Below are 144,179 nucleotides of genomic sequence, written 5' to 3' on the forward strand. Positions count from 1 at the left end.
CCCTTGCCACACGAGTGACACTCCATTTTCCTCTGCCACCACTGCAAGATAAAGAGTTGGCTTATTCCTACCTGTAGCTGAGCTGTTAGTACTGACAGACTGTTCATGTGCTGTGTGCCAGCCTGTGAGATGGGGCAGAGAGTTTCAGTCCAGTTCCTGACAAGCAGTTCACTGACTGAAACCCACAGCCACAGATCTGTGCTTGTTACCTGTCCTGTTATGAGGGGCGGGGGGCTGAGGCAGAAGGGGAGAAGGAACCCTCCCTTCCCTTAAGTAGGAAGTGCTGCTAAACAAATAAATTCACCATTTTGAGCACAATGGGGTGATTTTTGAAAGCATGTCTAAAGGTGTGTAAAATAATTATAGTACAGATAATGAAAGTAGATCATCTGGTTTGAGCTTATATTAAAAAAAAATATGGGAAATATCACTGAGTCCTCAAGGATAATTGAAGCACATCTTCTGAACAAATATTTTATCTTGACCTGACGATGACAACATACAGTGACTTCTAAGTTTACTTTGGAAGCCTTTTCCTTAGTAGAAAAAGGGAAAATGTAACTTATTTCTGCTTTTGCTCTATCTGGATGTAACTTTCAGGCAGTCTGAAGAGCCTCTTTAATAGCTGATTTATTTCCATATAAATATAATTATGCTCCATAATCAAAGCCTCTATGGTATTCCTTTCTGTGACACAGGACCATGCAGATTGAACTCCTTAACACCCCTCTCACCAAAGGACTTTTTCTATAGCTTGCTGGAGTTTTAGGGACTTCCCACTGATATCAGTGAGTTCTGGACTAGAAAATGGCCCAAACAGGGCTATATGTGAATGAAGTCTGCAGAGTCAGGGCCCTGATGAAAGCATCTGGCATCCTAATCTCCTGGTTTGGTATCAGATCTAAGGGAGCTGTTTCATCAATACACGCTGACGAGAGCTGAAAAGATTTGGTCGTGCCTTTGAACATACTGAGGATTTTGAGAGGACAAAGTGGGGGAGAATAGGGACAGCTGGAATTTGTTTTGTTGTTTTTTGGGTTTTTTTTTTTTTAATACAATTTAAGGTTTTTGTTTATTTTTTTAATAGCATGAATGTAATGCTTATGAAAACGCTCGCTATACACTGAAATCTTCTATGAATCAACAAAACATGTACCAGCAGTACAAACTTCACCTTGCCTAAACAATGTACATCTCAATTCCGACTTGAAGACTTGAAAAGACCACCTGTAGGGGAAAAATGTTAGTTCGGTATCCAGGGGCTATTCATTCCTTTGCCACTTTCCTGAGACTGCCAATTAGTGCCAACTTGTGGTGGCAGATTTTGTGATGTAGACACATGTTCTCTGCAAAGTGGGCTGAGATATTCGACTCATTTCACATAGGGCACAAAGAATTATTTGCTCTGTGCTATACAAATGGGAATTGTCCAAAGCTTTCCTCTGTGTTAGCCTCTGTACGCTTACTGAGTGTAAATACAGGGGAAATTGGTGTTATTGCAGGGACAAATTAGCACCAGAACTGAGCTGTATTTTTTTAAATGTGCTGCTAATTGTGCCCAATTTGTGCTGGAGTACTCACTCAAATGCAAAAGCACAAAACCAACCGAACACATTTCAGGGTGCCAAAGAGAGCTTGCACTTTTCTCTTAGCAAATTATCCTTCTAGTTTCACACTGCAGCAAGCACCAATTGGTCCCACTAAAACCTTTATCTGGAGTAATCAAATTAGCACTGCATGTTAGCAAATTAGGCTGCATTTACAAAGGTTTATATTTGCTGCAGGTTTGGGCATTAAAAGAAAGCATTTTCTAAGTTCTGCTTTAAAATTTCTTATATGAGTGACATTAATTCTGCGACATTTAAAAAGAGGGAGCTGCCGAAATGGAAGAAATGAGGCAAAATAGTTCTTTGTATTTCACTCCCAGAGAAATTTGAATTAGGAATTGCAGAAGTTTCTAAACTGTGAGGTAGAACTGAGAAAGCTGGAAGAGGTTTATCCTTGTTTGCCCAGTAAGTAGGTTCATTCTTGCCCCGGGTACACAGAGGGCCAAATAGGTGCCACTGATTGTACCCAGGGAATCACTGGGGCTACACAGCTGCTGTGAAGGGCAGCGCAGCATCAGGAACATCACGGAGCTTGCTCCTGCCAAAAGGTGTGCCACTGACAGGGTGGGAACTACAAAATGCTCCCAGGACTGCCAGAAGGAGAGACAAGAAAAATTGCAGGCTAAATTTCTCCCTGGCAAACATCCACAGAATTCATCGGAGTTTTATTGGGGCTGAATTTCAGCCACTGAGATTAATTATTTAATGTTTGTGTTATATGAAGATTAACAATGTAATTGTTAAGTACTATTGAGGCTTCTGCTTCCAATATTGCCTTTTGTTTGAAGTTTGCAAAACTTGCTCAAAGCTGGATTATTCTTTTTTTTTTTTTTTTTTTTTTTTTTACGAGTTGGTTGTGAGAAGGCAGAGAAGGGCAACACACAGAAGTGCATCTGACACTAGGCACTATCACCTTCCTGCTTTCAGCGGATCACAGGGGATAACTTCAGGAAATCCCGTGGCAAACGAAGGCAGAGGAGTTCCCCAAGCAGTTACAAACCAGGCCCCGTGCTGGGGACAAGGAATAGATGACTTCATCACACCCTGGCCTGAGTCATTGTATTTCAGTGCTGGCAGATGCAAGGGTTTATTTGGGCAGAAAATTCTGTAGGATCTGCCCAGTCCATGTAGAGAGTGCAGAGCCTGAGTTTTGCTCCTAGTTTTGAGGTGTCAGCCCAGATCACTCAGTGCCTTAAGAAGTTTGTGCATATGTGATTTCCAGCCAGTGCTGTAAAAGAATAAATCACTTGTAATGGATTTCTGCAAACAGCTTTGTAACAATCAGGCTGTTGGTCTGCTCCTCACGGATCAATATCTCTGGAAAATGCTGCTTTATTGCCTCAGATGCCAATCCAGGATTCAAGGAAGGAGCTGGAGGTGGCAAGAAGGGCAGAACCAAAGAGCCTCACAGAGCACCAAATGAGCATCAATCACAGCCTCCTTATCAGCAGCACAATGCCATGAAAGAGCCATTGAGCACAGTAATCCAGCAACATCTGAGTCAGGAAGTCTCTGCATGTTTAATTTCCAGAACCTGAGAGGAAACCAGGGGGCAAATAAAAAATACCACTTTCTCCATGCCCTGGCTTTGGTGCTTTGTCATAGGTTGACAAGGAAGTGAGGTTTTTTTGGGAAGTTATAGCTAAACTAATCAGTGGTCAGATTTAAATACTGACACTTGGTGTAACTACTGGAGACATGGATACACTTCTGAGAACCCAGGGGGTTAAAGGCAGAAAACTCTCAGGGAACTATTTTCTTTTCTGTTGTTTTTTTTTTTTTTTTTTTTTTTTTTTTGTTTGTTTGTTTGGGGTTTTGTTTTTGTTTTGTTTTGTTTTGGTCAGTAAAGAGTTCAGACCTCCCCTGAGACCTGAGATGTCAGAAGAAGATGAGAAAGAATTCTAAGTGGGAAGAGATGGTGGAGTAGCCTTTGGCTGGACTTTTTCTTGCATAGCCATAAACTAAACCAATTTTCCTAGAACCAGAAACTACATTTAAGAGGATACAGTAGCTTGAGCCAAGAGAGTGACCTGTTGTTCTCAAGACCCTCAGCCCCAAGGGAGGTGAAAATGAGGAAGACTGTTGTCCCAAAATGAGAAACTGTTGTTTTGAGAGAGTGACCTGCTACAGTGATGCCATGTGCAGGAGTAAAGTGAACAGAAGAAGATGATGAGGGTGTGGTGGTGCCCTCTGTCTTCAAAGATCTCTGTTCTCAAGACCCTCAGCCCCAGGGGAAGTGAAAATGGAGGAGACTGTTGTCCCAAAATGAGAAATTTTTGTTTCTTAGTAGTTCGTAAAGCATCCTTACAAAGAACCCTATAAACAATTTTAGTCCATCAACAGTAGTAAGAACCCTGTACATAAAAAAAAAGATATCACAATGGCAGATTTTCTCCAAGTAGTGCCATATTTAACATAAAAACATAAGAAGCTTCAACTGTGTTTCCTGTAGTAAACTATAATACAAAAGAAACTCCTCTCTCCCTTAATAAATTAAAAATTGACTATCTGAGAAGTAGTAACTTGACTGAGAATCCAAAGTTTTGTCTCACTGTACTTTAGTAGAAATTAAGGGGGGAGGAGGAGGAATGGTTTAGAAAGTTTTAGTTCTAATTTTTGTGTGTTCCTTTTATTACTGTGTAGCTTAATAAAGTTTCTTCCTTTTTTTCTAAGCTCAAGCCTAATCTGCTCAGTTTCTAGTCACATCTCACAACAGCCATTTGAGAAAAATACATTTTCATGAGTACATTACCACTATGCCAACACCAACCCATAACATGCTCCTTGGTCCAGCATCCTCCAGTGGCAACTGGATATGGGGCTGCTTATGGCTTTGGTCTGACACAGAGTGGTGTTTCTGTTCTCAGAAGATACTGTCACTATCCTCCTCTGATTTCACCCACAGGAACAAAATCATAGATGCGAAAACATATCCTACAAGTAAATAAGTCCATGAGCTTTGAGGAGCAAAACTGACACTTCGTTTGCTCAGCTAGGTTGGGAATTAAAAAACCCCATTTTTTCAAGCAGTCTCTGAAGTTAAGCCCCCTCCCTGAAGTTTATTGCATGAGCCAAGAGAGGGAGACCATTCTTTCTAACAATGCCCTTTCAGCTACTTTGATGCTAAAAATAAAAACTGTTTGATTGCTATCCAAGCAAAGAAGGTGAAAACAGTGATTTCCAGCTTTTCTTAAGCTCTTTGGCTATATACATTTGATAAAAACCCAGCAGATGAAGTCAGATGGGTTTTTTTCCTGCTCTTTATGCCTTTAAACTCCCTTTCACTTCTCTGAAGCCTGGACAGTTAGGATTGAAAATTTCTGCTCATTAATAGACTTGCAGAGCAACAGTACATTTTCAGCAGAGATAATGCGTATTCCTGATAGTTACTGGAGTTTATGGTTAAGCTAAATTTATTTTGTGGCTGCCAGAAGAGTGCCTGTCTGAGGACAATAGCTAGAATTATTTTCGTAGTGTTGCCAGTCACACGTTCCCCATTTAAGATAAGGCTGGGGAATAAATCTCATGGCAGCATTTCACCATTGATTTATAAAGGTGTTTCTCCTTGGGATCTGCTCTTGCAGCACCAGTGACAGGGTTGAAATGGAACTTGAAACTCTCCCGAGTTGGTGAAACAATTAAATCAAACTGAACTTTTTTTGTTGTTGGAACTGTTTCTTCTGTTAGGCTTTGAAGAAAGGAATTTTTTTCAAAGAGAAATGCATTTTCAACTCTGTGGAAGGATGGAGTTCTGAAAACGGAAGCCTTGGGAGCCCTGCATTCAAGCACTGTAGGAGCTGTAAAAGACTTAAAGGTTCTGCTGAGTCTCACCTCATTGCCCCCTTAGGGGTGAGACTGCCCAGGAGGGGTCATTTCCAAAGACACCCAGTGCTCCTTGGATCCCCGCATCATCCTCCCTGGCCAGGCCTGCCAGGAGATCACAGCGTGTGAAGATCTGTCCCAGACCTCTGTTCCAAGGACTATTTCCACGGTGTCTGAAATGTCAGTTTTTCTTTGAGAGTAAAAATGCATTGTTTTCTGTAATGGAAAAAAGAGAAAAATAATCGACAACCCTTCCTGTTTTCCAGGCAGCTCTGTTTTGATAATTTCAACTTCTACCAGTTCCATATCCTTTTATTAATATCATCAATGGCACTGATCCTCTGAAAAAGAGCCCATGCTGGTGTAACAGGCAGGGTTTGTGATTGCTGACAGGCAAGTTTCAGTTGCTCCAGACTAAAGCTTTTCCTGCCAGACGAGTGCTGGCTGCTGCACTGAGTCTGTGATGGGTCGGTGATGATAAATAACTTGTGCTGACTGGGATGGAGGCTATCACAGTTGGTTTTCCTTGTTGTTAAGTAAGAACTTGAACCCGAGTCTCTGGGAGAAAACCACTGTGTATTTACTCTGTTACCAAGACCTCTTTTTCAAAATCCGGTGTCAGTGGCAGGAAGTGCGGCCAACGCACTGATTTGTGAGCACATTTCTCATCTCAAAGAGATTATGTAGGCCTCTGTAGGTAATATACTGCACCTTAGAAGGAACACTAACATGGAAAAGTATTACAGCATTCCAGAAATATCTAATCGTTGCAGATAAATTTTATTTGCCACTTGTGTGCGTTATTATGACAGATTCCTCCTTAAAGCTGAGGATAGTTGAAGTCTACACGGGCCAAACTCAAAGCCTTCAGTGTTTTGCTGCACACTTTTGTTACTGGATGTAAAAGTCTTGAAGAAGATGCTCAAACATTAAAGAGGATAAGCAAAGCGTAAATAAAAGGGTGTATTTTGCTAATGAATGAGGACATTTGGGGTGATTTAGTGAGCATTTTTAAGAGGTTTAGGTTTTAAAGTAAAAAAGAAGTAGTTCTCAAAAATACAGAAGAGAAGTGGTCTTTTGACCACCTCACCAAGGTGCTCTGCGTTGGGAAAAGTGGGAAACTTAGGAAAAGTCATCCTCTCTCCATTGACTGTAAAGGAGATATGGAAAGAGGAATCAACATGGGGTGGCATTAGACACGTGGTGTCCTCCTCCCTGCTGGCATCTACAGTTCCTTTTTCAGTCTGAGCAGTTCCTTTCTCATACTGCTCACTTCACTTACAGTCCAACTGGCCTTTGCAAATGAAATGCCCAGGTTATTCAGATGTCCAAGTTATTATCTGTCCTCTTTACCTTGTCCTAGCTTGTTTTCTTCTGGAGACTCTTTGGAAGGTTAGGGAACTGGTGGGATTAAAACATGCCATGGCATCAGGGAGATGAAATCTCATTGAGAAATCAGCTGTGGTTTTCTAATCCCTCCCTGTGAGTCTTGCTCTGAGCCAGAGCTTAGGCTGAATTCAGCAATGAGTAGACCACAGACTCAAATTCAGATCAGGAGTTTGAACCCTTCAGTGGTATTGTGGCTTACTCTCCTAGGAAAAAAAAAGTGGCTCATGTCACTTTGGATGTTCAGGTGGGAAGTGTGGAGTCAAATCATCACACAGATGAGGTACCTGAATATGTGCTGGCCACCTGCTGAAGGAATAACACCTTCTCTGAGGGTCATCCAGGTCACCTCCAAAATCTTTTATCATGCATGCACTGGACACTCGAGGAAAGAGTAAAAATGTGTTCTTTTTAGTTTCAGTTTTAAGTTTGTATATGGGTAGGGTGGGGAGATCCTTTCTTATTTCAATAGCAGGAACGGGAAGAAAATGAGATTTAGATCAAGTCGATTGTTGCCTTTTTTTTTTTCTTCAGATTTCAGTGCCAAAAAAGCCCAAAAGGTATTAAGAAAAGTTACATGTGAAAAGTTGTAATGTTCACTTCATTGCAATTCTCATCAGTGGAGCCTACTGATGTAGCATTATCTTTAATGATGTTAGTTTTAACAAAAAAACCCAACCAAAACCAACAACAGCCACAACAAGAAGCTGTTCTGAGCCTGAGTTAAAGGCACACATTAAACTGTCCCTGATAATGAGGAAATTATATGGATGGAGAAGTGCTCCAGAGCTCCTGTACTAACTCAGGTCTGCTGGGGAGGCCTTGGAGCAATCTAAGTGTGCTCTCTCAGCCTGTGATAACAAACAAGCCTCACAGAGGAAAGCTTAAAAAAAAAAAATCAGTCTCTGATGAGAAATGCAAAATCTTGTTGGTTTGGGAGTAAGCAGAGGTGGTGAGACTTTTGAGAATGTTCAGGGAAAGAATATCATATTATAATCCGGTTTATATTGTGTTGAAACAGAAAGCAGGAGTTGGACTGTTTCCATGATCAGCTCCAAGCAGTGTCACAGGTCATGACAGGATGGATCAGTTGATTTCCATTTTCATCCCCAGTTTATATTAAACAACAATTTTTGTCAATCTGTTCATATTTTTCAACTGCTTTGTGAAACCCTGATAGCAAATCTGTTCTGAGTCTTCCCTCCCACCCCCTGACCCAACCTACTCTGCTTATTCAGGAAATGATCTCTAAAGCTTGAACACTATTTACATTATCAAGATTTACTTATCTTTTCTTTTTTTCCATTGAAACACTAAGCAGCTCTTACATCAATGTAGGTGTGTTTGAGAATTATGAGAGCCTTCAATTCTCATACCAAACTACACCCACACAAGTCAATTCCAGTTCCAATGACTAAAGGTCATGTGAATGGCAAAAAGTAACAGGTAAGAACCTAATTTTGCTATTAAGAGTAACTGAATTTGCAGTTGTGGTTTATTAGTGAAGGAATTAATGCCACGAGGAGAAAATCCTTTCCCTGCCTTTTGCTGCTGTTTGTTCCCACTGTTCCCGCTATTATTTTTAAGGACAGTTCCAATGGAAAAATAGACTTATGATGTGTAAGAACACAGAACTGCCTTTTAACACACCAGTGAGGGAGAGACAGTGGTGGGGTGGGCTAGTTCCTTGCCAGGAGGTGGGTGGCATTCACTACCCAGCTCCTTCTGCAGGCTTTGCTGAAAGCAAACATTTGAGTGCTGGGAATTGTCGGGTTCCCTGAGGCTGATGGCCCCTGTTTGTGCATTAAACCTTTCCCAGGGAGACATATTCATATTTCTCAGGTATGACTGAATTCTCACATTAATTTAGTGGTTCTAGTTCTTAGCCCTTTGTCTTCTTTCAGCCAGATCCTCCCTGGAATAGTGGTCTCTTTGATTTGCTCTTCTCCCATACCATACCTGGTTTTAGTTTGTGCTGCCCACCTGGGCCAATTGTTAATCTACAGGCTCTGAAGTCCAAAGGGGGGAAGATCCTGCACATCCTCCCCTCAACTTTACCTTTTGTCAGGGTGCAAAAGGTAGGGACAACATGAAAATATCCTCCAGCAATTCAGGAGCAAACCCAGTGCTTATGGGGACTCTGTGTTAAGGGACTTGGCTAGTCTTGCAAATTACTTTTAGGAGAGTGAGTTTGAAGAATAGGAAGAAAATCCCAAGTGTGGGCATACTTCTGTAACAAAACCCTCTCTCTCTGGAATCACCTCTTGACAAGACAGAACCTTTGATTCAGATAATGAAAGACCTGTAAACACTTTTGAAATTTTCTTCAGTATATCAAGACTCTTGCTTTCTTTGGTCTCTGTACACTGAAGGGAAGGGTCAGTGGCATTTGCTGGAAATAGCGAATCAGTGTTTCTGTGTTTCCAGCAAAGTGATCTCTGGAGCTCCCAGTCAGTGGTGCTTCATTTCTCTTTAAATTACAGCCACCAGACCTCATTTTTCCTTTCTAGAATAAGGTAGGACTTGATGTGAAGAGGAACATATATATTTATCTGGACAGAATGAAGTTATGGTGTGGCTCATCCTTGTTGTTTGTGGCTGCTACGAAGCTCAGAGGTCAGGGGGTGTTTTTTGTTTGTTTTTTTTTCCTGTCACAAACTCACAGCAGGTCAAGCTGGGTATTTAGGGTAATTGTGAGCAGGTCAGTGTCATCTAAGCAAATGGACAGAGCTTGTTTGACATGTGGTTTTCTCAGTTGCTTCCTGCTCTATCTGTCCCTCCTTTTCAATTTGTGCTGTTGAGACATGTGTAAGTATATTGACATATTAAGTATATTTAATGCTGTTACAAAAATTGCCTAAATCTGTCTCTGATTCTATTAAATGCAAAAGGTTTTCATGACAGGGGGGCTGAACATTCAGACTGGCAATGTCAGGAAAGTACCTAAGGGACATCAGGATAAAGAGGGGTGGCAGAGAGAAACTGGGAAAAAAGAACAGGGAATGGGAAAGGATTCTTCTACCATGATTTGGCTGGAGCAAATTTTATAGTGCATTTTGCAGCCAGTGGGGGTTTTAACAAAGGGGCAAACCTAAAGTAAGTGCCACTGTAAGTGCAAGGTTACATAAAGCCTGATGAACTCACAGTGAGATCTGAAGTTAGCCTTCCATCTGAATTTGGACCATGGTTTATTTTTTAGGATCTACGGGATCTCTCTTTGTGTTTGATGGATTTTGCTGTCCTGCAGCAGCAGAAAGCTTTCAGGTCCCGTTTGCAGCCATTCCAAAGAGTATTTTCTGTGCACAACTGTGTCTTGTTGTACCTAAACAACATCTTATTTGGAACACTTGGATGCAAAGCTTCCAGCACAGTTCTCAGCCTCCTGCCATGTTTATCTACACTTCCTTGGTGGTCTGGTCTGTGCTGGAGGCATGGAAACTGATAGCTCCCAAAAGGCTGCCAAATCCACTGCCCTGATCTCTGCTGGTGTGGTGCTACCAGCAATTACAGTTCTGTCCTAAGGCCCCTGTGCTCTAGGGACACGAAGGTGAAGTTGTTGTTTTGAAAGAAAATAAAATCAACTGAATCTTTGGTTGGTGCAGACATATAAAGCTGCCTTCAGTGGACTAATCAGCAGCACTAGTAAATAATAATATGATTACTACTTAAACAAGGCCTGATTATACTTTCCTAGGGAAAAGCAATTCTTTACACTTCAAAATTAAGTGGATTAAGGCCTACAATTTTTCTTATGTAGGACACCAGGATGAAAGATCACCCTTCTGGTCTGGAAGTGTCTTTCATCACTTTACCCTTCACAGACCTGACTGGTTCTGTGGCTCATGCTTTGAGAACATGTGAGGGTCGGGATGTGTGCAGCAAATGGATCTCCAGGAACACCATGGCTGACAACTTTTTGTCAATGTCCTGGCAAGAATTTGAGTGCCAGGATAGCAACTGCAGATGAGGATCTAACTGATCACTGTGCTAGGAATTTCCCTTCAATGCTCATCAAATTTCTAGATTTTAGCTCCCCTGGCAAAATTGCCTGATGCCTTCCAGCTATACTCCAGAAAGTCCAGAAGTGGGAAGGTCACCTTTCTTGGGACTCTTGTGGTGTCTGAAGGAATGCAGTGATTCAGAAACTCTGTTTGCTTAATAATTCATGAGACTTCTTACTTTTCCTGTTAGCCTTTAAACAGTGGGAAGAGCCATGGCAAAATAATTAAGATTAAAAGGCACGGTTTCCTCTTCAGATGAAAGTAGCATTCACTTTGAAATGCTTGGTGGTGACTTTGATTCATGTCTTAGATGGACCTTTGTCTGCCAGAAGCTGCTACCTTTGCACAGCTCCAGAAAAATTGCTGGAATACACTGTGGGGCCAGGAAGAAAGGGGAGTTCAAATGTGGACCAAAGGAGAGTGATAAATCTAAAATAAAGCCACTGATCCAGGCAGACTTCCACGTAAGACAGCAGATTTAATGCTGTTTACTGGTATAATTTTTCAGAGCTCCAGTTAAATGCAAAACAAATCACAGATATGTTAAAATTTTACTGTGTGGGCTGGACTGTTGTTTTCAATGAGCAGTGGTAAAGCCCCTGCTGTGGTTTCAGCATGGTTAAAAGTCCTATTTTGCTGTTCTCAGTGATTAGAAAAATAGCACGTTTCATACGCTTTGGAGTTATGTGAATGCCTCTGTTTTAAATCATGAACGAGAAAATTGTTAACAATAGGTTAATTTTCTGTTTGTTGCTCAGATGGGATGTTTTAGTCCCTAAAATTGAACGCTAGCGTAAATCACTGCCTCTGCAGCATCGCTGCGTTTGCTTTCAGATGGATTTATGGAAAGATTTGATTTCCCTTTTCTTTAATCTTATATTGGCTTATAATGGAGCCCACACCAGAGCCTTGTAGTGAACCAGGGGAATATAGCTGTCTTCTAGCTCATGCCTCAGCAGCTGCGAGGTACTGGCACACAGCAGAGGAGCTTTGTGTCTTGGGTTTTTGGATTTCGTTCAATTGGTTCCACTTTGCATATTTATTCATAGCAAAGCACCATTAGCTCAAGACTAATAATTGGGATGGCGTGGAGAACACTGTATAAAGAAATGCAGGCCACTTGGCTCTCCAGAAGCCTGACTTGGTGAGGATTTGACTGATTCTTTACGTCAGGAGCTCTGTGAAGCCTCTGAATAACGTATTAATGCACGTTGCTGCTTTTCTCATCCTCTCATTTAACATATTTCAGTTCAGTAGGGTGTTCCTTGAATTATACTCATGCAGCTTAAAACCAAGCCCACAAGCTAGGTAGGAAGCCATTTATTAAAGTTATCTTTAATAAAAAAAACCAAAAAAACCAAAAAACTAGAAAAAATTAACATTCCTGAATGCTGGTAAAGAGCAAATCAAATGTCTTAATCAATTTCAAAGACTTAAGCTGGCACTTTTATATCTTCTATATATTTACTTGTAAATGAAAATTGAATATCAGCATAAATATGTTTCATTTTACATACACCTCCATTCAAGCTGCTTTGAGTTGGTAGGAGCCTTTTTCTTCAGAGATGAATCACTTTGTTGAAACAATCTTACCTGTCTTCCTACCAAGCCCTTTGGGCTTTTCAGATGGAGAGCATGCTGCAATGGGAATCTTACAGAGAAAGAAAAATATTGTGGTTCAGGGTTTTCTTGTTTGTTAGTGATTCTGGCACCTGGAAAGCATGGCTGTATCAGAAGCTGATTGGATTGAGAGGGTCATGAGTCAAATGTCCCAGCAAAGGTCAACATTGTAATACTATGAGCGAACTACCCCTGATTCTGGAGGGACATTAAGATGCAGATTCATTTTTACCAAAGTTTGCGTCTGGATGTCCAATTGTTAGACCTTTGTTTGTTGAACCTCTATCTGAATGGCAGAAAACAGCAGCAAAAGAAGCCATCCCGGGAGCCAGCTTTGTTCCACGGGGCTTCAGGAAGGGGTACAAAGTTTTTTAAAGATGTAGCTTGTATTCTCTGCCTGCTAAAGCTCCGAATCCTGGGGATTTTATCATGTGCTGTGATGGCAGAGACCCACTTATAGAACAACACTGAAACCATTGCAGGTCAAAAGATGAAAGAAATGTTGTGAGAGCCACTGACTGATTAAGCATTCTGTCATCAATAATGGATTTTGAGGAAGTGGGACAGTAAATATGTCTGGGAGAAGGAAAAATTAACTCGGGACTGAACCTGTACTTCAGACTGAGCTACACTCGTAAAGCAAAGAATACTGTGCTGTACTCCTGGTTTTTAATTTATGTGTGTAGATAGGAAGAAGTTGCTTCTGTTTCCACTTGGAAAGTGGACATTAGACTCTTAATGCACTTTCTGAGTTGAAGTCAAATAAGTGAAAAGTGCCAAGCTAGCAAATAGACCTCTATTACGTCAATTAAGTTGTGGCTATTTATTTTAGAGCTAGATTTTGGCTAGAGTATTGTGCTGAATATATTGCATTATGGAACAATTTGACTGTGCTTTAGATTACTGCTCTGCAGTATGTGGGGAAGCCATTAATATATAAATATATGAATACATTAGAAGTACAAACCCACATGTGGTTCAGTTGCATCCCAGGAAGGTTCCACACTGCAGTAGTCCATGGAATGCCAAATGGGTCTGCAGGCAGCGCAGCCAAAGCCTTCTTTCTGTCCCGTGCTAAGCTCTCACAGTGAAAGTGAGTTTTGTGCTATTGGAAAACACTTTTGAGTGGTGTGGCTTTACATCAGGTCTGTCAGTGAAATAAGTCCCTTCAGCAAAAATAGTGTTGTGTGAGCATAGCCCTATTTTTGTCCTTATGGAAAAACTAAACTAAAAAATGGCACCACTGAATGATCAGTGCTGTAACAGCAAAGGCTCCCACAGTTAACCTGGTCTCAGTCGAATCTTTGGTGATGTTAAAAATCACAGTGGAATGGACCTGTGGGTACCTTTCAGCATTTTTCTGGGTAGAGAGGTAAGTGAAGCAGATTTCCCACCCAGCCTCATTTAAAGCATGTGGGATATCAGTATCCATATGGAATGCTTCATGATTAATCATCGTGGAGATTTGTCTCTGTGGAAGATGTTTCGTTCAGCCCAGGACTGAAAAACAAAGGATATGTTACTGCCACACTAATGAAAAACACAGACAATCTGCTGTTCATATGTGCCAATTGTTGCTGCAGCCATAAATGCACTTAGAGATGAGAAAAATAATTGCAAGCAACAATTCTGCACAAAGCTCACAGGAATATGGGCTCTTTAGGGGGATGCTTTCAAGTGCATAAAAAGCCATTCACAAACTTAATTCTTGTTCCTCAGTTCTTCTTTGTGCTTGCTGTCGGTCAGTCCATCAGACCACAACACCTCAATCAAAAAAGTGCCAAGCAGAAAACTAAATTGCAGTCAGGGGGGTGAGAAAGGTCAAGGGAAATTTCAAATTTTAGGTAGTTTTGTGTATAGGACAGCACAAGCACAAAACCTGACCAGAAATCCAGAGAACCTTCTAAGGATGACCATGACAGGTAGAACTGTGCACAAATTGGCAATCCAGTCAGCTTCTGAATGTTTTTAAGTAACAAAAAAGTGTAAGTACTGCCACTACAAACTGTTTCTATAGAAATGGTCACTTTCTGTGGGCTGAATAATGTGCTCCCTGTGGGTAGATGATACCTTTGAATAGATCTGGTTTTGCTCACCAAGTTCCAAAAGGTATTTTATAATATTTTTGGTAAATAAGATTGGTTACTGGTAAATATTCAGGCTGTTGCCCATCTGAGGTTCAGATCCTTGCAGTATGAATAGACAGATACTTCTGCAGCCACAATCATCATAAGAATTGCACTGTTCCCTTTCTCCTGCAGTTTGAAGAGGTTTCTCCTCACTCGTTGTCCCAAACTGCGTGGGCTGTGGCCCTGGAGCGTTGGAGAGTTTCCACCGTGTCGTTCTGCAAGCCCATACTCCACCCATGTGCAGTGCTGGCCCCTCTGCTGCAAAAGAAACAAACCCCAGAACTACAAAAGGCCCTGGAAAGGGCAGAAAGAATGACCAAAGGTCTGAGCAAGGAGTGACTGCACCTCCTGGGATGCTTCAGTTCGGAACATAAGGGAGTAAGGTGGGATCTGATAGAAGTCTACAAACCTCTAGAGGCGTGGGTGGGTGGGTACCAGTTGCCATCTCTTAGGGTGCAAGAAATAAGGGCTATCAAATGATCTTGGCAGGAATCATGTTCAAAACAGAGAAGAGTAACTTCCTGAAGTAGACTTCCTGCCAACAGATGCTTTGGATGCAAAAAGTGCCTGCATGGCTCTAAGGGGAGACAAGGCAAATACTGGAAGGGACAGCTCTGATGGGTGTTCCTAAGAGGCCACACCAAGCTCAGGAAACATTTGAGCATAAAATAATTCCAGGACTGGGAATGTGCTCAAAGAGAGTGTCATATACATTCGCCCCTGTTCTTAACTTAGACATGAGGTTAGCTTATGGCCATTGTTGAAGACAGGATGCTGGGCCAGATGGCCATTCCTGTATCTGCTATAGATAGGTCTTGCCAAGATATTTTAACACTTGGTATACAAGATGTTGATGGTTTGGGGTTTTTTTCTTACTTGGTCAGACTTTCAGGTCCCAGATTCAGTCCAGACACCATTCAGATCATCTTCCTCGTGGTATCTGGAGAATTAATGCTGTCGATTTTAGTATGATTGGAACAAGACTTTTGAAACAGAAATTCAGAAGGCTTCAGTCTATTTTCCACCCTCCAAGTATTATTATGGAAATGACAGCATCTTCCTTTGTTTCCATCTGTTATTTCTGTGGCAGTAAGTCCCCAAATATGCTGTAAAGAACTGTGGACTTGCTGTATTGGCTATTATCCACACACTGCTCTGCTACTCATCCCCAAACATACCTCTTCAACTATGTTTCTCTGAATGTACAAGCCTCAGTTTCCAAGCCAAATTTCATTTGGTTATTTTATCACAAGTGCTAACCACCAGTTTTGGTTGTTGGTTTTTCTGGGATGTTTCAGCCTTCCCCAAAAGCCAGAGAACACCGCCATTGGGACCCTTACTGGCAAACTTTTGATCCACGATATGTGTGGTACAAGAACAGTGCAAGTCTGTCATCTTTGTCTTTGGTAGAATGCAAGGCAAGTACATAAAATACTTCCTTATTATAATGCTTAGTAGTAAGTGTTGCTATTAAGTCATCAGCTAATTTCTGATTCTGTGAAAGAAGCATGTTTTGGGCAGAAATTTTCCAGACCTAGGTTTGTTACAAAGTAAATTGTTTGCTGAATAAAAAGCTTTTAAGCAGACAGACAGCTGAAAGGCCTGAAATTCAACAGTTGCAGTTTGCATGGAAATTGTCTTTATTGTGGAGTTGTCTATAGGTTTTTTGTTTTTGCCTTCATTTTCAGTTGTCTCCTTTGCTTTGCCACAGCCATCTTGTTTAGTCTTTGCCATTAGAAAACAATCAGAGAACCAGTGTTGCCAAGTACAAATGCATCTCATTTTTAAAGTTCAGCTGGGGTTTTTTCCCTTATGTGATGAATTTTACATGGAGACTGCTGCATGATACCTTTCAAATTTGGCCAACTCTGCCAAATCTAGCGAAAGGAGCGTTTTGGCCAGATGTTATTGTTGCTGCCATTGTGAGTTCCAGCATTGGAAGACCTTCTGAGCTAAACCAGCACAATTTTCTGCCTCCATGTATAAGGAGCTGACTGGCATAAAAGAGAAACCTTGCATTTGTCTAGGTGCACAGCAGAAAGAAGCAGGTGCACGTACAACAATGCAGAGACTGTATAGGAGAGGTGCAGCTTCTCTAGGATTTTCAATATTGTCTAAAAAGCCCTCCAAGCACAGCTGCAAAATAGCTGCAAACTAGATTGTGATAAGGAGTAGAAGAGATTTAGCAGATTATCAGAAACCAAAAAGGAGAAGTCAGCTCTGTGTGAAAAACTCAGCAGGGCTGAGCAGCCAAAGGAAGGTGGAGGTGAGTACAGAGGTGTAAAGAACTGATCAAGAAGTGTCATTGTCAGCTTGAAGGCCAAAGGTTTGGGAGGTGAAAATTAGTCACATTTTTAGGTATTCTAATTCCCTATCAAGACATGATGCTGGGACTTAGTCGAACAAGCTTAGTTGAAATAACTCCTGTCTTAAGCCATCCTATAAAACAGGCTTCTGGAATGGCTTCTGAAGTTGATTAACTTTGTTCTTCCACCTAGTTTGCTTTTCATGAATGTTCTGGTTTCACTCAGGGCTGGAAATGAGACTTGTCAGGAAGTCAACGGGAATTTTGTGGCGCACGAGGAAACTCAAGAGCTTGCCAATGGAAACCTTTGTCTGGTGAGATTTTGCTCAAAAAAGCGTGTCCATGCAAATTCAAGTGATGGGCTGGGCAAGTCAAACTCCTCATTCATTTTGTGAGGCACCGGTGAAGCTGTACGTGACAGGACAACCTGGGCACGACACAGGGGGAGATTGCAATCAGACTGCATTGTCACGAGCTGGCTGGGAGACAAGCAGCGCTTCCAACCTTTGCATCCCTCGTTTGACAGCAATCTGTGGAGTTTTTAGTTGGCAAGGTGGATCAAGACATTGCAGATTATATTTTTAACAATGTGCGTGTGCATTTTGGGGAGCTCCGTTCTCTCTTCCTACCTCCTGAAGGCCACAGCAATATTTGTGTTGCCACTATTTTTTAAGCTGGCAAGACATGCTTATTCTTTATTGCCAAACTGGTGAAATTTCTTCCAAAGGAAAAGATATGGAGGGATTATTTTGGTTTTCAAAGCTTCTGCTAAAATTATTTTTTCCTTCTCTGTGCATCTTTTGTACTCAAAAACAAAATGATTGGATTCAAAAGAAAATGTGCTAAGAAGTCAGAGCCTTTTTTTGCAGCATTTGTAAGTGAAAGTGCAATCCAGCTGTTGGCAAACCATAAGCTCATTGTTTTGGCAACGCTGTTTCATTTACTTTTTTTTTTTCCTGTTATACTAACTTGTTTGCTCAGGTATTGGAATTCAGAGTTTTTCCTTCTTTTTAGAAATTCACACCCTTTCTGGCAAGGTTTGAGCTGTTTTTATTGCTTACAATTATACCTACAGGTGAAATAAATACTTTCCCACGGATGCCCTGGAATCCGGTATGGTTATAAGCTGATGTAGCTGGAAGAGCTGAGTTGTACAACGAGTATTTCTACTGCTCTGTCTTTTCCTTCTGACACTTCTTAAAGACACAGGGCTTGAATCTGTTCTTGCTCTTGAGTTATTGAGGCAGTTCTTTGTAAAGGTGTCAGGGTCTCCTCCACGCAAAGGTGGTGTGGATGGGAACAGATCCAAGTGACTTGGAGATAATATACCTGTGAGGAAAACCTAAGGTGCCTTTGCAACATAAATATTCCTGTGGCCTTCAGAGCACAACTGAACAGAGCTCTACACTGTGCACACAAAAAAAATGGCATTGGAAGGACATTTTGGTGTCACAAAGAAAAGCACAGAAAAGTTAGGAAATGCCCTAATTAAAGCTGCCTGTGTAATTCATTATGATTCATTTTTTAATTATCTGATCCCATACTATTTTTTCCGCAGACGCCTCTTACCTCTGTGCACAGGATGTTCAGAGGCCTCTTAATGAGCAGCTATTCAGCAGTTTGTTTCATCTTCATTGTTTCATGTGTGGCCCAAGGCCTTATTTACTGTGTGCTATTAAATCCTGTTTTGAGGGCTAAATCCATAAAAAGGCTTTGGCCTGGTGACCTTGTGTGCTGAAGGATCTGACTTCTCAGCCCCCTGCTGCCTGGTGTTGAGAGGTAGAGTTTATGGCCCAGGTGTGCTCTTGCAGCTGCGGCAGAGTGGGGCCAGCTCTCCAGCCTGGCTCCATGGTGCCATTCTGAGCCACCCCTAGCTCAGGTGCCTCCAGGAAGCACATCCCTTTCTGTGCCATTCTGAGCCACCCCTAGCTCAGGTGCCTCCAGGAAGCACATCCCTTTCTGTGCCATTCTGAGCCACCCCTAGCTCAGGTGCCTCCAGGAAGCACATCCCTTTCTGTGCCATTCTGAGCCACCCCTAGCTCAGGTGACCCCAGGAAGCACATCCCTTTCTGTGCCATTCTGAGCCACCCCTAGCTCAGGTAACTCCAGGAAGCACATCCCTTTCTGTGCCATTCTGAGCCACTCCTAGCTCAGGTAACTCCAGGAAGCACATCCCTTTCTGTGGCTGCAACCTGCTGCCAACCCAAAATCCAAATAATTGTCTCCTTTCCCTGCAGAGTTAAGCGGGAGTCTAGGCTTTGTGACTCATGCATCCTGTTTTGAGCAGTGCCACTTGCATGCTGAAAAAGCCCTGGAAAAGTATTTCACCAAAAGCTGTGACCCAGTTTTCCTCCCCATAGAAAGGGAATAATGGCATGGGCCAAACTCTCTCACAGAGGTGTTCTCTGGCTCCAGTGTTTACAAGTCCTTTGGAGTCTTAGTTATTGGAAAGACAATGTATTGCTTCTTCAGCCAAAACTGAAGGTCAAAGTTGTGGAAATATCCCCTTGTCTCACTGCCTGAATTAGATTTACAGAAGAACTCTTGGTGAACCATTTTCTAACAGAAGAGAAATGGGCTCCTTACAGTGTTCTTCAAACTGGGATCTTCCAAATCACCCCAGAAATCCCACCAACATGTTCTGGAGAAGTCTTGAGAGGTTTATGGAGAGATAGTGAAGCAGGCAGTTTTCTTCTCAACTCAGACTGTCAGGATTGTGTCTGTAGCAGAACACAATGAGCCAGGGATGGTTCTCTGGCCTGGAGATCAAAGAGCATGGCATGACTCAGCCATGGGGCTGAGCTCACCCTCCTCCCCTCCCAGAGAGCCAAGACACCTTGGCCATGCTGCCTGGTGGAAACAATTGACCTTTGCTATCTCTCAGATGATGCTGAAGCAAATCTGAGAGAAGAGAAGCTGGCAAGAGCCAGAGCCACGTTTGTGAGCAGGCTGACAATGGTGTGGGCAGCACTGACCAGGCTGGTGCTCTGCTCAATATCACTTATCAATGTAGTCAGGGCCCGTGCTGGGTGTTTAGCTTTCCCTGAGAACTCATCACAGGGAATGTGGGGGAATCTTTAGGACCTGGTGTGTTTCATTGTTCTACCTCTGGGTGGTTTAGGAGGGTCTGGATCATGTACATCCTGGGATGTAATGGCAACTAACCCAGTAGTCTTTGGTGGAGCTGTGGGAATGTTCCAATTCTGATGTTTTATCCAGGAGAAATTTTGCAACATTAGATTTCCATAGGTAAATAATTCTCTTTCTGGAATACTGCTGGGCTTTATGTTTCAGAGAGGGAGGGAGGGAGGGCCAGGAAGTAGCTACTTGAACCTGAATCTCTTACAGTTTAGGATAACACCCAACCTTGGAATCCTTGCTGTATGGTTATTTTTCTTGTTTTATGATGTTTGGAGGTAGATGTGACAGAGGTGGTAATTTTCTCTTTCTGGGAAAAAATGCATCAAGAGATTACTGGAGTTTTTCCTTGATGGGGTTTTGATGATGTTTTCAAGGACAGAGGAACAATTTGCTGCTTATTTCTACCCCGAGGCCCTGCCAGTGGGACCTCATGTTCATTTCCAGCCAAAAGCTGCATTGATTTTCTTTCATTTACATTTATCCTGAATTCAGAAGCGTGTAAATGATACCTCAATTGTTCCTTCTGTGTTAACATACTGGAAATTTTCATCGCATTGACTGGGAATATCCTTCCAAGCCCATAGCACGTCAAATGGACCACAGTTAATATGTGTAACAAGAACAGAGGAGCAAGCTGCCTTGTCCAAAAGGAGCACACATTTCTGGAAACAAAACTTTCTTTCACCACTGAGGGCCTGATTGCTCTTTAATTCAATCCTTGGTAGGCCAAACACATGGGAAACAAGCTATGGAGTGGGGAACATGTATAACTCTGCAAAAGCAGCTAGGCAATCTTGCATATGGCATAATTGATCTCTACAGGAGGGGAGATCTTTTTTTTTATTTATTTATTTTTAAATCCAGCAAAGAAAAAAACTACCCAAAATTCTATCCTAAACAAATATACCAGAAAATGAGGCTCAGACCTACATTCAGCTTGTGTCATTTCTCTCTGTAATCCCTGGTGCTTTGCCTTTGACACCTTCCTTGAGCCTGATCAGGAGCTGGATTTCAGTGTTGCTGGTGCTTCTCTTGCCCCTGTTGTGCAACTGCTTGGTGAATCTGATTTTGGGAGCCACTTAGATGTTTGGTGCTAAGTTACTTTCCTGATGTCTGTCCAAACCCTTCTGAAGCTCTTTGATTCCTGTAAATGCGATAATTCAGCCTGGCTGGGTACTTGTTGAAGGCTATGACACAACTTGGGTTAACTTCAGAATCAGCCCTGCTGGCAAAACAGACTTTCTTGTGAGATTTATGGAGCTTCCTGCTTCTCGCTGGGCTGCGAGTGGAACAAGAATAGCCTTTCTCAGAGTGTCTTGGCACTGCTCCTTCTAGAGAGAACCCAGAACAGGACACAATGAGAATTACCAAACTTTCATAGACTAAAAAAAAAACCCCAAAACCAAATGCCTTTGCTTTTTGTTGGGTTTGGTGGACTTTTCTTGTGTTAATATTTCTAATGTTAATATTTTTAGGAAAGTGTGTACAGCGAATACATGAAGTTTTAACTCAGTGGATTAAATATAATTCAAGTTGACTGGAAAAGGTGATGTTTTGGCACTTCAAACTCTTAAACTCAGCAATTATTTTGCTTTTCTTGCTGTTTAATTTGCACTGCCACTGTCACTCTTCTTGCCATTGAGTTAAAATCCCTAAAACAGGCAGTCTCTGTGCATCTCTCTGAGACAGATGAATGGCAATGGACATTGAAGTGACCTGCTCAAGACTGCAAAACAGGGAGAAAAAGGAGAAAGGGGGAGAAAAAGGAGCAGAAAATCAAGGGTTCCCAAAATCTTCTTTCAAGTTGAAAAACTAGGATGAAAAATCTATTTTAAATAAGAGGTTTCTTTACTATTATTATTATTATTATTATTATTATTATTATTATTATTATTATTATTATCGTTAATCTTTATCCAAAATACCTGCATGACTTTTCTCCCATGCTACATAACTTTCATGGGTTTGAATACGGGCAACAAAGATTTTTACACCCAAGCTGGAAGCTGGGATGATATGCATCATAAATAGTTGAAAAATAATAAGACATTAAAAATATGCTTGTTGTAGCTAATCTCAATTTGTTTAAAAATTGAGTGTGCCACCTTCATATGCACGTCATCAAAAAAGCCCAGTAACTAAACAGGTTAATCAAAATCACCCAAGTCCCAGAGTCCTCAAGTTTAAAACCTGCTGACACTAAAAATACCCTCTTCATTTCTTCACCTGCTAGAGCAGGCCATGTAAACAAACAGACCTTGTCTAATAATAGTTGCAGATGTTCAAAACCAGCATTTATGGTTACAGTCATGAGCCCTGAATTTCTGTTCACAGGCCACATGCTTTCTTTCCTGATGCTTTGCTAAATATGTAGATTTTTAATAAAATCTTTCTAAAGATTCTGTGACTCATGCAGAGCTCCAGCTCATTTTAATATAACCCAAGCTCTATCCCTCCTCATTCTGTAAGATCTTTACAGCTGCAGGTCCATGATTAATGAACTTTAATTCATTTAGTTCTCCTTCCTTTTTTCCTTTTGCTTCATGTATGTGTGTGTTTTTCCTTGCCAGCAAGAGAAACTGTAGTAAATTACTCTGTTGCCTTATTGACAAGAATTCTTTTCCTTCTCTTCTCACCTTTGCATATAATTCTTTAATGGGTTAGTCTTCAAATGCAAATTTGTTAGTTACCTTTATTTTATTTTATAACTTTGCCTACCTTGGAAAGCCCTAAAGCTCTCCCTTAATCAATTTTTTTGCCTTCCTCTAAAATGAGTAGAGAAACTTACATGTGAAATAGGGAAAAAAAAATCCTAAATCCCAAATGAGAGGAAATATTCAATAAAAATTGAATGCAAGAACAAGCACTTGCTTTTAATGTATTTTTACTTCAAAAATACCCAGACAGAGAGATATTTGTCCAGAGGACCACTGCAGGCCAGCCCCTGGGTGGCTGGGGACACCTTGCCTTGAGCCTGGTGTGTCACAGTGTCCCCAAGTCATGCAGTCATGGCAACAGTCCTTCATGTGCAGTTTCCTGCATGAATCACCTGTTTCCTGTAGCTCTCCCTTCAGCTTCAATACTTCAACTACTTCTTTACCCACCCTGGTTTCGTTCTAGGTAATCCCAAAAGGAATAAATTTGCTCCAAATTACAGGCCTGGTGCTCACTTAACGTTATGTTTGAGAGCGGGCAGCAAATGGGTGCACTTCAGGGAAACTGATAGAAGTGGACTGCTTTGTGATTGTTATTAAAAAAGAAACGAAATGTTTGTTTTATTAGTTTTAAAATCTAATGCAATAGAATTGTGGTAAGGAGGTAGCAATTAGGAGACGCTCTAGTTGCATGCACATAAAATCCCATGTTTCTCTCTCAAAGTAACAGGAGTGGAATCAAAGGCTGTTACAGCTATTTGGATGTAACAATAACATTCTGCCCTGCTTTGTAACTGCTAATGGATTTCTTCTTCAGCATGCCTCAGAGGAAATTATTTTCCTTCCTGAGAAGAGACTAGAAAGGCTGGGAAAATCTGTTTGTCTTTTCTCTTACCAAGATATAAATCAGCCAGATCAGCCTTCGAGCCAGCGGAGTTTAGGGCAGGTTTAAATTGCTGCTCATGAGATATGAGGTTTCACAGACAGTTACACAGCTGCTCTGGAGGGTCTTCATCCTCTCTGGGTACAGAGCAGGCTGAGGAGTCTCCACAGCAGCTGTGTGGCAGCCAGAGGAGCCCTGAGCAAGGCTCCTGGTCCAAAGCAGGGCTTTCCAGGCTGTGATGTGCATACCACTAGTGGGACACAAACCACTTCCAGATGGCAGATGAAGGCAGCTCCTCCACTCCTGTGTGAGGCTGCTTATAAAGCTACGGGATAAGCATTTCCACACAGATACTGGAAGTGTTTCCCTGCCTTTGTGCAGACTCAGTTCCTGCCTGTAGCCACTGACTGGCAGTGTGGAGGTGCCCACCCGAGCTGTGAGGAGCTGTCTGCTGAGAGGGTCTGTGAGAAGAGACTACTTAGGGCAGCTTTCTGGACATCCCTTTGCAGATTTTTCAGTAGCGTTGCACAGATGATTTCTTTTCCCCCATTGTTTTAATTGTATCCATTTTCTGATCTTGCCCTAATTTGGTGATAATTGATTATTGCAGGGGTGCTATTCTTTCAGCAGAGAAATAGGACACATGGTTCTAACCTTTGGGAGCCATGCAGACACTCAGATATTTCAAAGACAATATTTTTCAACATGATCTGACACGGAAGTGATCTATTACAGAAATGCATTTGTTTCTGTAGGGATGTAGCAGCATTGCTCAGCACATGATGCTCAATGTATGCATGAGGAAATGTAGAAGGTAATTAGGTGAATATTATTTAGCTCTCAATGAGGGTTTCTTTACCAAAAATATCTCCGGAGCTCTGGTGATCATCAGGGTCTTTGTTTTACATCTTGTTGGTGCATTGCACCTGAATGACACAGATCTCCCACACCACTGGCTTTTGGCCAAGTGTGCGGAAAGTTACTGCTACTAAGTATAGTAAAGAGAATAACAATAATCATGTATTTTTCATTATGGAAGAGACTTTGTAGTCAATAATTTCTATTAGTTCAACTCTGCCTTTCCGTTAGGACACTAAATGACTTCTTTACATTTCTGAGTTCTTTCTTCTACATTCATTTTAGTTTCTCTTATGGACAAAACCTCTGTGTGTGTTTTTCCAACAACATTCATTGGAGCAGAAGGAACAGTTTATAGGTGATCCTTTGAAATGCCCACATGGGTGAATGCAGGGACAATGCCAATGCTTGCATGTATTGCAGCAGAGAAACTTGACCTTCTTTTAAAAGGCAAACAACAGCTGTAGATTCCCGAGCTGTTGGGGAATCCTTGGAATATGGAAAAACAGACATATTTCTTTCCATGCTGTTGTGAACCTTGTGAGAATCATGGTTGTGCATCTTTGCAATGCAGTCCATTAGATTTTAGAGTTTATCATTGCATATAATAGCATGTTTCTTCCCAGAAGGCTTCTACCCACAAATAACAACTTCCATACACTGAGGCTACAGAAATTTCATGTTCTGTCCCAACCTACACATTGATAGGTCTGAAGGGTGTTTGAAGCACAGCTTAATAAAAGCAGCACTTGCCCAACCATGTTGCTTTTGGCCCCGACGAAAAGGTGATCCATTTTCCCAGTCAGTGGTGGTTTTGTGTAAATGCCCACAGATGAGCTATTTGTGCTATCTCTGCATGTTTGTCCAGAGCACGTCTTGGTTTTATTCTTGTAAGGAACTCCAAGGCAGCAGGTACACCTGAGAGAAGGAAAATATGCAGCTGCAAATCTGGCTGTAGCTGTAGGAGTAAGGTTGGACCATTTCACACAAACAGAGCAGAAGCTGACTCTGTCTGTGGCCTCTTGCCTTTCTCTCCCCGTGGAGACACCTCAGTATTTTGTTTCCTTCTTCAGGCAACCACCACATGGCTGGGGGTTATGAATGCTGCTTGCAGGGATGAATGCCTGATGCTGCACCCAGCTGGGTGAATGTGGATCAGGAGCAGCTCAGGAGGACTCTTCTGGCTGAAGGCAGATGGAGGCCCCTAGAGAGGTCCCTGGATTAGGAGAGGCCGGGAGTCCTCCAAGGTGCCTGGCAAGGATTGAGCACCTCCCTCTGACTCACCTCATTTACCAGTGTGATTTTCAGTGACCTGCATCGTTTGCTGATCTGCGGGAACCTGCAGCACATTCCTGCTTTGAAATGCTGCCTGCATTAGTGACATCATCCTTGCAGGAAGGAATGTTAATTCCAGTGCAACATCTGGGCAGCTGTTGGTGCCTGAGCTGACCACACAGAGAATTTCACTGTTTCACGTGGTACATTGTTAACAGAGCTCCTTTTGGAGCACTGTGCCCTGTGGAAACAATCTTCCTACCCTGTAGCTCCCAAGGTTATCTTGCTATTTATCTGGAATAATTGATAAATCACTTATGCATCACCATAACTCGTAAGCAAGCTCTAATTTCTGGAAGTAGTCTGGGGCAAAGGCCTGAGATTTTGGAGAAGTGCTTCTGTGTATAATTGATACACCCAATTTGCTGCTCTTCTGACTCTCAAGGACGCATACCTGGAGTCTGTGAGGAGGTTTGCTTTTGCATTAGTTTGTTTTTGGAGAGATTGCCCAGGCAGCAGTCAGAGGTCAGGATGGGAAGCCAGGAGTCCCAGACTTTTCCCTGCTCTGCAACCTCAGAGTTTTGTCTCATGCCTCTTCCTCTCAGTATTGATGTTGTTGATTTACATTTCAGGCTGATCATTGAGAGTTCAAGTCAGTGTTCAGCAGTTAATGCTGTTTGGGTGTTTGGAAAATATGAAATCCCATATTCTGAGAGGCACGGATTATAAAGCCAAGAGGGATGGTTGCTCATCAGGACTGCGACCTGTTTATTGGAGGTGGGTCCAAATTAGACTCTGGATCAAACATACCTGAACCCTGGGGAAGCTCAGTTCTGAATTATATATATATATATATATATAATTATATGTAGGTAAAGATTGAATCCAGAGCTGCACCATGGTCCAAACTGTCCCAACCACTACAAATAGGTTTCCAGTATCTCCAGTTACATAACTACAGAAATTATATTTTTCTGGCAAAGCTTACACGTCAGCACAGAGCATTGTCCTCTGCAAGGTTACAATGGCAAGTTGTCAGAGAATCCTCAGGATGCTGGTAGAAACCTGGAAAAGCTCCAATACCTTTTGTGCTGGAGATTAGGATCTGGTTTACTGTGTCTCTCTCCTGCTGTCTTTTTGTATCTCCTGATTTTAGTAAACAAGAGGGGAAGGAGAGAAAAGGAAGGAATTCATCACAGGCTTTGAATGATGCAAACAGTTTAATTAGGAAGTAATGTTAAATACAGTTTCCCTTCCTTTGCTGTTTTCCAGGCAGGATGCATCCTTAGGAAACAATAATAGAACTGGGGATTACAAAGCCTTTGCAGGCATTGCAGCCAAGTGGCAACACAGGAAAGTGATCCAGGGGCAGGCGCTTGTGTAACGTGAGTGGAAGTTGTTCAACATTCCTTGAGGAAGCACAGCACCGGCACAGCTCAGTATCAAGACAAATATCCCTGTCAAGCTGAAAGGGAAGATAATGCTGGTTGCCATTTCGTATTGTTTCTCTTTGTGAAGTTTTGCTGATTTTGCTCTCCCCAGCCTGGCTTTGAAATAACAGCACAACTAAAAATAACCTCACATTTGGGCCTTAAAATGTCTCCGTGACACGAGGTCAAACAATAATGGGCATTTCCTACTCTATAACCTTTGTAGCAGGCAGAAGGAAAAGTGTTCAAAAGGGGCATTGCTACAGGGGTCAACCTGAAACATTTGACCCTGAACTAGTTTAGTTCCCAAATTCTCCATCCAGGAGAAGGTCTGTGGAAGCCAGTGAGACACCATTTTTCTGTAAGCTGAATTTCCCTCCGTGCTATTTATAACTGTCCCCATGTTCCACTGTGTAATAGCAGTGTTTGCAAATGCCTGTGCAATTAAACCCTCACCAGCTGTGCTCTGGGAGCCAGGTCCTGGAAAACAGAGCCTGCGATGCAGAAAGGCCTCATCAGCCTGAAGAGTTTTGGTCTGTTAATTGCTGATATCCACTGGAGTGGCTGGGAGTCAGAATGCCTGTGGTCTGATCCACGGCCCTGCTGCTGCGCTGGGCGGAGGTTAGAGGGACTCGCTGCACTTGTGAACCTCAGTTTACCACCAGGACACTGAAATGGTGGGAAATCTCTCTTAAACACACATTTCTCATAATATTACACTGCGTCTCTTTGGAATTGAAAAGGCATTGGGGGGTCATTCTGTTCTTTTCTTTTGGGGGTATGTACCACATATATTTTTCATACACTGGTCTCTCATCAGAAATTATTTGCAAGAAGAATGCTCTGTTATACCCTCATTCAGTATTCAATAGCTCTGGCATTGTCAAGTGGTTCCTGTGCTTCCTCAATAAAATACTCCTTTTTTTTCCTGCTTCTGACTGTGGAAAAAGTGAATTCAAGGATGATATTAAACAATGCACCTAAAATACTGATCTTTCCCCCCTCCTCTCTGTACAGAGGTCTCTTGAAATGAAAACTATTATCTGCCCTTTAATCTTTGAGTACTGAATTTCTTGGTTCCCTCAATAGTATGCACAAGCCTAACTCTCCAGTCTGCCCACAGCTGCTGCCTTTGAGCCCTTCAGAGGCTCTACCTTCAACCTAGTCTTTTACTATGGAGACCCTGCATGACTTGGAGATGCTCTTCCCTCTTGGCTTATCATAAAAGTGATTCTTCCCACTCATTCTCTTGTATTTTCTTGCTGCTTCATCTGGCATGCAAATATGTACCAGGAGCTGAAACCTTCCTTTGAATTCCCCAGTATCACACAAAGGGTGGTCAGAATCGGTTTTCAGTGGATTATGAAGTTTTTGACTACTGACATTTTTTTTTGTAGAAAATGTTGTGAAATCTGCATGGCTTCATCTTTTGCATGAAAAACTAAGAAACCAATGAATGAAATTTTTCTGAGCCAGAAGGAGAAAAAAAAAACAAAAACAACAAAACAAACCAACAAACAAATCCTTGAGGCTTGGAGGGTTTGTTTCTTCAAACGGACATTTCTTCTCTTTGCTTTCATGGATATGTTTTTTCTGTCTATATTTCTACTTAGACTTTTACCTGTGTGGGACATCTTTTGTTGAGGCTTCAACATGCAGTTCAGGTTAAAAGAGAGTCACTGACCACTGCTGCATTTCTGCAGATTATTCTGTTTAACTTCTTGGTCACTATGTGTGCCAGGATGTGAATTAATCCATGCTGAAGCACTTTGGGTTCCCTCAAGTGTAACAGCATCCATGGAAATCCAAACTCTTCTGTTCCCCGGTGATCAACATTGAAAAATGCAAGGGGTCCAGTGGGATTTAAGTGATTTGTGAAATATAAACCCAGTGGTGTGTATGGAACACATGGTCTTAGTCTTGGGAGTGCGAGGAGCGCAGCTCTGCATGTTTTGGCAGTACCAGGAGAGAGGGATGGAGCTGATCCCCAGCTCAGCTCCCACACTGAGATCTGCAGGGCTGTGGGGAGGAAACACTGAAACAAACAGCCCCTCCTACAACAGGGTGAAGAAGAGGCTCCTGCAGGTGCAAGCTCTTCTGTTTCTGGCTCTGTGTGGAGCGCTATGATCTTGTTTTGCTGGAGACTCCAAGGACTCAAAAGTTAGCTCTGTACAGGGCTCCCAGAGATTAAATAAATTCAAAATGACATGCCCTGCATCCTGAGGGGTCATACCATTATGCATAGCATTTTGTGCAGAACATTCATTTCTGATGAGGGCTTTTATTGATGGCATCATTAGAATCGAAAGAGAGAGGGAAGATTGATTTGCTTTGACAGAGCATCAAATATTCCTGTTAGGGTAGAAACACAATTTGTTAGCCATGCAGAGAACTGTAGAAAAATTAAAAAATAAATTATATAAAAAGCATTTGATTAAAAAGTCAGAAAAATTGCTTGGAGCCAGATCTACTCAAGTTTGAGGTAAGTTTGGAGTTTGGAGCACAAAATATTGAATAAAATTATTACACTGGTTTCTTACTCATTTCTTACTAATTTCATTACTCATTTCTTACTGGTTTTTTACTGGTAAAAAATAATTCTGACACAAGTGAAAAGAAAGAAAATCTGAGTTTGTTTCAAACTGTTGCCACCTCGTGACAAATGAGTCCCTCGTGTACTCCTAAATATATCTTTGTATCATGACAGGATGAAGGCTTTAAAATTTGTGTTGTGACAGTAGGCTTTTCATCCTGCTATTAGTACTTTGAATAATTTGGTTCTCATCCCAAGCTGTACATCAGAGAGTCAGTTTTTTTACATCAGGATCTTTTCCCATAATTTCCAAGCAGTCTGGGAGTTGGATGAGGTGAAGTGAGGAGGATGTATATCCGAGATGAGAATATCAGGCAAAAAATTATGTACATTTGCTCTCCCAGAGCATAACCCAGATTTTCTCATCAGTGATATCTGCTGTAAAAGCTGCAGGAAAGGTGAGTGCACAGTTTGATTAAATATGAGCTTGAAAACAGGATTTCTGCATTTGAAACTGGGTTTCATGTAAAGATGTAAAGCTTCACCCAGGCCTGTTGATTTTATTTCTCATATTTGCATTAGGCAATGACTCAAATAGTTCAGGAGACCTTGGGCCTGACACTGACCCTGCCCTGAATTATCTTTTTTGCCTTGCAGTGCCAGGCTGGAGTCTCAAAGCCCAGTTGCTCTGCATAAGCTGATAAAAGCACCACGGATTTCATGGGTCAGATTTACCTCAGTGGAGCAGAGCAACTTCCAGATTATTGTGACTAGATTTTATCCTACATTTTAAAGGAACTAACTGAGCCAGGAGAGTTTACCTTTCAGTCACACTGTACAGAAGCACCTGAGGCATTCAGGTATGCATGCCCTGGTTATTTTCTGTCAGGACTTGTTGCATTAGCATCGAAGGACTATCCTTTAGCATCAGCTCCTGGTTTTCCCATATGTGAAACAAGGAGAGCTCCCAGTCTTTTGTAGTCCTGGATTTTGGGGGTTTGTAAGTGATAAATTTCATGTAAATAATGTGAATGAAAGATTTAACCTAGTGTGGAATATAATATCCCTCTTTAAAAAATAATAAATAAATAAAAGCACTATTTATTTAGACACGTTGAGGCAGTTGTTTGGGTTGTGAAAGAAATTGCTGTCTTCAAAAGTGGATTAATGGCCCTTGGGGCTACATAGAGAGGATGGTGGGGAAGCGACAGGGGGTATATGCCAAGACTGAGAAAAATGTACATTAAACTTGTGCTGAAAATGCCTGAATTGATGTTTTCCTTTGTTCTGCCAAGATTCCTCTGGGATTTAACGAGCACACATAACCCGTGCTGACTTGAATTGTCCGTGAGCCGAAGCCATGGAGTTATTTTCACCACACCTCTTGTCCAGAGAGAGCTGCTGGTTGTTTTGGGATGGTGCTGATGAGCAAAGTGAGTGCATTTAGCAGGTTTTGCTCATGGTGTTTTCTGGGGGGGGTTACCTTTTTGGGGAGGGGTCTTTTAGTCATGGGGAAACCTTGCAGCCAAGTCCACCTGTTGACTCCAACCTGTTCTCCCAGTCAGTCAAATCCTAGGAGATCCTGATTTGCTCTGCAGTGGCCTTGACACCTCTTGGGCCAGCAAGAGGTGAGGGTAAGTAACACCAGTCAAAAGATCCTCAACACACTGCAGTATCAGTGCCTCTGGGCATATTGGATCATAGGTTTGATTCCTTTGTGAGTTGCCAGTGAAACCTCACCATGGCAGTTTTTTTCCTCAAATTTTATATTAAATAGCGTGTATCTTATCTCCTCATCTCCCTGTGAAACAGCAACGTGGAAGAGTGTTCAGGATCAATCTTGTGCTTCATGGAAATGACCTGGCAATACTCCTTTGCCAGATCATTCTTACATATTTCAAAACAAAACCCAGCATAGACTCCTGCCAGCGAAACATTTAGACTGGGTTTATCCCTGGGGAGATGATGAGAAACAAACAACACGTGACAATTGCTAATCACATTCTGTAATGTATCACTGGAAGGCTCTGAGACGCTGCAGCAAAGGGCACAGTATTCAGAATGGAATAGAATGGCTTTGATCTGAGGTTCATTTTAGGTTATGCTGTGGAAAAAAAAAAAAAAAAAACCAAACCAGCAAGCCCCAAACAAACCTTGCTCTGTTACAAAGATAAAAATGACAAAAGCATTCGCATTGAATTTTATGAAGAGGTAGCTCAGTAGGTTCTAGGAACATGCAAAACCTGAGTAGCAGGGTTCCAAGCACATGAGTAGTATGATTATGCACAAGACTTGAAAGCAAACTAGTAATTTGCAAATTCTCCAATAATTTACTACACATTAATTATTATTTATTTTGTGTGATAAACTAGATTAGTTATTAATTGTCCACATTAATATTCATTAATTAATTTCTAACTAATTCATTACTTCACCATTTGCTGCTAGAACAACATTTCACGTGCAGTCAGTGCACCAGAGCCAATGAAAACCTTCAGTGACAGAGTCTGAGAGGGACAGAGGATGCTGTGGGAAAACACCTCTGGTTGTCTCATCCCACCTCCATCTCAGAGCAGGTCCAGTCACAGCAAGATGCCCAAGGACTTGGGGAGTTTTTAACCTCTCCAAGGGTGGGGAGCTGCCAGCCTTTCTGGGCTCTGGTGTATGACCACCCCTATGGTACAAAGTTATTTCCTTTATCTTGTCTAAATGATTGGTTCTTTCATTTAAAAGATGCTGACTTTTCCAGTTTTTGCTAGTCTAACACAATTTTCTACCTTCTCTTCTGTATAGCTCTACCACAAAGCACTTGGTGAAGGAATTATGAAGCCTGTAGGAAAGCCAGGCTCTGGAAAAAGACTGATATGTGCCACCTTTCAAGGCTGTCTGCATGATGCTCTGTAGCACATAGATTAGGATTCTCCCTGTAAATCACTTTTACTTGAATTGTTCTAATATGAGTGCAGTTGTCATGTGGTGATACACTCCAATTAAGTGATGGATGCTTCACAAGCAATGTTGTTCTAACAAACTGCTGATTGGGCCAGCACTTTCCAAAAACCAGTGTTGTTTTTAAGATCCTTAAAATCCTTTTAAGATCCTTGAAATACCAGGAACTGTATTTTTTTTTTAAGGATAGCTGGTATCCTTAAGCTACCAGGAAGTCTCTTTGGGAAATTCAGGTTTATTGATAGCAAATATTACTCCTTTTTTCCTGCCCTGTGATAGTGGCTCTTGATCTTCAGATTCATTTGTGGTCAGAGGTTTGAAAGGCTGAGTCCAGTAGCACCTTTGGAAAATGTGCTGTACTCTGAAGGAGGTGCTGATACAAGATTATTTATCAACTACCACTTTCATCTTTCGTTTCTCTGACTCTTGGATGCTCAAAGGTGGAAAAACATGCAGAGATCGGAGGCTGTGGCAGGTGAGCAGCAGCTCTCAGGCCAGAAGGCCTGGCCTGGCTCTCTGTGCTGGGAGATGGATGGCAGTGCAAAGCAGGAGGAGGAAACCCCATTCCTCACTGCTTTCATTTGATCTGCTTCCTTTCTCACATCTCCGTGTGTGGGGCAAGGGGGAGGGCAAGGAGGGTGAGGAGAGGAGGACAAGGGTGGGAGTTTCCTTCATGCTTCAGCAGTGGTGCTGAATGTGAGGGAAACAATAGTTGGTCTGAATCCAGGCATTCCCCTGGGCAGGGGCTGTTTGGGGAGTGAGTGAGTGCAGACCTGTGATTCTCACAGGTACTGCTGCCAGTGGCTGGAATACCTGTGGGGCATTTGGGAAGCCATAGGAAAGAGGTATGCAGTCAGAGCTCTGTCCTAAATTTCATCCTCTGAGTTTTCAGGGAAATAGATTTTTCTACCTCTGAATAATTTTCAAGATAAGGCTTAACACTCAGCTCTCAGGATGACCTGTTCTTTTCTCAAATGGTAGCCTTCATTTCACCTGAAGTACTGGAAGTGCACGTTGCACTCGCTTTCATGCACTCAAAAAAAAAACCCAAACCCTGAGTACTGTCACAGGAAGAGACAGGTTCCACTGCAGAGGAAATACATGTAATCAGCTTGCTGGTAGTTGCACCACAAACCACCTGAGCACCACGCTGCCTTCTTTCCTTACCAGGCTCGAACTGCAGATAACTGCTTCGGAAAAATGCAGGGGCAAGCATCCGCTCAGCACTGCAGGCAAGAGCAGCCAGTGGTTCTGCTCCAAAAATAATCTCTGCCCACCTCTTTTTCTGCCCACCTCCAAGTTTTTGATCAGCCCTTCTCTTCTATTTCCCAATACCTTCATTTCTCAGGTAAACAAGTTTGATTCCGAGGGATGGGTTGTGATTCACCTGGGGAAAGATCATGCAAAACCAAGTTTTGTTTTGTAACATCTCAAACTAATTTGAAGCTATTGCAATTTACATAGGGCCTTTTCTGGTGGGGGGAAAGCTTTTGTGGTGAAAATGATTTTACAAGATCTCGATGTGCTTTTTCTCTGGCTCAGACTTGAACACAACAGTCTGAATATTGTCAGAACTGATTTGCACTGCCCAGGCAGCCTCTCACCAGCAGAATGGGCTCAGGTAGCTAATGATGAGCTGTGTCTTGAGATTCCAACAGTGCCTTCCTCCTGATAAGAGCGATGTAAGATTAGTCTTCTCATGGAGCCACAACCTTTGGCTCCATCTGGCATTGTGATATACCAAAAACGAGAGCAAAATCCTAGATGAACTTTATTTGGACTCTTACAGGTTTCATTTGGGTCAAGGTCAATGGCAAGTCAAGTTATTTAAGGCTTGATTGTTTGTTCCAGCCACAGACCAGGAACACGGGGTGGAAAGGAGCTGCACTCTGCTAGCACATGGCTGGTGAGGAGAGACATTTCCTTTCAGAGGTCCTGCCCTTGTAGAGACTGATTTACACCTCTTGCATCCCTTCACAGTCTCCTCGTGTCTTGGTCCTGCTCTGCTGACCAGCTCAGCCTCTCTGAGGAATAAGCTTCTGGAATGTTTGGAGGAACAGTTCCTCTTCCACCCCAGCTGTAAAGCCTAATCTATTTTGTGCTAGGCCAGTCTAGGAAGCCCAAAGGTAGGAAGGAAAGTGATTTCTGTTCTTTCCTCCCAACCTATACCTATAGCATGATTCTGAATGAGTATGGGTAATACTGCCCTTGATTTCTATTGGTTTTTTGGGGTTTTTTTCTATAAAGAGAGTCTTTTTCTTTCCTTCCCTCCCTTCTCCCTTCTTGCTATTAATGAAAAAGATGCAGGAGAAGGGATGTGGGTAGAAGAATGTGTGATGCAAAAATCCATCTCTAAGATAGCTATCTTTTTTGGAGGGGCTTGTGAGAAAAGAATTTAAAAAAAACACATGCAAAACACTGCCTTTGTTTCTCTTGGGGCTTATTGTAAGATTTGAGATGAATGTTTTGGCTCTGTTTGGGCAGGATAGTCTGTGTCTGTGTGCGTACACAGATCAGGGGAACACATTACGTAGCAGCACAGAGACCTTGCCCAGCCACGGTGCCTGCTTGCACGAGAGAGTGGATTCTTCAGCTCCTACATCACTCCCAGCTTAGTCAGACATACCCTGCAGACAGCAGACTGCCTAATGTGTTGCTGTTTTTTTGATTTCAGGGCTCTGGGGCCTGGCTCAGCTGCCTTGGACTGAAAAGGGACAAACAACAAACCCAGATAACTCAGAGGATGCAGGAAATAAAGGACATATATGAATTTTAAGGATATGGATGATGGGGGAGGGATAGCTGATATGGCTGTGAACTCTTGTGATATATTTAGAACCTTGGAGTAAAGATCCAGTTCACTGAAGTCAGTAAAAATATTGCTGCTGAATTCACTGGAAACAATTCTTCTGTCCTCTGTCACAGGAAAGTATTAGTTGAAAATATACATCAACAGTGCTTTCACATCTGTGTCCCCAGGGAATAAATGACACTGTACTTCCATAATGCCCACGTACAGGCATTCTAAAGATGCTGTCGTGAACCCTGAAAGCCCTGTCTTTTTTCTTCTTTTCTCAGCTTCCAGGTCAAGTCCTGGGTCAGGTCATAGGTGTTACCACTGGGGAGGAGGAAGGAAACGTGTCCTACTCTACTCACTCCAATCCAAGCAAGATTTTGTGTAGGAGTGGAGTGTTTTGGGCTTTTCTTTTCTTTTCTTTTCTTTTCTTTTCTTTTCTTTTCTTTTCTTTTCTTTTCTTTTCTTTTCTTTTCTTTTCTTTTCTTTTCTTTTCTTTTCTCTTTTTCTCTTCTCTTCTCTTCTCTTCTCTTCTCTTCTCTTCTCTTCTCTTCTCTTCTCTTCTCTTCCCACCCTTTTGTTGGTTTGGGGGGGGTTTTTGCAATGAGTTGTGTTTTCTGTTCTATTTTAAAAACAAAGCAAAGTGCATGTAAGTCACATACACAGCCACCTTTAGCTTTACTGAAGCTTTCTGCTGCAGAGGAAAGGCAATAGTATTACAAATGAGCAAGTGGTATTTTGGGTTTTTTTATAAATACCTGAGTTCTTTGGATCTTCCTGAACCAGACTCTAGGGATTGTTTTGTTTCATAACCAATATCAAAATAGTTTTAGTATCAGTCACTTGGATGTGGCACTCTACTCCAGCTTTGTCTCCTGTGGTGTCATCTTGGGAAATATTAACTGAACTGACTTTGTAATTTTTCCATGGCTGCTCTCTCTGCAGGATGTGCCCTGTGCCAGATGGTTGACTTGAATGAATTCTCTTTACATAGTTAAAAATCACTTTCTTTTATTATTCATGACTTGTTTCTTCCATCTCTCATGTTTCTCAGTTTTCTCTCTGCTTCATAGACGGGTAGTCATGCCAGATTGAGATCAGGCTGCTATTTCATCTTACATTAGGAAGCCATGTTGGGGCAAAAAAGCATGTCAGAATGACATAGGGCATTTTCTCAGATTCCAGCTATGTTAACTCCCAGTGCCTGTCTTGTAAGAAAATGTGGAGAGCTGGTTTTCATAAAGTAACCATACTGTCACTTTGAGGCTGTCTGCAAGGTTTTTTTGTCTGCGAGAAGTGGATGGGATATTGAAAATAAACTGCATGGGAATTTAAAGTGTCTGTAATACTTTCAGTTAAACTGTTGGGCTGTGTAGAAGTACTCCCAAGCATATATGAGAACCATAATGAGTCAGTGTCCTTCAAGATGCAGCACCTACATTGATTAGAAAGATCACAAAGCTGGCCTGATGAAAAGGTTGTGCACTCAGTTGCACATGCAGTACAACTAGGTATTAAAAATCAGACCCTGAAGTATTTGTTAAAAGCAGATTTAACTCCATTGATGTCAAATGCACTGATTTTCTTTGGACAAGGATCTATTGCTTCAAGTTTGTATTCAATATAAACATCATATGGAATAATAAATCTTAGGAGCACATGCTCAGATTATTTGATTTATAATTTCATTTAGTGTAAAGCTATTCCATTTCATTCCATTCCTGTGTTTCTCATTCCTCTGTAACAACCTTGTAAATGTGACAGGGAGGCTCAGATCTTTGCCCAGCAAACAATATATATTATTTGCTACATGAAAGTGGTGCACAACTCTCTTAAATGTTCCCTAGCAGACTCCTATTGCATTCCACAATGTGCCTGCACTTGAACCACCTCCATTCATATCAGAGTCTTTTTATCCCAGCACACATTGAGCAAGCTGCTCTGAAGCTTAATTCTCCTGACCCTTCAGTGCAGTCGGATATTGTCACCTAATCCCCTTTTTTTCCTTCTGTCCCATGTGTGGTTTTGACTTCTTTCTCTTTTCAATTCCTTTTTCCTCTTCCCTTTTTCTTTCTTTCTTATTCTATAAGCCTCTCTCCAGGCTGCACATTCCAGAATTCATCCTTGCATTAGGGCTGCAATACAATGCTCTCCCAGTGTTAAAGGATTAGACATTAAGGAGACTGTGGCAACTCCAGCCTTACTGGTGCACAGGGGGAACATAAGGGGATGGAGGAGCTCCTGCTAAAGAGGAAGGAGGCTGAGAAACAAGGGGGGGAAATAGCATCTTAGCAAAACCAGAGTGGGTGACAAAGAGGTTTGTGTGATTAAAAGTAACGCTTTCTGCCCAGTTTAACACTCTGGGTTGTTTCTGGAAGACAGTAAACCAGTTAGAAAGCAAAGTGCTGCACATTACACGGGCACTGGTACATTAAATGCAGTTTTTATTTTAGCAGCCGTCTCTGAGAAATGGCCAGTTTGAAGTTTGTCACGTGGTGGCATGTCATTCCAATGCATGAGGTGACGCTGCTGTCTGAAGTGCCAAGGTTAATCAATAGTGCATAGATTTTATTTTTTTTTTACATAGATAATTGTGCCTCTGACTCACAGATTTCCAAAGTTCATTCTTCTCCCAGAGGAGGAGTCTGGGGTCTTAACTTCCAAAGATTTCCTGCAGATTGGTTTTAATTTGTTTTCATTTTTCTGAAGAGAATGGTCTTTGTTAAACATCTCTTCAACTTGCCTTATTGGATTGGAACCAAATTATTGAATTGGAAAAAAATGAAATACTTTTCAGTATACACAGGTTCATAACGGTGTATAAACCCTATTTGGGTGAAATTAAGGCTAATTTCTTTCTTCGTCACCTCTTCACCCCTGCAAAAGTAATTGTGTGAAAGCAAATTTAAGGATATAATCGTGCTTCATTTAAATCAATCGATGATCTCCAGGAGCTGTTAAAGGATTAAATTATTGAGATGAGGGTCATTCCCAAAGCACGCAGGCCCATTAGCGGAGCCCCGACTGTCTATTAGAATCTGTAGCATGACTCACAAAACCCTATAGAGGGCTTCTTGTTTTCCACCGGTGTTGTTTTGGTTATTTGTTGATGGGGTGGGAAAAGGAGTGTGAAGAAGCAAAGTTTTGCATTTTGCATGGGAGAGCTCGTGGTCATCCTAATCTATTACGGAAGTGGGGCCTGCAGCCGTGGGCCAGCTGCCGAAAAAGTTTTGTCACCCAGACTCATGAGTCTCACCCTTGTGGCTGACAGTTTCATTGTTCCCGAGGAACGTAAGTGTCATGGGAGGTCATGGCTGCATTATTATTATTCAGCTACATTTGAATAAATGTACTTGGCTCTGTAAAGAATGCCACAGGCCTACTTACCCCGCTGTACCCCACGGGCATGTGGTGAGGCTTAAAGATTGTAAAGTGCTTTGAGTTCCTTGGAAGAAAAAAAAAAAAAAGCACTACATGAATGCAACAGATTCCCATTTGTTCATACAGCATCTGGTCCCACATCAGTGATGTTATGATATACGGGATCAGACCCGGAGTGCTGTACATGTGTTGGATTATTCACAAGCATAAATGGAGATATGGCCCCAACCCCAAGGTCTCTGCAGTGTAAAGAGCTGACCTGGCAGCCTACCAAACACACCTTCTGCAAGGCACTGAGGGGGCTTTTTAGCACCAGGCAATTAGGGGTGAGGATTGAGGCTTGGAGCAGACAGAGAAAAAGGGCACAGGCTGAGCACTGGGAAGATGGGCAAAATCCATGCCGTAGGAAGAAAGATTCAAATCTTGAAATTAAGGGTTGTTTTGGGTGCAGCAGTGATGTTTTACACTGTACCTTCATGCTTTACATTTTCTTGTGGAAATACATTCTGAGATTTTGATGAGAACAGAAGGAACTGGAGCAGTAGCAGTGAGACAGCATCATTTTAATAATGAGCAAATACTTGATTAAGTTAATAATTTTGTTGGCTAGGTTCTCAGCCTGGCCCATATCAAGGAAGTTTTGTGGTTTCTGGTGTTTTCTTCAAGCTGCAGATTTATTTTTTAATTATTTTTTTTCCGGAAAGGAAGTAAACTTTGGAACAAGACAGACATTCTTGCCAGTTGCACACAGATATTCTTCTGTCAGCAGGATGCAGTTTGCTGCCTACCTGCTTTAAGGCCAGGCTATGATATTCTCCATCATCTAAACTCTGCAGTGTTTTTCAGTCTTTCATCTCCAAAGTGCCCCAGGAGCTGGGAAATGGAAAATGGTTAAAATCTGGAATTGGTACTAAGATAGCATGTGCAATTGCTCCACACACCAAGAGTCAAGGCTTCTGTTTTTGCACATAAAGCTTGTGTTCTTCATGGTTAATAAGAGAAATTCTATGTTGACAGTGTTCACAAAAGCTGCAAGAGCACAGACAGTGTGTAACAGCCCAAAGGAAAATGCTCCGTGTGACACTGTAATTTTCCCCACCTGTTGCCCAAACTGTCAAAAGGAAACACGTCTCTTATTTCACTCTGAATAAGATGTAGTATGTTTGTGGTTTGGGAAATGATAGCTTGATTCTCTGTCAGTTGAAACAGCTGGCTGGCCCTGAACCAGAGCTGTGGCTGAGACATCCATGTACCTGCCTTGCCTTTCAGGCTCAGGCAGAGAAGGCTTTGCTCTCTGCAGTTGGATGTTTTGCAGTCCAGCAGGGCAGGTCATTAGTTTGAACCCACTGTAACTTTGAAATGGCAAATGTGAAGAAAGGATGCAGCTGATGAGAATTCAGAGGTAAAGAATAGAGGAATTGACAGGTTGATGTTTTTTAGGACGTCTATTCAGAAATTCCTCACAGGTGCTGTTCCAAACTATTATTGAAGAATTCAATAAACTTAGTCTATGCAAATTACTTTTTTTTTTGTGCAAAAATCTGTTGACCAGACCCATCTCCCCTTTCTTCTCACTGCTGGGAGCCTTCTGTCAACCTCATAAAATTCTTTCACGTCTTCCCATTTGCCTTCCCTACCCAACTCTTTCATCTCTTCATTCTCCTTTACCTACTTTCTATCCCAGATCTGCTGGTGTGAAAGCAATCCCAACTTTGCAGACATTGGTGACGTTGGGTTAAACTGCTGGGGCAGTTTGTCTCAGGAAAAAACAACCTGCTGATGGTGGTGGGAAGCATGTCCAGGCCAAAATCCTACCTGGCAGAGGCTGCTGGTGGTGGAGAAAGTGGACTCCTGTTTTCCAAGGCTAAAATGAAGCCCTCTTGGGGATCAGCCATGCTGCCTGGAGGAATTTGATAAAGTTGCTTGTTTTGTACATTTGGAAAACCAAAATTGCGTGGCTTTGTGAAAACAAAAGTGGAAGGTGAATGATTGTGTGAGAAAGGCTAGATTCTGATTTAGTTTAAATCTTCTACATACAGGTTTCCATTCTCCCAGTTTGCCCAAGCTGTTAAAATTTTAGGAAAAAAAAAATTCAGCTAGAAAAAGAAGAAAGTGTCTGAAGCCTTTGCTTAGGACCTAACCATTCTTGAAAGAACTAATCCTACATGAAAAAAAAATCAACAAGCACTTAGGCCTCATTCCAGTTAAGACTTTTTTTTTGTGCTATCTTCCCAAAACATGAAAAAAAGAGGAAAAGAAGAACAACTAGGTGCAGAACTACTCCCAGATGATAATAAAGTGACTGAAAAAAAGTTGAGAACAAGCTGGATCAACCCTCTAACAGATGGGAGTCTTTACTGTCTTATTCTTAAGAGACGCTGGTAAATCATTTGGCATTATTAAAGATACCAACCACAAAAAGGATCTGTAAAAATACATGTTCCCAACTTTTCATCATCTGGGATTCTGTAGTTGTTAGTGGTCCATGAGTCACTGCTGATATTTAAATGCTGTATATTCATTTGGATAGGTGCACAGCAGCAACCTCCAAGAACGAAATAATTGCCACCCATGTGAAAAAAAAAAAAAAAGGTGGTTTCCTGTGCTGGTATATGTAATCAAAACATCTTTTTTACTTGAAGCAGATCTTTTAGGCTGTAATCATAGATACAAAGCACAGTAGAAGTATCAGATCTGCCTCACCACTGCATTAGCCTGACTTTACTCAAGTTCAACTCAGATGAAAAAAGCTGCAGTTACAGCAGCATAAAATGGAATACTTTGCCCACCGAGACAGCTCTGCATTGCCTCGTGCCCTGCTTAGTCACTTGCAGCACACCAGGGAGCTGCACAGAGCTCTGTGTCTGGTTTGGATTGTGGGATTTGGGTAGATGTTTGTGGTACTTTAAAAGGCTCCTCAGTGTGGTTGGCAGCAGAGTACTCATCCCACCATCTCTGTCGGACGCTGGAGCTGCTGGAGGGTAATCTGTTGTCTAAAAGTGGTATTTACTAATGGAGACGGACTAGGATTTCTCAGAGAAGTCCAGGTACTTTCCAACATGTCTCTCCTGGTCAGCATCTGGAATTGAGGATTGACACAGGTCTAAAGGCATCTGTGGAAATAAATATGAACAAGGCATTAGAAAACATGATGATATACTTTCTTGTTTTGTGACTTCTGGAAGCAGAAGTTAACAGGCAAGAGACATAATTTTATATAATAATTCCAGTTCAAGTTCTGATGAGTAACATTTTACTTGCTTTTGGCAAGCAGAAGAGGAGTAGGTTCCCACAAAACTTTGTGTCTCCCAGTTTCTTTACATGTGGGTGCCATCTGTATTTGCTCCCAAGTAAATGGGCAGAATGGCATTTCAGTGGCTTCCTGCAAATGTCCAAAGTTCCCAAAAAAATTCTTGAACCTCAAAAAAAAAAAAAAAAGGGGGGGGGGGGGGGGGAAAGGAAAAGAGAATGGACAGCTGAAAAACAAATTAGATGTCTAGAAAGCCAGAAGTTGATTCAACATTTCCTATTTATGCACACAAAAATGACAGCTTAATACATTTTTTCCCTAAAGAGGCAAGGGTTTAGGATGTAGTATCCCCCTAACCACTCAGCACTCTCCAAGCATAAACTCAGCAAAGCTTATATAAACTAACTACAGAACCTCACAGCTGCTGCAAAATTTTGTGGGACAAACTCCTTTGGTTTAAGTGGGACCAAAAACATGAAGGTCAAAACAGGGGCTCAGTCTGACCCTTCCTTTTTCCGGATAATGTATGGAGCCTTTCTCTTTGCCTGATGCACTCGGAGTCTTCAGAATGAAAGTGCACCACATCCCTACCAAGTTAAGTAGTTTATAAACAGAGAAACACACCATTTTATCACTGAAGTGAAAATGTATGGGGGAATAACTGTTTTGAGTTACTCCTAAGCTGTGAGATTCCTGACTGATTCTTTTAGTCTGAGCTGGAGTTGTCAGCAGGTTGTCTTATTGTTCGTTTTGCTATTTAACTTGAGAGGCTCCATCTAAAATGCAGTGCCTGTGTGTGTGCATAAGCTAGACAAATAAATATCAATCATCTCCCAGATGGTGATAATGTGCCCCATGGGAATGGAGCGTAGACTTGCTCTGACACTTCTGCCTGTGTTCTTTGCTTTTCTGAGCTCTCCAAAATCCAGCACCCTTTGTTCATCTCAAATCGTGCACTCAGTTACACCTTTGCTGGTGCATTTCCTGAACACAGTCCCTTGTTTGTATCTGGGTGTCTTCCTCCTCAGAGCCAGGTCTTTCAGATTTTGGAGCTTGCTGGTTTATTTGATTCTATTTTTAGGCAGATTTTATGCATCTAATTTTGAGTCTGTAATCCAGGACTTTGAATTAGGCATCCCTGCTCCTTGTAAAACGAGTGAGGAGAGTGAGCTGCCTCAGCCTGGGCCTCATGGTGGTGAGATCCCTGAGCAGAGAGGCTCCTTTGCTGGTCAGCAGGAAATGACTTCAGCTCTGCAGCTCCTTCTCCTGCATTTAAGTGCTTGACTGGGAGCTGCAGCGAGGTATTTCCCTGAAACCTTTCCGGGAATAAGGTACTTATGTCATTTTCTTGGAAACTACCATGGAGATCATTCCTTTCTTTTAAAGTATAGCCAAGAAAGTCCTGCCAAACCCTTTCAGGCCGTGTTCACAACCCGAGAATACCAACAGGCCATTCCCTGCTCTCTTCGCTGGATTTCAGGCCCATCTGGCCGAAGTGCCCTGAGGATCCCCTAACCACTAAACCACACTTGGAGCAGGGAGCAGTTTTTATCCCTTCTGTTGAAGCCATTCTGCTTTGCAGAAAAGCCTGATGAACTTTCTGGACTAGATAAGCCAAGAGAAGGCATACCAGTGGTGAGAGGGAGTCCTGCATTGTCAGTGGTCAACGCCAGCACAGGTTCCTGCTCCTGCACTCCTGCACTGGTTCCCACAGCTCATAATGAATAGTTGTTGGATGGGAATTCACTGAATTATAGGCCACTTTTCTCTTAGGCAGTGTCCTAATCCAGGACAGGAGATTCTGTCTCCATATATTGGCCTCGTGAAATAGTCTCAGTAGAAAGCTCTGGAGTTTTGACACACAAAAGTTGGTAGGTGGCCCCCACGACAAGAAAGGCCATGAAAGAGCTCATCTTTTATCTGCTTTTGTGAAATTCTGCATTTGTGCTTAATAAGTTTGAGCCCTGAGGTCTGTTTATAACATGTAAAAGGTAATTCTTCCAGCTATTCTCCCCTTTCTAATGAAACTCTAATGTGTAATGATAAATAAAAGGATTATTTGTCATTATAGTTCATAAATATGACGTTAAGATCAAATTCAAAATGTGTGAGACAAACAAGCATGGAAAAGTGGTGAAATTTTTTCCTGCATTGTTGTTTTTTGAGAATACAAGGCTGGGAGCAATATGTGCCTCAGTTGATTATTGTTTGTATGTGACAATTGACTGCATGGGCAGGAACACACCTGGAAAATTCACTGGGGCATCCATTGCATTGATTTTTCTCTAACTTGAAGATTAATGTCTAAGATGGCTTTTGCCATAAGGAGGAAGTTAGCGATTCTTTTTCTCTGTTTTCAATAAAACCCAGGCTTTTGGATGATACGAAAGGAAATATGTTTTCCACACTTTTTATGAGAGGTTATGAAATGTATTTCCCATTATCTAGATCATTCAGCCATCCTGTATTTATGCAGGGAGATGAAAAGGGAAGATTAATCAGTGAATGTAACGATACTCAGTCAACAAACCTTGAGTTTAATATCTGTGTTAGTAGCTCTGCTACCAGCTACCAGATTTCTTTTTCTATTGTATTTCCTCATGCAGAGGAAACAAAATTGTGTGTTAGCTAATGATTATTTTAAGAGAAAACCAAAGCTAGCTGATTATTAATAAGAAACAAGCAGCACTGCCTTTTAATTTTCATTGATGGGTCCATCTTTCAATGCATATAAATGACACAGCTCAAGAGTGAAGCTGCCTAATTTCTATCAGCTGAGGACCTGGCTTATCACACATTATCAAGTAACATATGACTTGCATTATAATTATAACTTTAAACAAACAAAACTTTTTTTCTTTTTTTTTTTTCCAGTTTGCCACATAACTTGAATGCAAAATATGAACAGAGCACTTGCAAAGAAAAAAGAAGGGGTAGCCAGGAACTGCACTCAAAAAGAGATTGCAGGTAATAAAAGTTGAAGTAGAAAATAAATTTCCTTCAAAGTTTCTGCTCAAACACCTCCTGGAATAAGGAAAACGGTATCTAGCTAACTTAGAAAATATTAGAAAGTACTAAAATGTTGTTGTTGTTGTTGTTGTTGTTGTTGTTGTTGTTGTTGTTGTTGTTGTTGTAATTGTCATCATTATTTGGGAACATTTATGGGTTTTAGTTGCTTTGGCTTTGCATTTTTTTGCTCTAGTAGGTGAAAGGCAGAATAGGTCCCTTAGGATGGGTTGCATTTACTCTGCTACTTCAGAGCAAGTAAAGCATTCTGAATCCAGTGGAAACTGGCAAAGTGAGCATGGGAAGAGACTCCTGAAAGCAGATGAAGCTGTAATTGCGTTGCATGTAAACCAATGGGTGTTTTGCCGGGCACAGTACTTGTATCCACTGTGCAAGGGTTGCTGAGCCTTAAGGCAGGATGTGAGACCTCTCTAAGGGTTCTGCCAATGGCTCTGATTCCTGGGAGGGCTGGCCCAGAGAGGAACATGAGTGGGGTTCATGGCCCAGCCATTTATTCTCTTTTCCTTCCCTTCTTTCCTTATTACAGGTCACTGGTTTGCCTACTCTAGAATCATACAGATGTAATATTTTAATGGATCAAAAGAACACAATTAACTCTTGCCCTGGAGTTTTTAAGTGCAAATGACCTTCATTTTATTCTGTTAGCCTTTATTGGTGATATAAGGTGGCTGCATTTGCTTTGTTTTCATTTTAACATACGTTAAAATTATTTAAAACCATTGATAAAAACACTGAAAAGCTTTGATTTGGGGGAATCCCCTAAAATGCCATCAAGCCAATTGTGATTCCCCACTGATGGATTTTTTAAAAAAAGTACTCATCTCATTCTCAATGCTTCTAACATGTCCTTTATTGTCATCATGTGGCACTATTTTTAACCACAGAGTTGTACTGTACATCACATCTGCAGAATTATAGCAATCTACATTGAGAATGGAATCAGGTTTGCCTGACACAACCTGTTTCCTGTTAAACACACTGAATGACAAGAATTCTCTTTCCTCTCTTTATTTCCCTCTTAGCTGACTCCTGCAGCAAGTGAATAATTCTTTCACCCAAGACCTAGGTCAGCCTCACTGACCTGGTGCTGCCTGTGTCATCCCGCCTGCCCTTTTTAAACATAGTGCTCTTGTATTTCATGGGAATCTTTCCTGGTCTTCCAAGAGACATCAAAAATGTGCCAGAGATTTTCTTCAGACAGGTCTTTTGGACTGTTTGGGACAAAATCTATGGCCTGCCAGGTTTAAAGTACTTATCAGTAATTGATGTTTTTTTACTCTCCTTTACAGTTACTATCAGACTGGGAAGTACTTTGCCATTCCCAAGTGAGAAAAGTACCATGTTATCTTCTTTAAAAAAAAAAAATTAGCCATTTCTCAGTTTCTGAAATACTTCAGATTTTTTTTTCATGTTAGTCACATTTCTCTCAGGTAAAGAAACGTCCCTGATGCTCTTAGCTTCCCTTTTTCTCTGGTTTTCATTTTTTAAATTAGATGTGTTGATTGCTGTCTAATCTCTGTTTCCTCTGTTTCCTTCCCTCAGAAGCTGCATTATAAATATCCAAAAGAAACTGTACACACACATACATACATACATGTATATGTATATGTATATGTATATGTATATGTATATGTATATGTATATGTATATGTATATGTATATGTATATGTATATGTGTATGTGTATATATATGTATTTGAGTAAGGTGTCCTTGCTCCATTTGAATGTTGCATTGAAACCCTGCAAGTCTTCACTTTTTTGCTGAAGGCATGAAAAATTGGAAAGCTTTTGATCCACTGTGGGAGATTGAGGGATGGAGAATAAGCCTCCCACGCTGAATGTGAGTGGAAGGCATGAAGGATATGAGAAGGGAAGGTTAACACTCTAGCTTGCCTGTAAGAGACCCACAAATGTTTCCCCTCAGTGATTTTGGACTAACTTACTTAGATTTTGCTTGCAGAGTGAGACAGCTACTGTTTCGTGTATCTGCTTCATTAAGTTTAGACTATATTTGTCTCTGTTTGCTTTCCTACTTGTGCTTGGAGTGTATCTATCTGTGCTCTGTTTCACAGAGCCTGCCGTTTATTTGCCTAAGTTTGCTTTCCACTGCCTTTGGACTGTGTTTGCACTGAGCTCTGTTTCATTCAGCCTGGACTTTCGGGCCCAGGATTGTTCCACAGCATTTGGGTTGTGTTTGTTTTGCTTTCCAGAGCCTGGGAATGTGGCTGTGCCCAGCCTGCCGCTGCCCAGAGTGTCTGTCTGTCCCATGCTTGGCCTCACAGCTGTCCTGGGCTACCTCGACCCTCACCCGCCTGCCTTGCCCAGTGCCTTGGTTCTGGAGTCTCCCAGTTTGCAGGAAGGAAGGATCTGACATACACTGAGTTGCCTGGCATGAAGTATTACATCAGAGCAAAATTTGTCCCAGATCTGCTACAGGCAAGTCAAATTTATGTGGGGCCAGAGAGGGAGGGCCACCAAATTCCCAAACTGCCAAACACGGACATGCTCAGCTTGTGCTATTTTTAATTAAAATAGAAAGGGGGAAAAAATAACCACATCCTGTAACACTTACTTTTTGAGAATGATGTTAACTAGAAATGCAAATGCTTCTCTTGATTTCCAATTCTTTTGTTTGGCTATTTGTTTTTTTTTCCTAAATCTGTATTTCTGCATCTTTACTGGTCTGTTCTCCAGTGACCACATTTCCACATCTGGAGATGAGCATTTGACACACAGGTGTCCTTTGAGAGCGCTGTCTGGAGCACCTTTGGGTAGTTAAAGACAATTTCTTACTCCCCCCCCAAAAAAGAGATGCTGTTTGCTCTACACCCATCATGAACTGATCTCTTGCAGCACACAAAACTCTCCTACAATCTTTTCAAGCATTTTTGTTGGTTTGTTAGTTATGACCTTATATGATTTTCCCAAGGTATGGGTTAACGTAAAGCAATAATTTCTAGTGTGTTATTTGCTTTTTTGCAAAAACTAAACACAACACCATTTTAAAAAGGAAGGGTTGGGTACCAGTTTGCATGCAGACAAATGGCTGGGGGGCAAAGTACCAGAACCAGCCTTCAGCCTCCCACCTCCCTCAGCAATGAATATCTCAAATACCACACTGCATTCAAATTCCATGTCAGAAAGGAGTGTTCTCCACCTCCTGTGATGTGGAGAACATCAGTCTCTGCCAGCACATTTCATCTCTTGCAGTGGTCACAACTGTTGAACTGGTGCTGAGCACTTGAGCTATTCCTCCTAGCCCATCATAAATGGAATACGTACACAAATTTGAAGCAAAGGCATGAAATTAAATATGCAAACCCCATTTTTTCCCCTCACTGCAGCTATTTACCCAGCAACAGCAGAACTAGAAATACCCCAGAGAACAACTTAAACTAAGGAGAGGGTCAGAATGAATAAAGTGAATGATGATGTAGTCAGAGTTACTGACAGAGGCTTCAGAGTTAAGCAGGGGCAATACTTTCGTAATCACTGAGGCTGAGGACAAACAAGCCTCCAGGCACAGAGAACATCTCTGTGGATGTTTAGAAGCAATCAGTCCTTCTTAATGTCCAGGGGATGGATTAGTCAAAGCCTGCCTCAACACACGATTTTTTGGTCTATAATCACAGGAAGATAGGTGTGATCAGTTTTATTTGAAGAAGATAGCAATGCTGGGAAGGCAAACTATTGTGTTGTGACTTTAACATTTGGATTTAGTTGATTTTGGCATCTGATGTATTTAATCTTCAGGGATAAAAATAAATCTTAAAAAAGGTCATAAATGAAAGGGGTTATTATACACACGTTATCTATTCTTTGGAAGATTTTACTATATGAAAATGCTAAAATTAAAAATAGCAGTTGAAATCTGCAACCTTCACTGGACTGATCTCCAGCAAGGTTTTGTGATCAGCTTTAGATGGCTTGAGTCTGGAAAAATAAGGGGGACTGTGTTCCATACAGACGATTAAACAATGTCTGATTTTAGATTTTGAATGCATTACGTAAGTTTTTCATGTTATGAGAAGCAGATAAATCCAGTGTAGGTATTCAGTAGATTTATTGTAAGACGTAACAAAAAGTCTTTTAAAAGTAGGTAAACGAGAGCTTCCTCTTTAGAGAAAGGGGATGTGAATTCCTCCTAACTTCAGATGCCAGCTCAGCTAATAAAAACCTGCCATTGCTGCAGCATCACAGCTACTTACTGAAGATACAAAAGCAGAATTTTACCAGCCCTAAAAATTACACAAGGGGAACAGGGGAAAAGGAACAATTGCAATGAGACAAGGTGTGAGAAGATTTTATTTTTCAGTATTTCTGTTGTTATGGAATCCCCTATGTAGTTTTCCACTAGTTTGCCATGAAATCAGACTGGGAAGAGATTGGATGGATCGTGCCTCTCCTTGTCAGTGTAGGGACTGCCCCTTATCCAGGGAAAGGATGGGCAGGGAACCCCCTGCTGTATCTGGAGAGGAAAAGAGGAAGGACTGACCTCATCTTCAGGCTTAGGATCCACTGCTTCTCCTGTTCTGGACTCAGGGTTCCGAATGTTATTTCAGAATATTTTTTTCAAGCTTGTGGACAGTGCAGTTGACTTTGTTGCTTCAGTGAAATGCTTAGATGTGCTTGGTTACCTTCAGACTTCACTAAAGGAATCACTGGATAAGAGCACTGTTGAGAACGTCTGCTTTGGGACACAGTGGTACTGGTGCTGAGCAATAATTAGCCATACTGCATCTCAAGTTTTTACCCCTATCTAAGTGTGCCTCCACTGTATCCAGAATGTTTCTACATGGCTGTTTATCAAATCTTCTCCAGGTATGTCCTATAATCCAGTTTTGTTCACGCTTTTAGCACAATCTCTTACTCAGGTGATAACATTTTTTCCATGCCTTTGGAATCTCAGTCCTCATAGCACTGATTATTATTCATCAAGAATGAGGTTTGAAGCAATTATTGACTATATAAGCCCAGTCCTGCCTTCATTGCTGAGGTAACACCCACTGACACCAATTAAGCACATTTTATTAAGTAAAGGACCACTGGAATAGATTCAGTGGGCAGACAACACTTAGTTTATTTTTTGTAATATTTTATCTTGGCGTGAAGCTCAGGGCTTTTTTCCAGGCCTGTATCCAGCTGTTAAAAAAGAATTATAGCAGTGAGACTCTCCAAAAAAATGACCAGACAACCTAAGAAATGTGAGGAGTCCTATGGCTACACTCAGGGAAATATGCTGTGGTGCTTGGATCTGTGCTGGATCCAAAGGGGAGCAGAGAACAGCTGGAGGTCCGTATTTCAGTCTCCATCTTCTAAATAAAGCCACTGTGTGGCTGTGGCTACAAATCAAAGATGAAGGCAATTTGGAAATGTTCTTAGTGCCACGGTAGGTGAAGTGCAGCCCATTGCTAGCATCACCAGAGCCAGCACCATCCTTGGGTGTTTCTGCTGCATCTTTTCCACGGCTGAGCTGGTGGCACGCCCAGGGCTCTGTCTGTTGTGCCTCCTCTGTGGAGACACTGCAGAAGGCTCCCTGTTCATGGGCAGCATTGGCATTGATTCAGTTGCTCACACCAACGATCCCAGAGGTCAGCCTCTTATCTAGCAACTGGGAAAATGCCACAAACGACCAAAAGTAAGGAATTGAAAGAGGGGGAAATCAGTGTTGGTGAGAATGTGCAATACTCAGGCTGTGTTTTTTTAGTAGTTTCTTGTGCGAAGTGCTTTACAAACACATATTAAGACATATTCCCTCACTGGGTGCTTAGAAGGCAAACAAAGGCAATTGTGGTATCCATTGTGCACAGAGGAACTAAGGGTTTAGCAGAGAGATTAAGAGAGCTACCCAAAAGCATGAAGAACATCTGAAAACATGGACAGAATCTCCAGTCCAATGCTTCAGCCATTATATTTTTTCCTTATCATCTATGCTTTATTTATAATCAGACTTGGGAGTGTTTCCCCAGCCTCAAAGCCCTAGGAAAGATCCACTGTAGATGTTTGCTATTTCACTGAAAAATCATCAGATTTCTGGTTTTCAAATATAGACCAAGCGCTGCCTAATGGTTTTTGTATTAGGAGGATATTCTTGTTTTCCACATGCTGTCTGGTTCTGCTTGCTCCTGTGAGATGTTTAGAGAGTGCTCTTTGGAATAAAAAAAAAGGAAGAAAAAACATCACAGGTGGTTAAACCTGATGATAAGTAAGACCCAGTGCTATGTGTGGCTTTTCCTCAATGTTTTCAGTCGCAAGAAAGCAACAGGTTAGATGAGATCCTGACATTTTAGAGCCCCTTGGCCAAAAGTCTGAGAGCTACAATTTGTTCTGTGAGGGGCTGGAGCTGGGAGATGGGCAGCTCCAGCTGTACATGGGCAGCTCCTGTTGTCCACCCAGGGCATCCATGTGTGACTTCTGCTCTGTCCCAACAGTCTTGGTGTTTGCAGTTCAACGATTATCAAGTAGGATTTGCTGCTTCTGTATGCAAAACCCCTTGGTCTGAGCAGGAAGCAGTGGCTGAACATCAAACTGAGGAGCAGCACACACAGCACAGACTTAATGACAGTGCCTTACCCTGTTTCTGTAGCTGGGCACCCGTGGTAGTTTAATCTTACTTTTTCTTGTCAAGATCAAGTAGGTATCTTGACTGAATAGATAGAATGGAACAACCTATAAACTTTTCGGATTTCACAGGAGGAAAAAAACCCCTTGAACTGCTTATTTTTATTCCTTTTGTTTGGTAATTTATTTTTATTGCCACCTTTCTTTATACCCTTAGACTCGAATAGCTATTGGTTGGGTTGGGTGAACTAATGGTCTAATGGGTCAAAGGATCAGAGACCTTCTGAAGGGCTCAGACCACCCACCCTTCTCCTTTCAGATCTCACAAATTTTAAAAAGATATATTTCTTCAGGCTTTGGAAGGTTCTTTTCTCAACTCCCAAAGCCAGGAAGGTCCTCCTTCGACTGACACAAATTATATCCAAAAATCCATTGAAGAATCCTGAAAAACCTGAAACATTCAAGTATTTTTTTCTTGTCAAATCTGATGTGTGCTGGATATATTACTTTGTGTGTGCCAATATAACTAGATAAGGGAAACTACAAGAATGCCCTTTGCAACTGGTAAGGATAGTCAAAGGGCTGTGCAAGTTAAACTGAAATCCAAGATAGTCAAATTCCTGTTGTTTGGAGAGGAAAAGATTCAGTCTAACTTTTTTTTTTTTTTGTCTAGAGAATGTTAGGAACTTACCTATGGTACATAATACAACTTTAATTCCTAGAGAGAGAAAGACATAGCTAGAGAGTTAGTTTGTCCTGCTGTAGGATTGATGAGGAGATAGATAGATAGATAGATAGATAGATAGATAGATAGATAGATAGATAGATAGAGATAAAGATGGGTAGATATATAGATATAGATAGATATCTAGATATATAGATATGTCTACATTAAATTCACAGAAAACCCCTATAATTGCCCATCATGAGATATGAACAGGATTTTAAAATTTCCAGCCTTAGAAATGTAGATAAACTGTTCACTAAAGGAGGCAAGACTGGATCTTGCAGGTCTTGACTCTTCTTTTATTTCACATGATGATTCACATCCAAAAGTAAACTTAAATCTCTCAAATACAATTCTGTGCTTTACAAATTCTTGTAATGATTCCTCTTTTTGTTGGGCAGAAAATGATTTGCTCATCCATGAAGAAGAGAGGGAAAAGTATGGGAAAACTATGACAGAGTTTTCAATTTCTTGGATTACAGGATTTGGCTCGGCCACATATCATAAACGCCTCTACTTGCTCCCCTGAATAGATTGAATACCAAGTCCCAAATACCCAACCTTGAGAGGCCAGAGGAATCACCACCACCCAAGAGACAGAGTTCCTCTGGCAGAGCAGTGCATTTAGCCTTACTCACGTCCATTTGTTCAATCTATAAGACCTATATATATATTTAATCTGTAAAGTGTCTCTGTATAAGGGTTTTAGTGTTCTTGAGGCTTTTTCAAACATAAAAGCAATCAGACATTCATGCTTATCAATACACAAGAAGATACAAAACGGGCACAGATAGTCTGCTGGGAGTAGAAATTTACACGAGTTAAAAGCAGTCATTTACAGGAGCAATTGTAGATACAAAGAAATATACACAAGAGACCACACTTGGGGCTAAGACTGATTCCGTCATGGATGTAGAAATGTTTAATCCAGATGGACAGACAAACAGCACTGACTTGTTGCTGTAGAGCCTTCCCTGAGGTCTCAGTAGCTCGCGGCAGCTCTGCTGCTGCACAGCCCCTTCCTGACTCCCACTGCAGGACAGCAGATTGCATCCAGAGGAGCATCAGATTCACCAGTTGCCCACCCAGCTATGTACCCAAACCAGCAACCAAAAGAGGGAAATCCCAGGCTGACTCCCACTGCTCTCCCCTCTTCTGGCTGGGAGATGCTACTTCCTTCCTACCCCTCGTGTAGGGCAGAGTACAGCAATAATGAGGGTCTTGCTTTCCTTCCAGCAGCTGTACCACGAGTGCAGGAAGGAAAAAGGTTGTTAACCAACTTAGAAAGGGTTGGAAATTCAGATTGCAGGAATAGGTAATTGAAAAAGCAAGATGGGGAGGTTTCTTCCACACCAAGTAATAAACATCACCCCTTGAAAGAAATCACTTGATTGTAGTATCACATTGTATTTTCTGTCTTTTTTAGTCAGACACTATTACTCATAAACTAAATAATATTATCATTTTTGAAGAGGTGAGATAATGCCTAGAAATTGGTCCAAACATGACTAGACATTGTAATTCATTTTTTCAAGGTTTTTGCTAGCCAAGAGCCAACATCGGTACTGAAGCGGAAAGGATTTTAGAGAGGATGGGCTGTTCCTACAGAAACTGTTGTGTTGTTTTCAGAATGATGCTGAAATTGATGAAGGTGTGCACAGCCTCCTTTCTTTCAAAAGAGATCATCAGTCTGTGCTTTCCAGCGTGAAATGTAAGGATGTAAATATGAGGGATTAGCTGTATTTTGTAAGAGGAAAAAACAGATACTTGGTGAATTAAAGCAACATAAATTCTTCACAATGGGCTTTTTTTGGACTGGAGGCCTTTGGCACTGCAGACAGCACCTCTCAGCCTTCCCAACCCTCAGCACAGTTGAGGTTTGGGTCATTTGTATGCTGCTGAAATGCTTTTGTGGTGCATTAAAGTGGTTTCCTTTAATAAACGTGTAGACCTCCTGTTCCCCTCTGACCAGCACTGCTGGGTTTGGAACCAAACTGGACTTGTGTGTGCACAGCCAGGGGAATGGAGCTGCTCCAGCACCTAGTCTGGAGCCATTCTAACTCAGGCCTGGCTTTTCCAATATGTTTTTATCATCATGCTTAATTATGGGCATGAGAAATAACTAATTACCGAAGTGCATGGCTTTCTCCCTCCAAGAAAATGTGCCATGGCTACTTTGCTTGTCAGAATTTTCAGCCCATGCAACCCCTGCCAGCAGAAAAGGTGCTGAACATGGAAAATATTATTTCCTTCTCCTGAGTGTTTAGTATAACAATATAAGCATTGACCGTTGTGTACTTTGGTATTATTTTCCTTTCCTGCTTGTAGTCACTTCTCATGTTTCTCCATCATTTTAGGCCCCTAATAGGGATAGGATGAACCCATTGATGTCGGCACATGGAGGCCTGCTAGTGGCATGCCTTTGGTTTTAGTCTCCTAGCAGCAGCCATTCATGTTATGTGGGCTTTCTTTTTTGGGCATTGCCCACCCCTGAATCTGACTTCAGGCATTTTTCACTGCCTGTTCTGCATGAATAGCCACAGGCCTCTTGCCAATTGTCCCCCCTCCTTGAAAGCCAGCTTCAGCCAAAGGCCCTTTCAAGTGTGATCCCAGAGTGCCACACAGGCTTTCAGGGTATTGTTGTCGAGATGAGGGCCCTGCACTGGAAAGTGGGGTCAGAAGAGAAAGCACAATAAGGGGTGATGGAGGCTTCATGCAGTCCTCAGATGCTGGCCTGTTTATTAATTTACAAAACTAATGTCACTGTCTTTAGAGGAGAGATTGAGTGAAAAAGATGCCTTTTGAAGAGAAGAACTGCTTTTGATACATTACCAAAACACTGCTCCCCTTATTAAATTGATTTTATGGAAGAAAGTACAGCTAATAAAAGTTCAGAAACACCAATAAAATATTGAAGGTCTGGATTCAGTGTTTTCTTTTTTCTTCATCAGCTCAGACACAATTCATGTTAATGGGTTTTACAAGCTGTCCTGGGGCAAAAAAAAATCCTTAAATTTGCAAATATCTGGTCTTCCTTATGCATGTCACACAAACTATTAGTCAAGACAGTACAATAGTGCAAGCTCTTTAGCAGAGCTCTCCTCGTACATAATGTAATGAAATATTCAAGCAGAATTTGTTTACCTCTCAGTGGTTTTGGGGGGATCTGAAAGGGTAGGGGTTCATGAATCTTGAATATAACATACAAAAGTGGCTTGGCTTGTGAGAAGATTCAGAGCTGGGCTCGAGTGTTGCTCCAGCAGTCAGTGTTGGAGCAGATTGCTGGATCTGGGCAAGCAGTTCTGTCCCTGTCGTGTGAGATGGAGTCCTGTTGGCTGGTGGCATTTCAGGTTTGCCCTGCGGGTTTTAATCTAAAAGCAAACTTGGGAATAAATGTGGTTTCTTGATTCCTTATTCCTTACTTTGCCTGGTCAAAGGCGAGGCTGGCTGCATCCCCCTACAGGCATGCTCATGGTGGTTTCACTCTGCTGACCAGTGCCACTGCAAACTGTGAACTCCATCTCCTACCTCCCAAAAAAAGAGAAGGGAGATGCTGCTCTCTCTCTCTCAGACCAGCACAGGAAGCAGTGTGTCAGACTCAGCTGAATCCTGTTCTCTTATTACCTCATGAAACCAACCCAGGAGCAAGTAGCTTCATCTGCAGAGGCCCCGTCACTTCCACAGGTGATGATGATCCTCATTGTGGATGTACTCAGGACTGAGATCAGGGAATTCTGAGGCCACAGCTGTGAAACTCTCCAGCTGGAGCTGAAGACAGCTGCCATTAGACTTGTATCCTCTGCAGAAGGAAGGCATTCCTGTCTGACCAGGGAGTTACAGATCGATGCAAGATTAGGAGAAGGTTTTAAACCTGTGGCTGTAAAGGTGTGATTGAATTTTAACTGCTTTCAATTAATGTAGATCAAAAGAGGCCTTTGTAGTTGGACAGTCCTTCAAAAGTACCAGACTTGAAGCATAAATCTGTCCAGTCTGCTTTTGTTTTTCATAACTTGTCTTGCCATGTTTGTTAATTATGGAAGGCATTTAGGACTTGCTCTGTCTCATCCAGTTTCTTCTCTTCTGCAGTGCTCCAGCAGTGAAGTCAGCAGTTTTACAATCCACTGCCTTGGACCAGGAAAGTCATTTATGGCCAGCAAGTGGGTGTAAATTGTTAATGGTAACATTTTAAGTCTACCCTGTATGCAAAACAATGGAGATTGGTCCATGGAACAAAAACAGTTATAATCTACTCACCTTCCTAGTAGCAGAAAATAATTCAAAAGCTTCTTATCTCTTTTAAAAATGATAATCCAGGGGAAATAAGTTTTTGATGAGGAATGTTCTTACATGAAAGCAAATACCAGAACATCACCCTGTAAGATAAGTACTGGTAACTTTTAATTGTATGTTTATTTTGCTTTTCAGCTCTGCTGCAGACAGATTCACAGATTAATATGTGTTCAACATTACTCTCCATGAGTCTATCAAATATGTGTTTTCAGATTGATATATTTGGTTATAAATATAATAATTTGAAGCATAAAAGCGGTGGGTTTTTCCTGAATAGGACACTATTATTCAGTGTATATATCTATCTATATATATAGATAGATAGATAGACAGATAGATAGCTAATTCACTACAAATTCTTTTTGTTTGAGGAAGACTTGGTAGATTTTCAAGCACAGAATTCAGTGAAGAGTTAAGAGACTGGTTAGTGAGTTATTCTATGACTTTTTAAAAAAGAATTTAGTATCCTTTTGTCCTTGCAATTGTCTGGTATGAAGATACAGCACACCTTAGTAGAAAGGTGTGAAGGGCTTTTGCATACTTCATTCTCTCATTAAAATCAGCTAATTTGAAAATCAGGTTAAGAAGTCAGATCACTCAGCCTTTTACAGTGCTTTTCCAGCTCACAGTCAAGGTAGGTAAATAGGCCAAATATCTTCTTTCAACATTGTCATATCTTTATTGTCTTCATTAATTAAGAATGTAAAAATAAAAGGTTGCTAAGTTGACATTGCTTCAGTCAAGGCTGAAAGCTACCAACTGTGCCTGAAGATTCTCTAGGAAACACAGCAACTTTGCAAAAAAGCAAACCTGGGGTGCAGGAACAGGCACCAAACAGCTCTGCAGCCTGTGGTGATAAATCCAACACCCCCAGACAGTTTGGAACTTGCCTGTACAAGATCTGTTTATTTTGGCTTCGAGTGGAGGAGAGGATTTGTCCTCTATATGTAAACAACCACAGATAACGGGATGTCAATGAATGTATTTCAATATTTACCTTTTAAAAATTAATCAAATTAACCGCAGAAAAGTACCGAGAGAGAAGTATGACACGTACCAGTAAGGTTCTCATGAACTACTTCCCTTCTCCTTCCTTATGAACAGCAATAAGTAGTTAGAGTACACAAGAAAGCTGCTCTGGCAAACTTGCCACTTCCATGGCAGGAATAAACACAGCCATGACCAGGTCAAGAAAGCCCCCCGTGTGGGGAGAGGTTTTATGATGGCTTAGAGGCACTAATGGGTAAAAAAAAGGTGTCTGGTAAAGATAGGGAGTTGAGTAATCCTCAAATGACCAGCATTTTGGTTCAGATAACAAGCTGAACAGTTTATCTGGAGTTTTCTGAATCTCACTGAGGTAAAGCTCAAGCAGCAATCTTAGAAAGCAAGGCTTAATGGGACATTTTGAACTTCTGCTTCTGGTCCATTTAAAAATTAAACAAGAAGTGCACAAATTAGGTACTTCCTTTAAAAAAAAGTGAATTCAACGTGTTTTAGAGTTATCTGACTTTTTAATTGGTTAAGTTCAGATTTTGGACCATTTAATGCTCATTTTAAACCATTATCTGTTCTGTAAATACTGGGGGAAATTTTTTTAGCTACCTGGACAGTACCTATATCAGATTCCAAAACACAACCTGAGGTTAGCATTAAGTGGAGTTAGTAATGCAAACTTTCCCATCCTTTTATTTTTTTCTCCTTTTGGAGCTCCCTTATTTCCTTCTCAGCTATTTATCATCTGAAGGATAAAGGAAAAGAGAGAATGGGCAAATCAAAATAAATTTTGAGTAAACAAAATCACACAGATCAGACACTTCCCTAATCAGACACTGTTTTCTTTTTGCTCCACAAAATAGATAAACTGCCTGAGAAAAACAGGTTAAATGAAGAGCAGTGACATTGTGATAACTGTGGTCAGAGGCTTCAAACAAAGTGGTCAAGCTATGAGGAAAAGACTCTTGGTGGTGTTTTGCAATGGAGAGAATACAGTTTTTCTGAGTTAGGTTTTGGAGACCCCGTGAAATCCTTCTGCAACTTTCTCTGCAGATTCTGCTTTGGCTAACTAGAAGTCATGCTAGCATATCCTGGATGTAATGAACGTGAAACCAGCAGTGAGCAGGAACGTCCAGTTCTCACCACAATACACAGCCTTTCTGCAGATGTGGTATAGTTACCTCTGCACTTGTAGATAGTCTGGTGTGGGTTGCCATGTCTCAAAGTTCTCTGTAGTATTTGTTTGTCTTTCTGCCTCCTTTCAGCAGTTTTAGAAAGGCTTGTGATTTTAGCACAGGGCTTTTGGAAAGGCTCAGCTTCCTGAAAAAAAACTCAAGAGGTAGATGGATTTTCAGAGGGAAATCTGGTGATCTTGCTGTGGGACATCACAGATAGAGTGGTCTGTAAAATTTAGTTACTTGAATGCGAGCTGTGTTGTTTTGAAATCCTCACCTCAACAGTAATGCCTGGGAGTCTGAAAAAATATCTTAATTCTGCTTTTGAGTCCCTTTAATTTGCCTCTACTCATGGATGCCATCTCCTGAGTCCTGCCTGTGTCCTTCTGTCTGTCTTTCTCCCGCTGAGGGGGTGCCTGAGCCTGGGTCTGCAGAGGGACATGGCCAGAGTTTTGTTACCTCAGAATCCCTCCTGCATGCATTGATTTCATTGCTTGAAATTACAACAGTGAGCTGCTTCATCTCAAAGAAACTTTGTTTTCTTTCTTCTTCTTTGCAGAGTAATCTGAAATGACCAGAGGATCCATCCAGGGATGGAAGTGCTCTGAAGGTAGGAAGGTATGGTTTCAATTAATATTTGACTTTGGCAGAGTCAAAATGTTTCACAAAAACGCACTAATTTTGACAGGATTCAGGCTTTAAAGTTCAATTTTGGTTTTGGCCTGGGAGAAATATGGCATGAAAACCTGTGGGTTTTTTTAAAAGAATACTAATCAATTTTTTAAATGTTTGAGAAAATTTTGGGTTCATTTTATCGCAAAACAAAAGCAATGCTGGGGATTCAGAAACAGTGTAGGAACAAATTTGGCATTCACTGGCCATTTCCTTGAAAAATAAGCATGGAAACGAACCCATCTGATACCTTGATATTATTGCTGTCTTCCAAGCTCTTCCACTCTGCAAGTGTGACTGATCTGTAACGCTTTAAATGGTAATAAAGTGTTGGGAATGAGATTTCTGTGTGGCCCCTGTGCCAGCATCAGAGAAAAGATCCAATGCAGCTAATCTGTTCAAGTTTAATGAGTGTCCTGCTGACTTTTAAGGGAGCTGGCTGCCTGACTACCCTCTGAGACTTTAAAAATCTCCTCCTATTTTCGTAGAATTTTGTCAGGAAACCAGATTGAGCGAGCCCATATAGAAAATTCTATTGCCATTCCTACAGGTTTCCACAAGATATTTAACCCCTCCTCTCCCCTCCCTTTCTTTCTTCTTTTTATACCTCTCTGGAATGCAGATATTTTGGTTAATTTTCTCCAGCTGTCACAGAGTCTCACAGGGAAAATGACCTCGCAGAGTGACCACTTCCCCTGTTCCTTGACTTAAGTAGGTTTTTTTTCCTCAGAGCTTTCACCACATCATTCACATCACTGCCTGGTGTCTTTCACGAGTCAGGAAAGAAGAAAAAAAAATTTCCACCCTCTAGAAAAAAAAAAAGGGGGGGAACCAAATCAGATCAGTTTGGGTTGGTTCTATCAATTTACATTGGTATTTCAGAGTAGTTAATGCAGTAGAAATTTAATATTACCCATTCCTACTAAAAGGTAAGGAGATACTAATATTTGGATATTTTTCTTCTAAGAATGATTTTCGTCACAAAATTACTTCATTCATTCAGTAATGACAGTAGTCTCAGAAAGTTGGAGAGTCAGACTTCTTAGTTCCTTAGTTCTTTTGTTCTTTTCAATATACAACTCAGAGGGAAAAAGTTTGTTTTTTTTTTAATTTAGTTTTTGAAATAGTGTTATGTGGGGAAAAAAAACAAAGAGGAAATCCCTGTATGGTAAATATTTATGGCTCATTAAATATGTGAATATGTACATGAGATGTATGTGTCTCAAAAGCTAATGGTTTATTAAGTACCAAGAACCTGTTGTTAAGCATGACTCTCTTCTTCCTTCAAGTTCCTCCTTATTTTTGGGAATACCTGGCTGGGCTTGTAAAATACCAAGGATTTCCAAGTGCAGCTTTTCTGCACTGTAACATCTCTTCATATCCTCCATCTCATGTTTTGGGATGAGTATCCCAAAGTCTTGGTGTTTTCTGTAGCAGTCTGAGAATTTTCCTCCAGGAAATTGTAATGAACATGTTCCTTTTGAGTGTCCCTGTGTTTACATGAGTGCTGCCCAAGGTGAGTAGGTTGTAGCTGTGCCCCATTTCTCTAATCTTCCAAAACTGGTATTACCACATGTTATTTTTGTAACACAGATTTTGCAATTGTTTAATTTCAGACTTTTGGGACCGATTGCTTGGTACAAGCCACAGCAATTCAGGAGTTTTATAAAGAAATTCAAGATAGATTTTCATGGTTTGTGGTATTAAGTAGGCCATCTGGTAGAAATATATGCCTGATAAAGGTCTAAAAGCAGGTTACTCTTGTGCAGTGACAAGATTTGGGGCTTGTCACTGTGTGCAGAATATACACCTGGCAAAGTAATGACCTGACAGATTTGAAAGATTTGCAGCCTGAGGTGCAAAGAGCCAAGTGTGATTGTGGAGGTCATTGCAGCGTGAGCCTGGTATGTATCTCATGGAGTTTGGGTGAATGGGAGTGAGAAAATAAAATTTCATCATGTCTCAAAGGCTGCCATGAAGGACCTGAATTAGGTTGAGTTAAATGAGCAAAATCATGGTGTTACTGACGAGCACTTGGTTTATAACCCTATTGATGGTCCTGCTGTTGTGTAAAAACTATAAATCCTTACTCCCTCTGTATATTTGTGATTACATTGCAGGGATGCTTCAGCCTTAAATGGGATCATCCTAGCTTGGAATGGGGCTATGTGTTCCTCCCCCTCGTTGCTGCTAACATATGGGAAAAGCAGCTTTGAAGATGCCCTCAGCTGGATCCCACACAGGAGATTTCCAGCACTGCTGCCCAGGCTCTGTGCACGGGCAGATGTTCTGCTGATCCAGGTTACCCTTCCTGCCCACCCCAACCACTTCACTCGTGCCCTAAAACCTGCAAAAAAGAGATGGCAAATCCGAGGAAGTGGAAGGGAGGAGGGATGGTGGCACAATCTCTGCAGGAATGTGATGGGTCACAAGCTCCCAGCTGGAAGCAGCCATGGCCTGGGCTGCGCATCCGACTGTGCTCTTGCACGGACTCAGCCCTATGCTGGTCCCACTCACTGGTGATCCCATCTCAGCTGGGAATACACTTTTGGAGCAGCTCTCCAGGCTGTGAGCCTGAAAGCTGAAGTGGCCATCTTGACTATACTGTAACTTGGGAATAAGGGAGTAGGAAAATGACTCAAAATTGCGCGCAGCATTCCTTCTCTTGTATGTATGCTGAGAGGCTCGACTTTGTGAACAATCCCATCCATTTCAGTGGGAATTCTTTCAGAATAAGTTTTGGCTGAGATTAGAAAAAATGCATCTTTTCCTAAATTATTCCTTTTTACCAGAGCTGAATTTTTACAGCTAAAACCTTTGGAATTTAAGAAATCTGATAAACAGGTTTCCCAAGTCTTTCTAATCTCAATCACAGAGGTAAGGAGAATGGTTCTAATGATATAATAATCTTATATTCATGTTTCAAATGCTTGCTTTGCACGGGATGGAAAACACTGCTAATAATAATAATAATAATAGCAACATTAATGATATGTATAATTGGTGTAATATCTATTTTCTTGGAATTAGTACCTGCCAGACAGTATGGCTTGATTACTTTGCTTCACCTCTCAAAGACAGACACAAAATTTCCAACTTGCAGATTTTTTTAAAAGATCTGCCAATATAAAAACAAGTGATCTTAGTAAATTGTTTAGCCTGCAAGGTGACCACCATGTTTATGATATTAAAATGAGTTCTTTGTACCTGCTATACAAATAAAATTACATAAACATCTCCCTATTAACTTAGATGGATTCTTTACATTTCAAACTCTGGAAATTCTAGGAGGAAAAGAGGGGATGAACCAGAGAATGAATCCCATATTCCAACTGATCAGTGTTTCCTGACATGTATCTGTTTCACAAAAAGACTTCAGCACATGTTTAGCCTTAGCTGTGCTCAGGTCTCACTGGGTTTAAACATGCACTGGTTGAGGATGTTTTCTTAAATGGAAGCAATATGTTATCCCACTGAAACGCACTTGATTTGCCAGCTACATCCCTCCTTTGCACAGAGGTGATTTCCACAGGCATCTGTAAAGGCAAGGGAAGCTGAGGTCTTTAGAGCAGCTCGTACCTCCAGAATGGATTTAGATCTCTGTGGTACAAAATGCAGTCTTCTTCCAGTGCCAAAGCCTTTTCCTATCAAAATAAACTTAATGTAGCATAAAGGGACTGCAGGCTTCTTTTGTAGTCTATGTGAAAATAATAAATCACTTATTAGGGTTTTTTTGAACTGTCCCTTTTTTTCCCCTGTCTTTACCATTCTCTCTAAAGACCTGCACAAATGCAGGAGAAGTTGCTTTATTTTGAAAGGGGAGAATCAAAGGTGTTGAGAGTGCCTAGGTCATTTTCCCGTCGGTCTCCTGCATTTAGACTCCTTTCAGCTTGGTTTTTGGTGACAAACTGCACAGCTGCAATGCCTTACATTTACCAGCCTGCATATATGAAGGATGTGTAATGTTAACTAAGCTCTTTCCCCTCCCTCATGGAAGACCACCCTGCCTGCAAAATCTCCAGAGGAAAGCACGGCATGTCCTGATCAGAAACTGCCTTTGTTGGCAGAAGTACAGCATGTTGCATTAACCAAAACAGCATTTTTAAAAACATTTTTCATGGTGGCTGCTTTCTATTTAAATATCCATTTTGCTTGTGTAAACGGATCTCATTTGGCCTTTACATCCCAGCATCCCAGGACTATCTGAAAGCCTTGTTAACATTTAGCATTGGAGATAGTTTCAAGCCTTGCACAAAATCCTCAAAACCTGATCTGCTCAGGGCAGGAAAAGGACTGGATTCTCCTTTGCAGTTCTCTAGACAGCAATTTTCTCTGGGACAACCTTTCTGGTGATGCAAGTTTTTCCCTAATCTCGCCTTACTACTGCCAGTGCAGTTTTTCTATTGGGTGGGAGCTGTTGTTAAGCAAAAGTCACTTTCAAAGCTTGTTTTGCTTCTCTTACCTTGGTTTGTCTGTGCCCTCACTTGTTGCTGTGTATTTCCCGACTGTGAATTTATCACTTGTCCGTTAAACAGCAGGTGATACAGCCCCAAAATTCTCCCAGAAACAGCCCCAAAAACTGCATTTACCATGGCAATGAATGACATTGTGCTGGACGCAGCCACTCCCTGGCTGTGAACACAACTGTGACAAGATCCTTTGGTCTCTAATTGGGCACTGAAAGGGGAGACCTGGGCTAATTGAGTCCAGGGGAGTCACTTTTCATTTGGGCATTTAGAACCTGGCCCTGGGAAACTCGTATTGACACCACCAGCACATCTGAGGACGTAACAAACACACCTGAACAGTATCCTTCTTGTTCCTGCTGCAACCATGGACATGAGGCTTCTTGCTTCAACTGTTCCTCTATACACATGTCAGCACAGCATAAAATGCACTGTCTAGGCGGGCTACTTGAACTTGCAAGGTGCAAGATTTGTAGAACCAAAACCCTTCTCTCTTCAACACCATTTCAGCAGCGTGATTTCACTCAGAACAAATATAACAAACCCTGGTTTGCCTCTGAATAACCTCAGGGACACTTGGCTAATCTCAGGGTGTTGGGTAGAATCCTATGTTAGGAAACGAAAACTTGAATTGGTGTTTTCTGACAAGTGATTTTACCCATCAGAAAGGTCTGGGCTGTAGTGCCAGTGGTGACAATGAGCTGCTTCTTTGCTGTGTCCCAGTTTTCTCAAGTGTGTGATGGTTGTAATTAAGTTAATTTACCTGTCGCGGATACTGTGACGAGTAAATTGCAGGAGGGATTATAAAGGGGTATCAGATGTGTGGTTCTAGAGGTGAAGTCTCCAGGTTTAGACAGCTACTTTTGCAGGTCCCAGGAGGAGTGTCTATCTTTTCCCGCCCACCATTCCTTCATTCCACAGTGCATGGAGTAGTGGCCATCCTACATCAAAACCTTGACTTTTTTTGTGCATTTCTCTGGGGTTTTTCCACGGTGAGAGGCAGCACTCTCATCTCTCTAATTCTAAAATCCTTCTCTGCAAGAAAGCTGAATATTGCTTTTTGCAATTTGCAGGTGAAAAGACTGAGCAGGGAGGTCAAATCCTGTAGTTTAATAACAGGCAGAGATAAGAGCAATATGGATGGGCAGACATTTCGGGCCTCTGGAAGGGCTCAGGCTCACCTCGCAAATTCACCTCAAGGCTGAACACTGCATTCCTGTGCATCCAGAAGTATATGTGTGTCTCCTTATAACCTGAAATAAATCCTCACAAAGCCATGTGCAGATGTCATTATGGTAATGATGTTACAGGGCTTTATTAGAGCATGTTTTCCATCCTGATTCTAACCCACTCCAATGTCCTTGGAATATTACCCCAAATTTTCTTTCTTGTTGTGTATCATGTCCCGCTCTTCCTGTGAGATTTAGGACCAGTTTTTGGATATAGAGGAGGTAGCTGGCATCCTCACCTTACACTTCCACTAACTTATATCTTCACTGGGAATGGAAAGACCAAAACCTGCCAAGTTTCTTGAAAATTTTCTGGACTATGAGGATTTTGGGTTTTTAATGGTGGTGGTGATTTTCAGAAAGGCATCACATGGGTCACCTCCATGTCTTTCTGTGTGCAAAGATCAAGAAATTTTTTCCACTTTGGTAAATAAAAAAATCCTATGTATTTATTTCATCTACTTCCTGTGGTAATGTCATGTACCAATGAAGCCAAAGAGAGATTCAGAGCTGGGATGACTTTCATTCACTTGGCAATTAAGAGGAATAAAACTTCATTAGCATAGCACACTCTGTTGGGTCCCATACTTTTACCCCCCAAAGGTCTTTGTGCTTCCTTGTGTTTTGATAAAATGGCTGATACACTGCTAAATTGCTGGGAAAGTTGGGAATAACATTAATTTAATGAGGGAGTTAGATTAAAACATACACCATAGAGCTGGACTGCTGTTTTTTTAAGTGCTTGGCATTCCTGATGCTGGGTCTTGGTTTCTGTAGACATGCAACATATGAATCAGAGAGAACTCACCCTGTGCTTTGGCATAACTCTTAAAGCACTGACAGTTCCTCTTTCTTCGGCAGTAATTAAACAAGTAAAAACTGGTTAGTTTGGTTAGCAAACATAAATGTGGAAAATATTCACAAATACATATCACTGGGCGTGTGTGCCTAAGGAATCTGGATGAGCTGTGGTTGGACTCTCCTTTCCCACATTCTTACAGCAACGGTGCTTTATCCAACCAAGCAATCTGGCCAAGGTCTTTTATTTCAGCTAATTCATGTTCTCTTTTTCCTTTGGAGGGGTTGGAGGTTTGCTGATAGCGCAGTTCAGGGCAGCCCTTGACAACAGGAGGCACTGCTGGGGATGGGACTCCGCAGGGGGAAAAATCAGGTAAAACCAGGATGAGACAGCCCCTAAAACTAAGGCCAAGCATATCCTTAATTTTTTTCCCCCCCCATTTATTTGACTCTCCCAGTAAGCCTGGCCACCACAGCCCATGGTTTGGGTGCAATTGTGACTATGGAAAGGTGTCCCTTATTAAAATCAGTCCTGGAGTGAATAACCATAGTGGTGTCCATGTGTTCATGGTGGCACAGAGAGGGGTGTGCTCAAGCTGCAGGGACAGGCACCTTTCAAAGCACAGCTCAAATGAGGGCAGTCAGAGCCCAAGTGGCTGCTTAAACACCTCTACCTTTGGGAGGAAGCCTGAGCTGAGGATCAGCAGAGTTTCAACGTGCTTAGCAAGGACTTCTTGGAGCCTCCATTCACAGTCATGGGACAAAACCACTCCCTTTGCCTCTGTGACTCCTCTATAAAATGGGAATAATCAAACCATGGCTTATAAATCCAGAAATCCTTCATGAGATGACGCTTAGTGCTCACCTTTGCTACCCACTTTCTAGTGCAAGCTACAGAGCTTCCTTGGATTAGCTCCTGTCAGAAATACTTAGAAGCAATATATTTTACTGATTTTAGCATTTCTGCTTGAACAGCTGGGAAGCTGACAATATCTAAAGTAATAATGAGCATTACCCTCATCTAAAAGAGGCAGCCTGTGGCACAATATAATATAATTAATTAATATAATTAATTAATATAATATCCCAGCTGTCAATACTGAGGTGAGGAGACAGGACCTAATACTTAATAATTGAAATGTAGGCTTTTTTAGTCTAGTGGTGTTTCATTTCTAGTTCCAGGAATACCTATGCCAGTTTCATTGATGATCTGCCTGTTGCTTTTTCTGTTTCCCACATTTATTTTCCCCTAACCTTCTCCTTGTTAGGTTGATAGTGCACTTCCCTGATTTTGTACTTTTCAGTTCATCCCATGGGTCTTTTCCTAGCCCCTACTCTCCAAAACTGTTGGTACAACTGGCACCTTATCCATGCACAGGTTCTAGGAATCCTGCCTGGGTCAGGCATAGGAATGGCACTGACAGAGGTGGATGAAGCTGCTCATCACATTGGCAGGGAAATCTTGTTAGTCTGCTTACCTAGTAATTCAAAAGTTTGTAGAATTCATCAGGCTTTAAACCTCGTAGTCCTAGACCGAGTAAGGGTAGGTTTTTTTGGGTTGTTTTTTTGGTTTTTGTTTGTTGTTTTTTTTTAGCAAAGTAGCTTCAGTTTATCCCCTTAGATTATTTGATTTTTCTCAAATTACCCAATTCATATTCACCTCCCGCAGAGTTCTCTTTTCTCACTCCTGTTTATTACATGCTGAGTTGCCTCCCCTCTAATTTACCCTCATGGTACAAGTCTAGTGACTAAAGAGGAGAAATTCTTGCTTTATACCAAAATAAGCAAAAGCAGAATTGGTGTCAGATTTTGACTTTGGTGAGCAAAGCTTGCTTCTCTTTGCCTGGAATCATCCAGCGATACCACAACTGGGAGCCACGGCCAGACATCCAAATAGAACAAATATTTCTGGGTTTGCATGTTACACTTTCCTGCTCCTCAGATTCAGGCTGAGAGGAAGAAGATTAGGAAAGAAAATGTATGCATGAATATTTCAGCAATCTGCTGTGTTAGGAAGGAAAAAATGTAGAGAGCAGATGACTGATTCATGGTGATTTAGTTGAAAATGTCGTAGCTTTTAAACATTGCCTCAGTGTGGTCAGGGTGCTTATGGTAAATACATTTCACACCAGATGTGGCCTCAACCGTACACAACTCAGAATTTCCCTGCACACAGTAACTGCCAGTCCTGGGAGCCTGAGGATCCCTAGGTTTCAGAAAGACTGTTCTTGTTTTAGCTGTCCTGCCAGCAAAACGAGCACAGGGGTTGGGGAGGCTGCTGACCCCTAAAAATCTCAGGCTTCAAATAGTCCATAAAACATAGATGCCAGTGTTCTGCTCCCAGGAGCTGAATAATGCCTTTTGTTCCCAAACCTCGTGTCTCTGCACTAGGAGGAGCGGGGACCATTAGAAGATGTGATCTTCCATCGACCCCACGACATGCAAGCTTAGCAGAAGCAGAAGGGCCCAGAGGACATTTTTCTTTCTGAGAATAAATAAATAAATAAAGGATAATACATACATTGGCTGTGCCTTTACTGGGTGTGCAAAAGTAGAATGGGGACTCCAGCTGAAAAGATATCGACTGCCTACTATGCCTCTGTGAAATCCCTGCAAGTGATTTGGACCAGAAAAACATAGAATATGATTTCTGCCATTCACCTGGTGCCATATGTCTGCATGATTCTAGAAAGAATTCAAAGAAGTAAAAAAAAAAAAAAAAAAAAGGCAATTGTTGATGAGTTGGATGTGGATATGGAGTTATAGCAAGATGCATGCTGAGTACACAGAAAATTCTGAGTCCATTAGTATCAGCAGAGTGTCTTGCCAAGGGTGTATTGCTTTTGGAACTGAAGCTGAGCTGGAATTAGGCTTGAATGGGGTAAACACGGAGCTGGTCTTGTGCATATGAATGGGCAGCTCCAATGAGACCTGAGGAGTCTGTGTGGAGCTGCTGCTGCTGCTGCTGCTGCTGCAAGTGTGGGGCTCTTTCAGTGCATCTGCACAAAACTCATTTAAATGCTAGCAGTTCAAGAATTTGAGGAATAAAGGAGTATTATTTCATAATATTTAGCATATAACTCCCACTTTTTCTCCCAGTAGGACTGAGTTTCGGGCAGTGCCTCAGTTAGCACCATCCTCCCTGGGCTGTCCCAGGCTGCAGTCAGGTGGGGCATTGCAGGATGCTCTGCAGAGCTAACGTGCCTTTGGCAGCAGGAAAGCTGCAACACCTTGGGCTTTGGGTGAGACACAAATGGTATTCCCAGCCTGAAACCAGGAGTGATTCTTTGCCCCTTTGCCAGCTGAAGCCTGTGGTGCTCTGACCTCATTGCTTTGAGCACTTAGACCGAGTTTGCAGCCAGTCTGAGATCCCTGCCTGTGGTGCAGCTGTCCCTGAGTGGATAGTCCAGAGGCTTTGCATCATTCTGGGGCAAGGCCCAAACCTAGATGTGAGCCTTGGCTGCCCAGGTCCCAAAGAGCCAAATTTGTGTTCCTGAGTCTTCACAAAGCCATAGGAATGAAAGGATTTAATCATGTCTGGATGCAATTTTGGGTAAGTGAGTAATTGACGTAATACTGGTCACAATATGTTGGCTGGTGAAGACCACAATAAACTGTGCATGTCAGCTAATCATGATTAAACACTGATGAGGCCAGGCTAAAACTGCACTTAGCTGACATGTGCTGAATGCTATTTGTTCTTGTCTACACCGATTCACATCGCATTCAGTGCAGCACAATATAGATAAGCCCTTTGGGGAAAGTGTAGCTCTGGTCAGGCCTCAGCGTTCCCTGACTGGCCAACAGCTGCTCCGAGCAGGTTTATAAAGGGACCACTTACCCATCCTTTGATGGAGAGATAAGCCACTGTAATGTAATTACAACCAGGGAGATGGGAGAGGGGAAAGAAAAAAAATATGCCAATCATGAAGGGGGTACATGGAGAGCCTCAGATTCCTTCCAACCTAAACATTGTGGCAAGGAAAGAAGTCTTAATTAGGAAACGTGTAGGCATAGAACAGGAGCCCATCCTAAATGAATTGGGGTGTGATGAGCATAAAGAAAATGCTTTTTAAAAAGATCTTTGACTCCCACTGAGTGCTTGTTTCTTAGACTTCCTTGCCTAATAATGTCAGCATTTAAATGACCCCAACTCCCAAATAACAAGGCTTTGAAGTTAACACCTCATTGAGGTATAGAGTTCATACGTTTTCTATTCCTATTATTTGTCTAGAAACCGTTTTCTGCATGGCTAGCTTAATAGGGCAACAGAATATTAAGTTGTATAGGGATTGAGAAAGCTATTCACACAAAGGAAAGAGCTACAGACTTCATGTATTTGAACAGAACCTGACAATTAAGAGAAAAGAGCAAAAGTCTGGGAAGTGCCCCTAATCACATAATTGCATGAAATTTTTTCATACCTGTGATATTTCCAGTGGCGAGGCACAAAAACAAGGGATTTTCAGCTTGGACTGTGTTGGGGAGTTGTAGTTGCAATTAAGAGAGGAGACAAGGTGGTTTTTCCCTCCTGCCAAAGTTTTAAAGCTTCAGAAAGTATTCCTTTCTTTAGCAGGACAGAATCAAGATGGCTTGGATTTTTTCACTGGAAAAGGCAAAAGGGTGCTGCAAAATGATCTGGTGCTTGTTGGACCAGTTACGTAGGGAATGGGTGATCCAGACTCAAGTTTCCCATTAGCTCTGTTGTTTTCCATCATTACAGAGGAATACCTCAGCCACCAGGCTATCACCTATTTTAGAAAATTTTTCTTCTGGTTTCGACCCCAGTACCCAGCAGATCTCTAAAAATGACTTTTCCAAACAGCACCTTCTCAAATGCACCAAAAAATGGCTTTTCACTAATCTGCATTTTTGGACCAGTTGTCTCCACTTCTGGTAATTCGCTGTGGCAGAGGAATTATCCCTGCCCCAAAACAGCTATTCTCAGTCAGAGTTATCTGTGCCATGGAAAAGCCCAGAGCCTGCAGTTAAAGGCAGGGCTCTTTGGTATTTGTTGCCATATGGCAGATGTTTTCTTACCCTGAAAAATTCATGAATAATTTGAACGGCGCAATGGAGAGAGTAAATGATGTTATTAAGCTCGTTTTCAGGGGTTGGAGGCTGAACCATAATGTCACATTTCACCAAGGCCATGCAGGAAACTTTGCAGTGCCAGGATTAAACTGAATTGATGACATGTCCCAGGCTTTGACCACAAATAAAGGTGTGCTCTAAGTACATCTTTACAGAGCATAAATTAGGCATTAGAATGATCACAGAAGTTGAAACGGTTTAGAAAAGATCCTTTTGTTCCAGTGCCCAGCTGAATAACAGCTTCTACCTTTTTTTTTATTTCCTATGGTTTTTACAGTTTAGAAAATGCTGGTGATAAAATTTTCCTGTGTCTGGGATTCAGGAGATTTCTGGTCATTTGTGTCACTCTTTCACAGGCACAGGCTAAGCTTATGCTTCAGTTATTTCTCTGAATATGGATATTATAAAATCATCTACCTCTTCCAGGCTTCAGTGATGGAAGGATTCCACCTTCATTCCTACCTGGTACAATTATTTCACATCTATTTCACTGCAAATACCACAGCATAAGCCACATTTGGCATTTGGCTACAAGCAACTGGCATCCATGATTAAATTAGACCATTATTCTGTGTGTGCAACCTGAAGAATCTTCTGCAAAAATCTCTTTTTTGACTGTGAGCCCTCTCAGGGCTTGGGAAGCAGACTGAAGGCAATCTCGTGTGTTTCTATTAACTTGCTGCTGAGGATGAACCACAGTTTTCACACAAATCCACTGAAGTGTTAATAGCATCTGTTCATTTTATAGCAACTTATGGATTTAAAAATGGATGAATGGAGAGACAAAACATCCCCATCACCCTGGTGGGCCTGTGTCCAAATGCCACGTTGTGCTGAAGAGCAATACTTTTTATTTATGCTGCTTCTTTAAAGAAAAAAAAACACCCTGTTGCATGTGTAATCTTTGCTCCTTAAGCACTGTGTGCTTCTAGGGTGTAAAATCACAGTGACAATAATTGCTTGGAGAAACAAAAGACTCAGATTCCTCCTCTGTTGTCTAACAAAGTGGGGGATTGACAGAGTGGGCAGCCCAGGTGCCTAAAGGCTCTGTCCCCTCCACCAGCTGAAAACTCAGGTTCTCAAAATCCCTATTTATCTGCAGACAGATTTAAACTGCTTAGAGAGTTTAGGTCCCTTCAGCCCACAGCTCACTGAGCTGATCTTTAATTTGGGAAGCAGGAGATGTATTTCAAACAAGAGTTGTATGTAACCTGGTAGTGATGGCATTTACTGGGGAGGGGGAAGGAGAGGGGCACGCACTGGAGTTCCAGTCCCTACACCGAGGGCTGGAAAAGATACAATTGTTGGATAACAGGAAGAAGTTCCCTCTCCATCCCAGTAGAGAGTGAGAGAGGTTCCAGATGTAATTTTGTTCGTCAGCTTGGACACCTCTGTGATGGGAAAGATGAGGTCCTCAGCCTCTCCCTCAGTTCCTGTGAGAAATATAAACCACGGCATTGTGTCATGAGGAGGGACTGGGCTCCCACTTAGTGTCAATGACAGCTACTTCTGCCAGTGGTGCCTCTTTTTTATTATCTCCTGCACTCAATATTACTGATGTTCCCACGTGCAGTGTGACAGCTTCTCCCTTGGCTGGCCCAGGGAAGTTGGAGAGTGACAGGGCTGTGTTGGCACCGGGGCTGCAAGAAAATGCAGTAAAAATAAAAGCACAGGGGTCTTGTTCACCACTATGTGAACAAGTGGGTCTAAAAAACATGCATTAAAGGTGGGAATAAAATCTGGCTTGCATCTCCTGTATCAGAGGCACAGGTTACCCTCTCCAGCAGCCAAGTGCTCCCTCCCTCTCCAGCCCTGACCCCAGTCACTGTCTCCCGCAGGTCCTGCTTTCCTCTGACCACATGCTGAGGTAATTTAACCCACTAATCTCCTGGAAAACTCTGTTTTGATGGATCAGTTTTTCATTGGGTTTGTGATTAGAGGCTCTCACTATCCAGTCAAATAAGCTTTAGAGCTGAGGGGAGGGACTGGAGCAAGAGGAAATAAGGGGGAAAGCAGTAAAGGGAGAATTGTCCCCTCCTGGCAGTAGGGATGCTTTAGATTAGCTCAGCCATATCATCTGTCTGGACTGTGAGAGTAAATTCTGCTCTGTTTTCTGTTATTGCTTGCTTTATGCTTTGTTTGTTTTGGTTTTTGATAGGAAGAAATGTAGCTGTATATATTTGGGAGAGGGTTTTGGGCAAACATCCTGGTCTGACATCTGTTCAGAGCAGCTTGGATAGGGATTTCTAGACCCCCAACCCCCCCAAAATTTGGATTTAAAATGCTTCCCTGTCCAGCACATCACAATTGCCAGTGGCCCCCAGGCTATTTCAAGAACACTGAGATGTTTAATTCAGCCCAGGCTCTGTGCAGGTCGCCCTGCTTGTGGCTTCTTCCCACGGTGCCAGCTACTGCTCCCAGTCCCTTTGAGGAGCAGCTCCAGGTCACAGAAAACCAGGGCAAAGCCAGGAGTGACATTCTCCTTTCCTGTGCTGCAGTCTGGTATCTTAATTATTACTTCAGTTCTTCCTGTTCAGTGTGAGGGTCCCTCCCCTCCTCTCCCATATTAGTGTGTTTCTTCTAAGTGTCAGCAAGAGAGGAAAATCATCTGCAGAAATTCAGCTCTGGGGGAAAAGAGGGGGGAAAAGCTCTTATATGCATTAATTCATTCATATTTAAGAATGAGTTTTCTTCAGCTGTGCTGTGACCTTACTTTATACTGTTAGGAGAACTGCTAGATGAATGTTAGAGCATCCTTTTTAAGTTGCCTTGTAAAGTTTTGGGGTCCTGTTCAGAACATTATTTTGTTCAGCCAAAGCATGGAAGAGGGTTAATATATTTCATCGTCAGAGTCCTTGTGGTCTGCTGGAAAAAATGATCCCAGCTATTACTATCTGTGTGAATATAATATTTCCCTCATTTCAGCTCATTTTTTGTAATGCCTGCCTTGTTTTGGGGAACCTAAGCTGAATGGGCAGACTGTGATTTGTGATATTTGTGTCAGAGCATCAGGCCCTGAAGTTCTTTGCTTCTGAACTGTTAAGCTGTAACTGTGGAAAGGTGCCATTCAGATATAAGAGAGGAATCCTGTCAGCCTTCCTGTCACAGAATTTTGTTCTTTTGTCTTGATTTAAAATGTTTTGATAAAAAATTCTCCTCTTTTCTTATTTCTTAAAAGCTTCTCTAATAACAGCACTTGGCTTGTGCTCCCCACCTTAAACCCACGGCAAACAGCAAACCTGACATCATATTTAAGGTGCTTCCAGAATTTCTTGATCAGAGCTTAACTGCTGTAGGATAACAGCAACAACCACCACCACCAAATAATGAGAACCAAATAAGCCCGAGCACTGCAGGGACCTTACATGCGGTGGGTTTTGTGAAGAGAATTAACATGAAAGAGGGTTCACTTTGGGGGTAGAGGTCAGGGCAGATAAACTCCTGTGTTCTGATACATTTCCTTAAAGTGGGAAGTGCTTTAGAGAGCGGGGCTGTGGGAAGAAGCTGTCAGCAACGGGGTGGTCAGCGGTGTCAAGGGTGGTGGCCTATGTTTTTCTTCTGTTGCAGCCTTTCATCCTCCATCTGTCAAGCTCCATAATTTTTAAGCCAGACAGTCAATTTTTAATACAAACCTTTAACTTCTCCCGGGTCTGAAGTGCCCCTTTTATCTTGGATTCAAGCAAAACCAGCAGTAAGTGGGAGATTGCTTAAAGCTGGTGCCCCTGCTCGGGTCTCCTTGGGATGGCACCAGGGTGCCACCTGAGCAGGCAGTGGGGTGTGCCCTTGGCCCCTGCTGTGGTTTCTCCCTCCACAGCTGTTTGCAGCCCACGGGGAGCTGGGAAAGGAAAGGTGTTTAGGCCGGGGAACAGCTGGGACAGACATTCTGGTGGAGACATCCTCAGGGAGCATGGCTGTGGCATCAGCCTGGCCCTCCCTGCCCTGCTGACCCACCGGCCCGACTGATGGCTTGTTTGCCCAGTGATGTCCCCAAGCAGGCACAAAGCTGAGCTTGGCCTAAGGACCAGCACGAGCCCAGGCTCTCTTCACGCCCCGCCGCATTCTGGCGCGTAGCTTGAGCTGACATCTTAGCACGTGTCATATAATTTCAGCATGAACAAGACTTGGCCCACACTCAAAATACACAGTGGTTAAGTGTTTAAATTAAGGTTTAACTGACTCAGACGCTGAATCTAGCTCCAGCTACTGTGTTGCCATGCTATTAAACGCTACAAACTGGAGCTCCTCCACTCATCTGCAAGGATTATCACAGTAGAGCTGGCAATAAGTGAAGCATCCAGATGAGTTAACAAGGAGAAACCCAGTGAAATTGGCAGGAATCTTTCAAGTGGCTGGTTTGAGGTCTATATTTCATCCAACCATCCCAGCTGAAGTTCTCCCAAGGAGGAAGCTGTGTATATTCCTTTTTTCATTTCCCATTACCAATACACCCGTTAAATGTCCAAGGCACAGCACTGAAATGCTTTCAATAAATAGATGAATGATGAGAAATCATGATTTCTTAGCCTAGCAACATAAGGGAAAAAATCCACTTTTATATTTATAATATAATTCCACTATATATACAGTGTAATAGGAATCACCTTATTTCTTTGCATCTCAAGGCATAGCTGCTAGTTGGACTTGTGAGCTCTGCTTTTCTGTGTTTTAACAGAAAAAACATCCCGTTCTGTTCTACACTTGCTTGCAAGTTGTGAATAACGACTGAAGATGTTTGGGGAAGGATCAGAATCCCCTTGGCAGCTGGAAGTGTTTGGACGTGAGGATATTATCTCAGGTCATGAGCCTAGAAAGACGTGGGAGAGCCCACACACCTTCCTCTGGGGGAGAAGGATGAGGAAGCGCAGAGCTGACATTGCCCTGCCGATGTCTTTGGCCATCACCATTTTCACATGCATCAACCCACTGCTGCCTTCTTCATGGGTGTCGGGGAGCAGAGCCTTGGAAACATGGGAAAACAATCCCAACAGTGTGCTTCAGAGAAGGACTGCAAACTTTTAGGGACTAAGCTTCCTAATCACTACCGTATGGCTCATAAAAGGAGCAACCTGATACCGCGTACCGAGAGGTTGTTATTCCTCCTTTCTCCCCTATCCCACTCCAAATGTTAGAACAATAAATACATTTACCTCTTGTTTAAGATCACTTAAAATAAGTTGTTTTAATTAAACCTCCTGGCAATCTCTCTGCACTAAGTGATTAAGTGCCTCTTCTTTTAGTGAAAGGAGAAAGGATTATCACAGGACAAGACTGACTGAATTGTGGACAGAACTAGGACTGGGTGAAGCTGCTGAGTATTTTCCATCGAAATTCATGTGAAAATACTGTGAACTTTCAATTTGTGTGGTGTTGTTCCACTCAAATATTTCCCCTCCTTTCAGACCTTCCTTCCCTCCCCACTGTCCCAGAGTCAATGAAATAGTTCTTTCCCTCAGGTTAAAGTTCAGCTTTGAATATCAACTTTAAAAGCTGCCCAAGAAGAGAGCTTTCTTTTCTCAATGGGCATCATTTTCAGGGAATAAACTTAAAGATGGAAAAATAGCAATTGTGTTGATGAATTATAGCTATTTAAAGCTGAAAAAATAGAGTTTGCATAGCAGTCAGTTCTTTGCAGCTGCACCATAAAAAAGTGTTTGCAGGCATTGTTATGCTATTTTTACATTTTAACTTGAAATATCTTGTGTGAATTAAAATTGGGTAATTATTCTTTCAAACCAAGCTTTTTACATTGCCCTTAGCCCAGGAATCACACTGGTGGGTTTGTTGTTTTATTGCTGGCCATATCACTTTCAGGATGGAGAAGGGTCACAGTAAAAGGCTCTTTTATGTCTTGTGGTGTGTCTTGAGATGGTTATGGCAGCATCTCTCTTTTAGCCTCCCTACTCTGTTTTGTCTTCCAGCTCCCATCTTTCCCTGCTCTAGCCCTGCTCTGGTTCCTGCCGTGATGGATTGGATGGGAAGCTGAAGCAAAGTCTGGATCCTGGCAGGGCCCAGGCAGGCAGGCAGGCACTCTGGACAAACTGCTCCGCAAATTTATTTGGATTCTTTACCTGCAACCTCCCTGCTGTTTTAGTGCTGGGGCCTCTCTTGGGCAGGGCCAGGCCAGTGTGCTGTGTGCTGCTTTTATGGCAAGGGGGACAAATGATCATTAGGGGCTGCCTGGAAACCCTTGGATGTTCTGGGGGCAGGAGTGGTATTTAAAGGTGAATGCATTAACAGCGCGCTGCCACCGCCTTTTATCTCAGCCACCAGCACGCTTGGGGCCAGGCAGGCAGGATGCCACCAGGCAGGATGCCACCTCGGGGATTGATTGCTGCCATTTGCATTTTATAACCCATCTCCAAGTGGGAGTGAGAGGGGGAAAAGCAGCCAAAATGTGGGAGTTCAGCTGTAGCTGCAGTGGTCCCTGGATTTTAACTCCTCCTGTTATCTGGGGAGGGCTGTGCTGTGTTAGGCTGAGTGGCTTAGGCTCTGATTTTCACTGATGAGCAAAGGAAAGTGACAGGGTAAAATGTTATTTCCACTCTCCTTCCACTGGGTGGGAATTGGCTCCTAGTTTTAAAGTACTCTGAGGTGAGCAAGACACAGCATCAGTCCCAAATATTGCCTTTTTTTTTCTTTGTCCTAATACATGGCATTGCCAACTAGGGTGTGATCCCTTTCCGTGCCTTTCTGAAACTAAAAATAAAAATAAATTAACCTAGGGACTTTTTACTGTGTAGCATCTCAGAATATATGAGAGTTCAGAAGGAGCGAGATGTCACTGCTCTGCTTTAGGGAGATTTAGCAGGGACTTGAGCAACTGAGAGAATCTGCTGTCTGCTCCCTGAGCAGCTAAAATGAATTTTGCATTTTTCAGCAGAGGATTGTGGTCATTCTGCCTTTTAATCACACGGTATGAAGTTTGTGTCCTGCATAATTACAGCCAAAATTTGGTCTTTTCAGGTTAGGCACAGAGCTATATGCAGCATGTTCTGCAGTATAAAAAAATTCCACTTATGAGAGTCTGCCTTGCAAATGAGATTTACTTTTTTTTGCTAATTGTAAAGAATTAAGCTTTTATTCAGCTGTAACAGTAGGGCTCAATGTTTTTAAAGGAAAGGAATTCCTGAAGGGATGTTTCATCAGGAGAGTGAATTAATAAAGAAAAAGACAAAATAAAAAATAATAATGGAAAAAAATTGAACAATTCCTCACGCATATTTTCCAGTTCAGATGTCTAAAATACATGTGATCCTCCAGCTACATTTTCCTCTTGCAAATCATAGTGGGTTTTATTAGGAGAAGTTTTATTTTATTGCCTTGTTTTCCTGTAAAGTCAACAAGTTAAACCAACAAGATTTAATTTTGGGTTGGCAGGCCAGCTAAGAGATAACACATCATGTTGCTCCACTTTTATCTTTTTCTTTTCCTTCCTCCTCCTGCTTCCTGGTCTCCTGGATGTGCTCCACTCCGCTGCTCAACTTATTGGCCTTAAAAAATAAAATTTAAAAAAAAAAAAATCTTTGCAGGTGATTTATAGAACCCAATGGTTATTGTATGGCTAATGATTCATGGAACTTCATTAAATACCAAGTATGTGCCTGCTTACTGTCTGTGCACACTGCATATTAGAACCTTTGCACTCCCCCTTGCAAATTGCCCCCATTAAATTCGCAGACAAAAGGTCCTCTCAGTAGCTTACATATTTTCCCACATGTGAGAGAGCAATTGGAAACTTCCTCTTGATAACTAAAAACTTTTGAATTAGAATTTATGAGAAGGGTCTTTTGGTCTCGTTGCCTAAGGGCTGAAACAGATCCCAGTGTGTACAAGCGTTCCTTTGATGCGTGGAGCTGCACAGGGTAACATTTTTTAACAGGATCAAAAAGAGTAATGCAGGGACAACATGTGGAGGCCCTAGCTCTGACACAAGGAGTCCTACCCTGTGTTTTTCCAAGGCTAAAAATCCAAAAGTAACTGTCCAGGGCAGCAAGAGCGTTTTATATTCTTTTTAATTGCAGTAAAGTCCTAGATAAAATAATGGCAGGCAGTGTTACAACTTCCTTTTCTTTAATGTTTCCCTGAAAATGCTTTGAAGCAAGTTTTACCTTTGGGAAAGTATTGTATATGTGTTAGGGGAAAACATATCAAAAAGAAAATAAAGGACCAGCTCTTTAATTGGCTTTAATTGGTGGAAATCAGCGTGGCTCTATTACAGGTATTGGAATTTCTCAAGCTGTGGATCTGGCTAAAAACCTTCTGTCATTTCTTGCTAATATATTCCTGCCCACTTATTTGGTTGGACCATCCTAATCTGAGTTTACTATTGACAAAACATTTCCCAGAAACATTTCTTTGCAAAGGCAGCAGACGATTTTAACCAGGATCTTATTTCCAAATGGTGAATATTTCCCATGAGTTCAGCTGCACTATCCAAGGAGGCGCTGCCGTATGTACGGGCTGATCCAAAGTCTCTACAAAAAGGTCTTGATAACTGGAATTTTTCTCACTTAATAGCAAAAGGAAATCAACACTGATTTAGGTGCCATATGTATGGTCTTCCATTCTATCTCACTTCACACTGTCTGCCCATGTGCAGAGAAGAGTGAAAAAGAAAGGAACTTCCTCATGTTAGGGGGCAAACACGCCACAGGCATCACCATGAAATGACCACATTACCTCCTCCTTGTTGTTGCATCATTACAACAGAGATGGTTTTGAGACCATTATTTTCTGCATTCACGTTGGCAATATTTGTAAAATCTGTCATGATGTCCAAGTCTTGCATATCAGCTAAAAGGGGTGTTTGCACCAGGAAAAAATAAACAGGTTTGAAATCCTTGATTTGTCTTTAATGGAGCACTCCAAATTATTACTCATTCTGCAGCTGATAAATTAAATGTCCCTCCTTTTACATCAGTTTTAAGTCTTCCAAATGAGACAGAAGATTTAACCCTTTATTGCTTCTGTGGTCAATTATGAGCCAAGCAAACTTTTCACTATAAATTTAGCTCGGTCTCAGAGCTGAAAATCTTTTTCTTCACCAGTAAAACACTGCCAGAGTGTTTGGGTCTCAGTGGTGACCTTTAGAGAGCACAATATATTGGTTATAAAAAGCCCAGAGAAGTCACTGTCTGAGAGACCAGACAAACATCCCACACGAGTCAGAAAATCTAATGGAATTGGTGGTGAACAATGAGAAACTTCCTGGGGATGGAGGGTCTCTGCTTTTAGGGTGACAGTACCTTTTTCTAACTTTGTTTTCTTATATTTGCTTATTATTAATATTTCTGACTAGATAATAAGAGTCATACATCATATAATTTATAAACATATATGCATGTTTGCTGTATGCCATATCATCATCTTACTTTCAGGGCCATATTTTATTAATTTGGCCCCGACCTTGTCTAATTTTGGATGTATTAAATTACAACTCCAGTACATTTGGGCTGCTAAGCTGAGGAAAAAAAGACCCCTAATGTGAAACATTCTTTTCTTTCCATATGGGCAGAGGGTAAAGCAGTGTCTTGGTCGGGGTCATCACTTCCTTAAACTGGAGTGTCCCAGTCTAAAAATTCCAGGACAGTAAATGGGGAGAAGGATTTTCCTTTGTGAAACGGTTTTGGAAGTTTTAAATTCAGACATTTCACCCATCCTCAATAAAAATCCTCTGTGAGTACTTCATCAAGATAGATGTAGAAATATCTGGCTGTTAGATCAAAAGAAAATAAGGTATGTAATGTTTAGAGCAAAATTAGGCAACAGAAGAGGAGAAACATTAAGTGTAGGTAAATATAAAGAATTTGTTATGCTACTTTAGATAAATATTGTCACAGTGGGATGATAGCAATACACTTGTTATTGGACTAAGCATGAGGTTTCTCTGCTTCACAGAGGCACAGGTGGAGTTGGCCCTGTGCTGAGATTTCTTTTGCTGCCTCTCTTCTTTCAGCAGCAAGGTTTCGTAATTCTCCCAGGGAAATCTGGGAAAGCAACATTGGGAAATGCTGTTGATTTTGAAAGTTCAGTCAATTTGGGTGACATTTGGCATCATGTTTTTTTTTTTCTTTCTGGTGAGATAACATTAACTTTGCTTACTTTCTTGGCAATAACTAAGAACACTACACTACAAATTTTTAACCTCAATCTGGGGACCTCTACCAGGATGACTTCAGGGCAAAACAGCTGCACCCAGTCTGTTCTTCCTCCTCTTCCTGAGTTTAATAAAATCTGGTCTTATCTGAGTATGCACCCAGAAGTGGATGGTTATTTAAGCCACGGTTAGGAAACATATTTAAGAATATGCCTAATTTTAAGCATGTGCTTAAATCAATGTGACTTAAGCAAATGCTTGAAGTCAGGCATGCGGTTGAGCTGTTATCCTGAGTGTGGGTCCTAATCCTCAAACAATAGCAAAGCCCAGAGGAAAGGGCAAGCTATCTGGGTTCCTTTCTTGGCTCTTTTGTTGGTCGTGTTATAGTCTATAAAATAAGGATCATTATTCTTATCCCTCCTCGTGAGGCACATCGAAAATTATCAGGGAAAAGCACTCTGAATACTGTTATTATTGGCTATACTTCTTGAGGCTGGGAAAAAAAAAAATTTAGAGACAGACATTCTCAGTAGATTTCTGGTTCTTCCTCCTTTCACTCGGGCAGGAAATACCATGAGAATGGAAAGAAAGATGCGTACCCATGATCACAAATAATCTTAATCTCCTCCTTTGCACCGCTGCTGTAAATAATTAGATGTTGCTACACTTTTGTTTCTGGAAGTTCCCGCGGTGCTGCAGCCTCGCCGTGCAGGGGTACCTGCTCCTGGTGCCATGGGCAAGCTGGAAGCTCTGCTGGGAGATATAGGAAATGGGGAGTGTTTGGGGGAGGAGGGGAGGCCCTGAGCCCACATAATGGCAGAAAATAGGGAAGAGGCGCAAGTTTGTGTGAGTTTGTGAAAGCACCACTCTGACTGGGGCTGCTGGAGGGGCAGCACATGAGGGCAAGTCCTGGGCCACCCAAAAATGCTGCTCCCACCAGAGTGGTGTTGGGGGACCAGTCCCTGTGGTGCTCAGCTCCCGTGTTACTGCTCAGCTGGAAGAGCTGGAGGAAGCAAAGGCTCTGTTCCTGATGATAATTCAGAGTTCCTCACATTCTCCCTACCTTAAGTCAGCGCTCATTCCCCAGCTTCCATGTAAAGGGCCCGGAGCCAAGGCCATGAGCCTGTGTGTATGTGTTCAGGACAGTTAATATTTATGATGCATCTTACTGGGAAAATTAGTATAAAGCTGTGTTCCAGCAGTACATTTATCCCATGACCTAGTTTTGAGAATAACGTGCTGAAACACGGCCTGCTTGATTTAAACCTTTGTCACCCGTTCTGATGGATACAGTGCCTAGCTTTGGCTTAGGCAATACAAGCCAGGATTTGTGCAAAAATGTGATGTATATTAGTGCAAGGTAAACAGATGGTAATGCTTTTGTTCATACCAAGTGCATACAAAGATATTTATCAAAGGACCACATGTAAGGTCCATAGCTCTTGGCAGAGATCCCTATGCTGTTACATCAGCTAATAAGAATAACCATTTTATTGCATTACACACAGTTTTTGTAGGGTTGCTTTAGACTGTGCAGGCGGCTCCCAAACTGTTGCCACAGTTCACACCCCAAGATTCTGAGTCTGAATAGTGTTGAACATCTATAATACCCTGTTGTTTTTGTTGTTATTTTTATTTTATTGCCATGACTCCTGGCATTTCTCCAGCTCAAATCCCTTCTAGGGAATTTCTAGCTGCTTAGCAGCTCTGAAATAAGTGTAAGAGAGCCAGGTGGTGAATACACTGAAGTGCTGGAGGACAGACACGAGCAATGATAGTGGCAGAATTCAAAGGGAGAGAGGTTGTACTGTAAAGATTTGAAGGGAACTGTGACACGGCTCCTGCCACAGAAAAATGCAGGCAACTCTGCAGAAATTTCTGAAGAAGTGTGGCTGCACACAATTTGTGTCACAGAATATTGCATCTGGAAACAACAAGGCTGGCTGAGGTTGGCAGAATTTCCTCATCTGGTTTATACTCTCCTCTTCCATCACCCCCAGCAGCAGAGATTACTTTTGTCATGTCCTGAGGAATCTCAGTCCCTGGAACACTGGCAGTGCCCTGGGGGTATAACCAGGAACTCTGCAGAAGGGGGAAAGGAACTTTTCATCACTGCAACCACACCAGAGGAATTTTCTCATCCTTTCCTGTCCCCTGGGCTGTTCTCACTCGATAGCACTTCATCTCTTCAGCTGGCAGAGCATGACTGGTTCAGTGACTACACAGTGAAATAATTCAGAGAATCAATTTGGCTGCAAATGGACATTTTTTGACATTTTTTTCCTGCCGTGTTTGTTTTCAGCCAGATCAAGTTTCCTAATCTGTTTTACCTGTGCACTGGCTTGTGCCAGGATGAAGAAATGCTGCTCAGGAGAAGGAATGAGCAGATGGGGAAGGACAGAAGGGCTTCTTTTAGGTGACAATGCTGGGCCACGTGGACTTGGAGTGCTTCTGCAGATATTCCAAACCCACCTGGATGTGTTTCTGTGTAACTTGCCTTGACAGAAGGGTTGGGCTGGATAATCTCCAGAGGTCCCTTCCAACCCTGACGACTCTGTGATTCCATATAGGCAGCTCCATGGAAGCATGGAACTACTCCCATGGGGACTCCTCCACGGCCTGGAATTCTGCAGTGAGACAGAAATGTGGCAAGGTCCTGATGGAAGGAAGGCAGCTCTGCCTCAGGTGCCAACTCCCACTGACCTCAATCCTTGAGCACACAATGTGATCTTGCCCGGATATCCCTCCCTGGACCACAGCATGCAAGGAGCTGAAAAAAAGGGAGCAGAGTGTGTGGGTGGGGACATTTCTGTCAAACATCCCGTTCTTCACCTCACTGCCAGCACTGGGGGAGACCTGGATCCCCTTATTCTGTGGTACTTCATTCCACAGAACTGAAGTTAATTAGGATCCTCACGGGTAAAGCATCACTGAGAGATAAGAGAGGGGATGGCAGTGGGCTGTGTTACTGCAGCACTACTTCTATCACTCGGATAGTTTCAGGCCAGACTTCCAACTCCTTTTGCCTTGGAGACCTTCTTTCAACAGATGTAGTTGCATTGACTTTAGAAATCTGATTCTGAATTTTCCTCAGAGATATAAGATCCTCATGATCTGGACCTTATTTTTTATTATTATTGTATTGTTGTTATTATTACTATTACTATTACTATTATTAATATTATTACTATTATTATTATTATTCTAATATGCCTTCCTGTCATTGTAAAGATTATTTACCCTTTCAAAGACTAATTCATAGCCCTACTTTAATTCTGTTTTAAATAGGTAAGAAGTAGGGGGTGAAAAAAGGGCTTCTACTGCAAAGGTCTTACTTAACTCATGGGGATTTAAATTCACCCAATTCAACACTGCTTGGGCAAATTCCTATTTTTAAGAACTTTAAATGTCTTTGATTTTGGAGCAGTGGTGTGGCACAAAAGCAAATAATGTTACATTAGCTCTTGCAAACATTTTCCTGTGAATTTTCTGTCAGGATTTTCAGAAGTTAAAATCCAAAAATCCAGCCCCTGCTCGTGGGGACAGCTCCCAGTAAATGTACACAGCAGACACGTGGCAGCAGAGCACATGCTCTCTTCAAGTCATTTGCCTGCATATCAACAGCAAAGCCATTAAAACCAGTCCGCTTCTTGGTCTGAGGTTTCCCTTAAACATTTTCTGGTTTGTAAACATTCCACTCAGATTTCTTCTGCACTGTGGCAAATGCCAGGGTCCAAAGGGCTGTCATCAGCTGCCACCATGGCCACTGCCCCTTCCCTGAGACAAAGACTGCCCCTGCATCCCTCCTAGGCCTTATGTTGGCAGCTTTCTATCCCTGCAGCTTCACCAGCTCAGTTTTCTTCCATCTGATGTATTTTATCCCCCCAAATTTTTTCCAGTTTAAAGCCAGCTTGAAGGGACTCGTGCTGGGCTTAAAGTAGTTGGGAATGAGGTGGGTGTGAAGTGGGTAAAGAGAAACTCCAGAAAACTGGCTGCTGCTCTAGGGTAGTGATCAGTTTGGGGTCAAATGGGAGCTGGGAGGATGGATCCCAACCTGCTTGCAACTCCTGCCACCGGAGCTGTTACATCCTCTGTCAGCTTTTGGCTGTTTTGATTTCTCACACTTTTGTTATAATTTTACAAGTGTTTCGACTGCTTGCCAGAAGGTGTGTCAGGTGTCTTCTCTAAACTTTCTTTTTGCTGATTCTCGTTTCCCTGGGTACCTCAAGAAATCATTTAAATTAAGAAAGGGTCCAAAACAGCAACAGCCTGCAGTCATACAGCATTCGGGAAAGTTTGCATTTCAAACTAGAAATTTAAATTTCTGCTAAAATTGCAACCAGAACAGAACTTCAGATCCATTTTTTTTTTCCCTCTGAAGAATATGAGTGATTTTTTGGAAGCCTGAGTTACACTGCACATCAATCAGATGTAGGTTTACACCCATCCCTACCAATTCCTTCTTGAGTACCTCATCTTTCAAATGCAGTTGGCTGCACCTTTGGAGACCAGAAAGAAAGTTGAGGGTTTAGGCACTCGATAATCTCTGTGCTACAGCACTAAATTAAAACAAAGCTCTCTGAAATAATTGTTTATAGAACTGATACTGCCAGGAGCAGTAGTGGACATGAAATAACTTTCATTTCATAAAAGTTATCTGATTATCTGATTGATGCTGGAGCTGATACTGCACCCAGGATGCCCAAGGTTCCACTGTGGTTTTCCCAGCCTGTTTGACAAGTTGAAATGTGGATCAGGATGCCACATGGGAAATGAAGGCCTTGATTATGCTACCCATTTTCAGATGAATGATCTCATTTGGTCAGAATGGATCATTTGTGTTTGTTGGGCCTGCTGTTTATTTCTCAGTTAATAGATAAAACACTACTTGTGGAAATTGGGTGATATTTCTAAGGCAATTGATAATTTCTGCAGCTTCCTAACATGACACGCAAGTTTGATGTGGGTTTGTTTCCATCAGGGTGCCAGGTGCTGACAGGAGCAGGGGATGAGAGCAGGATGCCCTTTCTGTGACATTTTAGAAACGTTCCTTTTGTCAAAAATTACTCCAGTGGCCCTGGGACAGGGCAGAGGCAGGGAGGGGATTTTATTCTCCCAAGGACAGAACTTGTGGGCTCTTCTGCTTGAATGAAGAGGAGAAAATGGGTTTGTGTCAGTGGGGCTGCTGCCTTCACAGGGAGCCTGCAGCACCAGAACAAACCTCTGTCCCACCAGTGGCTTCCTGTGGCTGCACTGGAGGTGCAAGGTGTTTGCTTCTCCCAGGTGGATGCTTAGTTAGTGCCACATTCCACATGACTCTTGTGTTAAAAAAAAAAAATTTAAAAAAAAATCCTGTAGTCAGAGGGCCAAAATTAACTTCTCCTTAAAAGAAGGAAAGGCAAAGTGGAGATTAAAACCTCCGTGGGTCACAGTAACCCTCTCAAAATGAAGAGACTGATACAGAATGCTGAGGAGGAACTTTCTTTTCCTATTTCCAGAAAAAAAACCAAACAAAAAACCAATAAACAAACAAACAAACAAAAACACAACAACAATGCCCAACCAAAGAAACAAACAAACAAAAAAAAAACCAAACAAAAACTAAAAGCCCAATGGGTGCTTCTAGGCTCTGTTTTTAAATGCAGTGGCTCTGATTCCAGGTCCAATGCCATCTATTTTCAATTGTCTGGACTGTCTTTATGTCAAAATGAAAACCTTTATTGGGTTCCAGCCCAAAATGTAAATGAATTATGGAAGTCAACTGAGCCAGGTAAAACCTGGGGGATGGGGGGAAATTTGTGGTGTCAAAAAGAGAGAGAGAGAACATTAAAAATCCAAAATTCAGAATACTTTTGAAAGGCACACAGGAGCCTTTAGGCATAGAGAGATATGGTAAATTCATCATGAAACGGCCCCTTCCATAAGCTGATGTGGGACAGGGCTGGTAGAGGGTGATAAACTCTCTTACCCAAGTACCCAAGCTGATCAAACCATTCAGCAATTAGGAAGAGAATACATGAACACTCACTTCACAAGCACCTGGTGTGATTTCTGCCCCTTTGCTGGTGGTTAAATACCTGTTTAGAATAACCCAAAACTTAAAAAGCTACTTTTAATAGAATTTTTGTGCCAGCATCATGCTAATAAAATCTAAATATATGTGCCTTACGGGTCCAGCTGTGCAAATACATCTTCTGTAAGGACCAAAAGTGGGGAAAAAAGGAGAGGAGGGAATTGGGTGGAATGAAATCAGCTTACAGGCAAAAAATGGGAGGGGAAAAGCATTTCAGACCTAATGAGACATCTCATTTGGAGAATTCCATTTTATTTTTTTTTTTAAATAGAATGTAACTGAAGATCCAAGTGAAAATTTTATGCAAAATAAAAATTTGAAGTATCCTGTCTTGATAAACTGTGAGAGAAATAATCTGTATTTTCCAAATAAAACCAATATTTGAAAAAGTGTTCAACACAAAACTTTAATCCTTTTGCCTATAAAGATTCATATATAATTTTAAAAGCACTTGACTGAAAATTTCATTAATTTCTTGTTACACAGATACTTTTCTCACGCCAGCATTCAACTGATTGAGCAGCATTCTGGAATGTAGATATCAGAATTTAGAGACTGGGGTTTACACCCATATATACATATTATTTTATTTCCTCTGGCCCCTGTGTAGTTTATAACTTGGTGTCATAATTTTGGATCCCTGTAATATTTTTCCTTTTCTTTTTCCTCTAACCAGAGTCATGAGGTTGATATTTCTCTGATTGCTCATGAATTCCAGTCATACAGAACACATTTTATGTTTTCTCTTTCTGGGCAGGATAAGGCAACTGCACCACTACAGTTAAATTATGGTGCAAATTAGGTGGGTAGAGAGTCCTAAATACTGAGGCCACTTAAAACTCGGTATTGTCCACCAGCTGCATGAGTTATTGCCTCCTCAGCCAGGATCTCTGCAAAGAATGTGTGCAAGTGATTACAAGCAGTCTCTTGATATTTTTATTGAATTGTCCACATTCTGCTTCTCGTCCAGCAGCAGTAGGCATTATTATAAAAATAATCATGCCCTGCACAAATCTCCAGAATGAGCACACTAATCCTATTCTGGAATACAGCAATGCCTCATAAAATACCCAGGGTGAAAAGTGTTTCCTAAGCTCTCCAGAAGAGACACGAGGGAGTGTGATAGGTGAATGGGTTTTGGTGGGAGAAAAAGATACTTTCTCCTTCCAAACAATTTGCTTGTGTGGTTTTTATGTTCAGCTACCTCCTTCTCTCTTTTTTTTTTTTAATTAGATTAATTTCTGATGGAAAAATGTGTCAACTTGCCCTAATAAAGACTCTTTTGGGCTCTGACTAATGCTTGGACAGCAGGCCTCTGAGGAATGTCAGGGGATGGAGCAGCAGCATTCTTCTGGCTGAAATCAGCATCCCAGCCCCACTGCCTTGCCACGCTCCTGGAATTCCTGTCAGTCAGATTAGATGTGAAACTCAGGGCTCAATCACAGAGCACACATTGCCTTTTTCCCTGGACTTTAAAGTCACAGCCAAATCACTTGGATAATTTGATCTTTGGAGTTGTGTGTTCTCCTACCCAAACTCCTGTTACTATTTCTGTTTGAAATGTCAGTGTTTACTCAGTTTCTGTCCATGCTTTTCTGTCCTGTTTGCCAGCTAGAGCCCTTTTTATCCAAGGTGATTTACTCTAACTGGAAGATAAAATTATTTGGTCTGAAAGATTTCTGTGCAGCCTGCAAAAAGCTATTATTTAAATACAGGGTGTGCAAAGCCACCTTTTATAATTAAGCTGGTTTTCATATGTGGGACATGCTGGCTGTATTATGAAAAAACAATAAATTTAAATTTAAAACATGCTCTCCCTCATTACAGAATGTTCTTCTTTTTTTTTTTCTTTTTTTTTTACTGTTTTTCTTTTTTCTTCTCTTCCTCCCCCCCTCCTCAGTTCATTTAAACAGAGAGAGGCCATTCCTTTCTCCATCTAAGTTAAATACCACAGTATCCTTTTCGGCAGGCTTCTAAGCTAAATCTAATCAAGCTGTGTCACAGCTCTGTCAGGCAGGTTGCTCTTTCTTTGGCCTTGAATAATTGGAAGAATGTTGGCACTTGTGCCTGGGCCATGAGAACGTGACCCGAGTTGATATTTAATCTACTTCAGTGCTAGGCTGCACTGGGGCTGGGGTGTAAGCCAGGCCTGGGGAGCAGTGTGTTAGCCATCAGCAGCACTCATTTTACCTTGAAATGGATTCCATTTGATGTATCATTACACCACTCCGGGAGAATGCTTTAATGAGACAGATACATGCGCTGGAAAGGATTAGATTGTTGTCCTTTAAACTCGCTTTTTTTTTTCTTTTCTTTTTTTTTTTGCCTTTTTTTTTTTTTGCTTTGCTTGCCTAATAGCTACAAGGTGCTGGGAAGTACCTGGGAAAGGCAAAAAGGTTACAGAGGAGGCCAAGAATAGCTAAAATAGCTAAACCTGAAGGTCTGTCATCCACGGATCTGCAAGCACTTTGAACGGTTGCAGATATCTGGTCCACCTCTCTCTTTCACAGACCAGAAGTCAGCGCTGAATTTGGGGTTATGTTTTCACCTCCTTCCAGGGAAACTTGGTACCATTAGAGAATACCAACATTGCTTCACGTGTTTGTGGCTTGGGAGCGCACAAACCAAGCGTTCAGCATCGCTCGGGGCGCGGCAGAGGGAAGTTTTCCTTCCTCTCCTCGCAGGCACACACACAGAAGCTCCAGGAGCCCCGAGGAAAGAGGAAATTCCTCTCGGATCCAGGGTTTGCTCCTGCTGGGCAGCCCGGAGTCACGATGGATTTCATTCCTTTCCTTGACACTTCCATGCAGATTTCAGCGAGAGCCTGCGAGGAGGGGGAGAAGCAGCGATTGGGGCTTTTTTTTCCCAGGGAGAAGCGTAAATTGCCCTTTTCTTGGCTGGCAGGGAAGCCTTGCGGCTCGAAGGTGTACCCGGAGCCTGGCAGCCGGGGAATGCCTGGGAATGCATTGGGAATGCATTGGGAATGCATTGGGAATGCCCGGCAGCCGGGTCACCCAGCCGAGCCAAACGGAGACGGGAGCGCACCCACCCTCCGCAAAGGGGGCGGCGGCGGCGCTCCGTCTGCATTTTAAAAAAGGGTGATCCCCGTGAGCCTTTACCTCTTCTAATGAGATGTATCCACGTGGACACGGCAGCCGCCGATTTCCCTATTAAATCTCCACGGCAGAGCTGGTTCTCGCCGGCCCCGGTGCCACACCGCCGGCACAAGGGGCGGCACCCCTGGGTCCCACCGCATCCTCCGAGGGTGCGAGGAAAGATCTTTGTTGTGGAGCTTTGAGACGCTAATCAGGTGTGGTACTCATTAACCCGGCCTCCTCTGGAATGTCAATGACTCCTTTCCTGCCCGGCTACAGTATTTAGGGATGGAGATTTTGTCCCTTTGGCATGTACTCCCGCAGTCTGATCTCCACTGGCATTGCCAGCAGAGCCCGGCACTCGCTTTTGAGTCCTCCCAGCCCCCTGATCGTGCTTTTTACATTTTACAGTCTGTGAGTCTTGGTAAAAGCAAGCTTCAAAATATGATGCTGACTATAAATTTTCCTGCTCTTACTGTGATAAATCATTCTGTGGTCTTGAGAGCCACCTCCTGAAACCTCTCAGGTCAGGCTGAGGATAATGCCAGCCCTTGAAGACAGCTGGTAAAACAGCCTTCTAAATTTGTGTTTGTATTCCTTGGAAGAACCCGGGTGCATTAGCAAAGGTAATGCCTTTTAATACATCTTTCTGTGTATAAAACGATTGGATAAAAATTAAAAACTTCCTGTAGGACAGACAAGGGTGCTCATGGTTGTCCATTACCCACAGTTTCTTCTCTGTTTGTTCTGACTATGAACCTTCACAAGACTAGAAAGTCCATTCCTTGCTGGGAATGTTTTCCCATTAGTAGGACAGCAATGTCAGACTGACCTAAAGGAAGTTGTTCTCTCCTACATTTCCTTTGAGGGTGGTTTTTTTTTTCCTTGAAAGTTGCTTGTTTCAAATTCAGTGAGGCCATCAGAGATGATATTCTGTCACTGCCAAAGTGACAGCTACCAAACTGTTCTGTTAGTGCATGTTCTGATTTTAATTTCACCTTCAAGCAGTGCCTTTATTTCATCTGCAGACCTTTGGGAAAGTGTGTACTGATCTTATTTGTGTCATGGATTTTCCCTGGAGTACTTCAATACGCCAGATTTTTGAATAGCTGAGCAACACACCTCTGCCACACCTTTGCCATTATTATCTTCCTGCTTGACATAACCATGATTTTTGTTTTAATAAATCTTGGATTACAAACCACCTGCAACCCCCCCATTTCTCATTGAAATAAAATGTTTGGGGCCAAATTTTCAAGGACATAAGCAAACCAGAAACCAGATTTATTTGCAAGAGGGAACATTCCTCATGAGTTATGGTTAGAAACACAAAGAAACTCTGCCCCAAATGCTAGAAAAATTATCACCTCTCTGGCCCCTGTCAGATCACCTGTGGATTTGAGTAGAATAACAGAAATCCACGGAGTGCAGGACCAGAGGCTTCTGCTGCTTTATTTCTTTTCTCACACCTTGTGCATAACTTTGGGCAAGATATGTCTCTGTTTTCACAACCACTTTCAGATAAATAGCCTGGGGAATACCTATTCTCTAGCTGTGTGACATCCATGACCAATCAAAATCACACATTTATTAATTAAATTTATTGCATACATTGATTACAAACGGGAAATTAGGATTTGTCCTGCTACCTGCTAATATGAGGCATTATTTAATAATTTTTGAACAACAGCTGTCATGTAGAAATGAGGTTTCTCTTGGACAACACAGTTGGCAGACGTAGTGGTTGAACAATTGTCATTTAAGAATTGCTTGCTGGATTCCTTTTGTTGGCACTTTGTGGAAAACTGAATCAGGGAAAAGTGAGATATGGCAGAAATGGCCAAAACAATGCCTTCAGCTGGGCAGCAGCTGAGCAGCCTTCAAGCAAATGTAAAAACATTGCTGGATCCTCTGCACAGCCAGAGAAGTAGAAAGAGAGAAACAATAATTTATTATTTTTTAAAAAAACAGAAAGCGAAGGAGAGCCAGGAGAAATGTAAATCTTGGAGTGCAGAGAAAGGAAAGCTGGGATTTGGATGATGATTCTCCTTCTAAAGTGGTCAGCAAACTACAAAGAAACATGGAATGTCAGTGGAAGTGGCTGGCTGAGCAATGTTCATCCTTACTCCCCGTGCCTCCCCACAGGAGAGGAGCAAACCCTGACAAAGGCAAAGTTGAGGTTTCCCTCTCTAGGCTGCAGTTTTTTATTTGGAGCTTGAGAAATCCCAAACTCAGGAACTTATCTAATGGATGAGATATGGCTGGAAAAACATTTCATCTGACAAAGCAAGCTGAAAGAAAATGTGCTTTTTTCACAATTTTGTTTCATCCCAAATCCCAAAATGCTGATATTTTTGACAGAACTGGAAGACAGTCAGTTGCCTGCTACTGGGTTTGGGGGACGTTGATTTCATTATGCTGTGGAATAGTACTTCAAAATAAATATTCATAGCTTTGTGCTTAACTTTAAACAGCTGCTTAGGCTGCTTGAGTTCATGGACCTAGTCTTCATATGTCAAAGAAATGACCAGACACAAGCAAAGAGCAAAAGCAGGGTTTTCAAAAAGGAAAAAAAAACCCTTTTCTGTGGCATTTTGGAAAAGTCCAAAGCGTATCTCCACATCTTTTGAAATTAGATGCTAAATGCAGTGGCTGGGCTTAGGAGAAACAGAAGAATTTCCTCTGGTTTGCACAGTTCTGTCTTTTGAGCTGAATTTGATTTTGCAGTCATTTTTTTTCAGTATTGAACTGCACAACTCCCAGAGCCTCTGAGGGAAATCTGAACGGGAATTTATCCTGCAACACTGGATAGAGGTGGAAATGCAGATCAATGGGCTAAATGCAGCAGAATGTAGCGTTAATCTGCATTTCCTGCACTGCTGGGAGTTGCTGCCCAAGTGCTTTGCATGCATCTCGCTTGCACTTAGATTCAGATTTTTTTTATTTTATGTAAATAAGGTTGGCTTGTTTTTCTAGGGCAGAAAAACAAGGTGCTTTCACTGTGGAGCTCAGAACTGCTCAGTAATACAAACTTCTCTTTTTTCCTAGTATAAATGGAAACATGTAGTGTGTTCAGAGCTTGGACCCAATGCCCCAAGCTGTCCTAGCAAATAGAGCCAATCTGAACAAACAGCCACTGGATTGCAATTAATTTCAAGCATTTTCTCTCATTGTGATGGCTAGGCATGAATTTCAGCAGCAAGCTGGCAAGCCAGTTCATTAGTGCCTGGCAATGTTAATAGGTGCGATGGCTCCATCCCTGTCTTTTCACACCTGCAATCTCACACAGAGATGAGAACTTTGCCTTTGAAAACTTGCTGCTCCTTTTTTTTTCTTTTTTTTTTTTTTTTAATCACTATCTTCTTTGCTCTTTCTCACAGTGGTGCAGTTTTCAATATTTACTGTCTGTTGGATACCCAACCAGTTTCTTAGTGTGGAAATACTCCTTTTAGTTGCAAATGCCCCTTTTATCATGCACAACATTGTTGTCTTTTTTTATTGTAACAAGTTTTTGCAATTAAAGGACCAAAGGACTCCTGAGGTCATCGAGGCACATTCATGCCAGTGCAGGATTGTTCTCTGCAGAATGCTTGATCACTATCTAGTAGTGAAAGGTCCCGGGGATGGAATGTCTTTGGGTGGTTATTCTTTCCAAATTCTTCGAAGTTACATAGCTGGAAAATTCTTGGAAAATTCTTTCCAACTGCATCTGGCTCAAAAATCCATTTCTGCGTTGTCCTTCCTCATATCACTTCCCATACCTTCCTCGAGCACCTTCAAACCTTCCTCGAGCCTCCTGAGCAAAGACATCTGGCCCATGAGGAGTGTTTTCTGGAGTCCACTGAGCCTGGAAGAGCCATAATTGGAATAGCTGTGCTTGGAACAGGGAGCCAGCCCCTCCTGGAAAAGGCAGAGCCTGCATCCCCCAAAGTCTGCCAGGAGGGATAGCTGTGCTCCAGTTGGTGTCCCACCCTGTTGCCATGGTCGTGTGTAGCCAGAGAATCCTTAAAAACTCCTGTTGTCGATACACTCAGGGCAGGATTCCAGCTCCCCATGGCTTTCCAGTCAGTGTCCCACCCTCACAGGAGAAGCACTCCATGAGGACAACTCTGTCTTTGCCATGGAAAGGACGCCTCCAGCAGCAAAGTGGCCAAGGGGGGAAGGGGGTCTGTGGAAGGACCAGGAGTTCAGCACTTAAAGCAAAGCAGTTTTAAGGAGAATGCCTGTTTTGCTCCCTCCTTTTCCTGCCAGTGGGAGCAAAGAAGCAGGACAGGAAGGAGGCTCATTAATGCAAGCAGGGGACACCAGGAATGTGAGCTCTCGGCGGCCAGAAGGGACCCGGCAGGGTGAGGCTGGATGCAGAAGCAAAGGGGCTGTTCGGGAGGACTGGCTCAGCAGCAGGCTGGACCTCCAAAGCCACAAGAGCCCTGGGAAATGCATGACATGGGACATGCCGGGGACCCACGGCTGCTGATCTCTGTGTAGAGGTCAGGGCTCAGTTTCTTCCCCTGTCCCAGGGGACTCGAGCTCAAGTCCTACCTCCCAGGGGAGCTCTCTGGCCAATGAGCAGGACTCTGCTTTGGGTGAGGATGCTCTCTGTCCATCCTGTCCAAGCCGTGCCACTCAGCAGAAAGGAATTCATGGAGCCAGAGGAAGGATAGGAGTGAGTTGGGCTGTGCTGGGGACTCTGGGAGAGGCACACTGGAGTCAGAGCAGGGTGAGGGGAGGGCCTGTCAGTTCTGCTGCTGTATTTATGTGAAATAAAGTCCCCCGTGCCTCTGCAGAGCCATTCCTCCTCTCCCCACTTGTCTGAAGCTCTATCAGCCTGGCACAGGCAAGGTGTGACTATTGATCACTGTCCCACCTCCAGAGATGCTCCCAGCAGGAGCTTTCATTCTCTAACAAAGTGGGAACCTTCAAAGCTACATTTAAGGAAAACATTTCAGCATACCAGGAAAAAAAAAAATAGGAGAGGGAGTGAACTGAATGAATGTGGTGCTTCTGTAGGCAGCTTATTAGGACAGATTGGTGTACCTCTGCTTTTCTGTAATAATTTCAAAACAAAAAAGATTAATTTTCACCTTCAACCAGCCAATGCTAAGAACTCTACTTCTACAAGGACAAATATTCCAACATGGAAAGAGTGTCTTCTAAATTGGAGCTTGTCTTATTTTGAGCTGCTTTATACAGAAATGGCATTTATAGGTTTTTTTTCCCCCAAAATAATTGTTTGGGGGGAAAAAAAATTGCATCACAAGTCTTAAATTTTACTCCCTAATTTGGTATCATACAGTGATCTTGTCTTTGAGTACACCTAGGATTGCACCTTTTCGTGGGGTGCTGCCTCACCAGGGGATTTAATTATTTCCCAGTTTCCTGCTGACAGGGCTCTCCATTTGAGAGGTTCTAATCTTCAATCTCAACACTAAGGGCAAAAGGCAGCCCCCGACCTGTACAATTTAAGTCCTTTCTCTCAAGCGTGGGTTTCTTGAAAGTGCTTCTCTGCAAAACATCTAAATGTTGGGGTTTTTCCCCTCTCTTATCTCATTTTGGAAAATAGGAAAGTTTCAACAAAAAAAAACAAATGTGTAAAACAGCCTGAGGTGAATACACTGAAAATGGTAGGCCAGACAATTAGAGTTGAAGGAAGTAAAAAGCCCAAAAGTCTTTGAGAGAAAATTTTACGTAAACATGACTGCAATTACTAGTTCCTCCACTGAAGTACTTCCTGACCCTTTTTTTTTTTTTTTTTTTTTTTTGGTTTCACACATTAAAACAAAGGAATTAAGTGAAATATTTAAATGAAATATTTAAATGAACTAAAACCTGGGCTTTTAGAAATCCGGTTGTGTGAAATACTTGCCACCAAACATTAGGATTTCACAGTATCCTATTGCTTTAAGGCATTATTCAGAAGGCTGTTAGGTTTTATCTTTCTTACTGACAGTAAAGTTTACTATACAGTGGGGTGGCAAACAGATTAGGAAAAGCCCAGCTCTTCCTCCAAAGCTGGATGAGGAAGCAGGGCTTGTGCACTCTGTTCTCAAGACTTCAAACATACCAGATTCTCCCCCCATCGTTTTTTTGCATAATCCAGTGGAATCTGACAAACAAAAGGCTCTCAGAAGTCAGATGGCATTTAATTTGAGTAGTAGGTAATCAGTGAAAGAGAGTATCCTGGAGAGAAGGCAATTTGTCTTGAGCTGACAATTTGAGATGGATGTGCTGGGGTTATCTGCAGTGTCAGTTCAGTCAGAGATGAACTGAACTCCATTTCTCTGGCTGGAAGTCTAAATCAACAGAGACCTTGGAGATAATGAGGTATTTACCGGGTTCCCTCTTCTCCTTGCAGGAGATCTCCTCATTCCCCAAAGAATGAGAGCTTGAAAGGAAAAGGAAAGGAAAAAAAAGGAAACTACAAAGGGGAAAATAAAGCAGATGTAAAGGGAAATTTCCTCAGTAAATTAACTATAAGAGCTGCATTAATGTAATCTAACTAACGGCACATTTTCCCCCTCAATTGGAATAGATCAACAGAGTCAGATAAACCACACCACCCTCTTGTCTCCCAAGCTGTGGTTCATGGAGCACTGGAAGACTACAGAGTGCTTGCTGGAGTCCTTGGAGAGATGCAGGATGTTTTCTTTACAAACTACAATGTTTTTGGGCATTGCCTGGAATATTGCCCGGTGGATTTGGCCAAATCTGAGTCTTTCTTTTGGGATAGAAGCCTTGTTATTTTGACACTGAGTCAAGTCCAGATGAACTCTGGCCACTTCAAATTGGGATCCGATGCCATCCAGTTTGAGTTTAAGCATATTCTTACATGCTAGTGGGAAGAAATCAAATAAACCCCTCATTTTAAGAAAGAGAATGCCTAGAGAAACAGAAATACTCTTGAGAACAAATGGCTAATGATGTTACTTTAAAAAGTATGTGAAATTCATTTAGAAAACTTGACTATTCTTTTAATTTACTTGTACTGAGGAATGGCACGTCCTGGAGGGGACAACCTTTGGCTAATTTGAACCTATAATTTGTTTTATAGGTCTAAACCAAGATCAGCACTACCATAGCAAAAAGTCTCAAAAAGCTTCAAGCTAAAGGTCATGGCTCAAGGAAAAAAAAATGTAAATCCTGCTCAGGAAACCACTAAAATATGATCTTAACTTCAGAACTTTAAAGTCAATAGCACTGAGACATTTGCTTGGTATTATGCACACACTTAAATATCTGCCCTGAATGTGAACACTGAATAACAAAGGAACTCAAAGAACACAGTGTGGCAGAAAGAAAGAATATTATTAAACAATGTTCCTTAAACAGCATGGCTTTAATTTTTTCTGTAAAATATGCAAGACTTTCCAAGAATCTGGGATTCATTTTTGCCTGTCTCTTTGTCCCAGCGACTGGATGTGTATGAATATTCCTATCGATAATTTGAGACCCTGTCCTGCAGCAGAGTCTGTTTTCCTTCAGAAAAGCAGTATTCAGGTTTCAAAGTGGATGAAATATCTGCTACTAACAAGCCAAACATTTATTTAGCTCCTTGTTCTTGCACAGATCTTTGCATTTATACTCTAAAATAAAAAGAAGCAATTCATGTTTTCCTTATGAGTCATAGATCATTCCACTTCCTTATGAATCTCAGGAAGTTTTTGTACATTACTGGCAAACAATTCAAAACAAGATCTCTCTTTTTCAGTGTTGTTTTAAATATGGCTGGCCAACACGTTTAAAATTGAAAGTTTTCCTTAAGAAATGATTTATTGTTCTGAGTGCAATATTTTGCCATTACAATGTGTTCGAAACTAATTTTTTGCTATAACTCTGCTAAGGAAAGCATTTTTTTTTTTTGAGCTCTTCTTTTCAAGACATGTTGTGGGGGAAGATCATTTTCTAACCAGAGCTATATTTGACCTCTTACATTTTCCCCCATCAGGATTCTCATGATTTCTCACCAGGGTGGGTGGAAAGAGGCATGTTCCCCAGCAGACAGTCTGCATGGGCCAACAGTCAGGGAAATTTCTGCTCCTTGGAAAGCTTGGTCCCAGTGCACCAAGACTGAATGGCCAGCCTAGAGCAGAGTTTCCCTGGCTGTGGGCTGCAATCCCCCCTGGGCCACAAAAGAGTTCAAAGGGGGCTCTGAAGTGTTTGAAAAAACAGTGCTGGTCAGCAGCTGCTGACTTTTTCCTGGCTGGAAGAGTGAGGCTGTGGTTTCACAAGATTAAGTCTTCAACACCAGTTCTAGCTTCTGGTATTCCCTTTCCAGCCTTTTCCTACTGCTTGTTTCATCCTCCCTCCTGCAGGGCACGGGCCCCTCGGTTCTCCTGGAGTATTGGTTTGTGGCTCTGCTGTGAAACGGATCAGGAATTTGATCCAATTTGGAGGAAGACACATAAAAAACGAAGTGTTTCTCTGCCAGGCTATTTTTGGGCTGGACTTATTCCCTGCTCCAGTTCATTGCACAGATGCATCCATGGCTGTACTGGCGGAGCAGTGGGAGTGGCATGGTGTGACCACAGAGCAAGGGATGAGGAGCAGGAACACAGAGCTGGAGGGCTGTGCTGGCGAAACCACAGACACCAGGGATATTTAATTACTGGTGGCAAGGGGTTATGCTCTCTAGAGAAGGGGGAATTGCTTTTCAGAGCCTTAATTATTGGCAATCGCTCGGCTCCTCCAGAGAAGGGGAGTGAGCATTTACCCCTAGAGCCAAAATTGCAGCTGAGTCTGGCTCTCCTCCTGCCCTTGGGGTATGAGTGGCTCTTGGCTCAGGGGGCTGCATGAAGACAAGTGCTCCAGAAAAGGGGCCACCTCCTCCACGTGTTTGAAAACACGAGCCTTGGAATCCCAATGGAATTTTTCACTCTGGGTGCTCGTGACAGATCCAGCCCAGCCCGCTGGAGAACACGCTGGACAGCAGAAGTTGGCTGATCTCAGAAGGACATTGCCTCATGGAGTCACTCACCACTGACTTTTAGTAACTTTATGTTGGTGCACATAGAGTGAAACTTTGATTCAGGGAAGCCACTTCATGGTCAGCCCCAGCTGATGCTGGACTTAAGAGTTTCAGCAAAAAAAAGAGTTGGTCTGGATTACCAGTCTTATAATTAACCTGAAGACATTGATACAACTCAGCTGATCTTCATGAAAATGGAGTTGGAGTTCCCAGAGAATGGTCTCATCTTGCAGAGCTTTAGTGTTAGAGTCAGAGAAAATGAGACAAATAAAAGCAAATGTTTCATGGTCCCACTCAACCTGCACCACAGGCAACACCATTCATTCTGGTGGTGAACCCAGCTTCTTTTGTGCTCATGGGAAAAAAATACAGAAATGTAGGTTCAGTGGGAGGAGAAAGCAAGTTAGACATCAGCTGTGACTGCCACTGCTCTATTTTTGCTGATTGAATTCTAGCACGTTTTAGATCATGGCAGATAGTCAAGATGAATTTCATTGTGATGATGAGGGAAACAAGAACTGGTGCAGCCCATCTAACAAAGGGCTGCACTTTGAAAATATCAAAAATACCAGGAACCTTCCTGAAATCAATTAGATTTATTGCCTAAGTCTGCTAAGTTCATATATTCCTAATATATGTGTAAATCCCTTTGGAAAAATAGAATTTACACTCCCACATCATTTATATGCCTTTGATAATTTACCAGGAGCTGTTTCTAGACCAGAGCTGAAAGGCCAAGACTCTGAGCACCACACTGGTTTTAAATTGAGAAGATGTTGTATGAAATCCAACCACCAGCGTTATCACCCATGTGCAGGCAGAATAAAGATAAAGAGCTGTCTCCAAGGAGTGGTGACTCTGCCCTGCTGCCTTGTTCAGAGGCTGTGCAAGGACACAAGTTCATTTCACAAGGAACCTTTGGCCTGTGGAAAAACCCTATTTCTGGTCAGAAACCCCTCACACTGGTCTTGTCCCAAAGTCTGTAATCTCTGCAAGTCTAGGTGACAAGAAATAATAGTAATAACCAAAAAAAAAAAAAAAATTACAAATTTGGAAAAATCTGACTTGGATTCCAGCCTCTGAAAAGCAACTCATAAAATTTACAGTGGCTAAATCCAAGGCTGGGGGTTAAAATTTAGGTTCACAAACCCTGCTGTTATTATGTGTGATGCCTCTGGCCCTGCCCACACGAACACACCCCCAGAGCTCATGGGACAGGCTGTAGCCTCCACCATCAATCATTCCGACTTCACAGAAGCTACAGCCATGACCAGAACATGTCAGCAACATGGGCCACATCATTTAAGTGATGCTGCTGGTGTTTTCCTCCCTTCTTAACAAAACAACAAACACTCATTTGCTGTAGGAATTGGGAACAATTTATGAATGGCATGAACTTTCTAAGACCTTGTCCGATGGAGGGGCTGTGTTCTATTTTTGTTTTAATTAATCTAGTGCAGCCACCCCCCAAACATGCAAATTTCATTAATCAGACTGTCTGGAATAAGGGGGTTGACTTACCAATTCAATATTTAGAAAAGAAAAAATTAAAAGGATGGATGTTGAGTTAGCCTTTCAGTGAATGTGGACCATGTTTTTTATGGCAACACCGAGGCTAAATAATTTCCTTTCAATGGTGAATGAAAGCTGAGATTCTTAGAAAATCTTGTATTTCATAGATATTTGTTGTTTTTTTTTAATTGTCAATTTTCCATCTACAGGTGGAGAAGGAAATATCTGTGTTAGCAGCTGCACATATAGAGGGGTCCCTGAACCCTACAGGCTACAAGTTAAGCTCTAACTAAGAAGTGTTTACATATAAACAAAAAAAGCTGTTTCAAGCAATCAGTGTTAGATGAAGTCACAGTTCCTTTTCCACAGGGTTATTTGTGAGCATTTTATCTGAGAAAAAAAAATTGAAAAATATACAATGGAGAGACTTTACAGATGTTTATGGTGAAAATATAGAGACAAAAGTGCTTCTTTGCGTGTTTTCCTTACTGGAGAGGGGCAGCAGCATCCCCAAATTACTGAGAAGGAAGCTGAATTCCAATAGAGCTCAGAGGGTGAGATTTGGCTGGGTGATTTGCTGGACCAGGACCTTGTCAAGACTGTGCTTTAACCAAGACGGGTTGAACCAGATGTGTTGAAATATTAAATGAGGAGAGTCCTTTTGCAGCCCAGCAGCCCTGCTCATATATGGGGCACACAAGTCCTGTCCCCGTGGGCAGAGCACAAAGGATGCAAAAATCTCTGCCACAAGCAACCCAAGCAGTGGAGTTGGTCAGAAACAGGATGTCAACTGATGCTTCTTTTAGAACAATGCAGAGCTCTGGTCTTGCCCACTCAGTCTGGCTGCTGCTTCAAAAAGAAAAAGAAAACAAAAAGAGACACAGCACAAGGAAAAGAAGCCCAAACTATGTGACAGGCAGCGCCTTGCTGACAGATGCTATGTGGGATGCATTGTTTTCCAAATTTCTTCACCTCACCTCCAAAAATTATGTTTATTTTATGGATCACAAACGGGAGATTTTTCTTCTGCCTGTCAACCTTGGGCGCATTCTTTGGTACCTCCTTCACACAGCCTGAGCAGGAGCCTGAGCTGTTAATGATCTGAGCTCTTCTAATTTACACATACCAGTGTCTCAAAATTCCTGTGTGCAACTCTTACTGTACCCTATTCCAGTGCACTGGGGCCAAACAGTCCCATTTTCTCCCATATGTTTCAAACAACAAACATAAAACAGGTGATTAAACTCCATAAACAAACAGGGTTTTCCCAGCAACAAATCAACACCTCTCCATGTCTGGTATTTGTGGAATTTGATAAGCTACCCACTTTGCTCCCTCCCCATTCTTGTTATGTCTGTCCTCAGCCTTCTTCATCTTCTATCCCCACCCTGCTTCACCCAGTCTCCAAAGGCAGGCATTCATTGTTAATTAGCTGCTGAAACAGTGCAAGCAGCTTGGTTCATGGGATTGAGATGGGAATGGAGCTTTAGGTCTGAGTTTCAGCTGTTTTGAAAGGCCTAAAAGGCATATTTTCTCACTCGGAAGGAGTGAGGGAAGCAGGAAGGAGTAATATAGAAGAGAGGGAGAGTTAGGGAATGCAACTGGAAAACCTCAAACCAGTAAATTGAGACACATGTCTTAATCAGTTTGAATGATAGGGGTTTCTGAAAAATCAAAGGTTCTGGTGTTTCTGGTACTTACGTGCTCACGGATGTAATTACTTGCCTTGTATAAAGTTTCAGGGCCAGAAACCAGTCTCAATCAGAGCGGTGTAAATCTGGAATTATTCAGGATTAGTAAACACTGCCTTCATATAGGAATTATGGTGGCATAAGAGATTAGCTGTCTCTTATTGTGCTGGTTTATCAAGAGCAGTTAAAATTGCAAGAATGGTGAAAACAGAGAAACTGCTAAAAGCTACTGCCCATTCATTTTCAGTCAATGTGTGCTAAATATCTTGCCTGGAGCCTTTAGCAGTGGATGGATAAATTGCTGTATTCCTTCCACACACAGAAGTTCCCATCTGCCTGTGCTGTTTTAACTCACAGACTGTGTTTTCTTTTATTGACAGAATGAAGACTCTAGTAAGTGTTCAGATTCCATCTCTACATGTAAGAGGCTGAGTACTGGATGATTGAAATGCTACCCCTGTTTGATTATTCCTGTTAAATATGCTCGATCCAGTGGGATGGCTCAGAGTCTGACTTGAGGTTGTCCTCTCTAATTTTAGACGCTGATCTTGGTAAGAAACATTCTTGAGACTTGAGGGGCTGATATTTGTGTTCTGGATGTTGAGCTGCATCCACAGTAACAGCAATGGTTCAATATTCCCATTGTATTCTGCCTAATTGGAACATGATCTGTCGTTGTCCCCCAGAAATCCATAATTATTCTGCTTATTTAGGTCTAATATAACAATAATAACTCTTCCAGGGAGTATCCTGCAATGTTGCAAATACATTTAGCCTGTGTTGATCAGAAGTGAAAGTATTTCATTCCATAAAGAAATTAGGAGCTCTACTGCTGTCAAATTCAGCAGTTAAATGAAGCAGAACTTAGTTCAAAGGCCAAGTCCTGGAAGCATTTTCCTTTGCAACATTTCAAGAAGCAAAGCTTCCCTTTTGGGATTGTCCAGGAGAACATGCCTATAAACTAAAACCCATGCCTTCTTAACAATGACAAATATTTCATGTCTAGGGAAAAATATGAAGTGTGTGAATTCAGCATCACAAAAGCTGAAAATTTATTCAAAGGAATTTTTTTGCTGCACTGTCTGTCCTGGGGGAGGGCTCGGACCTGAGGAGTCCAAATCTCTCCCGTAAGTGATGAATTTGTGATTTCACATGATGAAATGAGGGATTCTCCTCCTGTTCTCTGCCTGAGGCCAGTTATGTCAGTCCTACAAACTCCTGGATACACAAAAAAAATAAGATTTGGAGGGAGAGGATGAGGTTTCCCAGGGAAGCTGTGGTTGCCCCATCCCTGGAAGTGTTCAAGGCCAGCTTGGATGGGGCTCTGAGCAACCTGAGATAGTGGAAGGGGTTGGAATTAGATTATCTTTAAGGTCATCAATTGCTCCATGATTCTCTGAGAGCAGCTCCCAGAGGCCTTGGGTCTCTGCTGTGGGGCACAATCCATTCCCCCAAGCGGCAAAACATCCCCCAAACCTCTGCCTGCTTTTCCTTTTCCCCCCCAGCTCCTCCTTCTCTGCTGCAGGTGTGGAGCACAACACCTGCCTTGACCCAGGCACTTCAGGAATTGGGAATAACAATCGCACAGAAAGGGAGGAGAGGGAAGGAAGGAGGAGAGAGGGAAGAGGAGAGGGATTTCGGGTTCCTGCCTCCCCGGGATCTCGGGGGTTCTGCCAGCCTCCTTCAGATGTGCTGATAAGCAGCGAGATGCTGAACTCGGAGCAGCCGGACTGAAATATTTTGACCCACGAGCACAGATAGAGCAGAGAGTGGGAGGGATTTATCTTTTCTCAGGTGAGCAGGTAGATTGGGAGGGATTTCTCTTTTCTCAGGTGAGCAGCAGATAGCAGGAGGGATTTCTCATCTTTTCTCAGGTGAGCAGGTAGATTGGGAGGGATTTCTCTTTTCTCAGGTGAGCAGCAGATAGCAGGAGGTATTTCTCATCTTTTCTCAGGTGAGCAGGGGACAGTGAGAGGGATTTCTCTTTTCTCAGGTGAGCAGGTAGATTGGGAGGGATTTCTCATCTTTTCTCAGGTGAGCAACGGATACTGGGAGGGATTTCTCATCTTCTCTCAGGTGAGCAGGGGATAGTGAGAGGGATTTCTCTTTTCTCAGGTGAGCAGCAGATAGCAGGAGGGATTTCTCTTTTCTCAGGTGAGCAGGTAGAGTGAAAGGGATTTCTCATCTTTTCTCAGGTGAGCAACGGATACTGGGAGGGATTTCTCATCTTTTCTCAGGTGAGCAGGGGATAGTGAGAGGGATTTCTCTTTTCTCAGGTGAGCAGCAGATAGCAGGAGGGATTTCTCTTTTCTCAGGTGAGCAGGTAGAGTGAAAGGGATTTCTCATCTTTTCTTAGGTGAGCATTGTCTAGCAGGAGGGATTTCTCTTTTCTTAGGTGAGCAGGTAGACTGGGAGGGATTTCTCATCTTTTCTCAGGTGAGCAGGGGACAGTGAGAGGGATTTCTCTTTTCTCAGGTGAGCAGGTAGATTGGGAGGGATTTCTCTTTTCTCAGGTGAGCAGCGGATACTGGGAGAGATTTCTGTTTTCTCAGGTAAGCAGTGGATAGCAGGAGGGATTTCTCTTTTCTCAGGTGAGCAGGTAGACTGAGAGGGATTTCTCATCTTTTCTTAGGTGAGCAGTGGATAGTGAAAGAGATTTCTCTTTTCTCAGGTGAGCAGCCAATAGTGAGAGGGATTTCTCTTTTCTCAGGTGAGCAATGGATAGCAGGAGGGATTTCTCTTTTCTCAGGTGAGAGCAGATACTGGGAGGGATTTCTCTTCTCTCAGATGAGCAGGTAGACTGGGAGGGATTTCTCATCTTTTCTCAGGTGAGCAACGGATACTGGGAGGGATTTCTCATCTTTTCTCAGGTGAGCAGGGGATAGTGAGAGGGATTTCTCTTTTCTCAGGTGAGCAGCAGATAGCAGGAGGGATTTCTCTTTTCTCAGGTGAGCAGGTAGAGTGAAAGGGATTTCTCATCTTTTCTTAGGTGAGCATTGTCTAGCAGGAGGGATTTCTCTTTTCTTAGGTGAGCAGGTAGACTGGGAGGGATTTCTCATCTTTTCTCAGGTGAGCAGGGGACAGTGAGAGGGATTTCTCTTTTCTCAGGTGAGCAGGTAGATTGGGAGGGATTTCTCTTTTCTCAGATGAGCAGCGGATACTGGGAGAGATTTCTGTTTTCTCAGGTAAGCAGTGGATAGCAGGAGGGATTTCTCTTTTCTCAGGTGAGCAATGGATAGCAGGAGGGATTTCTCTTTTCTCAGGTGAGAGCAGATACTGGGAGGGATTTCTCTTCTCTCAGGTGAGCAGGTAGACTGGGAGGGATTTCTCATCTTTTCTCAGGTGAGCAGGGGATACTGGGAGGGATTTCTCTTCTCTCAGGTGAGCAGGTAGACTGGGAGGGATTTCTCTTCTCTCAGGTGAGCAGCGGCTCGGCAGCCGGAGGGGCCGTGCGGATGCTCTGCCTGCAGCTGCTCTCAGATCCCGGCGCTTCTCCCGGCTTCGAGGGAGCCGCGCCTTATCGGCAGCATCTGAAATGTCCCCAGGATCTACCAGCATCTCCCCGCCAGTCGGGAGGGTGTTTTTAATCACTCCGAACAGGAAATAGCATGCTGCATTTAAATACTGTATATAATTATCATGGGAAATATAATTAGGAAGTGTAATTAAATGGGCTTGAATGCATATCAGGCTGTTTCTTGATTTTTCACTCAATCCAGCTGTTTCTCACAGGCTCTTTACTTTGAGTACTGGTGGTCTGTGACAGAACTTCTGCACAGAATGGAGGAAGAATTACTTCTTTAAAGGCTGTTCATTTAATCTAACTAGGCCAATTTATTTAAATGCAATAATGACATTTTCCAACACAGCCTCCTTTACTTATTACCTTAGATGCTTCATTTTGGAATGTCTAGATTCATCCAAAATATTCCAATTTGAAGGTTTTATAAAACCCAAGCATACAAAGTCACTAGTGGCATGGGCTGGCTGTTTACTATGTGTTTGTTTAATGTGTTGCACAATGTGAGCCTGATTCTTGACTGGATTTTCTTAAGTGCTACCAGTATATATAAAAAAAAAAAAAAAAGGGGTGATAAAACAAGTGTGGTTCATTACTCAGTACAATGCTGGTTTATGATTATTGCTTTTCTTCCTGCTCAGAAAGGAAGAATTCTGAATTACTGGAGAAAATATTTTTTCTGCCCTCCAATAAAACCATGATACTGCAAGAGTGGGAAATGTTGGCAAGGACATGTTGAGAAAATGAGTGTAATTGCACTAAAAAATGACCTTTTTTTTGTCTCAGTGTATCGCCGACTGGGGCTACATACAAAGATGCCATCAGCTCACATCCCAGGCAGCAGACCAAGAACTTAAGGCTACATCTTACTTTAAAAGTTTTTTAACCAATCACACAAAGCAAAAGCACATTGACAGTGGTTCCATCCAACCACTATAAGCACACGTACCTTCGGTTAAATGCTTACTTATTTTGAATACAATACCTGCTTGCAAGCCTTAAGACACAATGCACAGAGCTCCATTATGAAGCTTAGAACTTCCTAACATCTCTCTGGATAGACTTTTCTGCAGCTTAGGGAGTTATTCTAGACCAGCGTTAAGGCACAGACCATTGTTCTGTTTGTCCTTACTTTTCTACCTCTCACATAATTTTTCTGCTGACCCATCTCATGGCTGCTGCTCAGCTCTAATCACAGCTCTGCTGTCTCTGAGGCCTGCCTTTTGCAGCTTTCCCAGAACCCTCCGATTATATAGATTCCCACACCAGTGGACAAAAATCTTTGGATTGAGTCGAGTAGGTGGCTGAAGAAGAGTTTGTTGCCAGTGAAAGAGGCAAATCCATGCTCTCCCCTTCCTGAGCAGGACACAGCACTCAGGCTGGGGCTGGTGCTCCTTAGCAAGCTGATTCAGCTCCCTATGCCAGCAAATACTTAAACATCTTATTATTTTTTTCTCCTGTGGTCCCTGAGAGAGCTGAATTAGCTCCCAGAGGGATCAGGTGAGCACTGATGTAGCGCCGGGGGCACAGGGGTCCATCAGTGCAGGGCTGGGGGGACACCCCACTCCCTTTCAGCAGGAGCAGGCGCCTCTGTGGGCCCAGCAGCCTCATCTGACTCTGCTTATCACTGCAGTCATGTGCTGGAGGGAAAGGCTATCTGCAGATCGTGGTATGGCATCCCCACAGCCAGGAATGTTGGAGATGTTCCCATCCCACCGACGGGTTTTGTTGAGTGACACTAATTCTTAAAGCAAAAGAAAACCCATTGCTTAGAATTTGCTGCTTAGGGACAGTTTTTCTTGGACCATGCTCACAGGGCTTTTTGGATGTGTAGGATTTCATTACATGGGCATAAGCAGCAGCAGAAAATGCTTTTTCAAGTTCTCCAGGTCTCAAAAGTCCTGCTCCCTGCAGGAGCCAACTGTGTCCTTTTTCCAGAGAAAGAGGGGTTAAAGTAGCAAACAGATTCCTCGTGGTCACTGGAGGAGCTGGGACTCCACATTTGTAAATCATCTTCACCAAACCAACAGGCTGTGCAGCATCCTCTGAGCTTTAACCAACATTAAAACCTTTATGTCTTGCTGCATGTAACATAGAGAAGAATCTATGGCTGACATACCTAAATGCCTAAAGCTAATTTCCAAGGTGATAGAAAATTCAAAGTTTAATTTGTAGGCACATTGAAAGGATTTTGCTATCTTATTTCATTGTGGCAAAAGCTACAAATGCTTTTTTTTTTAATCCAAGCGTGAAGAATGGACCTAAACAGAAGCAGTGAAATCAATGCAAAGCTCCTCCTGATTCAGAGACGTCAGAGCTTTTCCAAAATGTGGCTCAAGTCAGCATTTCCTGCAGTCCAGGGAGAGAAGCTGGCTGTGCACTTTACAGATAATTAGCTGAAGAGAACGTGGCTGATGCTGAGAATTGTATTCCCTTCCAGCAAGAGATGCCTGGCTGACCTGAGAACCACACAGCAGCAAATGGCAGTCAAGAGAATTAGGGGCCCTCTAATTTGCCTAAAATGCCAAACCCCAAATTCCACGGTTTCTTCTCTAAGCACACAGTAGAACTAGTCAAAACAGCTATAAATACTTTTCCCCTGTATCTGCACATTCCATAAATAGTACAAATATAATTTTATAGGAATAACAGAGACTGGAACAGTGGGATTATCTGCTTGGATCCAGATACTCATACAGTTTAACTTCTGCCATTAGAGTTTGAGCAGATTATGAGGATGAATCAATTTTGATTTTACAACAGAGCCACGTACAACAGGGTCCTTGTTTGTTTCGTGAACAGGCAGAAAACAAAACTTCTGAAGAGCAGGGATCATCCTGCCTCCCCTGAAACCAGTGATAATGCTGTCCCTGACTTTGTGGAAAGGGTGACTTATTACTTTCTCTCTGCTTTTTGTTGTATTTTCTTTATTTCTTGAGGAATAATTCCATAAATTTGTGTGTGTGTGCGTGTGTGTGTGTGTGTGTTTACTCCTTTGTAAGGAGTTGTACCAGCTTGGGTCTTTCCAGGTTCAGAGAAACCAGAGAAATTCATTTTCCCCAAGATTGTCCATTGAGGTTGCTGAGCCAGGAGACACCAGAGTTGCCAGACCTTCCCAAAGGAATAAAGGGAAGACAACCACAGCAGAGGGAACAGCAAATCTTTCATTCCCTCAGAGGGATCCTGCTAATCCCAATGCCTCCTGAGGAGGAGCACCAGCATATTTCAGTGACCAAAGAGAGTCAGAGCACCAGTGCAGCCATTCACTGACCCAGCTGACTCCAGGATGGAGCAGGATGCTGGATAAACCTGGAATAGCTTGTCCACTGTGGCCATAGGTTTTATTTTCTGTTGAGTGAGGCGTGTGCAGTGCTCTTGGCCAGCGTCCATCCTTCCCACTTGTTGATTACACCCCGAAGCCATCCGTCACTTTTCTGCTCCCTTCAGTAGGAGCTGGATGGAGTTTTTCCTGGCAGTTCCCAGCAACCATTTTATCTATCTTCTGTCAGCGCTCAGTTAGTGCTAAATTGGAGTTAAATAGGCAAGGACAAAATCTGCCCTGTAAGAGAAACCCTGAGTTTTCAGCAACTTCACTATTAAGATGCTGAGGCTGGGCTTGGTTTAGTGTGCAAGGGCTGGGATTGAAGCCATCCATTTCTGAGCTGCTTCAAAGTTCTTTGGTGTCAGTGGCAAAGGTAACCCAAAGATGGAAAGAAATAACGCTTGTGTAGAGTGTAAAAACAGTGCTCTTTTTTTTTGTCCCACCTTGTTAAAAAAGGCAAAAACGCAGAAAATATTTTGGGGAGTAATGAAAGTGCATGCTAATATATTTCATCAGTACTTTTTATGTGGCATAAAATTATTTCCTGAGATAGTGCCAGAGCTAAAGCAGCACAAAACTTTAAAAGACAAAGGAGTGTAGTAATAATAATAATAATAATAATAATAATAATAATAATAATAATAATAATAATAATAATAATAAATTTTAAAATGTATCTCCATTATATCAAATCACAATAATTATTGCTTTAAATAATCGAGCTAATTTTTGCCTAATCGTCTGTTTGAGAGAAGTAGCAACGTATATTTCTTAAGGAAAAATGAATGATACGGGAAAAGGTGTTTGCCTAGAATCCCTTAAAGCAACATTCCCTGTTTTTCGTGTGTCTACCCCTTACTTCTGTCCATAGAAGTGCTCGTCTCAGTGGCATGATAAAAAATTGTTATGCATGCAGACATTCTTACAGTCCAAATCCTGCAGTGATGGAGCCAGTGGATTCGGGGCTTTTTCCACGCAAGAGGTTTTATCTGCCACTGCAGCAGTTTTTTGTCCCTGGTGACACCACGCTCTCCGTGCAGGCACCACAAACCTCTCCCTACCTGGGCAGAGCACGGGTTTGGCGTGTTTCCCGCCCAAAGGACGCGGAAAAACAAACCGGGAGGGCTGGAGCCGGCGTTTCCAGCGCTGTAACGCCGATGTCCCCGCGAGCAGGAGGGGAGCAGGGAGGGACGGAGATCCCGCGGGGCCATCCCTGCCCGGGGGATGGATGGGACAGGGTTTATTTCCGACATCCGCGCTGCCCCCGGCAGGTGCGGCATCCCGGGGAGAGCATCCCAGAGCCCCGCATCCCTAGCCCGGCGCCAGGACAGCATCCCGAGCCCGCATCCCAGAGCCGGGGCCAGGACAGCATCCCGAGCCCGCATCCCAGAGCCCGGAGCCAGGACAGCATCCTGAGCCCCGCATCCCAGAGCCCGGAGCCAGGACAGCATCCCGAGCCCGCATCCCAGGACAGCATCCCGAGCCCGCATCCCAGAGCCCGGAGCCAGGACAGCATCCCGAGCCCGCATCCCAGGACAGCATCCCGAGCCCGCATCCCAGAGCCCGGAGCCAGGACAGCATCCCGAGTCCCGCATCCCAGAGCCGGGGCCAGGACAGCATCCCGAGCCCGCATCCCAGGACAGCATCCCGAGCCCGCATCCCAGAGCCGGGGCCAGGACAGCATCCCGAGCCCGCATCCCAGAGCCGGGGCCCGGGAAGCCGCCGGGGACGGGATGCAGGGAAAGACAGCGACGGGACAAGGATGGGACAGCGAGCGGTGGGATGGGACCAAGACGGGACGAGACAGGGAAGGGACACGGACGGGACAGCAAAGGGAAGGGACCGCAATGGGACCAGAATGAGACGGGACAGAGACGGGACAGGACGAGGATGGGAGCGGAGAGAGGCGAGACGGGATAGTTGGAGGCACGGGACAGAGATGGGAAAAGGACGGGACAGGGAGGGGAAAGGGACAGGATAGGAGCAGGATGGGACCAGGATGGGACAGGAGCGGGACAAGACAGGAGCGGGACGGGGCAGGGAAGGGACAGGGGCGGGAACAGGAGCAGGATGGGACAGGGACGGGACTGGGACAGGACTGGGACATGACTGGGACAGAACGGGACAGGAGCAGGACGGGACAGGGACGGAACAGGGATGGGGCAGGGACGGGAAAGGGATGGGATGGGACAGGGACGGGGCAGGGATGAGACAGGAGCAGGGACAGGGACGGGACAGGGATGGGACAGGAGCAGGGACAGGGCTGGGACAGGGACGGGGCAGGGATGGGACAGGAGCAGGGGCAGGGATGGGACAGGGACGGGGCAGGGATGGGACAGTAGCAGGGACAGGGCTGGGACAGGGACGGGGCCGGCACAGAACGGGCGGCGCTGGTGGCGGAGTGGCCCCGCCCCGGCAGCGCCCGCGGCTCTGATTGGCCAGTTCCGAGGGCGGCGCTGATTGGTCGGTCCTGAGGGCGGCGCTGATTGGCCAGTACCGCGGGCGGAGCCAATGGGGAGGCGCGGAGTCCCGGCCATTCATGAGCGCGCGCTCCCCACACTCGGCTCGGCCCGGCTCTTCTCGGCCGAGCTCAGCCCACCCCGGCCCGGCTCGGCTGAGCCCAGCTCAGCCCACCCCGGCCCGGCTCTTCTCGGCCGAGCTCAGCCCACCCCGGCCCGGCTCGGCTGAGCCCAGCTCAGCCCACCCCGGCCCGGCTCTTCTCGGCCGAGCTCAGCCCACCCCGGCCCGGCTCGGCTGAGCCCAGCTCAGCACAGCCAAAGGCTCTGGGAGCGGAGCTCAGGCCTTTCCCAGCCGTGAAGTCATCCCCCGGTGCTGATTGAAATCATCTGTTTTCAGTTCGCTGACAAATTAATTGAACTTCCCTCTGACTCAGGGGCCTTCTGACTTTTGAGGCAGATTTTGTCTACATGCTGTCCCCCAGACGAACACAATTTAATTTTCTAGGCTTTAAAGGGACTTTATGTTTCCAGAAGGGCAATGAAAGAGGCATTTGTTCGGCGATAGCGCCGCGACCCCTACAAACATGGCACGAGAACAGAAGGGTATAAAATGTTGATTTTACTGCCGCTGATAACCAGCTCCGAAACGTGTTAGATCCTGAGATGCACAGGCCTGATAACGCGGCAGGCCGGGAGCCGCTTTCTTCCAAGGAGCACATTAAAAGAAAGCTCCTTGAATAACTGCGAGCCTCTCCAGGGGAAGGGCAGAGCTGGGACAGCCCCGGCCTGTGCCCGGGTGCTGTGCTGATCCAATGACTCCCGGTGAAGAGGCTCCAGTTCACTCCTCCAGCTCCATTGCGTCTCGTTTGGCCAAGCTGGAGCTGCGAGGTTCGGCTGGAGTCCAGACCCTGAGCCCAGGTTTATGGTCCGGGCTCCCCGGTGGGATGGGTTGTTCCCCCACTCTCTCCATCTGCCCTAGGGAAGATTTAAAACTCACCTTTTGAACATCATGAGACAAATTCTGCCTTCAGGTGCCTGGGCGCTGCTGCCTGTGATCCCCACCCGGGCATTCCCAGAGTTTGCAGCGGCAGGGCAGGGGTTGCCAGGCCGTGCCAGGCTTGGGGGCTGATGGACATAACATTTTTCAGTTATACCTGTCGGTTTTCCCCGTTATAAAAGCACCAAAACACATCATTAACTCTGGGCGCTTCTGCTCTCATTTACTGGGGTAGATCTGAGCACGTGTTCACGTCGTTTGCTGAAAACAGAATGAAGAAAATCAGCTGTTTTTCTTGGCCCATCCGAGTTCTTGTTTCATTTTCTCCCCCACTCCTCATCCACTCTAAAATCCAAATTATTTGTAAACAAAAATTAATTAATTTATCTTTGAAATAACCCCGGGAAATAAGGATGTTATTTGTGCTTCTTCATAAACATAAGAAAAACAAGTGATATGGAAAGAATTTTATGAGGCTATCAGCAATCAAATCCAAATTTTGTCCCATACTTCAGCTGTGGTGGCCAGGACCTCAGCTAGGTTGAACTTACTGCAGAACTTTCCTCGTGGGCTGAACCTCTCATCATTTCTGGTTCTTCACCATCTAATTTCCACTTGCTACTTTGAAAAGTCATCCAGAGACCGCTGAGCTGATTGAAAAATCTGTGTTCCACTGAAGGGCTAGAAAAGAATTAAAATATAGATACTAAAATCATATTGGAAAAATCTGTGTTCCACTGAACTGCTAGAAAAGAATTAAAATATAGATACTAAAATCATAACAATAGGTGCATGTCATTTCAGCAGAAAACCTCAGACCCAAACATTCCCAAATGCCAAGGAAATATGTCAGTGAATCCAGACTGTTTCAGGCTTTTTTTGAGGAATGTCATGGAAAGGGAGGGTGATATTAGTCTGGACCACCTATTCCTATCCAATCTTTTAATTTTATGTACACTGGATGCTTGTAAACCAGCTCTTTATTTTCACTTTCATTCAATTGTGGCAAATTCCAGGTAGAGGAGATTTTTTTGTCTTTTTCAGTCAAATTTCCCACTGACCTTAAATGTCTCCTGGCTGACTCTCACAGTTTTACTTGACTAAGGAAGCACCAAAGCCATTAAGTTGAGGAGTCATTCTTATGCCCTGGGTGAAAGCTGCTGCATGATCTTGAAGGTTTAAACAGGCATCTTTACAATGTTTTATGCCAACAGCTGGTTCTGAAGTGTGTGAAAAGACATGGAAATGTTCTCAATGATCCTGATGGGTGCCTCCCAACCCAGCACATTCTGTGATTCTGAATATTGTGTCAGTCTGCAATAACCTGTAAGTCCTTCGTAAGATTCCGCCTGCTGCTGTTTAAACTTTCAGCTAATTTCTGTTATCCCTGATTTTTCAAAGTATTCATCAGTTATGCAACTGCGCAACAGAAATTTGCACTTTATAAATTTAGAAATTTATACTCCCAGCTTTTAACACGGAGGAAGGACAGATGTGCAATAAATGTACACACAGCCAATGGGCATGACCCAAGTAGCACCCAACAGTGGCAACTCAGAACAGGATGGGGAAAAAAAAGGGGAAAAAAAAAGGAAAAGCAGTGAGGCTGCCTCCAAACCATCTTCTTCCTTGGCACAGGAAATCTGTGCTGGGCGACTCCAGGGAAGCACAACTGGGAGTGGAGCCCTCTGAGGAGTGCAGCAAAATCCTTGATGATAGCCAAGGTATTTTACAACAATAATTACTTTGAACTGTGAACTGTGCTTTGGAATATCTGTGCAGCTGTGAGGGAGTGAGGAATGAGACAAAAATTTTTGTTACTTTAATAGAAATGTTTTTTGTCCTGCTTGCACAGGTTGTTGGTGCAGAGTTTGCTCCTGTTTTATTACAAAAGCTATGGAACCAACTATTGCAGGAAGGTTTTTTTTTTCTTCCATCAGCATGTGCCTTTAGCTCTCCAAAACACCAGCAGACAAACAGCCTCCTCAGGCCAAATCTTTATCATGATGGAATAGTCCCCCCAACTTCAGTGCAATTATTCACGAGTGAGACAAGTGTCCTAAGTCTCCTGCAAAAAAAGGAATTGAAAGTACACATGATTATTCCTCATGACATTGGCATTTCTGCAGCAAAACTTCACTTTTCTAATCTAAACTGAGCAAAGTGCTCTTAGGGTGACAGATAATTAGGGAAATTAACTCAGAGAAACTTGTTCTGGCTCTTAAATAATTTCTCATCATTATTCTCCTTTTAATTTGGTTTATTTGCAAATGGAGCTTGTTCAGGAAGGCAAAGTGTTGATTAGCAGCCAACACTTATTTAATAATGAGCCAAAATTAGTTTTGCAGTGAAGGAGCATTCACTTCAGGAAGAAACAGGAGTAACTTGTAAAGATTAAATCAACCAAACAGGAAATGGAATCAGTCCCATGTGTTTTAGGTAGTCTGATTGCAATGCCAAGGGTGTAAATTGCCAAACAGCTTTTGCTGGCCTGAGCTGCTGTTGGCTTTCCCTTCCTCCTGACTTCTCCTAGGTGTCCACCCCTGCCTGAGCCATTCCTCTCCCATCTGGATCGAGCCCCTGGGCTGCCTGCAGGGAAAATGTGGCTGGAGGAGAATTGCTAGCAGCTGCTTGCACTGCTTAGTCATCACTGCCACCAAGAACCACTGCCTGAGAGAGCCGAAAAATATTTGCAACATGTATTTACAAACAATTGCTAGACAGATTTTGTCTGCCCATAGCATTTGTCAAACAATTTCCAGCAGGAAGTAAATACAGATAAATAGATTCTCTTTTTGACCAGGGAAAGCAGATTTGATATTGTCTAATATGGCTATCATGCTGCCATAATATTAAAAAAAGGCAATGCAACTGAGATGTAGCAGGATGTGGCTTTTTTTTTTTTTGCTTGGGCCTATTCTGATGATGGATTATGTCAGTTAAACATTTTAGGAAACAGAAGCCACTTCTCTATAGGAACCTAGCAGCAGAACTCCCAGCTAAACCACAGACAGTCCATGTTTGAATGGGTGCTGATGCCAGCCTCGGGTGAATGACTTTTAAAAGCAGCATCACGTAAATGTGTCTGAATAAAATAGGAGCAGATTGGAAGCAGTTCCTGAGACTGGAGTGAATGACCTTTCTTGCTGTTGTCATTTCCAAATTTTTGGCAGACTCTCCCCTGACCACTATATTTCATTTCCATGCACCCCTGCACTTCCCAATTCCGGTCAGGAGCAGAAGCAGAAGTAATAAAATACCACAAGGAAAGCTATTCTTGTGATATTTCCGGTGCTACTGGATGCAGCACCAACAGGAAATCTCATGAGAAAGGCTGTCCCTTCACAGTTTCCAGCCCCACTTTGGAAACCCAAGTGATTTGGTGGGAGTAAACAGCAAATAAGCATCCTCCAGCTTGGGTGATTAAAACTTCTCCCTGCATTTCTGGCCCAGTCCCTTCCACCACAAAGCGCACGAGCCTTGTGACAGTGGTGGGCACAGAGAAAACTGTGGATGGCTCATGACAGTCTGAGCCTTCCTTTCTGTCCAGTTGTGTGAAAGGAAGGGACCTGCAGCCTTCTCTCTTCTAAAATGAGCCCTTGAGAGCTCGCTGTGCCTCAGGATTGCAGCCTCGACCTCTGCACGTGTCTGGTGGTGATGATCTGCAGAAAGGAGGATGTCCCTCTCCCACTTCAGCCTGCTCCAGGAGGATTCCCAGTCTCCCAAGAGATTAAGAAGGTAGAGAAGGCAAAGAGCAGGGAGAAAAAAAAAAAAAAAAAAAAGGACATTCAGGTGATTTTCCTCTTTCCTTTCCTGCTATTCCCCTCACCCGTCACCACTTTGAGTCTTGCGCACTCTATGCGGGAATGGGAAGGAGCTGTGCCTATTTTGCCCTAAACGTTACATTTCAGGGCAAATGAAATTTGCAATCAAGCCGTTTGGCCTCATGCATGGAATGTTTACTAGCATTTCCAAGTCCAAGAGTTACCATCTAGTCCTCAGCACACAGGAAGAGGACCCTTCCTTCAGCAGGGCAGCGCAGGAGGCCCATGGTGGTCACAGACCTTACGCAGGGATGATGACTCAGATGTAAACCCTGACTGAAGTGTCACTCTCTGTCCCCAGAACAAGTACCTTCCCTGTGGGTAACTGATACAGCTGGATAACTGATATAACTGGCCCAGCTGCAATAGCAGATTGCATTTGCAGTGTCACTTTGGTAGTTAAAAGATCCTTGTCACGGTCATCTGCTTCAGCAGCCAGCCTGCAGCCCAACAGTGCAAGGACCTCTTTGTTTCCTTCACGTGCCACTGGGGATGCAGGTCTCCAGTGATGTTTGATGCTCAGAGCTTCTGGGGTTGGAACGCAGCCGCTTAAAGCTGTTCGGTTTGTCACTTTTGGATTTGCTACACAAGGCTCTGTTAATACAAACCGGCCTGTTTATAATATTCATCAGACAGTGGAAGAAATTCCTCTGATGTCTGCATAATGCAGCGAGCAGACTCCTTGATTATTAACATACTGATTGTGTACTCTCATTTCAGATGTTAGCTCAACGCTGGGGAGAGAGAGCTAGGGGAATAGAAAATGCAAGATGCATGGCATGCTTGGGATTTGGTCAGCGAAACTGGAAAAAATATTTACACGCTTAGGTCGTGTTTTTTATGTAATTTTTTCCCTTTTATGTAACATTTGGAGAAGCCGCTGAATTTTCAGTTCGTACCCAAACGAAGCCACACCTCTGAGCACTGGAGCAATCACTGCAGGAGAGGGAGTGGGAGAAACACGTCCCCATCCCTTCTTAATCCTCTCATTGATGTGCTCATTAGTGTTGACTCGGGGACCGTCTGATGCATCTCGTCCCTCCCCCAGCACTTCCTTAAGCTCGGCATTTCCATAGGAATTTCCAGCCGGGGGCCGGGATGCTCCAGTGATCTTCCCGACCCCTATTTGTGGCTGCTGGATGCACCAGCCCCTCTCACCACGTGTGTCTAAGCAGACCTTCACTGGCAGCCCTCACCCAGCGCTGCAGAGGAAGGAATCCTGCCTTGGATTGTGCATGGAAACATCCCCTGCAATAGAAAAGTCTCAGCAGTCAAGGTGCTTAGTGTTGTCTGACCAGCAGTAACTTCGGTGGGCACCAGCTCCTGCATCCTGTCTTACCCATCATTTGCAATACTTTCATTTTTAATGAAGCCTTTTTGATGCTTTAGTAATAGAAAGTACAGCAGATTTTTATTTTTCTTTCTTGCTCAGTGTTTTCATCCCTTGGGTGTTATATCTTCCCTTCATTTACTGTTTGTTGTTTTGGTGGAGGAACTTTCACTTTTGGTTGGTTTCAGAGCCCACCCTGCATATCCCCTGGATGGGCTGAAGTACAGTAGATAGGACATTAACTCCTATTAATGTGGAAATTTAGAATCCAAATAGAACTTGTCTTGTTGCCCAACAATGAGTCATTGTTCTTTTTCTCTTTTTAGCCAACAGCAGATTCAGAAGCTGTGAGACAGTTTCCTGCAGATAAGAGATAAATTGAAGGGAAACCTGGCAAAAAGATGATGGTCAAGCTGCAAGATATCATTTCCTCCAAAGCCCCTACATGCTAATTAACCATTCCAAGCATATTTTCAACAGCATTTAGGGATTTCCTCATCAAAATAAACTTCCTCCCATGTTATCTTCATTTTTGACATCCGGTGTTATAGTCTGACATAAGAGTCAGGGTTAAAAATCCCTAATATTGGGCTGTGTGTGTATTTATGCACAGGCGCTCACACACTCACACGATTGAAGCTGTGCCAGTATTACTGTGGAATTTTAATGCCTGATCCAAAGTCCTCTGCAGTCAGCAAGAGATTTTCTGTTCACTTCAATAGTACCAGGATCGAGCCTCTGTCCTTCTGCATCCAGATTTTTTCATTTATGCCTTATGACTTGTTTATAACAAACTACAGATGGGCTTGAGTCATAAAGTTCGGAGTATTCGGTTTGGAGGCTTTGCTTTGGGCCCATCCCTTTTATGTACTGCTTACTCCAGACCTGCCTTTTAAAGAGGAAAATATTGTCAGAATGAAAGTGTATGTGCAATAAACAAACTTCTCATTTCCTTCCCCTTAAGTTTTTTGTTTGGTTTTTTTTTTTTTTTTTTCCTTTTGAAGCCGATTTCTTAACTGGACAATTAGTTTTAGAGCTGCAATTGAATGCAAACTTGTCATACCTGATTTGCAGTCCTTTCTGTTTCAAGTGCTATCAATTATTTTCTAACTAGATGCTCCTGTGGGATCAGCTGTCACTAAGAGCAAATTTGAACACAATGGGTTGCTTCCTATTTCGAAAAGAATCTGAAGATTGTCAAAGCTTGACAGGCAGCTCCAGTTTTAAGATGAAACAGATAAGTTAGGTTTCCCTGGTAGGAGCTTTTGAACACAAGCAGATAAAGGAAGTATTGTTTCCAAAGAGGGGATGCCGTTTATAGTGCAAATTCACCCTTATTAAGAACAAACTCCAGTTGCTTTAAACAGGCAGTCAAATCCATTTGCACTGCAGAGGTAATAAAATACTCATGAGTCTTTTCAAATATTTCTGTAGACACTGCACTTACAAATTTGGCTTTCATATTCTTTTTTTTTTTTTTTAATGATGGACCAAGTAAACCGAGTAAACCATTAAAAAGATCAGTAGATGGTATAATGTAGCTGTTGTGTAGATCAAATACATGAGGTGTTGATTTTGTAACTGGGTTCACCAACAGTCAGCTAGAAATTAAATTTATGTCACTTTGTTTTTGAAGATGCTTCATATATTGTATGTCCTGGTAATTACTTGTGTATGTCACACATGGAGTTCAATTGCGTGTTATTTTAGGCACGTCACAAGTGAGAAGTGCCACAGCTTTCAGGTCTATGGTAGCAATAATTTTATTTTGTAGAAGTTACTGGGGTATAGTGGTGCCACCTTCATGCAAAGAAATGTGAGAGTGTCGATGAGTGTGGACTTAAGAAATAAAAAAAAAAATATTTTGGGAGATGACTCTGGATTAGTGTTCCCAAGGTCTGAAGTATTGCAGTTGTCCACAGAGGAGACTCCCTGTGTCTAGGAAGACTCATTTCATAATGTGGGAAGGAAAATTGTCCTTTCAGCCCTTTTCTGTTTGCAAAGCCAGTCCTGGCCATTTGGGGTGTCAGCAAAGATCCCATCTAATGCCAGGCTGTGGTTGGTCTGCTGTGTGTCACTATGAAGAGGGTAAAGAGCTCAGTGCAAAGCCCTGAGTTATCCAGGTGACTGATCAAATGCCCAGTGACTTCAGGAATTAGTCACATGCTGCTACATCTGCTTTTGTTGCCAGTGCCTTGCTGAATGAAAGACTTGCCACAGCACCCAGGAGGTCCCGAGCTCCCCGTGTGAAAACTGGCTGAAGGAGAAATCTTCCTCCGTCAAAAATCAGAATCCATCGTGACAGGAAATACGAGAGAACGTGGCCACGTGTTTCTGCCATTTGTAGTCAGTGGGATATTTTGAACTTTCTCATCTTGAAAATTGTCAGCGAACGCCGACATCGAGGGAGATCAGCTTTCATTCAGAACCACTACAGCTGGGGGAAACACCAAGGAATGGTGAATATTCTCAGCCAGGGAAGTACTGAACAACCTGAGCGTAGCTGCCTCTCCTCGGAGGGATTGTACCCAGAAGGGATCAAAAGCAGGAATTCTGGCCGTGAGGGCAAGCCGTGCAATCTGCCAGTGGGGGAAAGCAATGCTATTTCCACTCGCAGAATCATAGGGCTTCATTGCCACACTTTCACAATCACCAAATGAGAATCAGGTGTTAATTAGCACTTGTGTTTGGCAAGCTCACTTTATTGGGAACATTTGCCTCGGTCAGACTTTTGATTATTTTGGCTCTGAAACCTGGTTTACATTGATTTAATCATTAGAATACCCTCTTCTAAGGCTTTCAAATGATACAATTAAGTGCAGATATCACATCTCCTGCGCAGGAACAGGAATCTGAACAGTTATGACAAAGCAAGGAGACAGCAATAAGTGCAATTTTTTACCTTTTAATGGGGTCTAATCCTGTAGGAGAGCGTGTGTCAAATATTAATACATACATATTGCTTGTCCATTACTTTACTTGTAGATTGTAATTCTTGCACATCTTTGTGTCATGCTAAATGACAATGCTTTCTAAATGAAATGTTTCTAAATGAAAAATACAGTGTTTATTGTATGGGAACATGACAGTCCTTACTCAGTTTATAATTCCAACCATTTTCAGAAAAATCTTGGTCTTATGGTTGCATGCAGGGAGCAAATAGAGGCTGTGACACAAATGTGATACAAAGGGGCCAGCATCTACCAGAATTCCTGACCTATTCTCAAAACTTCTATTCAGAAATAAGTTATTTAGGTTATTTCCTTTTAGAAGCTGCTTATCTACTTAGCCATGTGTCTTCTGCTTTGCAGCAGTATTTCAGAGAACTCACTCGCACATTTTTGTCATGTGCATTATTGTGCCTGTTTGGAACAATTTGTTAACAATTTAAAGCTACCTGTCTTTTAATTAGCTTTTTTTCCCCATTTCTAATTGTCAATATTAGGGTACAAAAGTAAATCAACAATGAGGCTTTATCTGCAATTTAAAAAGCTTCCTCTTGCTCGATGTGGTAGTGAGTAATAATTTGGTGTAGTCAAGAATCAAGCAGCAAATAATGTAGGGAAATCAATGCTTTTCCTTCTAGAATTATGCTGGGTCATGTATTGTTCATTGTTACACTTCAGTGATGGTTTTGAGTCAGGTAGGAAGGGCTTTTGTAACTTTTCCTCACCCCGAGTAGTACTTTACTCACCAGAGCTTCCAATGAACCCAGCTGAGAGCAGCTGAGGTGTCAGGATCCCACTCCGTCCTGGTTTGTAATCTCCTTCCCACGTGAGCAATGAAAAACACCCTGCTGAAAGGAAGCAATCTCTCTAAGGAAGGCTAAATCTTTTTTCCCCCCCTCCTCCTTGAATAGCTGTACAACGGTGATTTTTATCAGATGAGTCATCTGCCAGGTTTCATGAATCTCATGTTGTGGATCCATTAGGGGTTTGCACTTCTCCCCATGACAATGAACTTGGAGGGAGTCGTGAGGAGGCAGCTGCTTAGATCAAGTGGCAGTGTCTATCCACTCCTCAGGCTGTAGCCAAAATCAACAGTGTGTCTTTGCAGTTGATCTAGGGAATGCTGCTACAAATATGGGATGTTTGCACTAATGACTTAGTCAAATACATCTGGAGCCCTTTTCCCTAAAGAAATGAAGCTGATGTAATAACACAACACAGTCTCCTTATTATGTAAATCATGAGGCAGAAGGCTGAGGACATTATTTAAAGCAAACTGAGGAAAGCTGAAGATTTGCTCAAGTAATTTCCCGTTTTTACCCTGTATGAGATCTTGCAGATGGCAGGAAGGAATAGAAAAAGCAGCAGCCTCCTGACTTCCACACGTGAGACAGCTCTTGTCTCACAATCAGATTTTATACCACTGGAAACCTGGAGTTTTCCACAACAGAAGCATTTGGACGCGTTGTAAGAAGATCAGCCCAGACTTTATCTAGACATCCTGTGTATAGAGAAGAAAGGAATAATGTAGGTTGTCATTTGTGACAGGATTTTTGGAGGCATGAATTTGTCGTGAAGACATATTCTGATTTTAAGCCCAGGAAATCTCTCTAGCTTGCAAATAGAAATTTCCGTCTTTTTACACTAACTGAAACTTGGATGCAGTGAAAAAGTGGGAAAAAACCAACTAGAACATTTTCTGCAGTTTTTGGCTGATTGTGCCAAAAATTATTAATCTTTACTTCACATGAAGTTCACGTTCAAGTCTTTTGCTTATTTTATTCAAGTTATTTGGGATCATGATGTGTTTTGGATCATTTTTCTTCAATGATTTGTTTTTTCTGCGACATTCAGAATGTATCATCCATAGATAAACGTAAAGCTTCATGGGTTGCTGCTTGTGGATGAGGAAAAATGAACCTTGGTGCCATTTCCTTTTACCCTCAGCAAAGCCAGGCCAGTGCCCTGTCACAAAAAATAGCTTTACTTTTCTGGCACAACAGGGTTTTTCTAAATATAGAAAGCAGATCTCTGCAAGAGACAACATTTTTGAGGGCATGACTCAGACACGAAGTTCTCTGGGGAGTGCACACCATGGAAGGGCTCCCCACCCTCTGCTCAGCTGTCCAGGTCCACCCTCTTAGATTTCATTTTCTGCTAGAGGACGAGATGTAGGAGGTGGTAGTGCATCGCTGCTTGGTGCACTGCTGAAAGAGCTCAAATACCTCAGGCCTGAGCGCATGTAAAGATTTACATACATGACAACAAAGGGGAGTTGCCTCAAGACTCTGAGGTTTGTTGCAGACGACTCATTAGAGTGTTCTCCTACCCTCACTGCCCTGCTGAATGTGCAGGGGATGCTCTGTGGCTCATTGTTTGTGGCTTAGGTATTGGTCAAGGCATTGACAGCTTTCACTAATTTTGAACCAATGTGACTTTTCTCATGGAAGGATAAAATTTCGCACCTTTAAAATCTGCTTCCCACTCAGTTTCTGATTTACTTTCATTCTTCTTAATTTCCATTCTCCTAATTAGGGCTGTGAATGCCCTCTCTGGGAACCTGGAACTTCCAATGCATGAAGAAAAACTGTTTACATGAAAGAAAGCTGTGGGGAGAGATCAAGAACAATGACTGTAAGTAATAAAATGCAAGTAGAGAAGGAAGAATTTTCATTCTTCACTTAAAAAGCCTAGGATTTCATTAACCTTCTCAATACCAGCAAATCATCACATATTCTCACTTTCACCTCCCTAGCCCTAGTGATCTTAGGGCTCCAGCTGCTTACCCATATAAATTAATATAAATATAGAGTACAAAGGCTCAAATATTACTTATTAATTATAATTGTGGTTTAGGGCTATGAGATGTTTGTCTTGAACCTTCTAATCCTACAACCTTCATGAATTACAAGATCACATGAACATTTTCTTCCTGCCTGTGTGAAGATTCACTTGCCTTGCACAAACCTTATTGCTGTTAGAGTATATTAATCTTTTTACTTCCTATGAGCCAGATCTACTAGGACAGTGTTTCCCCTAATGTGGATTTTTAGTCTTGAATGTTTGTGGATTGCAATTGTTCTGCTGGAGACAGAAAAGTCCTTCTTCCCATGGGTGCAAAATCCTTTCTCTGCACTGATGAGATCTGGGTTCCAGCAAGAACTTATTATTTCTGAAATATGGAATGCATTTGCTCTTGGAACACATGTCCTTTTTATGCCCCCTGGTTCATGAGCTGGTTGCAAAGCTACAAATTTGCTATAAAATTCCTTTTAAGGTGCAGTACTGCTAGAAATTTGTAGAATAATAGAGATCCTTTCATCCTTTGTGTTTAAACATGCAATTTGCTCTAACGGGATCTGATCAGCCATTAAAACCCACCCTGTGTTTTATGTGTCTAACAAAAACCACACTTGCCCAAGTAAAATAGCGCCTATTGCAGCATGCAAGTCTACAATAGAACTATTTATATTTAACATATAACGAGGTTCTTCAAGACTCCTTTTGTCCTGAGGGCTTCAACAGCCCTGTCCCAACACCACCAGTGGAAGGTGAAGGAAGCCCTGTGGAAGGAAAGCTGCAGCACAGCACCATGCAGGTGTAAAGCAGGGCTTTTGGTAGTGTTTTGGGTTGGCAGTCCCAAAGAGGGGCTTCAGCTCCCGCAACAGGGATGCTCCAGCACCTTTGTGTGGAATCTGCAGTGCTGGATGTCTCTCCTGTGGCACTGGGAAGGAAGAAGTTCTCAGGGTTCAAGGCTTGGCTGAGAGACTCGCAGTAAATTTGGAGGTTGGCTGTTTCCTTTTAAAACTGACTGATTTGCCATGGAGTTGCCTTTTTTTTTTTTTTCCCAATGAAGAAAATGCAATATCTCGTGTAGTCCTGTTTGTTTTGCTTAAGCATGCAAAGCTTTGCTCAGCTGAAGGCATCAAGCAGCCATCCATCCACAAGGGAGAGTATCCTGCCTTGCAGTCCAAAGGCCTTTCCACAGGTAGCACTTTGCTCAAAATCCCATCCAATTCACTTTTCTCAAATAATTTTTTTTGTTCCTTCTGGCTCTGTGTTCAGCCTTTTTTTTGTCCTTAATGCCCAGTTGTTTTCTCTTGCTTTTCTTATCCCCCCAAACCCACAAAAACTCAACAGCTATGAAATCTACTGAACTATGAGTCTGTAGGTATGCATTGGAGCTCCCATGGTTTCAGCTGCCAGATCCTGGGAAGTTATTTACAGGAGGACATAATGGCCATAAGCATTCGTGGAAAACCAAGAAATTAATTGCCGGGAACACTTCAAAGATGTTTTCAGACTTTGCAGCCAAGAACTGATTACTTCTTTGTTATCAATATTTTTCCATAAAATTTGATTCCATTGCTGTCATGAACATCCTAAAATGAAAGCGTCATAATAGATTTTTATTTTGGAACTACAGAGATCAAAAAACCCCAATTTTTTGTTTGAGGATTCTTCCGTGCATTGCATTTGTCATATCAGAGCTGAAGATGAAAATTTAAACAATTTATAAAAACATTTTGATAACATTTCCATCCTTTTAAGTAGTGATTTTTCTTTCTTTTTTTTTTTTTTTTTTTTTTTTTTTTTTTTTTTTGCTAAAGGCTTCATGCATTCTTTCAAGGAAAAGAAGAGGCTGATTACTTTTTGTATTTGAAATATCTTGTGACCATGAACGCCCCAACCTTCCCTGTCAGTTCAGCCAGGACTGCAAGTCCTTTAGTCACCACAATTTTTAACATAATAGTAAAAAAACCCAAACTCTTGGTTTTTACATGTATTACATGTATTTATGTTTAATACTAAGGATTAGATCTGTGTAATGAGTTTTAAGAGACTATTTTACCATGGTTGTCACAAAAACTAGCACATAGCAGATTTGTCTTCTTGTTCTTTTTCAAAGCCCAAATCTTTTGGCTGACCAAATAATCCCAAGACCTCTAAAATATTCTGTGATCTTTCTAATTGGATACACTGATGTCTGCTGGAAAACAGATGTGATCAACTGCAGTCATCTGTGAGCTGAAAGAAAATACAGCATGTTTTTTTCAGGAAAACTTTATCAGTAACTCTACCTCCTTCCAAGGCATAGATGTAATCCATAAATAAAAGAGTTGCCATTTGATGAGAAGGAGGAAATTCTATCTTAGTCAATGACAGGGAAAGTGAAATGTGGTCACCCAGAGTTCCTGCAATTCAAAGCCAACTCATGCCCACTTTAATTATTGTGATGTATGTTCCTGTTCAGCTTTAATAGCCCTGCTTGTATGAGCAAAGGATCTCAATTGCCAGGGTCACATTTGCTCCACTTTTTCCCTCTCTAGTTTAGAGTTAGCCAACCTGCAGGAAGGACAGGGATCCTTTGAGAGAACCATCTGTTTTCTGGGCTCTGCCTCCCCCAGGGGAGTAGCAGAGCCAGGGTGGTCAGTTTGGGTAGACCCCTGGAGAGCAGCGGAGTGGAAGTGAGGGGAAGTGGGAATGGACTGGCCTTGTTTTCTCCTGAGAGGCTGTGGGATTCAAAGGTGGTTTTGGAGAGGACTGGGTTAGTGTAGGTCGGGATGGCAGAATCCATCACAGGAAACCAGCGACTCCGGACAGATCACTCAAGAAGGTGACTGCAATAATTGTTGCATACTCATGGGTTTAAGAGCTTGCAGTTTTAATTTTGCCACAGGTTTTTCATTGTCATTTGAATGTTAGAAACCAAAAATTTCGCAGGTGCAGTCAGGAACAGATCTAGAAAGTAGATGAAACTTTTTTGTAGGATTGGAGAGGATGGGGATGACAGGTGCTAATTGCTGTCATTACTGGAGGATTTGGTACTGTTGAGAAGTTTAAAGAATCTTGATTTTGTCCAAGTTCTTCAGACTCCAGATGGGTTGAGACAGTCTGGGGCTTTGGCAGTCCATTTGGGCAGCACCTCTATGTACTGTGTTAAGGTTCTCCATTCAAGAGCTGCCTTCTGTGTCGGATTCTCACTGGAAAACACTGTTCCAATCAACCACTCTCTCTCTTTGGGCAGGGTGTTTTCTGTCTGAAAGATCCAGGTAGGGACAGGGAGGCCATGCTGATGACTCCTGTGGGACTCCTCTGGGGAATGCTGACAGTGGGAATCACCAGGCTGCCTCTGTTCCCAGCCCATTAACAGGATTGGCTCAGCTTGGACACTCCAACATCCATAAAACCATTAAGGTGGGTAATGTCTTCAGGCATTATTTACCTGTGAGGGCTAAGGCATGCCTCGCTTTAATGTGAAAATTTAAATCCTGATGTCAGCGTGTGGCTTTGGGAGCTGTGATTGAAGCCAAGGACCTATAAAATATGTGCTTTTAACTTGCTGCTTTCTAGCACAAAGGTCTTGCAGGCATCTAGCATACATAGGTGGCATGTTTCGTTGCAGATTTAGAACTGATTTTATTCACAGCAATGGTGCCAATCATCAAACTGAAATCAAAGGCCAGTAAGAATTTAATCTTAGACTGCAGCTGTTAGCCACCTCAAACCTCATCCAGGATAAATTAAAAAATTTAACAAATAAATGACTGAAATATTTTTTTTTATCTTTTCAGAGGACACAGGCTCCAAATTTCCATGAAAACTGCTCTGCAGCTGGCTGCTTCTGCAGCTGACATGTGCTTATTGAGCCAAATCCATATCTCAGGGCAGACCAGAGGGAATGTGTCTATTCTGGTTCCTGAGAAACAAAGCAGACAAGGGCTATTTCTAGAGGCCTTTCAGGTCCAATGTGGGTGGCTGAGAACTTTGAATCAAAGTCCTCCCTTTCAAACTGAGCCCAGTGATATGAATTTTGAACAGGGCTTGCAGACTTAAACCCGGTAAAGGACAAATTTGAGACTGCTTGTGATGAAACAAGCAACTCTGCTTCTTGGAATATTATCTTCAAGAGATGGGGGAAGAAGTAAATAGGAAACAAACTCAGAAGAATGAATTTAAATATTAGAGGACACCAAAATCTAGGGAAAATGTCTTGGCTCGTTTTCTTCAAAACATTTTGATAGCCTTCTGATAAACTAGGAAACAAAAAATAAGCTGTCAGCTTGGGCCAACAAACAAAAAAAATGCTGACAGATGTGTGGAACACTCACTTTCTTTTTTTTTTCTTTTCTTCTTTACAAAGTTCTACAATAAATCCAGCCAATGTATGTGGCTATGATATTAGGGAGGAGAGAAGGAAGGCAAGAAGGTTAAAGACTGTCAAGCCTATATGTTTAATGCTAGATCTCTAAATCTGTAAATTTTGAGAGATGCATCTCTCATCTCTCATCTTTTGCATCTCAGAACTGCCCCCATAAAACCTTTAAGGTTGAATTGTCCTGTTGAGGTGATGTGATATGCTGTTCTTCATTCAGTAAAGGAAGCACCTATGAACCATTTCTTTTTTGATTTCCTTTATTTCTGAATCTTCACTTACCCTAAATAAGATCTGCAGTTTGGGCGTGAGAGGGTGAAGGAGCAAAGGCTCCACTGTATTTCTCAAAGGCAGTCTGATGATAAACAGTAATATATATTTGCAGTGCTAAGAGTGGTAATGTGCTACAGCTTTAGAGCACTTTAATAATGTGTACAGGCTGCAAAGGAAGAGGTATTTCATTTTTTGTCAAAGAGTAGCCATTCATAAATTGCTGAACAATGGGAACTGCACACACTGGTAGCGCCTGGACTTAGGGTGAACCATGGCATTCCACAGCCTTGTAGAGCTCGGCTGCTGTAAAATGCTGCTGTTGGGAGGCTGCATCCCCGAGTATCTGCTCCCTTAAACCCCAGGGTAGAGGAGAAATTTTCATGGAGCTTATAGTGATTTATAATGGGAAGCATAGGCTTTTTCATAGACATTGTTCTCAGTGACAGTGTAAAGAAAGAGAGCACTAAATCTCTTCTCATCATAACTAATGATTAAGTCAGCAGCTTTTTTGGCGAATACAGAATGCCCTTCTACAAAAACAAAGTATTCTATTGTGATGTATTACATTTAAAAAACCCCCATAAGTATCCCATAAGGCTATTGCAATATTTTTAACTAGATCTTCCCTCTTTGTCACCATATTGAAATAAATGGAATGTGTCAGACTGAGTAATGCTCTTTCAATAAGTTTTTAGGAGCCCACTTAGAAGTTCGGCAAAATATAAAGAAGCGAGGAAAACTTTCTCAGGGTCCTCTCTGGCCTGAATGAAAGATCGGTTCATTAAGGAGAAAAGCTGATGCTGATGCTGACACTAATAAATGGGACAGGGAAGGATATTTCATCTTAGTTTGGGCTACCTTGCTCCAAGTTTGCTGCCTCAAGTTGCCCTGTGAAATAAATCAGCCAGCTGAAGATGATTCATTGCATTGCAAAGTTCCCATCAATATAATGGGGAAATCAGTTTTGTGTGAATGTTCAAATGTGATCCAACCCTCAACTATTAGAGTCAAAGGGTCAGCAGTTGCTGAAAAATTAACTCCCCTGCATCCACTGCTTGGACCTGGATTTGAGCTATGCAATGCCTCTGCCTTCAGAGGGCATTTCTGTCATCCAGCCTGGATACTGAACTTGCTTGAGCATCATACTTTCTTTAGAAAAAAACACCATCATTTTGCAAGGTTATTCCTTCTCCAGTTCTTTCATTTCATGTGATCTCAGCCCTCATGAAGTCAGTGATAGCACTCCTACAGCCATCACTAGTTCAAGGCTTTTTTAATCTCTATGTTGACCACTGAGGAAAATTTTTACAAGGTGGGCCTTCACAGTTAACTCTAGCTTGGATTTTAAGTCATTGTCTTTTATAAATATGTTCCCTGAACAATTTTCTGCATCAAAACACTTTAAAAAACAATAACAACAACAACAAAACCCAAACCTCAGTGCTGCTCAGATGGAGAAATTTGCAATGAGAAAGAAATGTGTTTAATCATGATCCCTCAGATAAAGGTGAGATTTTAGGGGACCATTGACCTCCACGTTTGAAGTGCCATATTTTAATACCCTCTGTCTTTCTTCAGGAAAAAAGATACGTTAAGGAGAATCCATTTCCAAGAGATTCTTCTTTTGTGACAATGAACCTAGTGTGTTCTTATATGACTTTGTTTAAACATTTCTGAAATGTTTGGAAATCTTGCCTAGTAAGTCCTCTCTCGCTTCTCTGTACTGCAGCCTGTCCTGAGTGCCACATCTGGAATCCTAGCCACGATTCACAAAAGTTATGGTTGGGCAAAGTGGGCCCTCCTCAGACTTGAGAATCCTTCAGTTTTCCGTTCTCCCTCCCTCCCTCCGTCCCTCCCCTCTGCCTCACAAACGTCCTAATCAAGACTGGGATAGAAGGAAATCCCATTAGAGCCTAATAATGCTGCTTCTTTCCAGAGGGAGTCACTAGAAAGTAATTTATTTCTCCTTCAGCGTGGAGGTACTAATTTGTCACAGGCCTGTGCGCGCTGGTGCCACGGCCTTCGTTATCCCGGGGACAGGGGGCTGAGGTGGTGACCCAAAAAGCCTATTCTTCTGCCAGCCTAGCCCTGTTTGTTCCTCCCCAGCTCAGACATCCCATCCAAGTCCCCAGGACGTGTAGGGCTCTGCTTCTGGCTGGAATGTGTACAGTGTAAGGTACCGGGGCTACAGTTGTGCTGCCTGCCCGTATTAGCGTCAGCGAGGGGCTGCGGTGAGAGCACCGCTATCAGCCGCGTTCCCTGGGCTCCTGGGCTGCGGGCAGCTCTAATTTTCAGACATGCTTTCCTTCCCCCTGCCCTGCTTTCCCCTATTGTTGTGTCTTTCCCATCCAGGGAATTCACCCTCAAGTTCAGAACACACACACTTGGGAGGGATGCGACGGGGAGAATCGGCCCTTTGTGAGCGTGTGAAGGATGCTTTCCTTGACCTGTCAGGGAACATATTTTACTGGATGAGAAAGAATGCTGGGCCAAATTCCTCCCTACTGTAAGCAGGCTGCTGGAAGCGGCCGTCCATCAGGCATGAGCATGGCCTACTTTGGCTGGTGGATGGTCTCCTCAGCAGATGACACTGTTTACAATGTGTTGGCTGCTTTTACTGCTCTCTTAAGTGATGGTGAGTGTTCAGCCCAAACAATGCAAATAGGAAGTCATTTGTTTGTGAGGGCCTAATCCTGAAGCCCTTATTTGGTGTTTACTGAAGTTAAATTCAGCCTTTACTCGGATAAACTCCAGTTGAGTTCTCATGGAGTTTGCCACAGTGAGGACAAGAAGAGGGCTGTGGGAGTGCTCTGCTTGTTTTCGGCCCCGGCACAAAGATACTTTGGGTTCAAATGCACACTGAGGGGACGAGAGGCGCACACAATGACTGTCTATATACATGCAGCACTATACGTGTGCACATGAACACAATTGCACACTAATCTAATCAATACATTCATTTCTTATTAGAACATAATTACACATCCCAGGAGGCTGGAACAGAAAAGTCCCATTAACCCCTCATGCCCTTTTCGGCTTTCCTCTGCCTTTCCATCTAACAGACCTCTGTGTCACTCCACTCATTAGCAGTTACTGTCTATGACATTGTTACATAAATAAGGATGTCGACCTGTCAGAATGGGTCACCCAATTCAAGGGTGATGATAAATATCTGTCCCTCTGAATTAGGCTAAAGACACCAGAGTACAGGACAGCTACTGTTGATTATTGGATAGTTAATGTATAGAGGACAAAAGGTGCTGAGGCCTGGTCACTTTTTGGATCATTAATATGGATTTAGGCCTATTGTTAAAATAAAAACCACACTCAAAACTAGGTTAGCAAGAACATGCATAACTTTCAGTTTGGGGTAGGATGTATGGATGGCGGGTACATTCATGGTGCTGAAGGTGTGGGTGGGTTTTACATCAAATTCATGGTGCTTTTGGGTAAACAGCCAAACTATTGTGGGGCTGGGCTGAAAACAGTTTGTTCCCCCCTTGCTTATAAATGTAGGAGAAGTAAAAGGCACGTGGATGCCTTTAAATCAGCAGAAATAGTTCCAGGAAGGGGAAATATGCAGTTAAGCATATTCAGTTCCAAGGCTACTAGAGAGTGCTGAAGTAGATCTAGTGGTTTGCACTGAAAATCAGTAATTGCCAAGATTCTTTTCTCAAATCCTGCTCTATTTTCAAAACACCTTTTCCTACCTAAATAATGAAGGGAATGGAGAGTGTCTATAACCCAAAATCATTCATTTTGTGATTGCTATCTTTTGGCATTAGTGATAGGTTATTCCTTGCAGGTAACACTGAAGTGTGATGCAACACACTGCTTTGATTATAACAGCACATAATGTAAAAACATCAAGGCAGCTTGTAGACAGAGGCTCTTGCCATTCCAAATAAGAATTAATTAAGACCCTTTTTGAAAAGACTCAACGCCATAGCTCACATGAATTAATTAAGACTCTTTCCAAAAGAGTCTCACTGAAAATGTTAGACACTGGGCGCAACATCCTTTAGGATCTGTTTATCTGAAAGTCTAATCTCAGCACCCACAACTTTTCCCAAATTCCATGTCCCACAGGATCAGACGGTTGTATCACTGTCTAGAATTTATTACAATGACCTGCTCTGAGTGGCAGATCCAGTCTGGGAGGGAGCCAAGTGTCCTGTGAAGAAGTCGGGGTAAGTACAGCGTGTCTTGGCAGACTCAGGCCCCCCAGCTTCACTCCACTTGCCCCAACCTCTGTGCAGTGTTACATCCTGTACGTCCCGCCACTGAGCTGCAGGAGAGTGCCTGCAGCATTAGGTGTTGGGAAGAAATCCTCCCCTGGGAGAGTGGTGAGGCCCTGCCACAGGTTCCCACAGAGAAGCTATGGCTGCCCCGTCCCTGGAAGTGTTCAAGAGCAGGTTGAACAGGACTTAGAGCAACCTGGGACAGTGGAAGCTGGAATTAGATGATTTTTAAGGTCCCTTCCAACCCAAATCTATGATTCTTCTAGAGCAAAGCTCTGGCAGAGGATGCTCCAGCCCATGCACCAAGTCAGTTGTGCAAGGTTGCTGCAATTAGCTCTGTTTCCCTGTTCCTCATGTCCTCCACCCTCAGGGAGCAACTGATTCAAGAAGTATCCCTGTCTCCCCAGCACACTGATCTGTGAATGTTTGGCTAGTTACTCCAGTCTGAAAATGCAGTCTCACTGAGGTGCCAGACCTTGTGAGCACAGGAGGACCAACAAGTCAACTCAAGTCTGCTGATTTGAGTAGACACTGTGAGTTCTGGCTTGCTGGGAGAACAGTCCCATCTTTGTCCAGGTTAAGCCAAAGAGATCTGGAAAAAGACAATGCAGGTCGATCAGAAATAGGAATTCCTACAGCTCCTAAATGTGGTTTGCTAGACTCTGGCAGCCCTTTGGGAAAGTGTATTCGTGCTGAAACAGTATTGGGCACAGGGAAATCTGAGCAGATGTGGTTGCACTTTGGGCTCAGTTGGGTCTTCCTTTCCATTTGACAAATAATTGGCTCATTAAAAGGTCTGAAGGAGAGAAGGAACAGGAAGAAATAAGCTATGAGGTTCACTGGGTAAAGCACCTGTGTGTATCCTCAGGTTCAGAATCTGGAGTGTGGAGCTGTAGTAAATCCATCCCAGACGCCTTTGGATTTCAGTGGCAGAGGAAAATGTAAGTTTTCAGACCCTCTCAGACAAAATATCATATAATCAGAGGATCATTAAGTTTGGAAAAGACCTCTAAGATCATTGAGTCCAACCATTAATGACGGTTGAATGCATTCTGCATTGTCCTCTGCAATAGACAGAGGACAATGATCTGTAGGAAATAGATGACAATAGATCTGTAAGAAATGTAACAAGACTCTGACAACATGGGTGTTTTATTTCCCCATTCAAGCTGCAGTCCCACATACCTTTCTTTTTAACTGCACTAGATTCTACTATTTTGTGGTCATTATTAGTAAGATTCATGCTACTCTATAAAATAAAATTTTAAAATTAGTTTTCCAGAACAGGTTTGTCTATAAAATAATCTGCAGATGTGTTTCTGCTGGAATATACATTTTCTCTCCAGGTTTAAGTTGGAGGGGAAAAAAAAGCCAACATTTCGGTATCATTATAATAACTGAAATTTGAAGATATTTCAATCTGAGATTTCCTCAATACATATTCTAATATGTGTTGAAGATGATGTTACAAGAAAGACAAGGTTCTTGCATGGCTCGGAAGTGCAGGGTGCAGTAAAGGTGCTTGCTAATGCTTTTGTGTCTTTAAACACTGGCATCAGTCCGTGCTCTGACTGATATCAGCCACCCTCAGGTATCAACACCTATTCCATTGAAATTACAGATTTGATAGTCTGTGGGAAACACATAAAAACCATAATTCAGAAAAAAACACACTAAATTACATTATTTCTTCGTATTTGGTTATTTCATAAATATTTTACAGGGCTGGCATAGCTCCATTAGCTTGACGGGGGAGAACCACGTCAAAATATAAGAGTGAAAATATATTTCTTTCCTTTTTAGGGTTGATTGTAAAAACCCTTGTGCACACACACATGCTACATATATATATATATTATTTATATAAATAATTCCTAACACCCACTAAAAAAGTCTAATCATAATATCTCAAATATGTGGCCAATATAGATGGGATTATTTTGCAGCAGTGGCTTAAGCGTATTGCTGGCACAGAACTCCGGGACATGATGGTATAAATTCACAGAAATAGTGCTTGCTAATGCAGTAAATGACGACAGCTGCTGTAACTGCTGGGCTCAAAGGGAGCTCTCTCCAAGAATAATGAGTATTTCCCGTTGCATTTCAGAAGTGCATGCTTTGCACATGTGAGGGTGGGTCATAACTCAGTCAGCTCCGCGTAGCCCTGCATTTACTGCATGCTGATGTTGAGGGGAACTAATTAGAGGTCCCAAGTGAACCGTGCACATACTTGGCATGAGAATTCCAGTGAGGCACCCAAGGGATCCAGTCCCTGGGCACAGCCATGGGCCAGGTACCCCTTGCTCAGCGCAGGCAATGGCATTGCTGCCATAGCCTGCCCTGGCTGAGAAATTCACTCTGCATCTACTGCAGCCCATGAACAATCCACCCATCTGTGCCCGTGTTTTTTGTGCTGTGACTACCTTTCCAGCAGGAACTGGACTGAGATCACTGGCTTATTCCAGTCTAGCCACTGAAAGGCTGCCTGTTTATTAAAACCATACTCTCTGTGAAATGCATCTTTGTCTATGAAACAGCATAGCCATTACATAATAAGCTGGTGATTTATGGTTGTCAGATAGTGTGTTTGCAGTAGGCAAAGCTGTAGACCATGAGGGATCAGGATTTGTTAGCCCAGGGCTGTCCATCTCCAGGTGCTTTCATGCTTGTTTGCTTCGCTGAAACACAATAATTGATGGGACTCAGCCTCTTCAGCCATGAACAGCACTGTTTCTGGCATTGGGTGAGGCAAACCCAAACCAGCAGCTAGAGTGTAAAATGTAAATGTAGTGTAAAATGTATCAGAAGCATCTGAAGCACCTGGACACCTGTCAGAGTGACGTCAGAACCTACCTGGGCTATCTCCAGAGCTCAGGAATTGGTAGCATTCTGGCTGTGGCATTAATTTACCCCACTGAGAAGTGCTTGAAGCTGTGGTTCCACAAACATTTTTCTCTGTCGCACTTTTGGCTCCAGCAAGTCCCGCTGCCACCAGCCAGGACTGCTTGTGGCAGTGCCTACACTTCCCTCTTTGTTCTTCATGGGCTCAGAGCAGAGCCCAGGCAGGAGCATGGGAGCAGCAGAGGAGAGCCAGAGTGGACATCGCCTGCTGGTGCTGACTCCACATCCTGAAGAAATGTGTGTGTAACCACAACCCAAAGGCCAGGATGAATAAGCTTATGTGAAAGTCTGTGACTAAATCCTTCTGGAAAATAGGCTCTGGGCTCTTTCGAAAGTGTTACCCGCTGCTGGTAGGGCTGGGTGTCTCAAAGAAAGGCAAAGGGCTGTTTCATCTGTTCCTTTAAGTGAATATCACCATCTAACAGATTTATCACTGGAAGATGTGAGCTTTCTCAACAAGTTAGTGATGGCAAGAAAGATTACACTGCCCTCTCTAAAGTGGTTCTTGGTGTTAATCTAATCAGTGTCAAGTACAGGAGCTGCTGATCTGTGCCAAGTCTCTCCCCTGTTATCTGGGCTAAGCCTATTCCCTGGGTGTTAAAGTAACATTGCACAAGTATTGAAGCTGAAACAAAATATGAAGTTCAAGTGTCTTGCAGGGCAATAGCAGTGCAGTGTACCAGTTTATCTGAAAATTTGGATGGCGAAACGCTCCTTGCTGCTTTGTGTTGTCAAAGGGGTGTGTGCAATGCATGGGAGCAGCAGAGGAGGCAGAACTGCTGTGAGTGGATTATCCACCACGAATTACTCAACAGTGAAGTTACAAATATTCACATACCATGGCATGCATGTCACCAGGGTGGTCCCAGCTGGTGTCACTTGGGTGTGATGCAATAAATTGCCTAAATGGCTCCATGCACCATTATAGGGTGAGTGTGCCAAGCCCCCTCTGCCTCCAGCTCTACAAGTTGCACCTTGAAAATGCTCATTTGAGAGTTTGCCCCTAAGTGGCATGTGCAAAAACCTCCACTCTTGCACTAAATCCTGCAAGTTAGGGTAGAGAAATGAGGTGCAGAAGGAAGCAGACCTCCAGAGGCAGGTCATAAGAGGCTTATGCTTTTGACCTTTTTTTACACCCCAAATTTGCCATTCATCAGAGTCCCTGTGACAAGTGGAGCATTTGTCTGCCTGGCTAACCTAACCCCAGGACCACACCAGCAGGTGTGTCTGGAACAGGGTCTGGTGGTGCTTATCCTGAACAGGGCCAGCCAGGAACATCAGTCAGGAGCTGCATCCCAAGTTTTTGCCCAAAAAAACCCCTCAGCTCTCTATTGACAGAGAGATGCTTTTGTAAAGCTTGGAGCCCCATGCTGTGATCTCATCAGATGTCATGTGCTAACTCAGGGCTTCAATGGAGGCCTTTCACAGTGTGCATGGGAGGCACTGGTGGTGAATATGTGGCATCTTTTCTTCTCAATATACCTTAAAATATGCCTTAAACTCACTACAGTGTCCACCATAGGTACCTTCCCCAGTAATAAACTTGCTCTGAGCTTCTCCTCTTCATGTGGCTGTTTTTCCATCATTTTTGCAAAAGTGCATGTGATGTTGTAATTAATGGCTGCACTTCTGGCAGGAGAAGCAGACAGTGGTGCAGGATGGATCTCACCTCCAGCAGCTCAGGACTGCCAGGTGTGCAGCAGAAAACACAGGGATGTGGTGTTCCCCAGCCTCAGGCAGTCCCCATTTTTGGCCAGGGTGGTGGGAAGTGTGACCATGAAAAGAAAGCAGGGACAACAGGCGTGTCCTGAAGCCGTGGGGAGACAGGGTGAAGGCAGAATGAGAGATTCTCACTGAAGAAAATGTGTGTGATAGAATCAAAGCAGGTCAGCAGTTAGGAAATAAGCAGATACACAACCTGAGAAAATACAATTTCCCAGGCTACAGATCCAAGTTCTTTCAGGCACTGGTTCCATTTACATCCCTGAGAGAAAATATCTGCTCACACTGAAATACGGGATTTCCACTGCTGAATTACAATCCTGTGCACTCAAACATATGGCCCATGTCCCCCTGACCCCACCAGGAACAGTTCCACAGCTTCTGTCATAGCTGGCTTGCCACGCTGGCCAGGCAGGATTTCCAGATTTGGGACAGACAGGTTCTGTGCCATGACCCCATTTTTTCTGCAGCCCTTTTGGTACGTGCAGGAGGACATCCTTTCCCAGCAGCCCTTCACACCGCTGGAACTCTCAGGAGCTCACTACAGAGCAGGTCAGCCCCTTAGGCTGGGGTTTGTCTGGGCTCATCTTCACGGGTACAGCACAGGCCTTTTGCCAGCAGGTAGGATGGACAGACCTGCTGGGTGTGAGTGTTCATGGCTGTGTCCCACTGCCTGGAACTTGGCTAAAAAGCAGCATTTTAGATTAATCTCAACTGCCAGTAACACTTTTAACCCTGCTCTCACATTAAAGGGATGCACAGCTCCATCCATCAGCTCCATCCATCAGCATCTGGACGACCAAAACAGAAATTTTGGAAGCATAAGGCATTTTTTAAATAAATGAAGACTCCTACCCAGTTATTCAGCACCATCAATTCACTTTATTGATATTTTGCTGTGTTTTAATTTTGGTACACTTCCAAAAGGTGTGGAACCAGATATGGAGGCATGCACAGATTTATGTATTTGTGGGTTTTGTGGGTTGTGTGTGTGTGTGTATGTGTGTGTGTGTGAGTGTGTAAATACAGATATCTATATAGATATATAGATGTATAGATGTATAGATGTGTATATATAGATTATATAGATATATTGATATAGATATATAGATGATATAGATATATATAGATACAGATATAGATATAGATATAGATAGATATAGATATAGATATAGATATAGATATAGATAGGTATAGATATAGATATAGGTATAGGTATAGATAGAGATAGAGATAGAGATAGAGATAGAGATAGAGATAAACAAGAAATCAGAAATAACTCATATTCTACTGGATTTCAGAGTCCTGACCCTGAATTTACCCAGTTTGTGCTGGGATCAGATCTGGCAAGAGCCCTGCTTTGCCCCCAGTGCTCAGTTCAAGGTCCCTCTGAAGTCCCAAAGATGTAAGTTGGCTTTCATTCCCATCAGTCCTCATTTTCACATGCTTGTTCACATCCAGGTTCTGGAAGAAGCTTCCAGAGGAAGTGCCAGAATCTTGTTAGGGAGAGGTTGTTGTGCTTTTTCTCCCTGATGAGATGTGAAATCAGCATCACGCTGCTGCTGCAGGGGGCTCAGGGGTGAGGGAAGCAGAGAAGATGGGCAAGTTAAAAGGAAGAAGGAAAAGAGCCAAAGAGGTGCAGGGCACAGGGATGTAAGGAGGAAGGAAAAGGCAGATGAGCAGAGTGGGTCTTCTCTGGTTTGCAGCATTAGTGACATCCCTGTCTGCATTTGTCACATCATTTAACAGTGACCTGGAAATGATTATTTTTATCGCATTTATGTTTTTCATCTCTTCTTGCTGATTTACAGTGAAAGATTAAAAGATATCACAGCTTTATTTATTTATTTATTTATTTTAATATACTCGTTGTTGGTGTTTTGTATCTCAGGCTTTCTGTATACACAAAATTTTTGCCAGCACACCTAAATTAGTTCAGATGGACCCTGATGTGTTACTGTACAATGCTTTTCCTGCAGCAACCCAAACCCTCATCAGCATCTGCTTTGGTCAGGACAGTCATTTTCAGTAGCTCTACTTTCTGTCCATAAGAAATGCTCAAACTGTCAGAACTTCTGCTGGCAGGCAGACTTTCAAGGTGTCAGGAAGATAGAGATGAGGCAAGCGGAGAGTGGAATTTTACAGGCAATAGTTACCTGAACTAAGTAAAAAATGGGGCAGAGGATTTATTTCCCTGACTCGATTCCTTTTGCAGTTCACCTCTAAAGGAAAATTTCTTTTTTTTTTTTAATGCCTATGTACTAATGTGCTCATGTTCAGTTGCAGATTGTTGTATAATTAACAGGATATTCATTACATTTAAGCACATTGAGCTCACAGAAACAGCTGGGAAAATATTCTAATCATTCATGATGCAGAAGTGAGGAAACGAGCATGGATGTGTATGTGTTTATGGGCACATGTGTATTAAACTCCACACAGCACATTATATCTGGGAGAGGGCCCTCCCAAGGACATGGATGACATACAAGCATGATGGATTTAAAATAACAGAGTAAGAGGTGAACATAAATCCAGAGATCAAACAGAAAAACAGAAGGGAAGATAGGGAACAAACTGAGAGGAAGTTCTAGGTTAGTGGAGGGGGAAAAGAAATATTCTGTTTGGGTATATTTAATTCTGGCTGTGAAGAAGAGAAAACTTGGAGCAATATGTATGAGGGAAAAGCTTAAAATTGCAGAAGAAGAAGGGAAACAGTAGGTGAGAAGGCAGACCTGTACCCACCAGGCTCATTTTTTAGTATATTAAGAAAAAAAACCTGAATGATACTGATCTTCTTCACTGGTTTAAAGTACAATAAGATAAAAAGGATAAAACTGGCCTTATTTCAAACAAACAAACAAACAAACAAAACCAAACATATCTTATAATTATCCTTAATAGGGATCATTCAGTGTTTCCTTTCCAAGATTAATGTAGTAAGTTCCAACAGGAGCTTTTTAGGAACAAACTACTGCAATCAGAATTAAGATCAAAACATCCCTTTATCTGTACCCAGGAATTTTAAAGTATCTCAGAGATTTTCTGGGGTGGCACTAGATACTAATTGGGTATAAGCTTCCAAAACCACTAAGGGACAGGTGCCATCCATGACTACATGAAAAGGAAGCTGGCAAATAAGGATGTTTAAGGCAGGTGACTTCTCCATTTCTCTAGAATGACATAGTGGAGATTAACGTGGGTGCTGTTTTGCTGAAAATTTTGAAATCAGAGAATAGAAACTCTGATGTAAATCAGTCTAGGAAATTCTCTGGAATACACTAAATTGGAAATAGAACCATGGGACAAATGTACACACACTTATGGCTTGACTTTCTTTTCTCAAAATTCTACTGTGTGAAGTGGCTTTGTACTCAATATGTTGGACTTGCTGTGTCTTGTATTTTTAAATATGGATATTAAACACCTATTTCCTTATGGCTTGCATTGCAAGGCTAAGCTCTCCAGCAGCACAGCTCCACAAGAGCTGTGACCTGTGTGTCCTCTGTAAATTTTGTCTTGGGTGAGCCGCATGCAATCTCTCAAATCTGTAAAATTGCACACATCATCTTTGATCTAAACCAGTACAAGCTCAGTAAGGGGGAACCGTGTGGTTATCTGTGGGTCAAAAGATGATGGTGGCTTCTCTGGCCCTTCCCAAAATCTGATAATTGGGACAAAGAATAATTGCTGGCTCTCAACTCCTTCCTCACTTCCCTGAATGCAACCATATTGATTTTTGAGTAGCTTGAAATGTAAAAGTATTACATGGAGACATCAGGAAAATGGGGATCAGCCATGTACAGGTAGAGACCTTTAGAACATGGATGTTATTGGTTAAGCTGCATGAATTAAGGTTTCTAAATAGGAGAAAGGGGAAAGAAAGGCAAAAATACCATTGCAAGGAGATAAATTGAAATGTGCAACAGCAGAGAAAAGAAGTATTGTCATTAATTTAGTGGTATCTTCATGGACTATATGAATTTGGGTTAAAAAGCAAATGTTTACAAAATTAGAGCTTTCCCTTCGTATCTGCACGGGCTCTAGGTTGCCAGATAAATAAAATACTTCTCAAAAAACTCTCTTTTTTTTTTTCTGAACCTACTGTCTGTCAAAAACCTAGAGGAGTCGAAAAACCCCCGAGCAGCCCAGAGATTGAGTGTGAGAATTGCAGTTGGCTGCTCCAGCCCCTGATTGCCTGGTGTCCTTTGCAAGAGCAAACACAGAGCCCTGTCATTTGATACCTCCAACCCCAACCTGTGATAATCCACACTCTTTAATCCTTTGTATAGCTGTCACTGTGTCATTACAGTTTATTTTAAAATGGTGTTCCTCAGTACTAATCTCATTCCCAATCGTTCATATTAATGTTAGAATTAGAGTGAATTAGGGCATTATTTGCCTCGTATGTGACACTTAAGCACTTGTCAGTAATTGCACAGGGGAGAGGAAGGCATTAGATGGGAATGGCACATACAGTATGAAAAATTGAAGAGAGCAAATATTAAACTTTTAATAGAAATAACTCCAGCAGAACTTTCCCACAGGCAACAGAACTCTGATATTTTTAGCTGGTTGAGGCCAATGTATGTTAAGAATAGCATTCACTGCAGTGGGAAAATACACAATTTCTATTATGGGGCAGTCAGAATAACAACATACTGATGAAACACTGGTATAAAATATGTAATTATCTAGCATGCAAAGAATAAATCACATAAACTGTTTACAGTAGGAATTGTGAAGGGACAATGACACATTGTTGTCTTCTTTGCGTAGCAAGGGTAAAGTTTGGCTTCTAAAATTGCAAATTTTAATTCGTGGTGTTTATGTGACACTTCCTGCAAGAAGGCTCTGATAAGATTTATTTTTTTTTTTAATTCTAATAAATTAGGTTAGATATTAACTTGGTTAAACTGGGAGATGGAAGTGGTTAAAATTAGAAAGATGTCAGCTTGGATAGCATCTTGTGTTTCTTCATGTTGTACCATTAGTCTAAAATTACACAGAATAATCCTCCTTTCCCATGCAGTTGCAGATAACTGCAATTTTTCTTCTAGAACCAAGGATTGTGGTTCATCCAGTGCAAAATTCGCAATCTTACCTGGAGTGAAGCCCAGCTCTTTGGGAGCTGTGCTTGGAGTGATTATTCCTGTTACAGAACTCCTAGTCCATCATATTAATAATTATTAATAAAGCAGAGAACAAAGGCATTGAGTGTCCTCATCTATCATCATGTATAAAAATAGTTTTAATTGATAAGCCCGTCTGTTCTGTGTGCTATTATTGTATCACTATAAATTGTAAAAATAGGGTGAAATCAATATTTTTTATCTGTCCTCCTTGGTAGCAAAGAAAGACCTAAGCTTCGGGATTAGTGGGCAGATATGAGGAGGATTTCTTTCTTTGTGATACAAATCTGTATTAATTGATTTTTCTTGATGTGGATTAATTGCAGCTCTTTATTAGGAATAATATCACAAATAAACTATAGACAAGTATAGATTGCTAAGCCTAGACTTCAATTGAATGAGGCTAATCAATACCTAAGGCTGTAATTTAAAGCAATTCATTAGGGCCTGGGGAAAAGCTAAGTAATATACGTGAGAAATGTCTCATCTGGAGCCTTACAGGAGTTTCTCCCTAAACAGAATAAATACAATTGCAATATATAATTATTGCAGATTAATCTTGCTCAAATGCCTTTTTTTTTTTCACTTGCCACTCTGAGGGCAAGGAGAGCACCAGAGCCCTGTGCTGTGTTCGTCATGGGGTGGGCAAGGCAGGAGGGGAGGCTGGGGGAGCTGGAAAGGGGCTCAGCCTGGAGAAAAGGAGGCTCAGGGGGAACCTTGTGGCTCTCCACAATTCCCTGACAGGAGCACGCAGCCAGGTGGGATCGGGCTCTGCTCCCAGGGAACAGGGACAGGACAGGGGGAAACGGCCTCAAGTTGCACTGGGGTAGGTTTAGATTTGATGTCAGTGAAAATTTGCCCATGGAAGTGCTGGCCAGGCACTGGAACAGGCTGCCCAGGGATGGTGGAGCCACCATCCCCAGAGGGATCAAAAAGCCATACAGATGTGGCACTGGGGGACATGGATTACTGGTGGCCTTGGCAGTGCTGGGCTGGTCGTTGGACTCCATGATCTTACAGGGCTTTCCCAACCTAAATGTTTCTCCGATTCTGTTCTTTGACTCCAGCATTGTAGAGCAGGCACATTTTGGGTCTTGTAGGTCATTAAAAGCTGATTGCTCTGCTGCATCCCTTGTGCTGTCCCTTTAATCAAATGGACAAAAGATCTTAGGCATCCAATACAGCAGCAAACATGCTTTAAATTGCCATTAATTGCTGTCTCCAGGAAATTTTAGCGACCTGTAGTGGGTGTTTATTGTGCAAGGTGAATCCCAGGCTTTTGTGAAGAGCTTTTAGAATAAAAATTGTATCATCCAATAAGGCTGTAGCATTTGGGTAACAGGACTTGCCATATTGCTTGAGACGGATCCTAGGTTTAGAAGCACTAAATGCAAAACCTGGGATAAAGCAACTAAGTCAGTGCAACAGTAATGAACAAAATGTCGACTTGCAAAATGATATTACAGTAAGTATATTCTAAACATACATTTTGGCATAAGATCTTCCTGACCATGTGTGTGGATGACATAGAAACAGACTTCAAGAATAGTAGTTCGTAGTTCAGTCCAGTGCAAATTTTTGCATTTAACAAATCTATGAGCTTCTTCAGACTTGCAGTGGAGATGCATCTGCCCTGGTAATTCCATGAATGCTGCACTTAATAAGATGTTTCCCCTTTCTGTTGCTTAAGAAACTTGACTTTAGATCTAGAAATCCCCAAATCTTAGCACAAGCCCCAGGTTTCAGTGAGGCTACAGCAGGGATAAAGACAAATGATTCCTGCTGGGAAAACCATGGTTTTCTCTGCAATGGAATAAGCCAGGAAAAACACTATATTAACTCTCCAATGTGCATATCCTGATAACCAATAGATGC

At 42.5% G+C, this 144,179-nt stretch overlaps 4 long non-coding RNA genes across 5 annotated transcripts; 3 read left to right on the forward strand and 1 right to left on the reverse strand.

Moving 5' to 3' along the window:
* The first annotated feature begins 8,126 nt into the window (after positions 1-8,126).
* On the forward strand, positions 8,127-15,960 carry LOC119702169. Its single transcript, XR_005257272.1, has 3 exons — positions 8,127-8,261; positions 14,698-14,948; positions 15,864-15,960. It is a non-coding gene; the product is annotated as an uncharacterized LOC119702169 (long non-coding RNA).
* Positions 15,961-17,095: 1,135 nt separating this feature from the next.
* LOC119702170 lies at positions 17,096-47,427 on the forward strand. 2 transcript variants are annotated; one of them, XR_005257273.1, is made up of 3 exons: positions 17,096-17,184; positions 44,893-44,985; positions 47,256-47,427. It is a non-coding gene; the product is annotated as an uncharacterized LOC119702170 (long non-coding RNA). The 2 variants fall into 2 exon arrangements; XR_005257274.1 differs by lacking the exon at positions 17,096-17,184 and adding an exon at positions 33,751-33,941.
* Positions 47,428-59,345: 11,918 nt separating this feature from the next.
* Positions 59,346-104,338, forward strand: LOC119702171. The gene is made up of 3 exons (XR_005257275.1): positions 59,346-59,409; positions 102,860-103,030; positions 103,985-104,338. It is a non-coding gene; the product is annotated as an uncharacterized LOC119702171 (long non-coding RNA).
* On the reverse strand, positions 89,558-90,468 carry LOC119702172. Its single transcript, XR_005257276.1, has 2 exons — positions 90,339-90,468; positions 89,558-90,043 (listed from the first exon to the last, which is right to left on the reverse strand). It is a non-coding gene; the product is annotated as an uncharacterized LOC119702172 (long non-coding RNA).
* Positions 104,339-144,179: the final 39,841 nt, after the last annotated feature.

This window comes from Motacilla alba, chromosome 5, assembly GCF_015832195.1.
Source record: "Motacilla alba alba isolate MOTALB_02 chromosome 5, Motacilla_alba_V1.0_pri, whole genome shotgun sequence".
In the NCBI taxonomy this organism is placed as follows: Eukaryota; Metazoa; Chordata; class Aves; order Passeriformes; family Motacillidae; genus Motacilla; species Motacilla alba.